At 34.8% G+C, this 144,179-nt stretch overlaps 1 protein-coding gene and 1 long non-coding RNA gene across 3 annotated transcripts; both read left to right on the forward strand.

Moving 5' to 3' along the window:
- The first annotated feature begins 22,665 nt into the window (after positions 1-22,665).
- Positions 22,666-113,994, forward strand: LOC127852418 (ensconsin-like). The gene is made up of 18 exons (XM_052386373.1): positions 22,666-22,686; positions 42,045-42,506; positions 44,004-44,048; positions 63,403-63,644; positions 65,077-65,368; positions 70,423-70,569; positions 72,319-72,771; positions 73,169-73,224; positions 78,013-78,282; positions 82,360-82,392; positions 83,881-84,079; positions 86,748-87,075; positions 88,400-88,580; positions 90,262-90,366; positions 91,742-91,807; positions 93,612-94,306; positions 106,743-107,098; positions 110,022-113,994. Exons 2-18 carry the CDS (start codon positions 42,062-42,064, stop codon positions 110,033-110,035), a joined length of 3,927 nt encoding a protein of 1,308 aa, XP_052242333.1. The 5' UTR covers positions 22,666-22,686; positions 42,045-42,061; the 3' UTR covers positions 110,036-113,994.
- Positions 113,995-119,308: 5,314 nt separating this feature from the next.
- Positions 119,309-127,976, forward strand: LOC127852808 (uncharacterized). 2 transcript variants are annotated; one of them, XR_008036274.1, is made up of 2 exons: positions 119,309-119,344; positions 126,204-127,976. It is a non-coding gene; the product is annotated as an uncharacterized LOC127852808 (long non-coding RNA). The 2 variants fall into 2 exon arrangements; XR_008036275.1 differs by lacking the exon at positions 119,309-119,344 and adding an exon at positions 121,142-121,236.
- Positions 127,977-144,179: the final 16,203 nt, after the last annotated feature.

Genomic DNA, 144,179 nt, shown 5'->3' on the forward strand with positions numbered 1-144,179 from the left:
CTGATGTCATATTTTTGGAAATAAAACAGAATGACAGTATGATCATAACTTGAAAGTCATAATGATCTTGTCATCAGCTCATGCTCAAAGAAGTCTGAGAGTTTATTTCGGCTGTGAAAAAGAACAGAGTCGATGTGATATAGCGTTGCGTAGATAATCTTGCAGAAAATGTATGGTATGTTCTTCGTGTTAAAACAATCTACACACGAATTTTATATGACGTTGGTGATGACCTTGTGTTCACGTGTATGGCACCTTTTAAACTTACCATACAAATAACTAGATCCATAGTTAATAGACTGTGTAGTATATTATATAAATATTATGTTTTTTTTAACCAGGTCTATCATTATTCATATCTTAATTTCTAATTATTTTACACATGAATGTATGTATAATAATATGAATTTGTTATCAAGATGAGCTGTAATATGCTTACGTGAATAAAACATTTGTTGTGTTCTTACATTTAACAAAAAAGATAACATTCCTGTGGTTAGCGAATGATTATATTAAAAAGTGAAACAATAACTGGTCTTATCTTAATTGGCAACGCTAACGGGAGCGGTTCCGTAAGACAATATTGAACACACTAGGTATACAAAAGGTCAAGTAAGGTGTTACAATATGGCGAATCTGTATGTTCAAATATAAAGCGGTAGTGTTACATTTTAAGGAATAAAACTACTTTGATATACTTTTAAGGAATTAAACTGGATAATGCCTGCTAGTATGTCTTTAAACTAAATCTGAAAGTACTAATAAATTCAACGAGCAAATTTCCTTAAACTTAACGAGTAAAATTCCTTAAATTTTCCTTCGCAAGTGAGTCGTATTAAAGTTAATGTAGCTGATAATTCAGTTAATGTATCTCTTAAATTAATGCACACATGTTTAAATGGAACAAGAATTGCAAGTTAAAAGCAAATAATTATGAAAAATCTCGTATAACCAGCGGACGAAATGCTTATCGTAGGTTTTGATGAAAAAAAAATGGAACAATTTATGAGCTCCCTCTATCCGATCCGCACCATATTTCCTTTGTAGGCCAGATGTTAATGTATAAACGTAAAACTGCAGCGTTCTGATAAATTCTTCCTTACATTCTGATAAATTCTTCCTAACATTCTTCGCACGCCCTCAAGTGATTTTTTAGACCCACCAATAATGGTCTCAAAACTGATACAATACCTATGAAGTGGTTTAACAAATTATTTTGTACATTGAGCTTTACAACGTATGCATTTAAGCCCATTTCCAACGTTGAACTTTTGTATACTTCGCAGTTTGTTTTTACGATTATGAAATTAAAGATTTTTTGTTTTTTTGTTGCTTCCTTTCTTTTCCTTCGAGTCACTCGGTCAGCCAGTACGTCGATTCAACCATAGTGCAACATAAAACGCAAAACTAATATAATACACATGTTTTCGTTTGAACTGCCATTGCCGGCCCTATCTGATGTAACTGATCCACGATACACAAAGCATTTCCTGTATCTCTGACTCTCTAACTGGCTCCAAATTGGTTTGCGATTGATTTATACGAATGATATTGAGGACATTGAGACAGACTTAGCAACCGAGACATTTTATTAAGTGCTGTTGCAGTACTGGTTTGTAACCAAACGATTACATAACTGAACTGATCATATACATTTTCAGAGATATTTGAAGCACATGTTTATTAATATTACACATTCTTCTTATTATTTTCTGATTATCTAATTTTTAATGTTGTATCATTCTCATCATCATAAACAGAATAATTATGTGTTTATATTGGCACATACGTTGACACATAATTACTTTAATTATAAACTGAATTCATGATAGCTAGTATAGATATTGCAAAAACATACGTGACATAATATATATATATATATATGACCAATAACAATAAATCACTTTGTGCACATTATGCATGTATTTATTCTTCTATTAGCAAACCTGTTTATTTACATTGCGCATTCATGCAAATGAACTTCATAGAGGGTTGAGTTACAAAGAGCTGACATTCAAACAATTAGCTGTTATGTTAATGGATTTTTAAATAAGTACAATGACAATCCAAAATTGCCCAAAGTTATGATTATAGTTCATTGTTGGTAATACAAACAGATTTATCGTTTTTCAAACTGCCGTTTTGGCAAATACGATCAAACTGGGATATGCCGAGTAAAATATTCACAAATCTACAAATATGGAGATGTTTTAATAGAGACATAATTGATGTACCATCTGTTAAAGTATGTACCGGCATATGTGTTGCAACACAATTGCTTGTCTGATCAATATTTTACCGTATGTTGCTATGGCAAGGAAGAACTTCCGATAACTTCTTTTGCTATGACCAAAGTCGTGTTAAATGGAAATGAGGAAAAGGGAACGAGCAGTTTCAAAAAATAGACAAAGCGGTCACTATTTTACCGAAATGATCGAAGAAACCTCTGACTTCTATAAACAACGACATATTTCCATGAATTACATGGGTTGTTTATGACTGATTGGAAATATTTATGGAGTATGTACAAACAAAATACAACATTAATGTTTATTTAATAATTAAACGATATTTGTAAAATGAAACGCCTGTTTTTCCGTCTTGTGATTTGTTTAATGGGCGGTGCGAGTGTGTATATATTCACTCAAAACATACATGGCGGTGACGCTTCAATGAACATGTATGTATAAGTTTATAGATCTAGATCTAATTTCTAGAATCACAATCCTTATTACTGTTTGGTTGTAGTAAACAAGTGCAGTGCAGTTGACCCATGAATGTTAAAATAAAATATGCATAGATGGGGAATCTATGCAAATTTCTTGAGTGGTGAGTGCATGTTTATATCTCGTGTAGGATTATAAGTGCCCCCAAATTTGAAAAAAAAAAATGAATCTGATTTCATATCTCATCTTATTACAATGGCAGTTTGTAGCATGTTCGTTAACGGATTTGGTTTAAACTTTCTCAGTTTTTGAGATTGTCGTCACTTATAAGATGATAACCAGTGAAAAGACACAAAGTTCACATCATAATGTGGTGGTGCGGTGGGTCAATTTTGTGCTCATCAATACGTGTAATTATATGAGTTTAGCTTTTCATATGAATTTCACAGAGAAACTCATTTTGACCGTTTCAGGATAAATACTTAAACAAATAATGTCAAATTTATTTAACTATGTCACATATATTTCACATCGTTTTTTATAAATTCCTTTCAGTTCATGCTGAACAATTTATCAATGAGAATTAATACACATTATTTTAAATAAAACTATGAAGACAGCCTGTTTAATAAATGTGTATGCAAATTGAAGTTGTTCTATTACTCAAAACTTAAATACTACTATAGAAATTATAATGTCATAATAAAATACATGTGTTTTAAAACATTTGAAAATACTGAACGAGTAACAGCCAACTGAAGTGTATAAACCTTACATATGATTGACACAGTAACACCATTGAGACATAGTTAACAATTGAAGCGGCAATATTCAACTGTTGTGTATTGTCTATTTACGAATGTTTTGTTTGAAGCTTAATCTATTGAAGTCTATAGTAATCCTATTTATCGTCACACCTTTAGTGGCGAATATACATCAGCTCCCATATAAATACTCGGTTCATTTTACATGATTCTCTTTAAGAAGACACACAAAGATCTGTTGAACATGTCAGGGTAGCTCTAAAAAGTTAAAAACACAACGCATGCATTGGTAGATTTGTAGATATAGAACATATTGGGTAACCCAATTTGACAAAATATTGAACTGTTTGACAATAATGCCTAGTTGTTATTATCCACTGACCCGACCAACACTTATGTTTTGTTTAGTATTACGGCGCAGGTTGAGTTTTCGATAATGTTTGCTACATTTTTTTCTAATTCGTAGTAAATTTCTACATAATTAAATATGAGATTTGTTTCTAAAGTGGGTAATCACTTTTGAACGGTAAAAAATAACGGAAAAGTGTTATCGACTTACCTATGTTATTTGTAGGGGTTTGGAGATGTTAAAAGACAAAACGAAGTTAGTTTTGCGTTTAATGCACTGAAGTTAGGCCGTCTATAATAAATGTTACCAAAAACGACTAAGACGTTTAAGCTAGGCTATTTAACGAATTTGTACATACAGGCAGTCGGAAAATGATAAATGGTGTAAAACAATATTGCTTTGATAAAGATAAATACAGACGGGGATTATGAATACTAATATTTCTGCCATATTATTTGACGAAAGGTCGATTTGCACAATATCCATATGTTGAAAATGAGCCGCGCTCTGGGAAAAGCGGGTTGCATGTGCTTAAAGTATCGTCACAGAATTGCTTGTGCAGTTGGAATGTGAGAAACAATGATATAAAGCCATGTTTTAATTATCACAATAGCTTCTCCCGGGCATAAACGTTTTGGTTGATTGTTCAATTATATGAAGAACGGAAAATAGCACTACTGAAGAAAAATATATTATTTAGTGTTATTAAATATATTTCGATTAATCATATGTTTCTGCTTCACTCTATTTTTCGTAAATTTTTTACATAACTTGCGATATTGTATAAGCCATTCATATTAGCATTATAAACGGAAGGTTTAATAGGATGTCAATACCCGCTGCCACGCGTTGAATATATACCACAAACAGGGCAGTATTATAAAATGAAATTAGATTTTCTAATTAAACATTGAAGACAATATTGACCAATATTAATGCACCACAAATATAACCGATTTAAATAATATTGACAAACACAGGAAAATCACTTACCGTTTGTTACGGTAAGCCAAATGTATATTGCACATGATCACAAATTATGTTCGCCTCTTAGAGAAATGTTTTATGGAACGTATTGACTGTTAAAATAACACAACAGCTACCCTACGTATTAAATTACGTACTAATTGGACAAATTTCCGTTTCAATTAGCATATCACCAATCAAATTAATTCCATTTGCAAATATGAAATTGCTTCAGAAATCGAAAGTCGCCCTTACTGATTGTATTGAGTCACAAGATTATATCTAGATTAGTTTTTAAAACTTATCGATAACGTCCGACCCAATATAAGTGGGTATGGTGTATGGTTTTAACATTTAACTTTTAAAAGGCAACTTTTCAACTATAGTCATATCGCGGCCTGTCGAACAGATTTGTTGTAAACGATCGCAAATCAAACCCGCCTCAATAGTGTATAGAAGATTGTATTGATCGACTTTCAATCATTATTGGACAGGTTTCAAATCACTTTTTATACATAAGACTAATTAAAAGTTCTGGGTCACTCGTTCTAAGTTAGACCTTCAATCCGTGAATAAGTTTGTTTCAAAAGGAAGATATATTAAAACAGCAAGTGATATAGGCTACATTTCATGCAAAAAGCGAATAAATTTATACTTGTTTTTTTCTATACAGTTTACAGAATACATTCATAGTGTTTTTTGTTGTCATTTTTGAACAAGTATAATACTTATTTAGCTCGTTGAATAGCTGTAACAATGCTCGAGTGTTAATGTGCTAGTGCGTTGGTGCGTCTGGCCGTCATGCTTGTCCGTACTCGTCAAGGTCACTCGTATAACCCAAAGATAAAATATGTGCAATTTTTTTCATATATTACTTTATTATTCATCAATCCATTTACAAATAACTAACCACAAATTTTCGCGAATGTCGGGGTGGCCCGTCGTAAGACCCGTGTCCCCAGCTCAAAGGACAATCACAAACTTATGACATAACATATCAAATGTTTGCATCATACAGCTTGTCCGGACGATGACATCGTCTAAAGGGGTAATTTTAAAACAACACTAAAAACAGCGTCTTGCGTGCCTGTGTTTGTCGCTTAAAAGCCAAGATCAATGCTGGGTGTGATTGAACTTTTTCATACTGTAACATCATTTAAACGGAAATCTGTATGTGAAAGTCATATACCTACTCAAAACAAACGAATATTTCGCAAAATATTTCGTAAAATAAAGTTAAAACATAAAGCATCAGTGTTCCTCATAGCAATAGCCAAAATATCAACGCTAGATGTGGTATGGTAACATAGATTTAACGAGAAACACGATGTTCGTTTTTATTTTTTGTGCCATAAAATATTCTATGTGAAATCCGGACAGTTACGAGCGAACGCGATACTGGCTTCGGGCAGGATATCGGCGCGGGAAATTCACATAAGATACATTCAAGATATTGGCCCCTTCATTTTTATAAAAAATGAGCATTTTGTATCGCGTTTAATCTATGTTACATCTAGCGTTGAAATGTTGGCTATTGCTAGAGGGAACCTTGATTTTTTTTATGCCTTAACTTTATTTTTCGAAATATTGTACGAAATATTCGTTGATTTTGAGTGTTTACGTGGAATAACAGGAATACCTTGAATAAAAGACTTGTTTAGTCTAAACCTATTTATTATAGCTCGATTGCATAGAAAGCCTATGGCTTATTTGAAACGCTCTCGAGTCCGTTTCCTGGGCCTAGAACCAGTACTTGGTGTCTATGGGGAAGATCTAAAGAACGCTGCCACAGTGGGGATCGAACCAATATCCTCTACGCCACGGCGACCTTTTTGAAGACTTGTTTAGTGCAATGCATACTGGTATCTCGCTTTTTAAAATGTCAAGGTAAGACTCTTTAAAAAAAATTGACATCACTCAACATGTTGCCAACAAGCCTCTAGATTTATATAAGAAAATCAAATGATATATATTTATTGAAAATGGATAAACGATTGTAATGCGAGGTGAAAACCCTATAAGTGTGTCCTAAACTACAAATTGCATTTACAACCCAACAGCGAAGATCACAGAATAAAATATTAGTGAAATTATCACATTAATGCGATAACACTCGGTTTTCTCAACGTTCATTTAGTAATTTAATGTTTTTTTTCAACGAATAGATATAACTGTACGTTGTAAAACCTAGCAATATAACATACTATTATTGCATTGATGTTTTTGGACGGTACGTATTCATGAACGTCTGTACCTGCGATAAATACAACTTTATAAACACGTTGGGAAATAAATAAGACATTTTCAAAGGACGAATTTTGACCAAATAAGTTATCGAGAGAAATTCAAAAGCTCGCTGCTCCATGTATAGCTGATCGAACGCCCACTATTCGTTGAATTTGTTAAACGAGGCATTGAAAAACATTATTATACCGATAATTAATTTTTAAAATGAATGAAGATTTAACAACCAAAAGATAGACCTGCCACGAACATTATTGTTAAATCATAAATACAGTGAAAGCTAGGTTCCTGTGTCAAACTGTCGCGATCGCGACTGAAATACCAGCGCATGGCTTTTTAATTGGCATTGCTGATGTCGTTTTAAAGATTTGGTTTTATTAATCAGATTCCGAATGGATAATAGTTAACGAATATATAAAATATGTTAGGAGAGTTAACACGTCAGTTAAGTGTTATATATTTAAAGCACCACACAGCGCATTTGAATGAAGAATATTATGCTTCTTTTTCATTAACATTGCTCCTTCCCACGCCACTCCAACAAATGAAAGCTTTCTTAAAATAATGCTTCATATTCATTTTTTTTGTTTAGATATAGCTCATTAAAAGTTCTAACGTATGAATGCAATATTAATATCTATTGTGCATTTCACTTCATCTTTATGAGATATCTCTACCTGTAAAGTCCATGTGTGTATTTTAATATTTGATGGTCCTTTCATGCCTGAGGCTGTTTTATGTGTTTATCCGGAGTATATCTCAGACCTCCCAATCAATTACTTTCTAGACTCACGACGGTCTGGACGAATTTTGACTTAAAGCTGCAATTTCCAGCTATTTTAGTATTAAATGAATCGAATTAAATTAGGTGGTTTGTACCGCGTGGGGAAAACCGGGGTGTCCGGAGGACCCTTATCTTTCTGATATGGTGACCACCATCTTAACTGACATGCCTCTTAAGCAGGGATAGAACCTGATTCGCGGTGGTGAGAAGAACGTGTACCAACCACTGCGCTACCCTGACGACCTCTCTACCTTAAAAGTTTGAAGTTTATATCGTTTATAGTTATATTATGTACGCTTCAGAGAAAATAACACATACATATAACACAATTGAAGTATTTGTTATCATTCTTTGGTACTGCACTTCTCCTCAATCCGTTTCAAGGCGGCATCTTATACAGTGTCGAAGATGTTTACCGTAAGAAATGGTGAATACTGGACAATGGATATAACATGGGATAATTAATTTTATGAAATAGATGGAAACTATTAAGTTGCGTACTGATTGGCAACTGGTCCAACCATTTATAAATCAGTTTGGGAAACTATATATGTGGAGAAAATGAAAGAAATATTGAGGTGTTGGGCTAATGCAATTAATGGAGATGGTGGACAACTATTAGTTATAAAGGAGTAAGGTAAATATGAGTTATATATGAGTTGCACAACTATGAGTTATATGGGAGTTTGACAATTATGAGTTATAGATAAGTTGGACAACTATGAGTTGTATGGGTGTTTGACAGCTATGAATTTTAAAGGTGTTTGACAATTATGAGTTATTTAGGAGTTTGTCAATTATGAGTTATTTAGGACTTGGACATCTATGAGTTATATAGGAGTAAGGCAACTATGAGTTATATATGAGTTGGACAAATATGAGTTATAAAGAGCTTGGACAATTATGAGTTACCGGTATATACGAGTTGGACAAATGTGAGTTATATAGGAGTCGGACAACTGTGAGTTATTTAGCAGTTCGACAACTATGTGTTATATATAAGTAAGGCAATTTGAGTTACATATGAGTTAGACAATTATGGGTTATATACATGTACGAGTTGGACAATTATTAGTTACAAAGGAGTTCGACGACCATGAGGTATAGAGGAGTTAGGCATCTATCGAGTTAAGGAGATGGACATTTATGAGTTATACAGGAGTTAGGCGACTATAATTTATACAGGAGTTAGACAACCACGAGTGGTAAATGCGTTTTACAACTACGAGATATACAGGAGTTAGACAACTATGAGCGATGAGGTAGTTTATCAAATATGAGTTACAATTAGGGAGTTGGACTACAATTAATTTTAACGGAGTTGAAAAACTATTAATTATGAAAGAGTTAGACAACTATGAGGTGTCAAAAAGTTGGATAATTATGAGTTGTGGAGGAATTGGACAGGTGTTGGACAACATGAGTTATGAAGGAGTTGAACAACTATAAGCGAGGATGTAGTTTGACAAAAATGAGTTAGAAAGGAGTAACACTACAATTTGTTATGACGGTGTTGGACAACTAGAATATATAGATGAGTCCAATTTCCCTTAAAAATTAATCGGAAAAAGCCCGCATGTTTATTGAAATAGACAACGATTGCTAATATAGCTAATTAAAGAACAATACTGCTGAAGACGCCACCAAAGCACTTCACTGTGGAGTCGTTAAGATTACAGTGGAAGGGAGACAATTACTGTACGCAAAGCTACGTACTTTAAACGAAGATTGTAGAACTTAGCAAGCCTTTTCATTTGATAACTCATATGTGTAATACATTGTTAGTTAAAGTCTTTAAAATCTGGGAAACGAAAGAGATATTTACAGAAACGCTTGAACTCATGAGAATTTTAATAGACGATGGCTAGATCCGTGAGAACATGTTTGCGAAAAATCTGTTCTAGTGTGGGTTATATCAAACGTATAAAATATTTCAAATCTTGAAAAAAATCGTTTAACAAACAATTGTATTTCTCTGTAAAATTTATTTTGTGTTTTTGTTATTTTTTTTAAATAAAATGCATTTTGAACATATCGAGAAAAATCTAGTCATGTGAGTACATTAAGTGGAGTGTAACCGTTTACAGATGTGACGTCACTTTCAATATGGCGGAACAATTAGAGCCGAAGGTGAAAATTGGATCTGATGGTAAAATCTTGCGTGTTTTCTCAATTTCTTACAACCATATATTGTTCTTTCCATTCATAAATCTTGCTTACGTCAAAAAATGATAAATTGGTGTCATAAGCATTTCATTGAAGGATAAACTTGGCGAAATTCACTGTTGACACAACGTCACAAACATTCAATTTGCACTGAATAATTGACAAGTTATGTCAGTCAACCTGTTCGGTTCACCTTTTGCATTTTCTGTAAATTTAACACCTGAGATAGACACATTTCTCTTTTTTTGTGGTATGAAAGATGATTCTTATATCTACAATTCAAGTCCTATTTGAATTAAATTGAGCACGTTTAAGTATTTATATTACCCATGTATACTTCAACTTCAACGGTGGTACTCAACAAAATCCATTACGTAGACATCGACGTCGAGGGAGGTATACATGAACCCCAAGGCTATACATCCAATTCCGATCCAGGTCCAGCAGTTCAGATGCTCATATATTTATAGATTGCAATTGACAGTATTTGTACAAAAAGCAAAAATGAATAAAGACATGGTTACAAAATGTGGGGTGAAAATAAATAACATGCTACAGTTATAAGTTTACAATTTTATTCTTAACAAATCAACTGCCTGCTGGTCTTACATCTTAAATGCTGGGTATTTTTTTACTTATCAATGTGTACCAAAATTATCATGCTTATGCATGCATGCTGCAGTCTTCACGCTAAATATTTTAGACCAATAGCCCTTTGGGCTAATCAGATAGAATTTTTAATAGACCGAAGACAGTTTCAATAGCCCGAAAAGGTTAACATACATTTACTGACTTTTTTGGCTCAGAGCAACAAAAATATTCATTTCCAATCAGAAATAACTTCTAATGAGTAAAAACATTTGCCTGTCCCATTTTCAACAGACTGTATTATTTATTTTTGAGAACAACAGCAAAGGCATGCTCTCCGGACATCTCCATATCTCAGTGTTTCAGATTGGCCCCAATTAACTCAGGACAGGTTTCCTCAAATGGCTAAATGGTCAATTTTTTCAGGACATTTGTCCTAAATCATGAAACAATTTTCATACAGTTTTGTTAGCGCCCTGAGCCCTAACCTATTGTACTTTTTTAGTCTTTCTAGTTGCAATTTCTGGTGAAAACAATGCTAAATATTATAAATCATACCATCCGTATCACCGCATGTGTATTCATCATTTTATAGACATTTTCATAAAGAATGTCGAAAATAAATTTAAATCTACAAAAACAAAACTGTATCCGAAAATAACAGTCCGAGAATATGAAAGTGTTTTGCACATTAAATCAAATGTGCATATCATATGATTCAAGAAAAATGAAAACCAGTTACCTTGCAAATACGTAATAAATATATAATTTTGTTAACATACTGCTTAAATATATGCTATTGCAGTGCTTTATTTTGCTAATCGATCACTCAAATTTTTTCATTTGCAACGTTTGCTGACTTGTACGATTTTCGGAAAGTAGCGAAGATTTTTCGTCAGTTGTTTTTCTATCCGCTAACCAATAAAAAATCAATAATAAATAGTCCATCTCCGGAGTCTCAGTAAGAGTGGAACTCAGACGTGTTGATTGGCTAACGACTTGTACCGACTACTTCCATTGATTATGTCTTTAACCCAAAGTGGCTGACCGGTGTTCATGTATTTTTTTCACTTTGTTTATTATTTTACGCTAAAATATTCAAACGACCGGTCGGGCTATTTAATTTGCATTTATGATCGACCGACCGTCCCAAAATTCGACTCGGGCTACGGGCTTATAGGCTAATTGAAGACTGGCATGCTGTCCAATTTTCAATACACACTGTATTCTTATAATTATACCCCCATTACTGGTAATGGGGGCTATATAGGAGTCACTTTGTCGGTCTGTCGGTTGGTCTGTCCCGAAATTTCATCCGATCTTCACCAAACTTGGTCACAAGTTGTATCTAGATGATGTCTAGGTCAAGTTTGAATATGGGTCATGCCAGGTAAAAAACTAGGTCACGGGGTCACTTAGTGTGTTTTAAACCGAAAGTTTGTCCGGACCATAACTGTATCATTTATCGTTAGATTTTAAAATGACTTCACGTCTTGGTACATTTGTTCACCATCATTGGACGGTGTGTCGTGTCAAAAAAGTATGTTGATATCTCCAATGTCAAGGTTACACTTGGAGTTTAAAGGTCAAATGCTTGTCTGCGCCATAACTTTGTCATTTATGGTAAGATTTTAAAATAATTAGGGAAATTTGTTCACCATCATTGGACGGTGTGTCGCGCGAAAGAATTACGTCGATGTCTCGAAGGTCAAGGTCACACTTTGAGTACAAAGATCATAAATTAGCTTGTCTGGGCCATAACTATGTCATTAATTGTAAGATTTTGAAATCATTTGGCACATTTGTTCACCATCAATGGACGGTGTGTTGCGCGAAAGAATTACGTAAATATCTTCAAGGTCAAGGTCACACTTAAAGTTCAAAGGTCAAAAATGGCCATAAATGAGCTTGTCTGGGCCATAACTATGTTGTTCATTGTGAGAATTTAAAATCATTTGGCACATTTGTTCACCATTGGCCGGTGTGTCGCGCGAAAGAATTACATCGATATCTCCAAGGTCAAGGTCACACTTTGAGTTCAAAGGTAAAAAAAGCCATAAATGAGCTTGTCCGAGCCATAACTATTTGGTTTATTGTGAGATTTTAAAATCATTTGGTACATTTGTTCACCATCATTGGACGGTGTGTCACGGGAAAGAATTAAGTCATTTTCTCCAAGGTCAAGGTCACACTTTTAGTTCAAAGGTCAAAATGGCAATACATGATCATGTCTTGACCATAACTATGTCATTCATTGTGAGATTTTAAAATGACTCTGTACATTTATTTTGTTCACAGTCATTGCACGGCGTGTCATGTGAAAGAATTCAAGAGTTCAAGGGTCAAAATTGCTATAAATGATAATGGCATAATAATTCTAAAAAATTGCCATAAATTAGATTTTCTTGTTTTGTGAAGACAGCATGCAAAATAGTCTGTGTCAATGTGGCACGTGGGGGTATACATCACGTCTGTGACAAAGCTCTAGTTTTGGCTATTTTGGGAGGTTGAACTAATGGAAGGCAATTGTTTATTCCAGTTCATAAAAGCATTAATCCAAATATTAAAATGCAGCATTGAAAGGTTTAAAAACAATATAGGCAAAATAGTATATATATATATATAGTTTAAAACAATACAAAATAAAATATCTGAATCCACTTTATTATGCATTTATCAACAGGAAATGATTTCAGTAGCAAATCTTCCATATATAATCAAAACAATAAAATTTAAAGTGTTCATGCATTAAGTGTTATTTTTGCAAGTTAGATATACATGAAATTTATGATGAAATGTCCTCTCCATTTTGATCTCAAGGTCACATGTTTCAGTGCATTACACATGTTTTTCTGATTACATGTAGGAAAATTGGTGAATTTTTAAGGTTAATTGTCCTAACTTGTGTCAATCTCAGTAATCAGTTGCTTCTAGTAACATTTACTGTCAGTTTTGTCCTAAAGAGACTCCAGCTACATCATTTAAAGGGGCCTTTTCACGCTTTGGTAAATTGACAAAATTTAAAAAAGTTGTTTCAGGTTCGCAAAGTTTTGTTTCAGTTATTATATTTAGGAGGAAACAGTAATACTTAGCATTTGCCAAGCTCTAAAATAGCCAATATATGCATCTGTTCGCGATTTAAAAACCTGAAAATTATAAAGCGTTGCAACGCGAAACGATTGAATAATTTGGAGAGTTCTGTTGTTGTCGTTATATTTTGTGAAACTCCGCAGATTGCTTATATAAATATATAATACTTTCCACATTGCGTGAGCGCGGATGGTCGAGTGGTCTAAATGGTTTATACTTTTACTCCAGGACTCCAGGGGTCAGTGGTTCGAACCCAGTTGCGGCTTACTTTTTTTCTTTTTTTTTTTAAATTTTATTCTCGATTTTTCACTGGAGCTTTTTATTTCCAATGTTTACAATTATCAATATACCCCCCGGTAAAGCATTTAATGACAAACTTCAAAACATGCAAAAATCTGTGAAAAAGCCCCTTTAACTTCATAAAAGGTACTTCATCAGCCTGCATGAGTCCTGGTGAATAATTTAAAGTCAATCTAAGCACAAACCTTGATTGTGAGTGTTCCCATATTCCCTATCAGGTATAAGTACAGGTCGATTTTACTTTAAGGGGGTTCATTTGGAAGGCAGGCTAGCCTTTAATTATTGAGTCAGAGTGTTTTTAACAGACAAAGTCTGTAACAGAGGTAAAGTTCTAGTAGCTGCTACAGGAGGTTCTCGTTCAGTTGTAACCTGAAATTAAAAAAATAACAACATTTTTTTTGTCATTCAATGGAGGATATCATATGATTCTATTAGTGCAGTCAATCAGAACACTTCACAGTGAAGTGGCTTCTCCCTCAGCTGAAATTAAGGAGAAGCAGCGTCAACTCTACACTTATTTTGTTCCCCTAATTACAGCAGAAACAGCTACATTTTGTAACACTTGGCTGTTTGAGGCAGGGCTCGCGCTGTCGTTCGCCATTTGAGCCATTTGCGAAAATATTGAGAAATTGGCTCAAGAAAATTCTGATTTGCGAAAATGCTAAAATCTCGCAAATCTTCATTGAAATTATCCGCCATTTAAATCCAGGCTGGTTTTCTATAGTTTTCTCTTTGTTTCATTAAAAGTGTTCGCAAATTGAACAATAAACGAAAACCGTTCTGCACCAGAACATGAGACATCGCTTGACCTTATTGTTATTGAAGCGCACGTGGTAGCTGGCCAATCAACATTGTGTTCTCTCACGCATAATATTTGATCAATCATGCGTAGACACTTGGAATACACAGTTGATATTGTCGTCTGCCTACAATTTATCGGCCGATGGCAAACGTCGTATTTAAAGATAAACAAATGACAAGAGCAATAATAAATAATTTATCGTTTGAAATAAAAGGTGATAATTAAGTTGTTTTACTCACATGCTATTGTGAAGAAAAATGTCAACCAAATGGTCTATTTATTACGTATTTGCTGGGCTACCAATTTTCATTTTCTGCAATCAAACGATATGCAAATTTTATTTCAAGTGCAGAACGCGTACAATTTTTCAGACTGTCGTTTTCGGATACATTATTTTTCGCAGATTTATTTTCGGAGTTCTTTATAGAAGAAATAGAATGCCGAATACACATGCGGTAATACAGACGATATGGTTTATATTAATTCGAATTGTAATCACTTGAAATTGCAATTGGAAAGACTATCACAAAGAACAATTTGTAAGTCTCTGGGTGGGGTGGGGGGCTTTGCCCTTTATTCCTGTTGGGTTCCTGGTTCTAAGACCCCCGGCCTTATTTTCAGGATTTCAAATTTGGGACAACTTACTCCACTGTTAAGTGTACATGTACAGATTAACTTATGTTTGTACTTTGAAAAGTACCATAATTACTTCTATATTGAAAACTACATGTTATATTATATGCAGGGATCATATTTTCCCGCAACATCAATCGGTCCGGATATAAATGGGGAAAAGTATCCGAAAATGTATATCCGAAATCATGACAAATTACGCTAAAATATATACCATTGATTTTGCCATTCATAAAGGTGGTATAATACATGTACAAGTAAAATTTCCTTATGCATTTTTTTTTAACGGAACGAGTTTTGATCAACTGGTTTTATCATTTGGTATTTCATTGTTGTTTCGTGTGCTGTTTTATCAGACTTTTTTCATCGTTGTCAATATTATTAATCTGTGTAAGTCTATACCGATGTTTTAAATTGTTGTCGACTCGATAATAGCTTACAAACATGCACTGAACCAAACAAATGTCTGTGCGTAGGTTGGCTACTGACAACAACAAACCAAATAATTAAGAAATAATTTGTTGTCAAATAACCCACGGCCGATAGTTTAGATGCGTAGGGATTTAATCACGAGAGCGAAGCATTTGAAACCACGCATCTAATTTTCCGGTCGTGAGTTATTCAACACAAAGTATAAAGTACACGAATTATTTCGTTTCTTACACGGTTTTACTAAAGATTTATTCAATGTATATTATTTTTCTTGTGTACTATTTTATGTGAAGTTCCGCCCATAAAAATAACTTTCGGCTGTTCTGTCGATCAGATCCGCGACTTTCATTCATAATTATATTACCGGATTATTACGCTGGTGAAAAATGTATCTGCATGTTTTGCTTAGTTACAGCGCGTGCATTCAGACGCGTCTTTTCGGATGCGTCTTTAATCCGCTGTTCACAAGTTTTTGATTCTTGGTCTTACGTGCAATAAACCGGTCCTGACCGGTTTAGAGACTGCAGCGGATGGTTTATCACACCTTATCGAGATAAGAATGTCATTAGGGTGTGTTAGCATGTACACTGTGTAATCGATTTCATGACATGGGAATTTTAATAGCGAACAGAATCGGACCGACTGTTTGGGATTTTCAATCGGTCTTTCATGGCCCCAATCGGTCTAGGACCGACAAAACCGAAAAAAATATGATCCCTGATTATATGTGATATGCCCTTGCTGTCATAAAAAGAAATATGAACAAGTTGATAGTATATATTATTATTTTAAAACCACTTTTCGCGCGCCGAAAAACGAAATCTGGTTGGCTCAAAGAAATTTTGGACCAGCGCTAGCCCTGTGAGGGAAATCATTAACGAATACAAACAAACACACTTCAGTGTTAATGTTGTGTTATTATTGTATATAACTGAATTTAATTAAATATTACTGGTCACTATTTTGCTCAAAATAAATCCCAAAGGAGGAGAAGTCACTAGTCCATCATGTAATGAGAAGGAGATGTGATCACTCAGTCACTCACATAAACCTTAGTGATCATATTATGATAGGGATGTTTCGCATTCATTTCGTGCAATACTTAAGTTTAATAGTTTTATAAATTTTAACTTTTAAGACTCAAAAAGACCACCTCTCCGGATTCTTGGGTTATTCATTCAGAATAAAGTTATTCTCAGAAACTTTATCCATCTACCGGTACTATTTTTTTAGAGGGTGAAAGGCCATTCGGACATATAGCTCTAGCAAAGTCATAAGCCCAAACCTTATTGTGTTAAATTTAGGTTACACTATGCTTTTAGTGTACGCTTCCAGTCAAGATTCCATCATTGGCACCCATTGTTTATAAAGCAGCACATTTTTTAGGTCTGTACTTCATCCAAGAGATATTGTGATAGAAATAAACATGTGCAAGAATACCAAAATGAAGTGATGTACATGTATGTCGAAGGGTAAAGTGTAAATAGCTGAGTACCTGAACCAGGTTTTTGTAATATATATGATAAATTATTTTATGATATTAATAGATGCACACACCTGTCTTTGCAACATTTATCTTATTTTATGAGAATCTATTGCCTTTTGTTGCTGTAACACACTATTGTTTAATCGTCCTTGAACATTTTGAAATTAAAATCTGAGGATTGAAATAAAACTTGGATAAATAATGCATTACTGGGAAAATATTGAATAGTGAGATTAAGTGCAAATATGTTTGATAGTGTGGTCAATTGAACCAGCTCATTGAGATGCCAGTGCATTCCCATCACACTTTTTGCCCAGGCTATTCTAAGTACTAGACTAAGCACATAGTTTACAGGTTGCCTGTCTTTGCAACCTGTATAAAGTTTCCACAGCTGTCGATATATGTAATTAAATTCAGGTTTAAAATGTTTGTTTTAAACGTATGTGTATAAAGTAAAAAATAAAAGTAACTTAATTGCGTTGGCAAGGTCTAATAAAAATGACAATATAATGAGAAAATAATATTAATGTTATAATCTGCAGCTCACTTAATGGTTTGATGTTTCAATCATGACAAATAGATACAAGGCCAAGTTAAAGATTAAAGCACTCATTTCTGAGGGCCAATTGTATTCATCTTGTAAAACCAGTGACAGTTGAATTTTATGTAAGAGTTGGTGTCACATAACATACTGTGCTTTGAAAATTTAACTCCCTTTACTCAACCTTGCATGTGAATGTGTGATTTTACTGCCTGGATCAGAAGATAACAAGTTTTTTGTTTCAAGTTTCCAGCTGAATGAATTATATTGATGACTGCCTGCAAGGCTTCGAAAAGTATCTTTTTGAAGTTAAATCCTCCAGTTTGCAAAACAAGTTGCAAGCCCTGTGCTAGAAGGTAGTCATGTCTTGTCACATGTTCGGGTGTACATGACGTAAAAGATGACATGTTTTTAAACTGATTGGTCAGGCAAGTGCATTTACATTAAAATTGAAACTTTCAAAATAAAACCGTCATTTATGTGGCCTTGAGCCATAATTATTATCAGATGACATACTGAAATAACTATTTTCATTGGTGTATTGAATGACTGGTGTGTAAAATTCTATATGGTGATAAGAGAGATTGCGACAGTGCTAATGCTGTTAAGTGTTAAGTGAATGGTTATAGGTAATCAGGAGCAACAATTGATTATGGAGAATGAAAGGAGGATTTGAAACTTAAAGTGCAGTATTATGTGCTTAGTTAAGTTCTTAAATCTGTAATCTTGTTGGAGTATTTGTAGGAGTAAAACAAAGATTACAACAAGGTAATATTTGATGTTCCCATGCAAAGGAACATGATTGTGCTGGTGTATTTTGCTTAATAGACACACTGTGATGACAAAAACAATTGTTGTTCATGTGCATGCAGTTAGTTCATGCTTTTGTTGGACATTTCCTTTTAAAACTGGTTTAATTTGAACAGATTTATTTAGGGCGTGCTCTGTGAAAAGGGGGTTTAATGCATGTGTGTAAAGTGTCGTCCCACTGGCCAGATTACAGTCTGCACAGGCTATTCAGGGACGACACCTCCGCCTAAACAGGATTTTTGCTAAGAAGAGACATTATGTAAACAGAAAATATCATAAAAGCGGAAAGGGTTGTCCCTGATTAGCCTGTGCATACTGTGCAGGCTAATCTGGGACGACACTTCATTCACATGCATTAAACCCACATTTCTCAGAACGCGGCCCATTTATATTTTTTCCAAGATTACCATTAAACAAAATGCATTATCAACCTCTATGGCAGTTTAACCCTTTCAGTGCGGGAACCGAATTTTAAAGGCCTTTTCAAACAGTTTGGATCCAGATGAGACGCCACAAAACGTGGCGTCTCATCAGGATCCAAACTGTTTGCTATTCTGATAGTATTCTTTGAAAAAAAATCGGAGAAAATGCTAATTTTAGAAATTCAGCAGACGACATTTAAGCAGACGACAAATTTCCCAGCATGCAAAGGGTTAACTATCTATCTTGTGGCAAAGGAACAACTCATTCACAATGATCCTGTTTATGGCAGAGTAGAGGTTACCTGTGCAATACTTTTGAGTTTATCACATGCGCAGGTGTAATTCTTTAATGGGCACACTAAATACCTTTATTTGGGAATGTTGTGTCCATCTCAAAATAAATTGAATACCTTAATGATGTGTGCGTATGAACTTGATCACATTTGCCTGGGTCGAAAACATATTTCTTCCATAAATGATGTCGTACCAATAATAAATGACAAGTTTTAAATAGAACTATGGTAACAATGGTTATAAAACAACAACCTACTTGTCAGAAATGTGCATCATCACCTTACTTCATAGGAAGTATTCGGACATGAATGGCCATGGCGAGATGAGGTTAAGGGGAGGTTAATGTGGGAAGGTGAGACCACTTAAAATTGCCATCTGTCACCTAAACATAGTATCTGCTTTAAGAAATGGTAAAGTTTATTACTGTTTTGAGCAATAATTACGAATTTACTCAGTTTAAGCAGATTACATTATGAATATAACAGAAGTAATTATTTATTCATTTATTTTTATGCCCCCGGTAGGGTGGCATATACAATTAGCATTTGAACTGTCTGTCAGTCCGTCCGAAAACTTTACATTGGCCATAACTTTTGCAATATTGAAGTTAGCAACTTGATATTTGGCATGCATGTATATCTCATGGAGCTTCACAATTTGAGTGGTGAAAGGTCAAGGTGAAGGTCATCCTTCAAGGTCAAAGGTAAAAAAATCCAAGGGAAGTACTGTAACAAGCTTTAAAGGGATATAATTTCTATTTATCATTTGGTCGGTACAGATTTTTACAAGGGAAGTAATCTTTTTTAAAGGGATATAATCAAAACAAAAATAAATCAAAGCGGTTTACTAGGGGGCATTGTGTTTCTGACAAACATATCTCTTGTTTTTATAAAATCTTTGAAATCGGTTTTTATAACCATTAAGTTATAAATAAATACATTTACTCTTGGTTTAAGTTATTTTTGTAGACAGTTACTGAAATTATGAATAATTCGATGTCATTGACATTTCTTTGACTTATATGATGCTCTTAAGAATATACATGTACATGTATATGGAAAGAACTGCTGGTAGATAGTTGCATTTTTATGCGCTCCTATCTCGGGCATATTACCATTGGCCTGTTTGTTCATCAGTTTGTTTGTCCTTACAAGGTAAACCAAAAATGATAAATGATCGGTTTTTGTATAACATTTAATATCCTTCTTAACTAAGCTTTGATACCTGCATACCGGTAGATGTTTTCTTTTAACACTGTCAACAACATTTTTCTAATCTACTTACCTTCTTTGGACTAAGACAAATTCAGAAGGTCTAAATTCTTGGTCAATACAAAAACCACACATAAAAATGTTTTCTGCATAAGTCTCATTGATATACCCTCAAAACTTGACCCCATTGTGACCTTGACATCGACAGTCTTTTTGACTTCAACTTACTTGCATTGATGATGTATTTGAACACTCTCAACACACGTACAGCACTTGACCTCATTGTGACCTTGACATAATCAGTCTTTTTGACTTCAACTTACTTGCATGGATGATGTATTTGAACAATCTCAACACACGTACAGCACTTGACCCCATTGTGACCTTGACATTGTCAGTCTTTTTGTCTTCAACTTACTTGCATGGATGATGTATTTGAACACTCTCAACACACGTACAGCACTTGACCCCATTGTGACCTTGACATTGTCAGTCTTTTTGACTTCAACTTACTTGCATGGATGATGTATTTGAACACTCTCAACACACATACAGCACTTGACCCCATTGTGACCTTGACTTTGTCAGTCTTTTTGACTTCAACTTACTTGCATGGATGATGTATTTCAACACTCTCAACACACGTACATGTACAGCACTTGACCCCATTGTGACCTTGACATTGTCAGTCTTTTCGACTTCAACTAACTTGCATGGATGATGTATTTGAACACTCAACACACGTACAGCACTTGACCCCATTGTGATCTTGACATTGTCAGTCTTTTTGACTTCAACTTACTTGCATGGATGATGTATTTGAACACTCTCAACACACGTACAGCACTTGACCCCATTGTGACCTTGACATTGTCAGTCTTTTTTACTTCAACTTACTTGCATGGATGATGTATTTGAACACTCTCAACACAGGTACAGAACTTGACCCCATTGTGACCTTGACATTGTCAGTCTTTTTGACTTCAACTTACTTGCATGGATGATGTATTTGAACACTCTCAACACATGTCCAGCACATGACCTCATTTCTTTTTGACTTCAACTTACTTGCATGGATGATGTATTTGAACACTCTCAACACATGTACAGCACTTGACCTCATTTCTTTTTGACTTCAACTTACTTGCATGGATGATGTATTTGAACACTCTCAACACACATACAGCACTTGACCTCATTTTGACCCTGACATTGACCTACTTTTTTAACTAGACAATTCAGAAGGTCTTTGCTTACCCAAAATGACACATTTGGTCTACAAAGCTTTGATGCTTGCATGGAGGTTATCTTTGAACACTCTCAACATACCCACATCACCTCACCTCTTGACCTTTACTTGACATACTTTTGGAATTAGATTAGTTCAGGCTTACAAAAGTCCTGTTCAATTGTGCCTATGAATCAATACTATCACGGTTTCCACAGGCTCAGTAAGAATTTTTTTAATACAGCATCTTGTTAAAACATGCATGATGGCAAGTACTTAATAAATACTGCCCTGACTAAACTGAAAAATGAAAATCTGTGAATCTTCATTACTTAGCATATTAACATTTCACACATCATAAATAACTACCATTGGATTTAAATGTTCTATAAATACCATAGAATTGGAGACTAAGTTTTTCTTTTGGCTACCTCAGTAACAGCAAATGTGTGTGCGAGTGGGGAAGGGGGTTAAAAACTCATTTAAATCAGATAGCTGAATCAAGCATTTTGTTTCTTCCTGAACCTGAGTAGATCAGAGGCTGGCCTATTTGCAATATGTTTGACAATTCAGAAAACAGTAACATGATACATCTGCATTCTTGTATTACGAAGTACTCTGTATCAAGTGAAAGGTGGTTTTGAGACAAGTAGACCGCATCCAGTTATTTGATGTAGGTACATTGTAAACACAGTTTAACTGTTATTTATCCTAGATGGTATCAGGGATATTGTTGCCCTGCTATCTACCAGGTTTTGGGATTGACACCCATGTGTAACCTTTTCACATCCTAAATGTTTTATGGAATTTTATAATATTATTGTGTGTTTGTGTATTCAATGTAAACTGTGGCCCATATCTTTGCTGAAATGTGGAGATGTGACTGGTTTTTATCCTCTGGAAATTAAAGGTAATTTCCATAAATACTACAGTTGTTGGAAATTAAGCATACTTTTATTTTCCAGCACTTTTTATGTGTTTTGATGTTGATAATCTGTAAGCTGTTGTTTGTGATTAAGTCAACAAGATACATATGCAGAAATGTTACTATCCTTGAATTTTAATTGGGGCATTCCAGTGTTTAGTACAGTAAGCACATATTTAAGTATGTTTACTTTAAAACTCAGTGAATGCAGAGGACACGAATAATGCTTATTTTATGGTACATTTTGTGATAAACAGCTGTGAGTCATTCATTGTTTTCTTCTTGTGAAACAAGGCTTGTAAATCCATGTGTGTAAAGTGTTGTCCCAGATTAGCCTGTGCAGTCTGCACACGCTTATCGGGGACAACTTTTTATGCCTTAACTCAATTTTTTGCAAAGGAGAGACTGCATTAAAGTGAAAAATGCTTTTAATCTGAAATTAGACTGCACAATCTGCACAGGTTAAATGGGATGACCCTATATGCTCATACATTAATCGTTTACCACTTAGATACGTATTTTGACGCATTTGAAGTCCCTTTCTTACTCGATTCAAGTTTTAAAGGCTTCATTTTTGTCCCTTCGATACTGATAAGCAGCAAACAGCATAAAACTTGAACAGACTGCGAGTTACTCACAGGCTGTTCTGGTTTTATGCTGTTTGCTCATAGCCATTTCACTTGGCTTCTGAGTGGGAATGGGTTAAACCCAGTTTTCACAGACCAAGTCTCAAATTCGAGGATGCAAGTACTTAAGCAATAGGTTTATCAATTTTCTTGGTTAGCAAATAAGTGAGTTACATATCGAGGGCTGAACGGAAAACTGCAGTATCTCCTTCTTTATTTAATATGAGTTACAACAGTCTTCCGTTCACCCCTCGATATTGCTAAATAATAGACTGCCTGACATAAATAGTATTTATTATGCCCCCCTTCGAAGAAGAGGGGGTATATTGCTTTGCTCATGTCGGTCTGTCGGTCGGTCTGTCGGTCGGTCTGTCGGTCTGTCCACCAGGTGGTTGTCAAACGATAACTCAAGAACGCTTGGGCCTAGGAATATGAAACTTCATAGGTACATTGATCATGACTCGCAGATGACCCCTATTGATTTTGAGGTCACTAGGTCAAAGGTCAAGGTCACGGTGACTCAAAAAAGTAAAATGGTTTTTTGAATGATAACTCAAGAATGCATACGCGGCCAACAGGGCACACTCTGAACAGTATTACTGAAGCAACTGGTCTGTAAGGCCACGACTTTTATATTTCTTGGTTTACAAAACCGCCGACCCTAATTTTTGGAAAATGGGAAAAAAAATAAAATCGGAAAATCGTCTTTTTTTTAAATATTTTATTCCCGACCGCACTGCAAAACGAGCGAAACGAGAAAAAAAACACGATCCTGTTTGAGTACGGTTGCGAATAAAATCAAGTAAGTACAATCAACGATTGGTTCACACATATTGCAGAGATCGGGATATTTTTCAATGTGACACATTATGTACCAGTCCTTTTATGGGCACTTCTCAAAATTTATTTCGGGTAAAAATTACAGACAATAAGAAAATCAGCGTCAGTCAAATGTCGACCCCATCAAAATTTATTTCCGTGTCTGTGACGCAACTATATTGTTTAACATGTTAATTATATTAAACAAACCCGATAGTATTTGATAATTAGTATAAATAATCCAATAAAACACTGCCATTATTTACGATATATGTGTTTAGGAATTTTGTAAACACGTCCGCCATAGTTTATAGGAACTGTACAGAAAGTTTGGAAATCGGAACAAATCGGTATATCTCGGAAAATCATTGATAAATGTATTTGTCGTTTCAATGCTTAGGGCCGAGTAATTTCGGCAAATCGGAACTCAACTTGTGTAAAACACTAGCTCAATTAACCGTTAAACTCCGCCTCCGTTCTCTGCAAAAGATTTGAAGGCGGAGCTATGCACGTGCTTTTATTAAATTGGAGGATTGCAATTGAGAAACAAACACACGATTGGTTCGGCATGTTGATTGCTAGACAAAGGAAGCCAATTTTTTCGGCGCGAAATTTGTCGCTTAATTGCTTCCGACAGAAAGCGGCTTTCCTTTGATGACGTCAAACTGTCAATTCACACAGACTGCACATTTTCGGAAGACTTTAACTGACTCCTTGTTTACAATTCCAGTAAAAAAAAAACACTTGCTAACATTAAACTTTGGATTAAATTATCAAAATAAAGCAAAAGCGAAGTTGACAAATATGATTAAATTAATTCGCGTCAGTTCAAATAAGACGTTTTGCGTTGTAAATCAACGAGTTTTCATGACAACAACAACTTTGACAAACATTACCGCGACGACGCATGGATCGATCTACCTCGATTTTTTTTTTCATGTACGATCTCATAAGTCGAGTAAGAGCAAACACATACCGGGTAATTTGTGTATGAGTAGTTTATCTTATATAAGATTTATGCAACGGGCATCGCATTGCGTAATGGTGCGCATCCAATTTTGGAAATGAAGCGCAGTTTTTCGTTTTAATGGGAGAAGAACGCATGTCATGTAATGGAGTGTTTAAAATTGCCTGATGTTACATAAGGTGCTGTTAGGACTCATTTCATTTGAAGATATAGATGTGTTTCATTGCATAATTTGATTTTTTGTCTCTGTGTTAAGGTTATAAAAGATATGATCTCTTTGTTCTGATGTTATTAGTATTAACTTTTTTTTCCAATGTTTTTTTTTTTTTTTTTTTTTTCGACCGCCCGATGGACCATTTTCAAAATAATTTTTGTAAACCAATAAAAAAAAAAGTCGTGGCCTAATCCTAAATCTATAATTATCAGTCCAATGAAACATCATCCTTTTTTGTAAAATACAGTGGATCAGTAAAAATATTATCAGAATATGAGATTTTTTGTATATTTTGTATATTAAATATTGTGTTAATGTTTAATTTTGTTGATTAATATAAGGCCACGACTTTTTTTTTTATTGGTTTACAAAAATAATTTTGAAAATGGTCCATCGGGCGGTCGAAAAAAAAAAAAAAAAAAAAAAAACTACTACTACTACTACCACTACTACTACTACCACTACTACTACTACTACCACCACCACCACCACCACCACCACAGTGACAAAAAACGTATTCACACAATGGCTGCTACTACAACTTATAGCCCATATAGGGGGGCATGCATGTTTTACAAACAGCCCTTGTTTAAATTCAAATCTCAATTTAGTTTGCTATAAAAATGCATAGATTACTGTTACTAAAGCAGAAACAAAAATATTGTTGACAGTCTTTATGCTTCTTGTTTGAACACTTATTTGAGCTGGTTTAAATGATAGGGCTTGAAGAGTAAACTTACCGGTACTTTAACTATATAATTATTTGTGCTACTGGATTATAACAACTTTGTTAAGACTTATTTTATTTAAAACTATTTGTAGTGTAATGTATTATATGTTGCATACTGAGGAAAACAAGTTATTAAATGTGGCAATAAAACGTGAGTGGGTCATTTACATTTTAACCATCAGCAAAATTTTAAACTGACATTTAAATTTAGAATTTTGCAATTCATGTTGTGTCCCTCAAAGTTTAAGTTACATTACTTGGGAATGATTGTATGTACAAGAACACCTGTTGTATTAAACTTGTATAGAATACCAGTAGATATCAGTAAACAGGGCATATCGTTTGTTGACATGTATGTAAATATCAGATGACCCAACCTTATTCAACTGGCTGAGGTATTTGTTAATGGCTATTTGATAGTTAACCTGGATGTAAAGTTTATTTTAGACATACACAATGTAGCACTGTGGAGAAGTAATAATAGGTAGTGAGTAAATAATGAACTGGTATTGGCATTTTTAGAGACTTAAGTGAATGAACCGAATGTGTTGGGAGGAACTGGATAAGGACACTTCATTGAACATGAGTTTGGAAGGGTTTGTAGTGATTTCTAACTGGTGATTTAAGTATGTGTGTTTATGCTTTAGGTTCAGTGAACAGGTTAAAATTGGACTACAATCTAGTCAGGTAGGTGACACCTTTACAACACTGTTACTGGTCAATCCTTTCTCCTTTTCCAAAACTGCTTTGGAGTTTTCTGCATTTTTTGGCTGATTTTATAGCCGGTATTGGGTCATCTTTCTTAAAGCAAAAAGTATCTTTTGTGTCTCAAAACAAGTCAAAAAAATCCCAATTAATCTTTTCACCTTTGACCATTTGACCTTTTGATGTTAATAAACAGAGATTAACAGGTGAAAAGTATAAATAATGGATTCGCTGTTAGAAACTGAGTTTGACATGAAACAAATCAACTTACATACATGCCGAAAGTTTGTTATAAAAGTTGCAAAATGTCTGTTTTGCCAAACAAGATGATCCCTAATCCTTTTATTGCCTGCTTATAACACTCTCCGCACTCATGAGCTAATTGTTGTTGTTCACACTGACAATGTATCAGCTATAAAGATTTATAGATTTTGTCACCAGCTATGGTGTTATGAATGATTTCCCCCATAATTAATACCTGAAAATCAAACCTTCTGAAACCGCCATGTTTTTCTCACACTGGACTGCATTTATTATATAAAATAAGCACAATTGATTCTTTATTCAGCCACAAAATACACAGACAAAAGATACTATGACATCAGAGGTGATAGACAACAACTCAGATAGTTATTCGAGTGTTTACTTTTTGCACCTTGAAACAACTGCCTCATGACCCCTATACAGAGGTGAACAAGAGCTGTAACCATAGGATGACATATGCCCTCGAAAAATGCTTTTTCGAAACCATGTTTGAAAACCTAAATGCAGATTTCGAAACCTAAACGCGGACCCTAAGTTCAAGGTCAAATGGGTGAAAATTTGTGTGCGTATGGAAAGGCCTTGTCCATATACACATGCATACCAAATATGAAGGTTACATCTGAGGCGACATAGAAGTTGTGAGCATTTTTCAAAACCTAAACGCAAAGTGTGACAGACTTTCAGACAGACGCACAGACATACGGACAGAAATGCGATCACTATATGCCCACATTCGGGGTAATAAAAATGGCTTTCAGAATGAAATATACTGGCAGTTTAGACTGTATTATCAAATAATTTTTTTCCCAATTTACATTTAAGTACCCAATCTCATGAGTATAAATGGGTCAGGACATCCTGGTTTTAATTGAAAGGAGATGGGCAATTTTTTTGAAACCCACTTGTTTCATGTTTACATCCTAATCAGGGGTGGCGAAATCTAAAAAAACTATACTTGTCCACAGACAACCATTTAGGAAATTGAACTTTTTCGTTGCTGAACTACACTTGTCCGTTAATGTTTATATAAATTATAAACGCATTCATTGATTAATTTAAAATAATGTGGAATATATCAAAATGAGTATGATTTGCTTGTTTTGTTTATAGTTGTAACTCAATGGTACATTCATTATAGCAGTATATTATAAACAATATAAATACTTTGTCAAACTTTTAATCTTGCAAAGCTAGTGTTATTAAAACATGTGTTAAACATAAGTACATCGTAATCTTAACAAATTAAACTAGTCCAATATGTCGACCTCATCAGACTGAGGCTCTGCACTGCTACTGGTAGCAATTTGATTATCATCAACTGGTAACCATTGAAAATCTGTTAGCCAAGTTTTTTTAAAAGTTCTGGTGAGTTTACTTAGATCATATTTTTTATCATAATCTTTTTTAGTATTTTTGGGAGGTACACTGCTCAAAGCTTCGTGTTTCTGCTCTGTTGTTGAAGATTTAAAAAAAAAAAAAATGTTCCATCTTAACCATTAAAGTCGTCTCAAATAACAAGGTAGACCATGTTTTGATTATCTTAGTTTGATACTTTTTATTTCCGTCTGATTGTAGATATAAAGAAACCAGTCTGTACACTGTCTAACAGTCGGGCCGAATGTTGAAATTGCGGCATGCTCCTGGTCTCTTATAGAATAAGGGAGATTACTGCGCAGGAGACTGCCCGTATTTTAGCTTGATTGCTCCGCAAATAGCACTGACAATGTAATCGCGTGTCAACATCCGGTTTTGTAAAACTTAATTACGGCTTTAATACAAAGTATTTTTTTTGTATACCTGGACCCGACTTTAAAAAAACTTGTTGTCCACGGACAACTTAATTGAAAAAAATCAGTTGCCCAGACAAGCAAATGTACGACTCGGGCAACTCGAACATTTGATTTCGCCACCCCTGCTAATGTGTCTGTTGGCATTTCTAATGGGCATACATTTACTCACTTTTCTCTAAATAATATCAACTGAGCACCCACATTATTCCTGCTATAAATGATTAACCCTTTGCATGCAGGGAAATTTGTCGTCTGCTAAAATGTCGTTCTAAAATTAGCATTTTCTTCATTTTTTTTTCAAATAATACTATTAGAATAGCATACAGTTAACATGTAGATCCTGATGAGATGTCATGTTCTATGGCGTCTCATCTGGATCCAAAATGTTTGCATAGGCCTTCACTATTTGGTTCCTTCACAATTCGGTTCCAGCACTGAGTTTAACATTTCTCATAACATCTGGTAACTGCAGCATACACTTTTCTTACTCTTTAAATTGACCTTGATACATTGTATCAAGACAGTCCCTTAACAGCATAGAGATAACAGAAATGTAGTGCATGAATTTCGCAATATTCATTATTGGGCGATAATTTATCAAAATGCAGTTTAAATACCTGGTGAATTATTTGCCATATCAGCAGTTACAATTAGATAATTATCATTTAATCAATTGCAAGTACTTGATTAAGCTGCAACAATATGCATCACATGTCAAAATTGTTTAAGGTTGGGCTTTTTGCACTTTTTCAGAAATGATCAGTTTGTCTAATTTTATCTTATTGTGTGTGTGTGTGTGTGTGTGTGTGTGTAGGTGGGGGGTGGGGCTTCTTTTTTTTGTCATACCATTTTTGGAGCATTTGTTGGGAAGTGTGGCATAGGGTTGTTGGGGGAAAAGTATTTTTTAAGCATTTGGTGGGAAGGTGGAGCAGTCATGGTTCGGCAGTAATGAATTCTGCTGGCTTAATATCAATGTCCACTGTCTGTTATTAATAATAAGGTGTAACAAATATTTTAGCAGGCCGATAAAATGGTATGGAGTCCTCTGGCTCTGGGCATAATTTTGTGTAATACTGCCGACTCGGCTCAATCGTAACATTGGTAGCAAAGTTCACAATTTACATTATTTTCAGGTCTGTACCATTTCTTGTGTTAATTTACATGACAGTGACTAAGTTATTTCAGAATAAAATCCTTTAGATGATTGAAATGACAGGAATTCAAGATGTTAAAATGTAGGTAATTTAGTAGATCTAGAAAGAACATGATACATGTATGAGTATTACAGTAAAATGATATTTTGTAAAATTATCTTTTTGCCCTGACATATGAACTAAATTTTGCTGTAAGTGGTGACTTGGTAACAGTAAAGTGCAAAGAAGCAGTGTCATTCAAATACATGACATAATGGTGTATTTTATCACATTAGTATCTTATATGAATAGTTCTGCTTGAAAGGATATAAACAGGTTGGTGTTTAGATAACATTTGTTCATGTACCACACATCTGCAATCTTCACGGTAATACATGTGTGTACATGTACACTTAAATCGCTATCCCAAAGTGTTGTGCTTTCATTGATTAACAAATCCAACAGTCAGACTATACAAAAAATATTATTTTGTTTGGACCAAATAACTTTTCAAGAGCAGTTTAATAAGGGCTTGTTGTCAGAAATAAGTTAGCATGACATTTGTGTTTGTAAATAATATGAAATTTACTTTTTAGCTCACTCTAGCACATGTAGTGCTCACTGGTAGCTTTGAGGAACATTAACATGTATTTCTGTACAGAGTCTGTAGCAAGTCTGACAAGAATGAAAACAGAATTCATGAGGACCTTGCACTGTGAAAAGGGGGTTAAACGCATGTGCATAAAATGTCATCATAGAATAGCCTGTGCAGTCTGCACAGGCTTACCAGGGACAGCCATTTCTGCTTTTATATTTTTCGTTTAATGAAAGTCTCTTCTTATCAAAAATCCAGTTTATGCGGAAAGTGTCATCCCAGATAAGCCTGTGCAGTCTAACACAGGTTCATTCAACCCCCTTTTCATAGAACACAGCCCATTTATATCTTGACACAGATGACACAAACCCAGGTCCAATGTCCTGACAATTGTTGTGCCCCTTTATCTCAGGGGAGCACTTAAGGGCCATGGTGTTGCCTTCTTGTGATATATATTAAACTGCTCCAACTTGCTGACATTAAGACCTCATTTTAAATGTTAGGTCTATCAAGTTCACAGAATACACATGTAAATATAAAGGCTGTGATATGCATTATTATTTATTACTGGAGAAATCTGCAGGAGCACTCATGGTGTGATATCTCGAACAGTTGGCAATCAGTCTGGAAATACATACCTTGAAAACATGGAGGTATCACGAATAATCATCTTGCAAAATACTTATGATATTTGGAGCAAGATTATGGCTGTACAGACTGTGTTTTTCTGAGCTAGTGGTGTATTTTGTGATTGTTTTAGATATGGATATTCAGATGGTTTCTGGTTGTAGTGTTCTTTTTTAGTCTTTTAAAAAAAACAAAACATTTAACATTTGTCAAAAGAAATGTGTATTATAATTATGTATCTCCAATTTCTGAGATATGATTAAATGATGTACATATTTTGATTATTGTGTTACATGTAGTGTTGTCACAAGTGATGATGTTGCAGATGATTGAGTTTAAAATATATGGTTATAGAACATAAACTGATCTTGTAATTGGACAAGGTAACAATTGGAGTAAATAATTCATTTCTGAGGCCAAGCCAGCATTTTGGTTAATTTAAAGTATCTTTCAAAAATGTCAATAATGTGTAGATAAATGCAAGTTTATTATAGAAATTCAGTGACATTCAGTACTGTGGCTACTGGTTTTAAAAGCACATAAAAATATGGACAAAGATTACTTCAATTAGGAACAATAATAGTGTGGTTGATAACCTGGATTCTCCAATAATTAAAAGTTCTTCCATTGCAAAGGTGTTGAAGTGTGTTTGATATTGATTTGAACAGCAACTGGATTTCATGTGCATTAGTGGAATGTAGCCACTATTATGTTGCACGTAACCCTAGGTTGATTATGTTTCCAATGTCCCTAAGAATAAGCATGCATAACCAAGGTGAGTAGTTTGTTTTTATTTGTTTTCATTGCTTTTTTGTTGGATTTTTATGCCCCCCTTTGAAGAAGAGGGGGTATATTGTTTTGCACATGTCGGTCAGTCCGTCGGTCGATCTGTCCAGCAGATGGTTTCCAGATTATAACTCAAGAACGCTTAGGCCTAGGATCATGAAATTTCATAGATACATTAATCATGACTGGCAGATGACCCCAATTGATTTTCAGGTCGCTAGGTCAAAGGTCAAGGTCACAGTGACTTGAAATAGTAAAATGGTTTCCGGATGATAACTCAAGAATGCTTAGGCCTAGGATCATGAAACTTCATAGGTACATTGATCATGACTGGCAAATGACCCCTATTGATTTTCAGGTCACTAGGTTAAAGGTCAAGGTCACAGTGACTTGAAATAGTAAAATGGTTTTTGGATGATAACTCAACAATGCTTACGCCTAGGATCATGAAACTTCATAGGTACATTGATCATGACTGGCAAATGACCCCTATTGATTTTGAGGTCACTAGGTCAACGGTCAAGGTCACAGTGACTCGAAACAGTTAAATGGTTTCCTGATGATAACTCAAGAATGCTTACGCCTAGGATCATGAAACTTCATAGGTACATTGATCATGACTGGCAGATGACCTCTATTGATTTTCAGGTCACTAGGTCAAAGGTCAAGGTCACAGTGACTCAAAACAGTAAAATGGTTTCTGGATGATAACTCAAGAATGCTTATACCTAGGATCATGAAACTTCATAGAAACATTGATCATGACTGGCAGATGACCCCTATTGATTTTCAGGTCACTAGGTCAAAGGTCAAGGTCACAGTGACTCGAAACAGTAAAATGGTTTCAGGATGATAACACAAGAATGCTTACGCCAAGGTTCATGAAACTTAATAGGTACATTGATAATGACTGGCAGATGACCCCTATTGATTTTCAGGTCGCTAGGTCAAAGGTCAAAGTGACTTGAAATAGTAAAATGGTTTCCGGATGATAACTCAAGAATGCTTATGCCTAGCATCATTAAACTTCATAGGTACATTGATCATGACTGGCAGATGACTCCTATTGATTTTCAGGTCACTAGGTCAAAGGTCAAGGTCACAGTGACAAAAAAACTTATTCACACAATGGCTGCCACTACAACTGACAGCCCATATGGGGGGTATGCATGTTTTACAAACAGCCCTTGTATATTGTGAGGTTTAACAGTATTTCAGTTGTACATGTATCTTGTCAGTAGCTAAGTCTTTAGCACACACAATTTTAATGTTGCCATACATGAATTATATGAAATGGTAAAACATGCACACACTGTTTCCATTGAAATTTTGGGATAAAAACTTGCGTGCTATACATTGTAAAGTATTGTTGCCCAATTTTGCCACATGGGTATGTCTTTTATAGGATGGAGATGAGTTTTTATGGAAAATCTAGGGAGTCAGCACACATTTTAGGGGCCAAGAGCTTGTTGGGTTCTGCATATACCTGCTATTATTCTATATGCATGCATGTTCTCCATGGCAAAGGGCATACACTTTGAGTTCAAACACAAAACAAGATTACTATAGAGTCAACACTATAAATAATTGAGTGACTTGGATGGTGTATATGTTGCAGGCCCCAGTTGGATGTTGGTGATGGTACTGTACCTGTTATGCTGTAGGTTACATATTTTTATATGAACTTATAACATTCTGACCAGCAAGTCACCAGCTGTCTGGGATGTCACAGTTATCATTCTATTTTTGGAGGTTTTAACATATTACTGTAATAAACAGCTGCAAGAGACCATACAATTCAACAATTGGTAACTCTCAATAGGTACATCATAACCATTTAACCTGTGGCTGTATTAAATTAGTTCATTTCAAATTGCATTAAAAGGCTTCAATAACAGAGATTGGAAAACTGATACAAGGAGTAATATTTAATGGAAAGACCATTTATAGAACATTTGTTCTGGTAATAAATTCCTCATAAAAAGCAAACAATATCGCCCTAGGGACGATACTCAAGAGTAAATCTTTTGCAATACATTATTTCGTAATTTCTTTAATTGGATCGTTTGTGTAAATATGTAATTTAAGCCATAGTTCTTCAGAACATGGAACATTTGGTCAATTTAAGATTGTGCTTAGCTACTGTTGCAATAACTTCTTGTAAGTCAGTTATGAAAAAAGATCTTGAAGACCACAACAAATTGATCCGTTGTTTGACGGAAATCTGCCCCAAATAATGGAGCGAGTGAGTGCAATAAAAATTAAAATATTTTTTTCCATTTACAATATAATCTCAGGCTGGCACAAAGGGCGGAAAAAAATAGTGTGTTCATAATTATATGTTCAACATTTAATCCAAATGTATTCTAACTTTCGTCTTTTTAAAAAATATATAAAATATGAAGACTTATATATGAAGATGTATAAGCTGCCATTGCGTTGGATCTTGAGATGTTTTAGTATTTTCATACGTTGTTAATACACAAATTTTGTTTGCTGAATATTTTGCTACATGTACAAGATTTAGGAAAATATTGTGAAAACTTTTGTTGTCTTGTTAATATTAGGTATGGTTGATAGGTGAACACTTCTAATATTTAACATTGCAGAGGTTGTATGAGATTATAACCTGCTGTTGTTACTGTTAATCTCTGTCACTTCCATTGTTGTAAGGGACATTATAATGTTTCAACACCTTTACATTAAACTGTCATCTAAACAATTGTTTTAGACCACCTTGCTATCATGTTATTGGATTACAGGAAAATCGCAATGCACAGAGACTGTCATTAATGCATTTTATTTCAGAAATCAATGTTTAATTTTCCTGCTATTGCTTGGCGACAGGTTCCAAGATGCAGTGTTACGTTTGCCTCACAATCACCTGTATGCAAATGAACCTGTCAATAATGAAGTGTTGATTCCTGTGTTGTTTGTGTCAGACTGGTTTACAATTACGGACCATTTCCTTGCCGCTTATATCATAAAGTGTGAAGAATATACATACATATTATGTTCATGTATATAGGTATATTGATTTATTAATGAGACTGAGAAAGGAGAAACAAGTTGTTTCACATGTGCTTTTGAATCGGATGTGGCTGGTAATATTTATAATGGAGTCAAGTGGTCTTTTAATCCAATATTCTGTTAACAACAATATTGGATAGCTGGTTGAATATGGCGCTTCCAGACAAGGTGATAGGGTGGAACTATTGAGTGTTTTTAAGGTGTTCTTTTGAGGCAAGGGCTATTTTATAGCTTCTCTGTAATTCTAATTTTTTGCTGCCTGACTTTATATATTTTTTCCCTGCCATGATTATAATGGTGGAAGGGCATGTAGTGTTACATATGTCTGTGTGTTGTGTGGGACATTTAGTGTCCAGCTCATAATAATCATACCAAGACAACATGATGCGTGCAACTGCCATGCAGCTTGCTTCAAGGTCAAGGTCGAGGTGGACTCTTTGATTTTTTGCATATTCTGGATAGTGTTTATAGTAAAAGTATTTGTTGGCATGTCTGCTCAACTTTCTCTTTCATCATGGGATTTCAAAATAAATTGTGCACAAATGATCATCATATCAAAACCAAGTGCTGCATGCAGCAACCATATAACTTGCTTAAATAAATGTCAAGGTCACAGTAAGATACTTTGAGTTTGTGCATATTTTAATATTTGCAATAACTTTGTCCTGCTTTAATATGGGACTGCTAAATAAATTCTCACAAATATTTATATCAGAGCTCCAGATAAGGGTCGTATTTTCTTAATTAGGAATTATTTTCAAGTCCGTTATGTATTTATTTTAAAATTTTGTCGTACCATTAAAATTACAAAATCAAGTTACGAAGATATTTTTACATAGGTTTGTATGGATTTTTATTGAGTTCTTTTCGCGTATTAAAGATCTTTTCGGTGCTTATATAGAATGGTTATCGGGTTTGTTTAACAAAGCGCATTTTTTCCAATAAAAGCGGAGTGTACAGTCTATCTGTCAAAAATCAATTGCGGCGCCCAGAGAGCGTCCTAAAAAACTGCAAAGCGTGCAAAAACACACTTTTAACTTATTGTACGCAAAGTGAGCTGAAGTTGAATGTTAAGAAAGACATTATAGAAAAGATCTTATACGATGTTGTATGTTCAGTTGCCGACACAGTCAGAAAAGCTATACAAAAATGCGACATGACGGGTCCAAACTTAAACAACAAAAAAAACATTGAACGAGTGGAAGGGACAATTCCCGTGGCTTATCGTTAAAAAGATTGAAGGGGAGACCCGTTTTAATTGTGAAATATGTAAAAATTCATCAAAGGCATGCAATCTAAGCACAGTTTGGGCATATGAAGGTATTTGAAAAATAAAATTGTATAATACTGAATAGACACTGTTGAACTCGTATAAATAAAGTTGCTTAAAGTATATTTATTTTGATTTTTTGCATGAAAATAACCATTATTATTTATATTTGATCATTTAGAAAAGTTAAGAATTATTTTCCAAAATTTAGTAGTAACATTAAGAATAACATTTCATAGTTTAGAATTCATTTTGAAAATCTGGTAGTAACGTTAAGAATTTCAAAAACCTTATCTAGAGCTCTGATTATATCTTGATGATGTGTTGCGTGAAAGAAGGATTCCTGTTGCATCAATGTCAAGGTCAAAGTGGACACTTTTTTTGTGCATAGACCATAGATGGAATAAGTAATAGTAGTTATGATCATGTGACTGTTAATAGTGTATTAGCAAAATGTTTCATCATGTCAAGGCAACATGATGTATGCACCAACTGTTCTTAATAATTTTTTTCATGAAACTTGAAACATGGATAGATGGCAATATGGACATTATGCACATAATTTCATTTCGTTCCTACGTCAAAAATTCTGGTTGCTATGGCAACAAATAGACTAGAAATACTGCTGAAAATGGTGGTTTTCTGGATCCTGCGATCACTTTAAAAGTTCTTAATATTTTTTCATGAAACTTGAAACATGGATAGATGGCAATTATAATAATGGACATTATGCACGTCATTTCATTTTGTTCCTACCTAAAAAATTATGGTTGCTATGGCAACAAATATACAAAAATCTGGAATATCTAACAATGGTGGAGCCAGTAGGGGACTTATATTGCTTGGCAATAGTCTTGTTACACACTGTTCTACATTGTACTGTTAGTAGTTGATCAATGGTATTGTTCACTTCACAACTCTGTCATGATTAGTTTTGTTATATTTTATTAAATGACATTGTTCATACTTGTTGTTAACATTGTTTTAAAATAAATTTTTTAAAAACAGATGCTTCTCTTTCCAAAGTTAAGGTCATTTTTTATGCCCCCTTCTTTGAAGAAGAGAGGGTATATTGTTTTTGGCCTGTCTGTCATTCTGTCCCAAAACGTTAACCTTGGTTAAAGTTTGATAACTTGCAATATTGAAGATAGCAACTTCATATTTGGCACGCATGTGTATCTCATGGAGCTGCACATTTTGAGTGGTGAAAGGTCAAGGTCATTCTTCAAAGTCAAAAGTAAAAAAATACAATCCAAGGGAAGTAATAAGCTTTAAAAGGGAGATAATTTCTAAACCTGCCAAATGATATATTGAAATTTTATTTCAAAGCGGCGCAATAGGGGGCATTGTGTTTCTGACAAACACATCATTGTTTCATTTTTTGTATACATTTGTTAGTTATGCACAATAATCAGCTGTCAAACTATTGCTCCTTCTATTGCAATTATGACATAAAAAAGTTATAAAAGATTAAATTTATATTTAACAATTTAAGTGATTTTGCATAATTGGCTTTTGTCAATTCTAGTGAATGATTTAGGGATAAAATTATGCTTCACTCTTCTGGTTTTGCTGTGTTTGTAGAAGATTTCCAAATAATCTTTAAGTTAAAATATAACTAGATATAATTATGGTGTTGTATAATTACTGAAATCTTCACTGTATAATAAGTCACATTTTAAGGTCAAGTAAATTTTTGGTCTAAACATTATTGAAAATTTTCTAGAAAAAGTCAGACTGGACAAGTGGATTTAACCTTTTCCCATCTAACTCAGAAGCTAAGTGAAAATGGCTATTACAAACAGCATTAAACCAGAACAGCCTGTGAGTCACTCTTGGTCTGTTCAGGTTTTATGCTGTTAGCTGCTTATTAGTAACTTAGGGTTGGAAAGGAAGCCTGGAAGTTTAACAATCTAGTAAGAAAGGTCTTGAATTAATAACTAATTATTTAACTTTTTTAGGGACTACACATATGAATCAAAATACATATCTAAGTGGTAAAGGGTTCAAAGTTAGTTTCAAGCACTGAGGATCATTCTTTTAACATAATGTTCTTTTGGAATTAATTAATTGTGTTATGTCATGATGTTTAAGGCTATTGCAGGTATGGAGTTTATGCATCTGGAATTGCAATGGTTTGGTCTGTTCTTGGGATTGTTTGTGTGTTCCAACAGGAAGGTGCTTTTGGTCCTGAATTGTGTCCTTTGGGTATGGTGCAGGAAGGCTGGTGTTGGAGCTGGTTGGATGAAAGGATGGGGAAGGTTTAAATTATTCAAAAGACATTAGTAAATTGGTATGCTGGTTGCCCATTTGAACATGTTTTTTGTAGCCTGTTTTTCAACCAATAAAGACATGTGATTAAGATAAGGACACTTAATGAATATATATATGCAAAGTGGTAGGATTAAAAAATAAGAGATAAGTGTTATTATAAGAGAATTGTTTAACCTATTTTTATTATGTGATCTATTTTAAATTTTAGGATCACTATATTGGTTTCATGCAATATCTGTTTCCTGCAAGAACGCTTTTTTAATTGTGATACTAATGAATTATCATTTTGATAACAATGGTTAATACTCCATTGTTGCTATTTCATTTCTATCTATGTTGAGCTTTCCTGGCAGCTTATTTTTATGCTGTTTTAAGTCATTGCAATAATTTGATTGCCTTAATTAACTCTTTCAGTGCTGGAACCGAATTTTGAAGGCAATTGCAAACAGTTTGGATCCAGATGAGACGCCACAAAATGTGGCGTCTCATCAGGATCTAAACTGTTTGCTATTCTGATAGTATTCTTTGAAAATAATGAAGAAAATGCAAATTTTAGAAATTTAGCAGACAACAAATTTTTCTTCAAACTTTATAATGTTCTCTTATAATTGATATGATGTGCTAAACTTGCAATAGAGTATGTCTAGATGTCTCTCGTAAATTGCCATTGGTGGGTTTTAATTGCTGGGTAATTAGGGGTTAACTTGGACCAATTGTCTTTGGAATGTATGGTTTCCCTTATCATCAGTGCTGCATTATAGTTGCCCTACTGGTATCCATTAGATCTAATAATGATACCAGAATGCTAAGGACTTGTGCTGATTTCAGTTTCAATGTTTGTTGATATTGTACAGTGATTAACCCTTTGCATGCTGGGAAATTTGTCGTCTGCTAAAATGTCGTCTGCAGAATTTCTAAAATTAGCATTTTCTTCTATTTTTTTCAAAGAATACTATCAGAATAGCAAACAGTTTGGATCCTGATGAGACGCCACGTTCTGTGGCGTCTCATCTGGATCCAAACTGTTTGCAAAGGCCTTTAAAATTCGGTTCCCGCACTGAAAGGGTTAAATGCTTATGGATTGTACTTATGTGTTTAAGGCCCTTTTTTCTGGTTTTTGTTACAGGAACAAATGATTGTTGAATAAATACTGGAGTGATTTGACATTACTTTTTAAACAAGAACAAAAACAGCAAGAAAAATAGACTTACCTTTAGTGCAATATAAGCATAGTGGTGTAAACGTGGTTGTGGAATACAGAGAAATATGAAAAAGGATTTTATTTATTGATTACATGTAGTTCATGAGCGTTGAAGGTCACTGACCATGTACAAGGTGAAGGTCAAGTGGTGGGACACTGACCTTGGCACACCAGTGGACACAGTTGATATTGACAATGAGGATTCTTATTTAGTTGTTGGTAAGGTTGTTAGTGTTGTGGTTGTGTTTTTTGTTCGAAAGTGAAGTGTTGATATCCTTAATTTTCACATCATTTTACAGTTCTGGTCTTTGGAAAATGCTCCCTAAATCAACGTACAACAGTTAGTCTCACTTTCCTTGACCATGAAAATTACTAAAAAAATATGTTCTATATAGTATCTTGTCTAAATAATTAATTGTCTTATCTTTTGAAAAACACAATTAATATGCCCCTTTAGCTATAAAACTCTCCTAGGGGTGGGGGGAAAGGGGGTTGAGGAGCCTACGTTCAGATACAAGAATAATTAAAGGTCTTCAATTTATTCTGAAAATTGTCCGATCAAAGAGAATGTATAATCAGGTTCAATTAAGAGCAATCTTTGTGCTTGATGTTTACCTGCGACCTGCCTTGCTCAATTACATATTCTAGCTGTCATACATTATTCACACCTTGGTTCCATGGTGTTGACAATGATGCTATTGATAGCCTGTGGCAGGGGAACTTTAACCTGCTTCATTTGATTTACGTTGCATATGTAGGATTATTATACAACCAGATAAACGGATTTATGACCAAGTTTATTGTAAAATTATTTGAAAGCGCTTTCATGCTATGTAAAATGTGTAATTTTTATCACGTGAGAAATAACTTTTTTATGTGTTACTTGTGATTGATTTGTGATAAATTGGACTTTACAACTTATAGTTTATTTTAAACCGTATTCATTTAGACTGTGAACAAGTTTTTGTACATGTCAATCATGGGACCATAATTAAACAATTAGCTGATTAGAAAAACTAGTATTACAGGGAAATTAAGTTAAGAGGGAGAAGTGCATAATTGATGAACAAAGAATTTTATCACTGCTTCCTCTGCAACTCTGAAAACACTGCAACTTCACTTTCCTTATCCCTTTCCCACTCAGAAGCTTTAGTGAAAAAGGCTCTGTGCAAACAGCATAAAACCAGAACAGCCTTCGCAGTCTGTTCAGGTTTTATGCTGTTTGCTGCTCACCAGTATTTAAGGGTGGTTGGAAATGAAGCCTTTAAGTCTTGAATCTAGTAAGGAAGGTCATAAAGTAAATTAAACTTTCTGAGGGACTACAAATGGCTAATTAAAATTCATATCTAAGGGGTCTAAAGCGTTAATCAGATCAGAAAGTGATATTTGACAAATAACATTAATTTGACTCACCACACAACAATTTTTTATAGGTCACTTCTGTAAGTTAATGTAATAATCATACCATAACAACTAACTGTATGGAAAAAAAAAATCTTGGGGACAAATTTGTTGGTAACCCTGCTGGACCATAGAGCAGTAATAACAGCTGGTGTAAATGAGTCAGTATTGATCTCATAAAGATGTCAGCTGACTTTCGTAGTGTAAGGGCAACTGCTGCTGCCATGTAATATTGTTATTGTTGCTAAATGGCATTGATTTTTGTTGTGGGAAAACTTGCTTTTTATGTCTTTTATAGCAAATTTACAGATTCAATTTGCTATCTTAATATTCATGTGAAAATATTGGTGATAACATGGTAGCTAAATAGCATGATCTATTGAAGTGATATTCACATTTCTAATTTATGTGAATCATAAAGTTGAAATATTTAATAACAAATCTTCACCACAAAACTTTCAAATGATATCTTTATTTAAACAAAAAATTTTTTCCCATGGATGAACAATTTTAGTTGTAAACCTTGAGTTAAAAGCATGCACTATAAGCAAAATGTTAAAGAAGGAGCATTCGGCCTTTTTTACATATCATTAGTACACAATACACATGTACAAGCTACTTTGCAGAAGATCCAAATTTGCAGTATGTAGCCAGGGGTTTGATCATGCAATGCGCAGTCCAACAAAAAGTGTTGCAAACAGCATAAAACCAGAACAGCCTGCAGTTTTATGCAGTTTGCTCGCAGCGCATCAGTTTCTAAGGGTTGTAAGTGAAGACTTTAAAACTATAATCTAGAAAGAAAGAAAGGTCCTTAATTAAATTTGGTTTGCAAGGCACTACAAACACTTCAAAATGGGTTTGTAAGCAGTAAACGGTACTTAGTTAAGTCAAACTTACTATACATGTTTCAGGTGGCTTAGATGAAGACATGAGTGCGGGTACAGATGTTGACGGGGGGATGGATCACTCGGCTGAGTTGAGAATGGAAACAGAGAGCCCATCCTCTGAACTGGACAGACTCTCGCGTGACAACAGTGACAATGACTCCATGAAGTCTGGAAAGGAGGGCATGTATGTGATAAATGCTGGCAAAGAGCAAACTAACGGTGAACACATTAATAATTATACTGACAAGGATAATGACAATAATAATAGTGTGAGTGTTACAAATGGTGCGCAAGACGATATAGGTGAATTGGATTCTAGTAAAACAAATGTGATCAAGAAGAAAGATAGAAGGGTCACCGATAGTTTTTTGTTGGAAAAACGCCCTGCAGAAAACAAAGTGAAGCTTAATGAGTCATTTAGTGAAAGCCGGCCTTCGTCCGTTGCTAGTTCTGGAAAAAGTGGCACACCGAGTAAAGATACGAAAGGTATTTTAAATTTTGCTGAAGCACCTCTGGTTTAATTTGATTGCTGTGATTTGGCTTTATACGATTTGGATTTTTGCTGCTGTGGAATGGCTTAATACAATTTGGATTTTGCGTATGAAATGCCAGAAATATCATTAAATTGGTTTGGTTTGAAAGTTTTCTTTTGCAAACTGTGTGGCTTTTCACGGAATGAACCAAATGATCATATTGGACTGATAAATTTTATGACTAAAGTTGCGTTTGTATAAATTTGTTTCTTCTAATATGTTTTACTAAAATTGACAAAAATTCTCATATTAGTACTGATATTCCTGAGATTGCCAGAAGCAACCATGGTCGAAATAAATGTTTAATACTTGATGCAATCAGCTATGGAGAAACTTGAAATCATAAACTTCAATGTAATTTATTTTCTAAGCACACAAAATTAATAGGTGTGTATAATGGTCAGCATTTTGGTTATTTACATGTGACAAGGCTTTGAATGCCTCATCTTATTGCATGAAATTCTTTGAATTATCAGTTAGTTACTGATGGCTTCTGACTATCTCAACCTTTTCTTACAATTTTCAATTCCAACCTGATCATTTTCTGTTTGTAACCACTGCGCTTGGCATACCCTTGACCGCTCTTCTGGGATTGCAAGGGAGAGAACTGTTGGTAATAACATTATTCAAGGGAGACAAATTCTAGACCACCCCTGAACAGCCTGCAATGAAATTATGTCAAATTGCCTTGGCTTTATGAGTGGAATAAAGCTTTTTGCAGTACCATTGTTTTTATGTCCCCCACCACTATAGTGGGGGACATATTTTTTTGCCCTGTCTGTTGGTTTGTTTGTTTGCCCCAACTTTAACATTTGCCATAACTTTTGCAATATTGAAGATAGCAACTTCATATTTGGCATGCATGTGTATCTCATGGAGCTGCACATTTTGAATGGTAAAAGGTCAAGGTCATCCTTCAAAGGTCACAAATATGGTTCAAAATCGCTCATTAAATGTACACTTTTGCAATATTGAATCTAGCAACTTGATATTTGGCATGCATGTGTATCTCATGGAGCTGCACATTTTGAGTGATGAAAAGTCAAGGTCAAGGTCATCCTTCAAAGTCAAAGGTCATATATATGGGACATAGTGTTTCACAAACACATCGCTTGTTTTAAAGTTTTATTAGTAAGATATGAAATATTCATTATATTTAGTTTTTACATGCTCACACCTTCATAATCTTCAAGACAGTGTCAGTAGATGTTTATTCGACCAAGTTTAACATTTTTATGTCTGCGCTGAAGGCGAATATAATGTTGGACATTTTTCATGTTAAAAATATACTAATATGAGCAAAAGTTAACAAATGTGGCTACCATAATCGCAAACATACAAAATAATCCTTGCATGTTATTTAGATTTCACCAGGTCCAGGGTATGCTAAACAAATGTAGTAACACATCATATACCATCATAGTCTAGCTCCTACCTGTTTTTTCTCTAGGGGATGACTCCAAAAAACTCTACATGATATGGAGTGGAAAAGCTGGCAAGTATTTTCAATATCCTACAGAGTTAACATGTTTAACTATCCATTATATAGCTTTGTTGTGGTAAAACTGGGCTAAATGCATGTTCATAAAGTGCAGTCCTCACAGGCTAATCAGCGACTACACTTTCTGCTTTTATTGTATTTTTTGTTTAAAGGAAGTCTCTTCATAGCAAAAGTCCCGTTTAGGCCGAAAGTGTAATCTGTGATTAGCCTGCGCAGGCTGCAGAGGCTAATCTAGGACAAAACTTTACTGACATGCATTAAGCCCAGTTTTCCTAGGAAGCGGCTCATATAAAACTATCAATTATTACTCACGTCACTATATATCGAGTGTTAAGATAGTAACTATTGTATCTCATATAGAAATGTAGAACAAATACATCAGTTTACACTCAAATCTAGGTGTTGGGTATAATGTGTTTGCTTTGGTGCACACTTGAACTATATTGTTTTTTAAACTAAAATTATTAGAATGACGAATCATCAACCCCTTGATTCCCGAATAATGTAGTAATGTTTGAATATAAATTATAATGAATATAATTAAGAGGAGCATTAATTGGTTAAATACCATTTCACTAATGAACGTTTGCTAATGTAATATTACTTGAACAATAATTATTCTATACATGTACGTAGGACAAGTAAAAATGTAATACTTTAATTTGATAATTTAAAGTCAGTATCTTAATTCTGTCATTTTAAATTGTTATTCTTAATACAGTGAGCCTGTATAATGCTCGAATTTTAATGTAGAATATCTGAACAATTTTTACAGCATGTCATTGTCTGTTGTATCTTATTTGACTATGACTCTAAACTAACCTATTTATTTATATTTAATGTATATGGTGTTCATTGTATCCAAATTGTTATGCTATCTCGAAAAAAACAGGCCAAATGCATGCGTGTAAAGTTATATCAGCACAAATGAGGCCATCCTTAAAAATTCTTTTGTTTGGCATAACCCGACCAACCCACTAAAATCGGCCCGACTGAATTTTTTTTTGTTACTTTCAAAAAAAAATTATTTTTGGCCGCCGAAAATTCTTTCCACTAAATTTTTCTTTTCCGCTTTTATCCTTTTCGGTTATTTGCGTCATTTAATTGAATGCTCTTTCAAGCATATCTAGAATAGCAATGAACAAAACGCGTACCGGTATTTATTTGAGTCGCCTATTTATTTGACACATGCATATGCAATTAATTAGACTTTTAAATACAATTAAACCGCTCCTGTTATTCTCGTATCCCTTTTATTAGCTCATCTATTTTTTGAAAAAAAATTATGAGCTATTGTCATCACCTTGGCGTCGGCGTCGGCGTTGGCGTTGGCGTTGGCGTTGGCGTCGGCGTCCGGTTAAGTTTTGCGTTTAGGTCCACTTTTCTCAGAAAGTATCAATGCTATTGCATTCAAACTTGGTACACTTACTTACTATCATGAGGGGACTAGGCAGGCAAAGTTAGATAACTCTGGCGTGCATTTTGACAGAATTATGTGCCCTTTTTATACTTAAAAAATTGCAAATTTTGGTTAAGTTTTGCGTTTAGTTCCACTTTTCTCAGTAAGTATCAATGCTATTGCATTCAAACTTGGTACACTTACTTACTATCATGAGGGGACTGGGCAGGCAAAGTTAGATAACTCTGGCATGCATTTTGACAGAATTATGTGCCCTTTTTATACTTAGAAAATTGACAATTTTGGTTAAGTTTTGTGTTTAGGTCCATTTTATTCCTTAAGCATCAAAGCTATTGCTTTCATACTTGCAACACTTACTAACTATCATAAGGGGACTGTGCAGGCAAAGTAATGTAACTCTGACTGGCATTTTGACAGAATTATGTGCCCTTTTTATACTTAGAAAATTGAAAATTTGATTAAGTTTTGTGTTTAGGTCCACTTTATTCCTACAGTATCAAAGCTATTGCTTTCATACTTGCAAGATTTATGAACTATCATAAGGGGACGGTGCAGGCAAAGTTATGTAACTCTGACTGGCATTTGGACGGAATTATGGGCCCTTTATACTTAGAAAATTGAAAATTTGGTTAAGATTTATGTTTTGGTCACTTTACCCCTAAAGTATCATAGATATTGCTTTCATACTTGGAACACTCACAAACTATCATAAGGGTACAGTAAAAGGACAAGTTGCATAACTCTGGTTGTCATTGTTACGGAATTATGGCCCTTTTTTGACTTAGTAACTTTTAATATATGGTTAAATTTTGTGTTTCGATCCACTCGAAGTATCAAGGCTATTGCTTTCAAACTTCAAATACTTACATGCTATCATGAGGTTACTGTACCTGGCAACTTGAATTTTACTTTGACCTTTGAATGACCTTGACTCTCAAGGTCAAATTATTAAATTTTGCTAAAATTGCCATAACTTCTTTATTTATGATTAGATTTGATTGATACTTTGATGAAACTACTCTTACCTGACATACCACAATAGACTTCACCCAAACCATCCCCCGTGCCCTCCCCCCCCTCCCCCCCCTCCCCCCCCCCTAATTTTTTTTTTTTTTTTTTTTTTTTTTTTATAAGATCATCTCACAAATGACCACCACACCCTCACACTATACCCCCACCCCACCCCCCCCACCCCCCCCCCCCAATTTTTTTTTTTTATTTTTTTTTTTTTTTTTTTTTTTTTTAAGATCATCTCACAAATTATCACCACACCCTCACACTATACCCCCCCCCCCCCCCCCCCCCCCCCCCCCGATTTTTTTTTTTTTTTTTTTTTTTTTTTTTCGCTTTTTTGGAAGATAATGTAATAAATGTCCACAACCCCACACTATACACCCCTCTTCACTCCACTCCTCCCTCCTTTGTGATTGAAAATGAGAGTCCCTTCACCTTTAAAAAGAAAATAGATGAGCGGTCTGCACCCGCAAGGCGGTGCTCTTGTTAAAATACGCTGCTGTTGTTCAGGATAGTTTGGGAGTAAAAAAACAAATTAATTAATTATCACCGTTCAATTCAATTCAGCAATCGGCAGAGATGTTTAATATTATCGCCATATGACTAATTATTTAATTATCACTCTTTAATTCAGATCGGTAAATATTCGGTAGAAAGATAAAAAGTGGTCAGCTTATAAATATTTATTGACGGATATTGTCACGTTTTTGGTTCATTTGCTTATCTCTTTATATGACTTTCCGACCGGTCGCTATTTTGGAGGCAGATGGCGATATTAAATGTGTATTCAAATTATACAACATCTGTGCATGAATGACCCAATATTATCCGATAGCTCCACCCGTCCTCACGTTTCATTCGACAACGTCATGTCATGTGTAAGCTAGCTCAATTCTGATTGGCCAGCTACCATTTGCACTTCATTAACAATAAGGTCAAGCAATGTCTAATCGGGTACAGACTGCCATGCAGACCGGGTTTTGTTAACTGTTCGAATTGCGAACACTTTCATTAAAACAAAGCGACAAATATAGAAAACCAGTCCGGATTAAAATGGCGAATGTTTTCAACGAAATTTTTCTAGATATTCGCATTTTCGCAATTTAGATTTTTCTTGAGCCAAATTCCCAATATTTTCGCAAATAACTCAAATGGCGAACGACAGCGCGAGCATTGCGAACGTGTTATTATTGGAATAAATGCTCACTATTACAGGGCTCGCGCTGTTGTTCCCCATTTGCGAAAGTATAGCGAATTTGGCTCAAGAAAAATATTATTTGCGAATATGCTTAAATCTCGGTAAATTTCATTGAAAACATCCGCCATTTTAATCCGGAGTGTTTTCTTTTAACTATTTTTCTCTTTGTTTCCATGAACAATTTGAAGCGCATATGGTAGCTGGCCAATCAACATTGAGTTCGCTATCGGGTAATATTGGGTCATTTATGCGCAGATAATGGAATACACAGTTGATATTGTCGTCTGCCTACAATATAACGGCCGATGGCAAAAGTCGTATAAAAAATAAGCAAATGAAAAGAAGCGTAACACTCAATAAATTATTTTTAAGCTGATCACTTTACAAATTTCTACCGACAATCTATCTGAATTAAAGGATGATAATTAAATAATTAGTTACATGTCGAAGATGTTGCACCTTTCTGTTCTTGATTTAAATTAAAATGTTTTAATTACTTTGTTGTTTTTTACTCACAAACTATGCTATTGTAAAGTAATATGTCAACCACATAGTATATTAATTATGTATTTGCTAGGTTACTTGTTTTCTTTTTCTGTAGTCAAACGATATGCACATTTTATTTCCTGTGCAAAATGCGTACAATTTTTCGGACTGTCGTTTTCAGATAAAGAATTTTTCGTCGATTATATAATATTTTCGAAGTTCTTTATAGAAAACATAGACTTACGAATACACGTGCGATGATACGGGCGGTGCAGAAAAATCTTTACCAGAGGCAGAAGAGTTGGAGCTTTATTTGATAATTACCTTTCAGTTTGGTATATGTCGGAGTTCAATGTCCGAAAAAAAAATTACTACAAAAAAAATTCCCCACCTACCTACCCACCCAATTTTACCTGGGTCAGGTTATGCCAAACAAACAATGTGTTGAAGTCAGAGATTGACCTGTGCAGTCCACAGAGTCAAAGCTGGGATGACACTTCCCCTTAACTTGATCTTTGTTTAGAAGAATGACTTCTTAAAAACAAAATATTCAATAAAAGCAGAATGATTAGTCCTTGCACACGTGATCAGCCTTTGCAGTCTGCACATTGTTAATAAACACACTTGCATTGAGGCTGGTTTTCCCAAAGAGTGGGTCAATTATATTTGAGGTTAACCATTTAACAAATTGATACATACATGTAATCATGAACCCAGGAATTTCTCTACCATTTTCCAAACAACCAATGGCTATAAATCATAAAACATATTTTCTTTCATAGGGACCCGTCACAAAAAAAATATATTTAAAAAAATATTTATATATATTATATATAAATTTTTTTTTTTGTGTGTGACTGGTACCTATGTTTTCTTTGAAAAAGCTTGCAAGTCAATGTTGTGAAAAAATGTTTTTTTTACTTTATTTGAACATGACAGATCATGACAAATTTGGATATCCAGTCAGAAGGTATTATAGTTAAGGTCATGTGAAAATATTGCCATTTGTTAAAGAATTTTTTACTGCTGAAATAAACTGTGTGTATTTTATAATTACATATAAGCCAACTACCAGTTGAGACAGGAATCTTGTGAAAATATTGTGTGTTTCACAGATCAGATTACAAAAGTACTTATTGCATTTTATAACATGTTGGTATGGTTCAAAGAGCATCAACAAAATTTGACTCAAAAATATCCTTTGGGCTAGGGCATTTCCTTCTTTAAACCCATAAAATAGTTAAAAAAGAACAGAGGTTCTGACTAAGTGCATATCATTTCGCTTCAGATAATGTTGAGCAAGGGGAAACCACTGGCATAAAAGCTTTAATGATGCTCTCACACCATACTTAACTCTTAAACACTTAGATATGTATTTTGACGCATTTGTAGTTCTATAGAAAGTTTTATTTAATTAAATACCTTTATTTCTGAATTCAAGATTTTAAGGCTTCATGTCCAACCCTTTAATACTGATGAGCAGCAAACAGCATAAAACCTGAACAGACTGGGAGTTACTTGCAGGCTGTTCTGGTTTTATCCTGGTTGCAAAAGCCATTTTCACTTTGCTTTTTATGGTGGAAAGGGTTAAATTCATTGGGAAGTAAATCATTTCTTTTGTTCTTTACTTGCATTTCTGTTGTATACATTTTTACCTAGATATATAATGCCTTGCATTAGTAGATTATCCAAAGGACTCGTAGTTTAGATATATAATACTGACTCTTAAGGTACTTCTATTTATTATTCCTGCCGAAATTTTTTTCGGAGGGGATATAGTAATTGGTCCTGTCCGTCTGTCCGTCCGTCTGGCTGAAACTTTGTCCGGAGCATAACTCCAAATCTATTCAATGGATTTACTTTAAACTGAGAATATAAACAGATGGCAAATACGAGAAGTGCAGTGACCAAGAACCATAACTCTATCTACCTTAGTTTTTGAATTATCTCCCCTTTTATTTAACTTTAAAGTAATTTTTTGTCCGGAGCATAACTCTAAATATACAAAAGGGATTTACTTGAAATTTGAAATATAAACAGATGGCAACTAGGAGAAGTGCAGTGACCAAGAACCACAACTCTATCTACCTTACTTTTTGAATTATCTCCCCTTTTATATGATTTTAAAGTAAATTTTTGTATGGAGCATAACTCTAAATCTACTGAAGGGATTTACTTGAAACTTGAAATATAAACAGATGGCAACTAGGAGAAGTGTAGTGACCAAGAACCATAACTCTTATCTACCTTAGTTTTTGAATTATTTCCCCTTTTATATAATTTTAAAGTAAATTTTTGTCCGGAGCATTACTCTAAATCTAACGAAGGGATTTACTTGAAACTTGAAATATAAACAGATGGCAAGTAGGAAAAGTGCAGTGACTAAGAACCATAACTCTATCTACCTTAGTTTTGAATTATCTCCCCTTTTATATAACTTGTAAGTAAATTTTGTCCGGAGCATAACTCTAAATCTACTCAAGTGATTTACTTGAAACTTGAAATATATACATATGGCAACTAGGAGAAGTGCAGTGACCAAGAACCATAACTCTATCTACCTTAGTTTTTGAATTAACTCCCCTTTTATATAATTTTAAAGTTAATTTTTGTCCAGAGCATAACTCTAAATCTTCGGAAGGGATTTACTTGAAACTCCAAACTTAAACAGATGGCAAGTAGGACTCAGAAGTGCAGTGACTAAGAACCTTAACTCTATCTACTTTAGTGTTTGAATTATATCCCTTTATTTAATTTCCAAGTAAATTTTTGTCCGGAGCATAATGAATTATCTCCCTTTATTTGTTTTTACAAATATTATTCTACTCTCTAAAACAAATGTTGTCATACAAGCAAACACATTTCAGCGGGGATTTGGCACTACTGTGACAAGCTCTTGTTTTTAATAGAAACTAAAAGTTAATTATCGAAAGTCATCGAGAATTTTTTCAAATAAAGGTAATTATGGAAGAGCACAATGGGGGAGTCTTAAAATCCATTAAGCTAGAGAGAAATAACCTATTATTTCCTGCAGGAAATTTTTCTTAGGGCTTATTAAAGCTTCTTTGGTCTTTGTTCAGGTACATTGTGATGGATGATTTCTATAGGTAAAACCGATTGCTCTTAATCATGATGGAGATGATCTTCACAAAGGAATCCTAATTAATGAGAACAATAGTTATTTTCTTCTAATGATTAGACTTTTTTGTATCATACTCAGACTTTGGTATAAAAATGCTATCATCATTTCTGGGATACAAGACACAATTTTTTACCACAAATTGTTTATTAATATGTCCAGACGAATTGCCAGCCAAAACATATATGTTCATGCTAGATCAATCACAGTAACTATTGACATTTTGTAGTCAATAACAGTTTCGCTGGGGCTAGTAAGGGTTCCATCTTTTTAAAGACATTTATGTCCAACTATTGGTTTGTTGTTGTTTACCAGGCAGATTAGCCTCACACCATCATAATGATCAATGTAACATACATTCCTTTAATTATGAGTTTAATTTAAATTTGATGTTATTGTAATGTTTTGACTAAACTGTGAGCAGGGATTATATATTATGGTAACATCTATGTTTGAGAAAGAACAGCATTTTCTGTCCATTGAATTGTAAAATACTGTGATTTAAAAAATATATTTTTTTCATTTTGAGGAAATGATTCATTGTAATTATTTCACATTATAGCAATGACATTTGGTCCCTATATCATTAATTATATTAAAGTACTAATGTTAACATCTTAAATCATTTAAGTGTTGTGATGATTTCCATGCAAATGATTACAACAGCACGTGAACATTTAAGATTAAATAACTTGTATGACTTGAACATTATGTAATTTAATCATTCTTGAAACAAAGGTATCATATTCTTGAACAATCAATCATCATTTGTTTGCTTAAATTTTATTTCCGGAAAACAATCAGTAGTAATGGACCTTAATGTGTTTATAATAATCATTGAATCTCAAAGGTCATGCAGTTATATGTAACAACATTCAAATGATTTTGAGTTAGAGTGCTTGAAGGTGTTTAATCACCAAAATAAGTAAGTCCTTTTGATTATTTTATATTTTGCCTTAGCTAAAATGTGAACTTCTGGCTTTAAAGTGTACATAAATTATGTACAAGATCCTATTTGCCAGATTTTCAATATTTATAGGTTATTAGACGTTTCACTGTACAATACAGAGATATATTTGGACGAGCACACAGTTTAACGGACGTCATAGGCTCGTCCAATATGACTTCAAACTGTGTGCGAGTCCAAATATATCACGTATTGTACAGTTTAAACGTCTAATAAGCTTTTTATTCTATATCCCTTTCTTCAGCTCTTTGTTTCATTTTAATTTTGATTTGAAAATGTTTTAATTGCATCTTTGTTTTTTTCAAGACAAGCGCCCGTGTGAGTCGATTATAGTACATTCGGATACTTTTTCTCGCTAACGGCTTTTATCGTTATAAAACAATTGCTTAGTGCACTTGTACTCAACTGTCCAATATGGAAAAAATACAGACTTTTTGGATCCAATACCGGAATATATTGGACGGTCACGTGGTACATATGAAGAATGCTGATTGGATGGATTTATTGGATATAGAATATAACTAACATTAATAATTTATCTAACATATTTAAGCAACAACTAGGGAATTTGTTATCTAACACATGTAAATAAGTGTTTTTGAGCAAACTTATTTCATTTGCTTGTAAATATTTCCCAAAATTAATTAAATTTCGATCTATTTTCACATTTTGTGTGTGTTAGTAAACCTTTAACTCTTTCAGTGCTGGAACCGAATTTTGAAGACCTTTGCAAACAGTTTGGATCCATTAGAGACGCCACAGAACGTAGCGTCTCATCAGGATCCAAACTAATTGCTATTCTGATAGTATTCTTTGAAAAAAAATGGAAAAAATGCTAATTTTAAAATTCAGCAGACGACAAATTTCCCAGCATGCAAAGGGTTAATTAAGAAGGGCATGATGGGGAACCATAAAAGACCAGGGTGCAGCACCCTGTTTATAATTTCACTCTAGATATTTACCAATTATAATGATGATCAAACTGAGCATGAACCTGTTTTGTAGCTTGTAGTTCTAGGATAATATTGATCCAATTATTGCTCGAGTCCATGGGAAACTTCCATGAACAGTTCTATAAATCTTTAAATTATGCAAATGTACATAAACATGTGGTACTAACGTTCATAAACTACAGAGGTTATAAACTTTTTAGTTCAACTAAAGTTCATGAGATTTTTATGCCCCCCTTCGAGGAAGAGGGGGTATATTGTTTTGCACATGTCGGTCCATTGGTCCGTCCGTCGGTTGGTCGGTCTGTCCACCAAATGGTTTCCGGATGATAACTCAAGAACGCTTACACCTAGGATCATAAAACTTCAAAGGTACATTGATCATGACTGGCAGATGAACCCTATTGATTTTCAGGTCACTAGGTCAAAGGTCAAGGTCACAATGACAAAAAACGGATTTACACAATGGCTGCCACTGCAACTGACAGCCCATTTGGGGGGCATGGGTGTTTTACAAACAGCCATTGTTAGTTTTCAATTACACATTCATGAACAGTTCATAAATTGTGGAACACAAAGTTAATGTTTTTTTTTATAAAGTTTATGAACCCTTTTTAGAGTTCATGAACTAAAAAGGTTCATGAAGTGTTCATGAACTAATTAAGACCTTTTTTCATGGGGAGTCTTAGTATATTTCAATATAGGCAAGACCAGTTATGTATTTCACTATTGTGCCACAGTGGGATACAAGAGTTCTGTCAGGTAGTTCATGATATGCAATTCTTTATATTCTTTAAGCAAATTATCACATGCAGATGTTGCCAATGGTAATAGAAGCTCCTAATCCAAGACATGAACAAAGAGCTGTTACCAGTGTGACCTTGGGACTACTGTATTCAATTGAACCACATTGACTTAAAACTGTTGCCATTGCTGAGGATGCTATGGTGTTGGAGCATTTATTTCTTATTCAATGCTATTTCATTTACTTCATTGATTTAGTATTAAGATTTATTTCCAATTCTGAACAAGTTCTATTATACATGTAGATCAACATGTCGGTTAATAATAAATTAAGGGTATAGGTAAGTCCTGAAAACAAGTTATGTAACATAGAACTTGGCGATTCAACTCAATATTTGTGTTAACCTTCAGTAATCTGAAACCAAAGTTGTTAGTCAACCATGTCCCAGGTAGGGTGGCGTATATAAGTCGGTCTAGACCGTCCGTCAGTCACTCTGTCTGTCTGGCATATTCATCAGATTTTGGTATGTGAGTCTACTTACATATGTACATGAGTTATGGGCCTTGGACTTTACATTTTCCAGTAAAATAGCTGTGATGCTTTAAAGCTCAGTAGGGCTCATTGTGTTTGTGTTAAAGCATTTTTATTGTCCCCTACCGGTCAAACCGTCAGTCAGTCAGTCAGTCTGTCAGTAAGTAAGTCAGCCAGCCAGTCAGTCAGTCAGTCAGTCAGCCAGCCAGTCAGTCTGTCAGTCAGTCAGTCAGTCAGTCTGTCAGTAAGTAAGTAAGTCAGCCAGTCAGTCAGTCAGTCAGTCAGCCAGCCAGCCAGCCAGTCAGTCAGTCAGTCAGTCAGTCAGTCAGTCAGTCAGACTCAGTCAGTCAGTCAGTCAGTCAGTCAGTCAGTCAGTCAGTCAGTCAGTCAGTCAGTCAGTCAGTCAGTCAGTCAGTCAGCCAGCCAGCCAGTCAGTCAGTCAGTCAGTCAGTCAGTCAGTCAGTCAGACTCAGTCAGTCAGTCAGTCAGTCTGACTGTCACACTTTTCTGGATCCTGCGATAACTTTAAAAGTTCTTAATATTTTTTCATGAAACTTGTAACATGGATAGATGGCAATATGGAGATTATGCACGTAATTTCATTTTGTTCCTACGTCTAGAATTCTGGTTGCTATGGCAACAAATATATATATATATAATTTTTTTTTTTTTTTAATTCTTACAATGGTGGAGTGTCACCAGTAGGGGACCATATTGCATGGCTATCTCTTGTTTTTACCTAAAAAACGATTTGATAAAAAAATAATTGAAAACACTACATTATTTTAAGAGCTTTCTAAGATGAGGAATTGCAATCTATTTGTAAGCGTAACTGGAATAGGCCATTTTCTTTTTTTTTAAATAAAAGGTTAATTATTTATTTGATCTTTATACATAGAAATTTTAAGAAAAAGAATCAATTATGTATTAACTGTACTAATTTTTTTAACCCCTGTGAATCTACAGCCATTAAATTAAGTAGTTAATTTATACTGTTTGCACTCTTTGGATATTAAAGACACTGAACTGTGGATACATTTTGGAAGTGACAAACTTATTTAGCAAACAAATTGGAAATGACAAACTAATTTCATGAAAAATAATCATGAACCATATCATATTCGTGTTATAATTTAATTACAAAAAAATGTTATAAATTAGCAGTAATTTAGCTACAATGATTGACATGGTTTCCGAACAAATTAAATTTAATGTGTCAAAAAAAAATTATGGATATGTTTACGATTTTGGCATTGCCCGTTGCATATAATGCAATTTTGACTGAAAATTATGGAACTTAATTGAAGATTTAAATACCGTCATTCTCATGACAGGGTTGACAATGTCATCAAAGGGTATGCTAGGAAGAACAGGAACACAAACTTGTAAGCAATAAAAATTGCAGTGTGATTTAATGGATGTTTCATGATGCAAGGGAAGTGCTCTCATTAAAGTTTTTACCCCATTATTGAACATTTATGAGCATTTGATTGAAATAAGTGCATTTGCTCCGGACAAAAAGCAGGAATGCATGCATTGATTGTCTCAGTGTAAAAATAAGAATAATAAAATTATGATCTCCAAAATTAAAAATGATGTAAACAAGAGCTGTCACCATAGGTTGACATATTGCCCCCGAAAAACGCTTTTTTGAAACCTAAACGCAGGTTTCAAAACCTAAACGTTGCGGGCCCTTAGTCTAAGGTCAAGGTCAAAGGGTTTAAAATGTGTATGCGTATGGAAAGGCCTTGTCTATATACACATGCATACCAAATATGAAGGTTACATCTGAAGCGACATAGAAGTTATGAGCATTTTTCGAAACCGAAAGGCAAAGTGTGACAGACTTTCAGACGGACAGAGAGACGGACAGAAATGCGATCACTATATGCCCACCTTCGGCGACATAAAATAAGCTGTATAAAGGTATAAACAATTGTTAAGTATATGATAATAAATGTACTCACTGTTTACAGTCTATATGTAAGCAGAAGGTTTTTATTCTGAACCTACTCGGCTGTTTTGATGCCAATTATGTGACTCAGGTCTGGCAGAATTATTGACCCTTACTCACAACAAGCATAATCCACATATATTAACATGCTGTTTGAGCTTTTAGAGCTTATTTTTTACCTGACATTTATCATGTGTGTTTCACAATTTCTATCCATCTTTTAAGAGTTTGAAATTCCAAGTTTTGCTTTTTAACAGCAGCAGTTTGAATAAGAGTTAGCGAAATTCCAATTTGGCAATAAAGCAAATTTTGGGAACAATTTTAAGAATAACGTGCAAGATACATTATATGTCATGTTCTGTGAAGCCGATGTTTCCATTCGTGGATGCATAAAAAGGGGGGTGCTGATCTCTGATCTTGGCGTATGATTCAGAATTTGGTATTTGGTTATGCAACATCGATATTTTACGGATATTCCTCCGTATTGATTCAACCAGGACTGGGCAGCCTGTATGAGAAATTCTAGTTTGCTCACTGTTTTCTGAGAAAATCAGTCTATATGGAGACCTGAAGAGTATTGGATGTAACCTTTTTGCTAGCAGCGTTCGGATTTTTCTGTAAATTGAGAATACAAGAAAATACATTTCAATTTACGTGAATTGGACTACCATTTTTATATGAATATCATTCAGAAGATGTTTTAAAAGCCATTTAATGACATCGTGACCTCCATCAGTTTTGACATAAGTGTGAATCATCGGTCTTTAAAATGTGTCTTATAAGCTCAAAGGATTAGTTGATATCAATGTCTGCGGGTTTAAAATGAGAGGGACAAATTGGATTTGCATCGAAGGACAAGCAACTAAGTGGAAAAGAAGAAAAAGGGCTTTTACTGTTGGATTACTAATCATACATTTTCCATCGGATGTTTGGTGGCAGTGTTTTTGCAGCTAGACTAGCAGTATTGATTATATACCAGGAATGGAAGTCTTGGAATCATCCCGGAGACTCTGTTCACTGATGGTGATAGATTCCAGTCAGTAAATGTTGATTGTTTGTATATTCATGTATCTGTTTCTGGGTTTTGTATATGTAAGACTTCTTGGCAGTCAGAAGTTTTGTATTGAAATCAAGTCAACAGTATTTTGAAGGGGACTGCATTATATAAATGATCAGGATAAGGGACCAACATTTGTAATACTGAATTAACTCTACCCTATAAGAAGGGATAATCACCTATCAAATTCTGTACAAGGTGCAAGACCTAGAAACTCTACTGTGGCATCCAAGCGTAGGGAAGTGAAAATCATTAGTCAAATTTGGTACATGGTGTAAGACCTACACAATCGACGGTGGCATCCAAGCGTAGGGCAAGTATCCTGCGTGAGGGCGTGGCTTACACAGGAAGTGGGTGGAGTCACAGTGACCCTGACCCCGTGTGGGAGGTCACGCTAGGACTCGTGAGGATGGAGCACCATCATGTGCGGTTTGAGGCGGCAGTCAGCGAGTGTGATAGTGAAAGTAGCTGGTTCAGCTATGCCAGCACTATAGGTAACAATGGAAACACTGAAGGATTGGGGGGGGGGTATGAGCAGTGTAATTGTTTCATTTTTTCCTGCAGAATAAATTATTGTCTTTTGTTGGATGCCAGTTTTGTGTTTAACAGAATGTTATCGGCCTGCATATTTTGCTGGGTTTGTGTGAAATGTTTTGGGTCCCCTCTAAGTGGAAATAGGGTCCTTTTGGTAGTAAGATTTTTTGGACATATAAGAACCTTCTTTGACTGAGGATCAGTATGCCAAGAGTAAAATTCTTTTCCTGGAATCGATGGCACTAAGTCCATGTGACTACAGTAGATTGTTAGATGTTGATACTCCTGTTTTATTGTTTGTTTTTTAAATATTAAAAGTATCATATATTTTAAGAGCCTGTACTTAATGGTAAACATTTTCCAAGGAAAATTGCACAATATTGATGTCTCAAGAGACATTCTGTTAAGTGTTATTGCTTTGTTACATGTGGGTGGCCAGGGAAACTAAATAATTGTTACAGACTGTATTGATTGGCAGCTGCATGAGTCAGATCTTGTATGGAATAAACAATATCTGTTCAGCTGAGGATTTTCCTTCAAACTAGTTGTATGATAACATTAATAGACAAATTTGAATTAACATAATTGATTTAACAGTACCAACGTTAAATAGTACTGGTACATCCCTAAGTATGTGTCAGCTGACCCAGGAAAAGTGGAAGAAGATTACTGTGCTTTTTTTTTTAGCTCGACTATTATATATGAAATATATATAGTGGAGCTATCCTAGTCACCCAGGCGTCAGCGTTTGCGTTCCCCTTAGCGTTTGCGTTAGCGTGCAAATGTTAAAGTTTGAGTACTACCCGAAATATTTCCTATGTCCCTTGACATATTGCTTTAATATTTTGCATACTTCTTGACCAACATGACCCCAACTTATAAACAAGAGTAGACAACTGTATCAAGCATTTTGTAAAAATTATGGCCCTTTTTCCACTTAGAATTATGTTAAAGTTTGCATACCACCTCAAATATTTTCAATGTCCCTTGACATATTGCTTTCATATCGAAAAGTTGAGCACGCTGTCCTCTGACAACGCTGTCCTCTGACAGCTCTTGTTTAGTCTAAATGCCGCGATTTTTCCCAATCCAAAGGGACCCTGTTGGACCCATTCCCAAAAAGGTGAAAAAAACAACAAGACTGAATTAACTGTCTGATTAGAAATTACTGAAATACTGAAAGCATTGTAGTGAACAATAAAACACAACTATTAACAAATGAATGGTAGTTCTCAGAATTATTGGGGGTACAATTTTCCTTTGCTTTCTACCCAGCACTTGACATAGCTGCATTTCTTCCCCACTTACTATCAGTGTGCACATTGTACGCAGATTGTGGAGGATCTTGTGAAAGTGGGTTTCCTTGTTGAAGGTGATAACAGTATTTGTGTTTTATGAATGTGTACATTCTTGTCTTTGGGTAACTTGGCTGTCTTTTGGTGCATACGTGCAGTATTCTGTGTAGCAATGGTTTAAATGATTTATAAATGGTTCTGTGTGGAAGTGGATGTTAAATAATGATTTGAAAAACAAGTTCTGTAAATATTTCAGTTGATCACCGGTATTTGCACAAGCTGTCCTGAATTTGACTGATTGATTAACATTATGGATTTATATTGAATCATTATAAGAGTTGGTGCATTGAAATATCTGAGATCAACTAATGTCTGATGATTTCTACACCGTCCTATGAAAAGGAATCAGTTTAAATATTCAAAATCTTTACTAGAATAAAAAAATGATTTCAACATTTGAGTGCTGAATAATATTGGATTAATTGCAATTGTCTAATAGGCCTTGCAGTATTACACAATAATGTGTTTAAGTTTCCTTAATATTTTCCAAAGAAAAACACAGTTAATCAAATACTCCATTTTAAATAAGCCAAGACCCTGAGAATGTCATAAATTGTTGCAAAACTTGGATTTTGTGCGTACATAATTGGAACCATTGGATTTTTACATTCCTATTTGAGACAGAAATAATTAAGAAATAACAAGTGATGCAATCTCACTATAAATAACATTAGGAGGGATCAATAAGTTCTGGTCTCTGATCCCAGCTATGGTTGACTGACGTGTTCCTATTGGTGAAAATGTTGACAGTAATATGCTCTGATTGGTTCTTAAACTTAAAGCCCTAATAAAGTTCCTATTGGTAAAAATGTTGACAGTAATATGCTCTGATTGGTTCTTTAACTAAGCCCTTATAAAATCTGCTGCAGATGGTGTCAGGCAATATAATTTGTACTTGTTATAAAAAGTCAATCAATTATTAATGTTTCTAATTCAATAAGCAAGGGATCCAGATGTGTCGTGTACTCGTGAATGAACTTTAATTGGTACCATAAGTTATTGCTAGTTCTTAAAATGCGTAAAATGGTTACAAATATCTGAAGTAGCTCTTATAACGCAAGGAATGGATATCTGTATGGTGATGGTGTTATTGTATTGACTTGGATTTACTTGGACTTTAAATATTACCTAAAGGTAAAGCTAAATTTTCTTCTGTCCTCATGTAAATAGTTGATCTGGTATTAACCATGTTAACCCACATTATAATGTAAATTGGTTTTCAAACAGAAGATGAATATTATTGTATGTATTAAAAACAAATACATGAGTCAGACAAACTTGTAGTTGCTTCCCTATTGAAACTCATAAAATGAATATAAACTGAATTGTTTGTAAAAATACAAATTCACCTTAAATGCTGTTTTTAATGAATTTAGCATTTAAAATTTAGCTTCAGCTAAACTGATTGCCAATAAAAATTATAATTATTATATTATAAGACATATACCATTTGAAAAAAATCTAATTAATTTGCCACTTTGATACCTTAAAACAATACTGGGGCAAGCTAGGCCTGCTCACCTATATAAGACAAGAAACCGTAGGAGACAGGTGATGCTCCCCAAAGTTTTTTTTTGTCACAATATTGCACTATATATTCAGATAAAAGGAAACGTCTTGAGGGGCATAACTTTGGACAAAATAATACGATGGATGGGTTAGGAACTTAAAAATCTCAAAGGGCCATAACTCTCTAAATAAATCATCTAACCAGAACCCGCTGATAACATGCGCATCTCCTCAAGGTAGCTTCCCATAAAGCTTCATTGAACTCCAGTCTGTAGTTGGGGAGAAATAGCCCGGACAAGAATTGCACTGTATGTACAGTTTATAGAAAATTTTAAAGGGCCATAACTCTGTGAAAAATCATCTGACCATAACCGGCTGATAATATGCACATCTCCTGTTGGTAGTGAAGCTTCCCATAAAGTTTCATTGAATTCCCGTGATAAGTTGCTGAGAAATAGCTCGGACAAGAATTGCACTATATGTACATGGAAAATTTCAAAGGGCCATAACTCTGTGAAAAATCATCCGATCATAACCGGCAGATAATATGCACATCTCCTGTTGGTAGTGAAGCTTCCCATAAAGTTTCATTGAATTCCCGTAATAAGTTGCTGAGAAATAGCTCGGACAAGAATTGCACTATATGTACAATGGAAAATTTCAAAGGGCCATAACTCTGTGAAAAATCATCCGACCAGAATCCGCTGATAATATGCACATCTCTTATTGGTAGTGAAGCTTCCCATAAAGTTTCATTGAATTCGGGTCATTAGTTGCTGAGAAATAGCCCGGACAAGAATTGCACTATATGTACATGGAAAATTTCAAAGGGCCATAACTCTGTGAAAAATCATCCGACCATAACCGGCTGATTATATGCACATCTCCTGTTGGTAGTGAAGCTTCCCATAAAGTTTCATTGAATTCCTGTTATAAGTTGCTGAGAAATAGCTCGGACAAGAATTGCACTATATGTACAATGGAAAATTTCAAAGGGCCATAACTCTGTGAAAAATCATCCAACCAGAACCCGCTGATAATATGCACATCTCCTCTTGGTAGTAAAGCTTCCCATAAAGTTTCATTGAATTCTGGTCATTATAGTTGCTGAGAAATAGCCCGGACAAAAATTGTGCACGGACAGACACACAGACGGACAGATGAAGCGGCGACTATATGCCCCCCCCCCCCCCCAATTTTTTTTGGGGGGGAGCATAAAAATCAAAGACCTTATTTATATATTGGTTACCCTTGTATTTAAGCTTTTTTGCAATGTATACATGTATATTCCCTGGCATTCACACAATTTGCAGGACCACTCACCCTGCAGCGTGATTAGTGCTTATAATCCACTCACCTTGCATTCTCATCTGCATGTCCTGCATTGTTTTATGTACAAAAATATTAGTTTGATGACAAGCAGCCAGAAGGTGTAGCAGGGGGGGGGAGGGTGGGGTGGGGTGGGGGCTAAGCATTCAATAACTATATCCGGGAATGCAAAAAAATTGCCTGGCTGGCCAAGTATTTTAAAAGCTTTATTTGCAGGTACAATAAACATTACTTGAAAATTCATGTATATGAGTGGATTTTTGGATGCCTGTTTTTTCCCGACCCCACCACCCTTCATGCAAATTCACTCAAACCACAGATATGATGCTGCAAATACCATGCAAATACCATGGACATTATTAGAAGATCTTTATGTTAACACAATTACAGACGTACATACTTGTATATAATTCAGATATTTGTTCTGTAGCTGTTTTACAGGTTTTGCTGTATATTACTTGTTGTATTTTGGTGTTATTGTATCAGTCGGAGACATTTTAGTGTACATGTAAGAGATATAATATGTTGATAATGCTGTGAGGTAGAGATATCTCAAGAATTTACCTTGAATACATATTTTCTGAGAAAGTTGTCTGCTCTCAGTAACAGCTATGTCACCTGTTTTGTGGATTAAAAAAAAGGCAACAACAAAATGTGTCCATGAAATATGGTTGCAAAAATGTTAATTGAGATTTTATAAAGAAAATTTGCCATGAAGCTTATTTTAAAATACATTTTTTTGCAAAAAACAAAAACACATCACACTGTGGCATCACAGATTTAATACTGAACATTACCATTTGACCATTGTTCATGGACAACTGAACTTTAAAGTCCATTTTTTTAAGCATTTATTATTATTGGCTCGTACTAAAGATCCACTTAAGAGAAAGGAATTAAATAGAGCTCTTGATTTTCCTGAATAATTATATTGTTGTTTTTGTTTGTTTCCGTAAATCCCCGAAAGAAGATGAAATGAAAATAGGCAATTGTTTTCCATTGATAATTTAATGGTATTTTGTTACTGGATCATTTAAAGAAAGATATGAGAAATTTATTTTAATTATTAAAATGTAATAGTATTATTTTGTGATATGCCCTTTATGACATTGTGTTTTAAACGTTTTCATCAATAATCGTATGACTTATTATTACCGTAGATCCCATAAAGAAGGAGAAGGACAAGGAGCGAGAGGAGAAGATCCGCCAGGCACAGCTCAAGTTGGCTGAGGAGCGCCAGAAGAAAATCGAGGAGATGCGGGAGCAGCAGAGGCTCGCGCAGGAGAACCGTGAGAAGCAGCTGGAGGCGCGGCGCAGGAAGATCGAGGAGCTGAAGAGGAGGGAGGATGAGCGGAGGAAGCAGGTGGAGGACAGGAGGAAGACCCAGGAGGAGATTGATAAGGTTGGAAACTTCAATATTAACTCTTTCAGTGCTGGAAGCAAATTTTGAAGGCCTTTGCAAACAGTTTGAATCCAGATAAGACGCCACAGAACGTCTGTTCAGGTTTTATGAGTAACTCGCAGTCTGTTCAGGTTTTATGCTGTTTGCTGCTCGATCATCAGTATTTAAGTGTTGGAGATGAAGCCTTTAAAACTTGAGTCTAGTGAGAAAGGTCTTTAAATAAATTTATCTTTCTTACTAGGGACTACAAATGCATGCAAATATGTATTTAAGTGGCAAAGGGTTAATACATTATTACATACATGTATTTAAGAAATATTTTCGCTAACAGCCATGTCAATAAAATGAGGTTATGCTCACACTAACAAATTGTTCTAAACCTTACTTCATGCTAAGTAAGTATTTGGTATGTATTGATTATAATGTAGACTTGTATTTGTTTTTACTGTACTGAAAACTTTAAAAAGTCAGTAAGGACCGTTTTTCATTAGCACATGGAATTTCTTGTCTTGATTTGTTTTGTAGATTATTCTGAGAATAATTCTTGTCAGTTGATCTGTTGCAATGGCCTGACATTTTCCCTGAGGCATATGGATGTTTCACACAATTGACATGTTCAGGGCTTTTTTCTGGTTGATTTTATAATTTTTATTTGGTCGTATTTCCAAAATCAAGAATTAAAGGTATCTTTTTACCAAAGTCCAGTCCTAAAATTTCCAATTAATGGTTTGAATTTCGTATGTTTGGAAATAGAGCTGTAAAGTGTAGAAATAAAGCATTATGAAGTTGTAATATCGTTTATACTGATGTGTTTATTATTTGAATGTTCTGTTTTAATTTAAGTTTTATAAATACTTATTAAAAGGTTATGTATTAATTTCCAAATTAAAAGTTAATTTACCCTAAAAATCTCAATGCGACAGGTATAGGTCTAATTCCCAAAATGGTGATAAAAACCTCTGATGTTTGTCAGCTATTTCGACCATTTTAGGGGCATTGCACTTTTTTAGCCACCATAAAGTGGGAGGCATTAAGCAATGCAAATCTTGTCTTGACTGTTACATAACTTAGTATTCCCTGCCAAAGACAGAGGGATATTGAAGTGGTGTTTTCCGTCAGTCTGTCTGTCTTTGTGTCTGTCACAAAAATTATCTTTGGCAGAGGATATCAATTAAACTTTTTTTTTGTTTAAAAATAGCTTGCCACCATTGATCATCATGTGCAGATGATGTGTTGCACACATCACTTTTGCACACATTACTTGAATCCCTATCTCAAATGTCACGGTTTCCCATTGAGGTGTTAGGTCGATATCGGGGATTACTTTAGATTGTCAGCACTGTGACTTCATTATTGCTATGGTCATTGTAAAATAACTTGCCAACAAAGCCCATGAATTATGGCATTGAGTGTTGACCTTTGACCTTTTCAGGCGAAGAAAGAAGCCATCCTTTGTAAGGCCAAGGAGCGACTGACGCGCTACGAGCAGTGGAAAACCGGCGGCAGGAAAGGTGGGCGTAGGCACGTCCTCGGCTTTGGCAGCCGGACGCCGCGCGATGTGTGCTTACCGCTAGACTCCAGACGCTCTTCGTCTCAAAGCACACTTAGACGCTCTCCTAACAACTCCGACTTTGACTCCTATTTTAACCGCCGCGCAGTGTCGGCGAGCAGCGTAGTGCGCCGACACTGCTGCATTGATATTAACAAGCTCACACAGGGGACGGGTATGTTCGCTGTTCTCTCCTACAGCTCTCTATCTCATTTATCAAATTTCTTTGGTGACAACATGTCAAACATGTCAAAACTTGTCTCTGCTTGCTGATGGGGATTGTTGTTGTATGTCTGATTAAATGAAACACTGCAAGGGTTTAACATTTGGGTGTCTGGTTCAAGATTTTTGTTAGTCAAAAGTTAAGATTTATTAATCTTATACTGTGTTAATTTAAATAAATATATATATATATATATGAAAGCCAAAGACATGTTCTTTCATTGAACAAAAAAAGATTTTGTGATGGAAAAATTTATTTCACAGTATGAAAATGGTAATCAAATAACAGGACCAGTCAGTTAGAGCAATATATTGTCAATTTATGGAAAACGTCATCGTTTTCGTCTTCTTTTTAAAAAAAAAGAAGAAAAAGCTGGATTAAATTTAAGAAGAGATTATATAATATGTAATGATGGCAGTGATATTTTCATCAATTATGTCTTTGTATAACTTATTTCAATGGAGATAATGAAGTTCTATTACATTGAGTTTTCAAAACTTTTAATATTCAAATGTTAAGTAGAAAAACACCCCATCAGCCAGCTGTTGAGAAATAAAATTTAATGTTAAAAGACAACATTTTTTAAAGGAAGCTTTTAAAGTCAAGTCAAATTCTACTCAATGTATACATTGTTTAAAAGGGAACTTTATTAAAGTCATTTTTAATAGTACATAAATCGTTAATATTAACTTGTTTCATGTAATGAGTATTGTGTTGAATTGTATGTGAATTTAATCGTAATTTTATTCATTACATATTGGGAATGGTGATGCTTGAACCCTTGCATTATTTTCACCTCCCGTAAAATATACAGCTCCCCTTTTTGGTTCAATTTCCTTGGTTAGTGCCATTATATTTTTGGGAAGCTGCTTGAAATGTAGCAGTTAAGGTTTGGACTTTGAGGATGAGAGCTCTGAGAAAACTAGGGATCATTTCAAGCAATTTATGGTAGAAATATAATTTGAACAAGGTTTACAATGGACGGTAAATCTGAAATTACCTTCTTGGATCGAAATTAGGCTTTATTTTATTTTCTGTCTACATTTTCAGCTCACCTGAGCACAACATGCCCATGGTGAGCTTTTGTGATTGCCATTTATCCGTTGTTGGTTGGTCATGCGTCAAGCATCGTCAACATTTACCTTGTTAACACTAGAGGCCAGGAAAAAAAGCCCTGGTTGTAAAACATGTTTGCTGGGGGCTGGACAGTTTTCCTTAAATGGCTACAGTCAGAAATTGTTGATGCTATATTAGCCACATTAATTGGCCAATCTTCATGAAACTTGGTCAGAATATATGTCCCAATCAAATCTTGGCTGAGATTGAAACTGGGTCATGTGAGCTAAAATAAACTAGGTCAAATTAAAAAACATTTATACTCTATAGAAGTCACTTTTTAAGTCCAATCTTTATGAACCAGCTTGCACTTTTTCAGACTAGTCTAGTTTCTTTGGGTCTCAGGTGAGCACTTGAGGGCCGATGGCCTTCTTGGTTTTCATTTTGAATAGGTTTATTTTTGTTGTGGATACTTGTGCACCTTGACATGTTGTACTTTCTCTTCACTGAGGAAATTGATAAGGTATACAACTGTGACAAACTCCTTGATACTGTCATCTTACCGGGTAATATTTGTATTTAGTATTTTTGTTATTTTAGCAACTAAAAAAAATCATTTAAAAAATAGATATTTTTTTAAATTCCATACATACTTGTTATAAAGGCTTTTTGCTACTTGTTTATTAAGCAATTCATTTTAGTTAAATATTTAATGTGCTCTCTTTTTATGCTTGCTAAAAATTGATGGACAATTTGGACATAGAAAAATAAACTGTCTCCATAATGCAAAATATTTTCATAGGAAATGAGCGTAACATTTTGTTTATGAAATCCAAGAATACAGTACCAATCCTTTTGTCTGCATACTTCAAATTATAGTTATTGATATCAAGGAATTTGTCCTACTAGAACTTAATACGGCTAACATCAACTAACATTGGTAACATGGTGGAAGGAACGAGTGTTCAAACTTTTCATTCTTCTGTCTCTTGTCTTTCTCTTCTACAACTCTCTGGAATATTATAGTTTGTGTTTGCTGTGTGCACTATGTATAGCATTTTGTGTAGCATTTTGTGGTGAACTAATTCCACAGCTAGACATTTGTTCATTAGTTGTTAGACTGTTCTCATTTATGGATGGTGGGTGTGCCAGAAAAAAGGTTGACATAGAGTAATTATTAACTTGTTATCTAGTATAGCTTCAGATGTAGTATCCATTAGCTGAAAGTTGTTTTTGTTGTTTCATTGTAGTTTATTTTTATTTTTTGAAGATTAATTTATCTTATATTTATGCCCCCCTTCGAAGGAGAGGGGGGTATATTGTTTTGCACATGTTGGTCGGTCCGTTGGTCTGTCTGTCTGTCGGTCGGTCAGTCCGTCAGTCGGTCTGTACACCAGATGGTTTCCGGATGATAACTCAAGAATGCCTATGCCTAGGATCATGAAACTTCATATGAACACTGATAATGACAAGCAGAAGACCTCTATTAATTTTCAGGTCACTAGGTCAACAGTCAAGGTCACAGTGACTCGAAATAGTAAAATGGTTTCCGGATGATATTTCAAGAATGCTTATGCCTAGGATCATGAAACTTCATAGGTACATTGATCATGACTATTGATTTTCAGGTCACTAGGTCAACGGTCAATGTCACAGTGACTCGAAAAGTAATGGTTTCCGGATGATATCTCAAGAATGCTTATGCCTAGGATCATGAAACTTCATAGGTACATTGATCATGACTGGCAGAAGACCCCTATTGATTTTCAGGTCACTAGGTCAAAGGTCAAGGTCACAGTGACTCAATACAGTAAAATGGTTTCCGGATGAAAACTCAAGAATGCTTTCGCCTAGGATCATGAAACTTCATAGGTACAATGATCATGACTGGCAGATGACCCCTATTGATTTTCAGGTCACTAGGTCAAAGGTCAAGGTCACAGTGACTCGAAATAGTAAAATGGTTTCCGGATGATAACGCAAGAATGCTTACGCCTAGGATCATGAAACTTCATAGGAACATTGATCATGACTGGCAGATGACTCCTTTTTATTTTCAGGTCACTAGGTCAAAGGTCAAGGTCACAGTGACTCGAAACAGTAAAATGGTTTCTGGATGATAACTCAAGAATGCTTATGCATAGGATCATGAAACTTCATAGTTACATCGATCATCACTGGCAGATGAACCCTATTGATTTTCAGATCACTAGGTCAAAGGTCAAGGTCACAGTGACTCAAAACAGTTAAATAGTTTCCTGATGATAACTCAACTCAAGAATAATAAAGCCTAGGATCATGAAACTTCATAGGTATATTGATCATGATTGGCAGAAAACCCCTATTGATTTTCAGGTGACTAGGTCAAAGGTCAAGGTCACAGTGACAAAAACATATTAACACAATGGCTGCCACTGCAACTGACAGCCCATATTGGGGGCATGCATGTTTTACAAACAGCCCTTGTTATCTTATATTGCGCCATTTTCTCGTTGTTATTAAATGGTGTTTCTGAACAACTGATCGATATTAAAAATATAATTTAATCAATTTTTAAATAGGAATTGAAGTTAAAGGAACTTGTTTTGTAGTCACAAATTTTAAGTATTTCATTTTAAATTAAGGTTTTAAATTTCAAGTTGTTTGTGGGTTTATAGTGATTATCAAACTTGGTGACTTTGCTTACATTCTATATGCGCTGAACACACCATGTCATACCCATAACCTAGGCTGCTTACTTCTAACCCTTTGCACCATGTATAATTTAGCCTTTTTCTGGGAAAACTGGGCTTAATGCATGTGTGTAAAGTGTCGTCCCAGATTAGCCTGTGTAGTCCGCTAATCTGGGACGACACTTTACGCATATGCATTAAGCCCAGTTTTCTCAGAACGCGGCTTCATTGATAAATACTTACTTTCATTTTAGAAATAATTATCAAAAAGTGTTTCATAATTAAATATGTATCATTTAAAACCTAATTATTTATTTCTATGAACTTAGTACCCCTTTAGCATGGTTGGCATAAATATTCTACGTAAAAGTCAAATGAAGTGGGTTTTTGTTGCATTTTGAATGTTTGTTTTTTTAAACAAGTGAATGAATAAACCATTACATTTATACTTTTTATTTGCAAGTTGTATTTTATTGCTTTTTAAACTTGATTGAATGCATGCCACAGGAAGATCCAGCCGGTGTACAGGTCTAGGTCAATTTATCTAGGTTAACATAAATTACATAGTTGTTAATTGTGTGGTCCTTTGAAAACATAATTATGACATCCTATCTGTAAACACATTGAATTTTGATTTTGTTTGAATTAAGATATAAGAGATCATTTATAACAAATGCAGAAGCTTTTTCATGTATTTTGTTAATGTATTTTAGAAAATCCACTGAAATTGTTACTCAATCTATTATAGTGTCGCATCTTTATGAAATAATCATAGGATATCCAGTGTTCAACCCAGTGTTCATGGGAATGAAACACTTGTTTTTATGTTATTTTAGCTGAAAAAGGATGTCTTTTGATGGAATATTGAATATAAAGTCAAACTAATGTTTATGGCGAGATATATTCAGGTTATACAAAATATTCCAAATAGCAGTATCAGTCTCAAGTAATAACTAAAAAGCAACCATGAAATGATTAAATAATAGTATCCATGTTTTCTATTTGATCTATAAATATAAGCCTACAAATTGATAAAAACTTCACAAATATGACATTAAGGTACAAAAAAGCCATAAACTCCAACCTTAAAAGTAAGAATATTTGTGTTGTTGTATTTGTTGGTAAATTAAAAACAGTTCACAGAGTTATGATGCATATGCGTAAAAATATGTGTGCAAATTGTTGAAATTTGACTAGACCTGTGCATTTGGGTCCTTCTGGCTTGTTTGATATTTGCTTGCATCATGTTGTATCGTGCTGTTGGATGTTTTCTCCTAGGCATCCCTGGCGATTCCCCACCCTCGAAAAAACTCTCTCAATCCACGAGCGTTCTTTATCACAAACGAAGTCCCCAGTTTTCCTCGTCCGGAGACCTTATTGCTGTCGGTCCCGGAAATCTTAAATCCGGTGCCGAATCGCTTATGGGTAAGGGTGATCATAATAATATAAATTTACTAAGTTGTTTGGTTTTAAGTCATGGTATTTTTCAGTTGTATTATTTTATTTTGAGCACTTTGGTGCGATTTGTAACTTATCAGTAAGTTATTATAATTTTTGCACATACTTTGTACGAGCATTTTGGATCAATTAAATTTTATTTTAACACTGAGTTATAATTTTTGCATATGTTTTAAAAATTGAAGGTTTTACTATGTGAAGATGTTGGACCAAAAAAGCACAGGGTGTTGCAAAGAGGTTTTGAATAAGTTTGTTAAGGCCCAGAAAATGTTCTTAAAATTTGTTATGAATTTGATTATTGAAATCTATTTTTTTTTAATTTATATTTTAAATTGACATTTTTGGCATTATTTGATGGCAGGAAACACAAGAACAATCATGCAACATCATGCTTTTTACTCCATATCTTCAACTATTATTGTAAATGTATCTTACAGTATTGGTGCCCCTGAACAGTCACTGATTTGTGAAAGTGTCAGAATAGGCATTAACAGATTTTGTTCTTAATGTACCCTTTACAATACCATATAAATAAATTTTCAAATAAACCAAATTCAAATTACATACAAATATTTATTTTTCATAGTTCTGCTTCTTTAAATGTTTTTTTTTTTTATAAAGATCTTTTTAAGTTTGTAAGTGCAAATTATGTTTATTTGTGAGCGTCTATTATGATAATTTTGTTAATAATTATATTGAACTTTTGCCTACTTCCAAAGATACTTTTCATCATATTTACTGTTCAAGTTCTCCTTGCATGCTGTTATTTGACAACTTACAATATTACATGACTGGGAAACGGTATATATACATTCTGGTAATGCTTATATGCTTAATGCAATATGTATATAACATGAAACCAGTATATACAAACTGCATATCTGTATAGCTTTGAACATTGAGTGAGATTAGGACCTTTTTTTGCTTAGGGAAAATCTTTGTCCTCACTTTGAGAAAATATTTATAGCAGAGGAATATTAAATATTGGTGTGGTATCAGCTTCATAATTTGAAAGAATTTTTTTCTGAGTAAATAATTAAATATTAGTGTCCTCTTTTATCAAAACAGAAAAAAGTTTCTCTTGGTATTCCCTTATCAATGTGTCTGCTACTTCAAGATAAACCAGTCTGTGGATGCAGCTGTTTTTAAATGTATGGATTTGTATATTTTTTGCAATAAAAAATATAATTACTATTGTGGGCACAAAATTATGGACCCATAGTGTTGAGCCTAGAAGACAGTAATTCGTTTTGAAAACTAACACATACAATAGCAACAACTATGACAAGGGAGTCTTACGTCGAACTGTTGCATATTACATGTCCTATACAATAGTTCCATGCTGATTTGCAAAATTAATGTATTGTATTCCAGAGTTGTTGATTTGTTTATAAAGTGAGCTACTCAAGTATGTGTATTCTATTGGCATGAATGTTTATACCATCAATATTGTACCAATTGCTAACACCAAATGTATTTTGCTTAAATTTGCATGTAGACATATAATTATGGAATGGTGCATGTGCTTCGCTGCCTTGTATGGGCTTGACGGTAGATAAATGTGGATCAGTGTTGTAATCTGTTTCACTGTCCATCTGTCCAATCCTCGAAGCATGAGTATCAGTTTTGTAACTTCTTCTGATGCTTTCATTACTTGCTGTTGTGGTCAGTTATTATTTGGCTACTGCAATGCATTAACTGCCAATTAATTTTATGTATCCAAGAAGTATATCAACCTAAGGGTGAAGGCTAATCACAAACAAATTCAAATTTCAGGGATCAATTTCAGAGATCTAATGATTTTTTCTTTTTTTCTCTTTTTATCCCCTCCTCTTCCGACCACCCCCCACCCACTGACCACCCAATCTACATTTAACCATCATGCATCATCCAAAATGGCCGCCCCACCCTTGACACAACGCCATGGCATCACAGCACTGCACACCATTCCCGAAAACCGACTAGGCCGCTCTTTTGTAGCGTCCGCCCCTCCCACTAGGCATAAAAGCTCCGTGAATCTTACCTCTGGTGTGGTCAAAATGAGAGAGAGGTCGTCACCGCGTAAACCAAGGCCTTCTAGTGTGGCAACATCAATGCCTAGCTTTGTAAGGGTGGAAGGCGATTCTCCGAAGTCTTCGAGAAGCAAGAGTTCTGATCGATCACCAAGAGGTAGACATCTTGATGAAACTAACGGCAATATTGTCAAATTGAATAGATGGTTCTGAGCTTTGAATTAGTTCAACCATTTCTTTGCTATTATTTCTCCATTTAAACTTTTAAGATGAATCAGTTTAACAATTTAGATATAAACAAACTAATGTTATGGTAGGCAAATAATAATTTATATTAATAATAATTGAATATTTGTTGAGAAACTACTTTTTCTGAGTGACTTAAAATGAATATTTGTTTAGAAACTACCTTTTCTAAGTGTCTTAAAATACAATGCATCAAAAGTATGTCGATACTGGGCGTAAATTCTCTATTCTATAAAGGGTTGGTCTGCTGTTATGTTTTATGTTATTTTATGTTAAGCACTTGTGAAAACAAGAAGTTATCATTTCAGATGGCAGCAAGAGCAGAGGAGTGCCCAGGCAGGAGGAGGACGCAGCTGATGGACAGGTTGGGATCTTGGCCAGTATTCTCAAACCTATTCTTATACTTAACCCTTTTATGCCTAGTGGACTCTCCCATCCTTCTAAATTGGATCAATTTATTATCAAAATTAGGGATGTCTAGTATATTTATTTCTATATTTAGAATATTTCTTTCAGAAATTCCTTTAAGCAAACAGCATAGACCCAGAGGAGACGCTGCCTCATGCAGTGTCTCATCTGGGTCTATTCTGTTTGCCAAGGCCTTTTTTCTAGACACTAGGCATAAATGGGTTAAATACCTATCTACATGGTAAAGGGTTAAAAACGTATCTAAGTGGTAAAGGGTTAAATACGTATCTAAGTGGTAAAGGGTAAAGAATAAAGAATAGACTTAGAACCAATAAATATATTTCTGAGTTTTAATTCATACACATTGAAAATGGCGCTTATGTCATTAGCACATAATTCTAAACGAAGAATAATTAAATCATAGGCATTAACTGCCATGTTTAACACAACTTTCAAGTAGTTTTAGAACATTGGTCTGAAAATGTTATCTCTCAGAACTAGACTAAGCAAGTCCTAAGTATTGGTGGGTGAATATATGCTCAGTGTTTAAATTCATACTCATATATCCATATGACCACAAGAGTTTTATTCATCCCAATGCTGACAATGCTTTGAACAAATAGGCCTTTATTCAAGTTAACCCTTACCCACTCAGAAGCAAAGTGAAAGTGCGCAAACAGCATAAAACCAGAAAAGCCTGTAAGTAACTCACAGTCTGTTTAGGTTTTATGCTGTTTGCTGCTCATCAGAAATATTTCAGTATCTAAGGGTTGGAAATGAAGCCTCAAGTAAGAAAGGGCTTTAATTAAATTTAACTTTTTAAGTTACTACAGACGCATCAAAGTACGTCTCTTAGTGGTAAAGGGTTAACAATAATTTACTGGAACTGCTGTTTTCTTTGGAGGAAGAGGCTGCTTCTCTGTCGTGTGCATACACTAACAAGAAGATTGAAAACGCCTCAATAGGCTTAGACCCTCAATACAGCTTAAAATGTAATATATTGCTTAAAGTTATATAGCTTTTTGTGGCTTATAGCAGTATACCTTAAAAAATAAACAGGTTTAATATGAGCCAGACTCTGTGAAAACCAAGCTTAATGCTTGTGCATAAGTGTCTGCACAGATTAGCTTGTGCAAAAGTGTCTGCACAGATTAGCTTGTGCATAAGTGTCTGCACAGATTAGCTTGTGCATTAAGTGTCTGCACAGATTAGCTTGTGCATTAAGTGTCTGCACAGATTAGCTTGTGCATAAGTGTCTGCACAGATTAGCTTGTGCATTAAGTGTCTGCACAGATAAGCTTGTGCATTAAGTGTCTGCACAGATTAGCTTGTACATAAGTGTCTGCACAGATTAGCTTGTGCATAAGTGTCTGCACAGATTAGCTTGTGCATAAGTGTCTGCACAGATTAGCTTGTGCTTTAGTGTCTGCACAGATTAGCTTGTGCATAAGTGTCTGCACAGATTAGCTTGTGCATAAGTGTCTGCACAGATTAGCTTGTGCATAAGTGTCTGCACAGATTAGCTTGTGCATTAAGTGTCTGTACAGATTAGCTTGTGCATTAAGTGTCTGTACAGATTAGCTTGTGCATAAGTGTCTGCACAGATTAGCTTGTACATAAGTGTCTGTACATATTAGCTTGTGCATAAGTGTCTGCACAGATTAGCTTGTGCATAAGTGTCTGCACAGATTAGCTTGTGCATAAGTGTCTGCACAGATTAGCTTGTGCATAAGTGTCTGCACAGATTAGCTTGTGCATAAGTGTCTGCACAGATTAGCTTGTGCATAAGTGTCTGCACAGATTAGCTTGTGCATAAGTGTCTGCACAGATTAGCTTGTGCATAAGTGTATGCACAGATTAGCTTGTGCATAAGTGTCTGCACAGATTAGCTTGTGCATAAGTGCTCAGCACAGATTAGCTTGTGCATAAGTGTCTGCACAGATTAGCTTGTGCATAAGTGTCTGCACAGATTAGCTTGTGAATAAGTGTCTGCACAGATTAGCTTGTGTATTAAGTGTCTGCACAGATTAGCTTGTGCATTAAGTGTCTGCACAGATTAGCTTGTGTATTAAGTGTCTGCACAGATTCGCTTGTGTATTAAGTGTCTGTACAGATTAGCTTGTGCATAAGTGTCTGCACAGATTAGCTTGTGCATAAGTGTCTGCACAGATTAGCTTGTGCATTAAGTGTCTGCACAGATTAGCTTGTGCATTAAGTGTCTGCACAGATTAGCTTGTGCATTAAGTGTCTGCACAGATTAGCTTGTGCATTAAGTGTCTGCACAGATTAGCTTGTGTATTAAGTGTCTGTACAGATTAGCTTGTGCATAAGTGTCTGCACAGATTAGCTTGTGCATAAGTGTCTGCACAGATTAGCTTGTGCATAAGTGTCTGTACAGATTAGCTTGTGCATAAGTGTCTGCACAGATTAGCTTGTGCATAAGTGTCTGCACAGATTAGCTTGTGCATAAGTGTCTGCACAGATTAGCTTGTGCATAAGTGTCTGCACAGATTAGCTTGTGCATTAAGTGTCTGCACAGATTAGCTTGTGCATTAAGTGTCTGCACAGATTAGCTTGTGCATAAGTGTCTGCACAGATTAGCTTGTGCATAAGTGTCTGCACAGATTAGCTTGTGCATTAAGTGTGTGCACAGATAAGCTTGTGCATTAAGTGTCTGCACAGATTAGCTTGTGCATAAGTGTCTGCACAGATTAGCTTGTGAATAAGTGTCTGCACAGATTAGCTTGTGTATTAAGTGTCTGTACAGATTAGCTTGTGGATTAAGTGTCTGAACAGATTAGCTTGTGTATTAAGTGTCTGCACAGATTAGCTTGTGCATAAGTGTCTGCACAGATTAGCTTGTGCATAAGTGTCTGCACAGATTAGCTTGTGCATAAGTGTCTGCACAGATTAGCTTGTGCATAAGTGTCTGCACAGATTAGCTTGTGCATTAACTGTCTGCACAGATTAGCTTGTGCATAAGTGTCTGCACAGATTAGCTTGTGTATTAAGTGTCGGCACAGATAAGCTTGTGCATAAGTGTCTGCACAGATTAGCTTGTGCATAAGTGTCTGCACAGATAAGCTTGTGCATTAAGTGTCTGCACAGATTAGCTTGTGCATAAGTGTCTGCACAGATTAGCTTGTGCATAAGTGTCTGCACAGATTAGCTTGTGCATTAAGTGTCTGTACAGATTCGCTTGTGCATTAAGTGTCTGCACAGATTAGCTTGTGTATTAAGTGTCTGCACAGATTAGCTTGTGTATTAAGTGTCTGCACAGATTAGCTTGTGCATAAGTGTCTGCACAGATTAGCTTGTGCATAAGTGTCTGCACAGATTAGCTTGTGCATTAAGTGTCTGCACAGATTAGCTTGTGTATAAGTGTCTGCACAGATTAGCTTGTGTATTAAGTGTCTGCACAGATTAGCTTGTGCATTAAGTGTCTGCACAGATTAGCTTGTGCATAAGTGTCTGCACAGATTAGCTTGTGCATTAAGTGTCTGCACAGATTAGCTTGTGCATAAGTGTCTGCACAGATTAGCTTGTGCATTAAGTGTCTGCACAGATTAGCTTGTGCATTAAGTGTCTGCACAGATTAGCTTGTGCATTAAGTGTCTGCACAGATTAGCTTGTGCATAAGTGTCTGCACAGATTAGCTTGTGCATTAAGTGTCTGCACAGATTAGCTTGTGCATGAAGTGTCTGCACAGATTAGCTTGTGCATTAAGTGTCTGCACAGATTAGCTTGTGCATTAAGTGTCTGCACAGATTAGCTTGTGTATTAAGTGTCTGCACAGATTAGCTTGTGTATTAAGTGTCTGCACATATTAGCTTGTGCATAAGTGTCTGCACAGATTAGCTTGTGCATAAGTGTCTGCACAGATAAGCTTGTGCATAAGTGTCTGTACATATTAGCTTGTGCATAAGTGTCTGCACAGATTAGCTTGTGCATTAAGTGTCTGTACAGATTAGCTTGTGCATAAGTGTCTGTACAGATTCGCTTGTGCATTAAGTGTCTGCACAGATTAGCTTGTGTATTAAGTGTCTGCACAGATTAGCTTGTGTATTAAGTGTCTGTACAGATAAGCTTGTGCATTAAGTGTCTGCACAGATTAGCTTGTGCATTAAGTGTCTGTACAGATTAGCTTGTGTATTAAGTGTCTGCACAGATAAGCTTGTGCATTAAGTGTCTGTACAGATTAGCTTGTGCATTAAGTGTCTGCACAGATTAGCTTGTGCATTAAGTGTCTGCACAGATTAGCTTGTGCATTAAGTGTCTGCACAGATTAGCTTGTGCATTAAGTGTCTGCACAGATTAGCTTGTGCATTAAGTGTCTTCACAGATTAGCTTGTGCATTAAGTGTCTGCACAGATTAGCTTGTGCATAAGTGTCTGCACAGATTAGCTTGTGCATTAAGTGTCTGCACAGATTAGCTTGTGCATAAGTGTCTGCACAGATTAGCTTGTGCATTAAGTGTCTGCACAGATTAGCTTGTGTATTAAGTGTCTGTACAGATTAGCTTGTGCTTATCAGGCTAATCAGGGCCAACGGTTTATGCTTTTATGGAAATTTTTGTTTAAAGGATGTTTCTTCTGAACGCAAATTCATTGCAGGCAGAAAGTGTTGTGATTAGTCTGCGCGGACTGCACAGGCTAACCTGAGATTACAATTTACGCACACGCAATAAGCCTGTTTTCCCGGAGCATGGCTGATAGTTAACGACTTTATTATGTTGTTGCATCAGCAGACTAAGGCTGCTACCCTGCCGCGACCGTACGACCGCAAGAAGATTGAAGAGCGGCGACTGGAGGTCAAGAAGAAACAGGAGGAGAGAAAGGAGCGCGAAAAGGAGAAGGAGAAAGAGCGCATGAGCAAGTCCGAGGTGCATGAGGAGAGCCAGGATATGGGAAAACCACCGGCCCGGCTTTCACGCTCTTTTATGGAGAGAATGGCCGCCCCGAAGCATCCGTCCCCAAAGAGGGAGGAGCCTGTGAAGGAAGTGACCCCTGTCAAGGTGAGAATGTGGATACCGGGATGTTGTCATGGTGATTTTGTCTTTTGAGGTTTTCAGTCAGCTTGTATGTAAAAGGTTCATGATTATTTTTGACATATCTGAGGTTAAGTGGGAAATTGTTGTTGCTGCTTAACGTTGTTGGATATCAAACATTGGGTAATAATAATACATAACAATACATACACTGCAATAATAACCATCTTTTTTTAGCTCACCTGAGCACAACGTGCTCATGGTGAGCTTTTGTGATTGCTTTTTGTCTGTCGTGCGTCGTCCGAAACTTGGTCAGAAGATTCACCCCAATAATATCTTGGATGAGTTAAAAAATGATGCTGGTTGATTGAAAAACATGGCTGCCAGGTGGCGGGGCATTTTTCCTTATATGGCTATAGTAAAACCTTGTTAACACTCTAGAGGCCACATTTATTTTCCGATCTTCATGAAACTTGGTCAGAAGGTTCGTCCTAATGATATCTTGGATGAGTTCGAAATGGTTTTGGTTGCTTAAAAAACATGGCTACCAGAGGCGGGGCATTTTTTCTTATATGGCTATATATCATACGTTAGTAAAACCTTGTTAACACTCTAGAGGCCACATTTATTGTCCGATCATCATGGAACTTGGTCAGATGATTTGTCCCAATGATATCTTGGATGAGATCGAAAATGGTTCTGGTTGGTGGAAAAACATGGCCGCCAAGGGGACATGGCATTTTTCCTTATATAGCTATATTTAAACCTTGTTTACGCTCTAGAAGCCATATTTATTGTACGATCATCATGAAACTTGTCAGAAGATTTGTCCCAATGATATTTGGGACAATTTCGAAAGTGATTCCATTTGCTTGAAAAACATGGCCACCAGTGGGCGGGGCATTTTTCCTTTTATGGACTTATGAATCTTCACGAAACTTTGTCAGTACATTTGTTTAAATGATATCTTGGATGTGTATGAAAATCTTTCTTGTCTGTTGAAAAACGGGACTGCCAGGGTGTTCACTAGTCATGAAAGTTGGTAAGAACATATTGTTCTAATGACATCTTGGGCTGCACAGAACAGGTGAGTTCCTTTGAATCTCAGGTGAGCGACTTTGGGCCTTTCATGCCCTCTTGTTTTAAATTAAAATATTGTTGTCTTATTAATAGCATCTGTTGTTAGAGCATGTAGCATAGCTGGCTTGGCAAAGAGTTTGTCAATTAATTGCATTTAATGAAAATATACTGAATTTAAGGCATTTTAGTTTAGTTTTTGGACTATAAAATCATTGAATGAAATTAACTGCATTTAAAGGCATTGAACCCCATTTTGTGGCATTAAAGTAAATTTTCAGGAATTAAACTGCATTTTAAATAATTAACTACATTTTAAAGTATTGAAAGCATTTTTTAAGGAAAAGCACTGTGTTTTTAATGAATTGAAACACATTTTTAAGGAATTAAACTGGATTTCAAACAAAGGGAACTTCATTATAAGAACTTCTTTGCATTTATAGAAGCTTTAAATTGCATGACATGCACTTTATAAAAAAAATTGCATTTTAAAGAACTTAGTTGCATGTTAAGCTAAATAAAATGGAGTTCGGTATGTTAAGGTAGTATACACTGCAACGCCGATATATCGCGGTCGGTGGGGTCCAAAGATCGCGAGCGCGATATATCCGGCGCGCAATATAACTCAAGAAATGTCTAACTTTATTGTATTGCGCATAGTATGTCAAATTTCCCCAATGTTTTCATTTTACATACGGCGCTGCTACATATTTGTATAGTAATAATTGCAAACCAATCCTACAATGATCATTTTCATAACTACATACGTATCTGTATTATCATAAAAATCAAAATGTAAATTATATTTTTTATTTTCATGTACAATCGCTCGCAAATCAGCTAAAAAGAAGAATTCTTGTCGTAAAAACGTATACAATATAATTGTGCATAGATTCGAATTTACCCTTAAAAATAGTCCGAATGAAGGAACTGAAACAGCGTAACGGTAACGATACAGCCTGTTTGAATTATATTTCATTAAGAGGAAATGTCAATGCCACATTATTCGCGAGATACTGCGGTACTTTAGTTGAAATTTACAACGAAACTTTTAATGGGAATTAAATTATCTCAATGTTGTACCCGCTACGAAATTTTTATTTACAAATAAATACACCCACGCCAATTTTCGCGCGCTTTTTATCAGGACAAAGAAATTCATGACCAGGACGGAAATTTAACGATTTATATACCAATAAACTTCCATTATTACCTTTGCAATGACACTAATTGATTATTTCTTAAGTGTTAAAAACAACCCCAGCCGTGTGTAAACAACACAGCTGTCACGTATCAACTGTTTTTCACGCTTCACTGCGTGCCATAGTAAGCCGCGAAACATAGGGTGTTAATACTAGCTAGAACCGGTCTTTTGTTATGTTAGCGAAAAGATTTAAACATGTCATTTAGTGATCATGCTCCTGGGATTTTTGGGAGCCATAGCCAAAGCGCGATATATTGGACAGCGCGATATACCGACCCGCGATATATCGGCGTTGCAGTGTACTGAACTTAAAGGAAATGAACTGCATTTATGAAAGCTTGTGCATTTTGGCTGCATGGTTTTGTAGGTGATAAAAAGGAGTGGTCCAATTGAGGCCCCTGTGGCCCCTAAACAACAGGTATTCCTTACACACTCTCACATACTGTGGGGTGCAGTATATTTTGCTGTTCCGCATAGTGAGGTGTAGCCTATAATTCAGCTATAGAGTGAAGATATTAATGCAGAACTGTTAACATAAATATGGGTAGTTGTTTTGCAATATTATAAGTTGACAACTTTTGTATTTAAAAGCCCATAAACACTCAAAATCAACAAATATTTTGAAAAAATAAAGTTAACACATAAAAAATTCATGTTCCTTAGAGCAAGAGCCAAAATTTCAATACTAGATACTAGAACAAGATACAAAATGCTCTTTTTTGTTTTTGTGGAACAATATATATCAACACATGTTCATGTACCATGTAAGTGTTCGTGTGAGGTATGAATATATATTGTTGCGGAAAGTAAAATGGGATATATTGTGCCACAACAAATAAAAACAAGCATTTTGTATCTTGTTAAATCTGTTACCATACGACATTTAGCATTGAAATTTCGGGTTTATACCACAATTGTAAGGGATGAATGGTTTTATGGAGAGCTTGCTCAGAATGCAGTCAAATGATCAATTTTAAAAATTTAAATCAAAATCTTATTTCATACCTTAGATATTCAAGCTTGAAAAGTGTTGCGTTAGAAAAGTCTCCAAGTGTAGAAGTGTTTTAATTTATAAATAATTTAAAATTCTAAGAGTTTTAAACCATTTTTTTCCTGTTAATCATATTTTAATTGGTTTTGCAAAGACAGCCCTGCATTCTCACAGCATATCATTTATGATTTGTGTGAAATAACTTTTGGTTGTTGGGGAAAACAGTGTCTCTTCAAGTGTGTGTAGCTAACAAGATTCTGTTGTATTCTGGTAAGCTACACACATACCCTTATATACTACATAATGTTTGTATATCTACAGAAGAAAAGTTGGCATGTTTGTAAACAGTTTCTAAACTCTTCAATATAGATAACGTACCCTTGATTAATGTATATACAGATGGATAAATGCTTCTACTAATTAACCGATAATGTAATAATGCTTTGGTGTTAAAAAACGTAATAACTTTTGTCTTATTACCTTCACTCATATCACAATTTAATGTGTATACATTAAAATTTAAACAACATGCTTACAACTTTATAGAAGACACATTGCAAATTTCAGTATTCAAATAAAACTGCATTTAAAAAACGAGTTCTTGTATTGTATGCTCAGTTGCTGTAGTTAAAGTGATATACACTTATTACACAAGCAAATGTATGTATATTTTAATGAGGATCAGAAATGATGTTACCTTTTTTTATGAGGTTGCTAAGTGTTTTTTATGAATATCTCTCATAAGTATTTTAAGCTTTTTTAGCAAAAATCATCAAGATCTATGTTTTGTGTGAATTTTCTGTGGCATTCAATAATTCTCTTACATTGCAAGCTTCTAATACGGAGGAAAGCAACCAAGTTCAATGTAAGACAGAAGGCTTCAAGGCCCTGAGTGTTGTAAATATTATGGTTGTCACGGTATCACTTATCAATGGTCAAACATTTCCATATCTTCCAGCACATCATCATCATTATCATCCTAATTGTCATAGACGCTGTAATCATCAACACCATCATTATCATTAAAAGTTACCACTTATGATTATTCAGACATTTCCAAATTACAGACCTCATCATCATCACCACTATCGTCGTTGTTGTCGTCATGGTTTTCATTAACAGGATTAAACTATCAGCATCACCAGAATCATAATCTTCAACATCATCATCATTTCCAGTCATCATTAACTCCATCCCCGCCTTGTTCATTGTATTTGATCATAGATTAGACAGCCAATCATTCCCGGGCTTACAGACATGTTTTTACCATTTTTATGTCACAGATATAGCCACTAAGGTGATATGATTTGCATTCCAAATTTCACCACCCCTTTAAGAAAAATGGTAAAACCACTTTTACCTGAAGAAGTGCAGTTTTTGTTTCAAAGCGTAAAACATTTCATTGCACTTCACTTTATTTGTAGTGTGAAATTACATTTCAAGTTGTTCTTCATATAAGCTTTAGTTTATTTGTGACTCATCCCCACATGAGCTTGTTCTGTTTTCATTACTGTTCCAGAACAGTGAGTTATGATATTGCTTATCTAGATTGTCCCATGGGTATTGATCAGTGAATGTATTTATAGAATTGTGTCTGATATTAATTGTATAGAGGAGATAGGATTCAAACTTTTTTCATGTTAACTGCTGTGATTCAAATTGATTTAAATAAAAACACCAATGTGGTGTGGCAACACTTAGATTGACAAAAAACAAGCAGTAAAAACAAACAACTTTGAAAGTATTATTGCTAAAAGATTATTTCCACATTACTTAAGTGATAATAAAATCTAAGAACTCTATTTTAATCTGTTTTTGATAAGGCCTTGTCCCCATAGCCTTCGCAATGCATTTATATTTTATAATAACGCATATGCCGGAAATAATATAATGCAAGATAACTGTAAATGGCCCACAAAATCTTTTCCTAGCATGCTTATTGTTTGGGTAGTCTTTTGATTGCCATTAAACATCATGTTCTTTTTACATGTGTATATGTTATTTTGTATTATTTTCAGTGTATGCTAACTTTTCATGCCACTGCTTTTCTGACACATGTGACTTAAAGATTATACTGTATTGTCATGTGTAGACTAAATCAGTATATTTACTCTAAGTTTAACTATTGCTTCAAATATTGACTAAATAGTAACCTACTAAGACTCTGCAATAAATATAAGATAGTAAATAGAAATCAACAATAAAACCTTTTTATTAAGAAAGGACAACCTACATGATTAGATATAAATAAAACTTTCAGATGTTGTTACAAATAATTGCACCAGTTATCTTTTAAGCATTTAGTATTTGTGACATCGTCTGTTATCTTGGATGGGTTTTCCTTTTCTTTAAGGCAAAGACACCCATGAAAGACAAGTTAAAAGTCAACAAGGACTCTCCAGCAAAGGTCACAGATGAGGTCAAGATGGATGAGGTCAAGATTGAGGAGGTTGTCGTGGAACCCACACCTATTGCGCAATCAGACAGCCCAGCCCCCTCAGACACGCCTCCTTCTAGAATCACCCCAACCATACAGGTGGAGGAGGTCAAAGGTAAACTAGAGTATTATCTGTTTAAACACTTTAAATACAATAAAAGCTGAAATTGTTGTCTCTGATAAGCTTCTGCGTACTGCGCAGGCTAATCTGGGACGACTAAAGCCCCTTTTTCCCAGAGTGCAGCTTTATTAGATTATTTGCTTTTTTATGTCCCCCAGTCTATACAGGGGGACATATTGTTTTTGCCCTTTCTGTTTGTTGGTTTGTTTGCATCAAACTTTAACATTTGCCATAACTTTTGTAATATTGAAGATAGCAACTTCGTATTTTGCATGCATGTGTATCTCATGGAGCTGCACATTTTGAGTGGTGAAAGGTCAAGGTCATCTTTCAAGGTCAAAGGTCAAATATATGGGGGGACATAGTGTTTCACAAACACATATTGTGTAGAACATGGTTGTAACCTTAGGTTTAATTTTCATTATCTCCATACAATATATACCTTGGGAGAACTGGGTGGCAAAATATGTTTTTAGCTCACCTGAGCACAAGGTGCTCATGGTGAACTTTTGTGATCGCCTTTTGTCCGTTGTGCGTCGTCCGTCGTCAACATTTTGCCTTGTGAACACTCTAGAGGCCACATTTATTGTCTGATCTTAATGAAATTTGGTCAGAACTTTCGTCCCATTCATACCTCGACTGAGTTCGAAACTGGGTCATGCTGGGTCAAAAAGTAGGTCACTAGGTCAAAAAAAAGGAAAACCTTGTGAACACTGTAGAAGTCGCATTTGATGCCCAATCTTCATGTAACTTTGTCAAAATATTTGTCGAAATGATATGTTGGTTGAGTTCAAAAATGGTTCCGATCAGTTGAAAAACATGGCCGCCAGGGGGCGGGGCAGTATTCCTTATATTGCTATAGAGAAACCTTGTGAACACTCTAGAAGTCACAATTTTTGCCCAATAAACATGAAACTTGGTCAAAACATTGGTTTCATTGATATCACGGAAGAGTTAGAAAATGGTTCAGATCGGTGAAAAAACATGGCTGCCAGGGGGCGGGGCAGTTTTCCTTATATGTCTTTAGTAAAACCTTGTTAACACTATAGAGGCCACATTTATTGTCCAATCTTCATGAAATTTGGTCAGAAGATTGGTCTCAATGATATCTTGAATGAGTTCGAAAATGGTTACGTTTGCTTGAAAAACATGGCCGCCAAGGGGCGGGGCATTTTTCCTTATATGGCTATATATGGCTATAGTAAAACCTTGTGAAAACTCTAGAGGCCACATTTATTGTCCAATCTTCATGAAATTTGGTCAGAAGATTGGTCTCAATGATATCTTGGATGAGTTCGAAAATGGTTACGTTTGCTTGAAAAACATGGCTGCCAAGGGGCGGGGCATTTTTCCTTATATGGCTATATACATATGTATAGCTATAGTAAAATCTTGTTAACACTCTAGAGGCCACATTTATTGTCCGATATTCATGAAACTTGGTCAGAAGATTCGTCCCAAGAATATCGTGGACGAGTTTAAAAATAATGCTGGTTGGTTGAAAAACATGGCCGCCAGTGGGCGGGGCATTTTTTCCTTATATGGCTATAGTAAAACCTTGTTAACACTCTAGAAGCCAAATTTATTTTTCTATCCTTATAAAACGTTGTCAGAAGTTTTGTCCCAATGATTTCTTGGATGAGTTCGAAAATGGTTTCGGTTGCTTAAAAAACATGGTCACCAGGGGGCGGGGCATTTTTCCTAATATGGCTATATATCACGCTTAAGTAAAACCTTGTTAACACTCTAGAGGCCACATTTATTGTCCGATCATCATGGAACTTGGTCAGATGATTTGTCCCAATGATATCTTGGATGAGTTTGAAAATGGTTGGTGGAAAAACATGGCCGCCAAGGGGGCGTGGCATTTTTCCTTATATAGCTATAGTAAAACCCTGTTAACACTCTAGAAGCCATATTTATTGTATGATCATCATGAAACTTTGTCAGAAGATATGTCCCAATGATATTTTGGACAAGTTCGAAATTGGTTCCAGTTGCTTGAAAAACATGGCCACCAGTGGGCGGGGCATTTTTCCTTATATGGACTTATGAATCTTCAAGAAACTTTGTCAGTATATTTGTTTAAATGATATCTTGGATGTTTATGAAAATGGTTCTGGTCTGTTGAAAAACGTGGCTGCCAGGGTGTTCACTAGTCATGAAAGTTGGTAAGAACATATTGTTCTAATGACATCTTGGGCTGCACAGAACAGGTCAGTTACTTTGAATCTCAGGTGAGTGACTTTGGGCCTTTCAGGCCCTCTTGTTTCCTAAAAATTGATGAGCCAACTCATGTAATGAAACTACACTTCTCTTTTTAATTTTTTTTTATGATGTCTGAAAAGCAACCATTATTTGATCAGGGGGAAAGGGTTAAACATGTCCTGCTCAGACACGCATTAGTTAATTGTTGTAGCATATGTGATGGCATTAATAAAAACTGAATGGCATTCTTTTGCAACTTTTATGTTGTCCAGCATAACTTCTAATTCTATTCTTTTAATTTGTCTAGTTTATTTTTCTTTTTTTTTCTTTTGGTTAAATATTTTCTATCATAGTGACTTAAAAATCACCAAATATCACATATGAAATATTGTGCCTAAGAATTGTGGAAATATCAGTGTTTCATGTAATAATCTCTATTTCTGTCCTAAAACAGATGAAGTGGAACCAGAAATAGACGTTCTAAAAGAAGACACAACGCGAACCCCCAGTCCTCTATCGGACCGCACCCAGAGTCCTTCATCAGACCTGGGGGTCGAGCATGAAACCTCCGAAGCCCAGCCCTCCCCTGCAAGGGTCAAGTTTGACACCAAGCCCCCAACTGCAGCAGAGTCAAGACCATCGCCCAAGGAAGGCAAGCCGAAGACAGACAAAGAGCGGGAGATGGAGGAATACAAGGCGAAGCTGGCGGAGAAGCGACGTGTGGCCAGAGAGAAGGCTGAACGAGAGGCCGAGATTGAGAGACTGCGACAGGAGGAACAGCAGTGAGTTTGGGAATTGGATTCATTTCTTGATCGAGTTAATTTCTTCAGTGTTAAAATTTAATAATAAGCTCTGTGCTTTACTAATAGAACTGCAATTTTATTATTGAATGATGACTGTTGCATTATAGCTTTAACGTTTGTTGAAAATGTCAGCGTATTTCAGTTATTCATTGTGGGTAACGTTTTCTTTAACATTTAGAGAAAGAGATTTTGCATCATAGGTTGAATTTGCCTCGTTCTTGGAAAACTGGGCTTAATGCTTGTGGCCTAAGTGTCGTCCAAGATAAGAGAGTGCAGTCTGCGCAGGTTAATCTGGGACAACACTTTATGTTTTTATGGACATTTTTGTTAAAAGGAGGTCTCTTCTATAAAACCCCAGACTTTGGGAAAGTGTTGTCCCTGATTAGCCTGAATGTGCAGACTGCAGAGGCTGATGTGGACAACAATTCATGCACATGTATTAACCCTTTGCATGCTGGGAAATCTGTCGTCTGCTAAAATGTCGAATTTCTAAAATAAGCATTTTCTTCGATTTTTTTTCAAAGAATACTATCAGAATAGCAAACAGTTTGGATCCTGATGAGACGCCACGTTCTGTGGTGTCTCATCTGGATCCAAACTGTTTGCAAAGGCCTTTAAAATTCGGTTCCCGCACTGAAAGAGTTAAGCCCAGTTTTTTCCCAGAACGAGGCCAATTTATTGATAATGGATTGTAGTAAGGATCTAATAACCCTTTCCCCTTCAGATGCAAAGTGAAAATGGCTATATGCAACCAGCATAAAACCAGAACAGACAATAGTAACTGGCAGTCTGCTCGAGTTTTTAGTTGTTTGCTGCTTGTCAGTATCTAAGGGGTGGAAATGAAGCCTTTAAAACTTAAATCTAGTAAGAAAGGTCTTAACCACTCAAACCATCCCCCATGCCACCCCCCCCCCCCCCAATCACCCCCCCCCCCCCCCCCTAAAAAAAATGTATTTTTTTTTTTTTTGAAAGATCATCTTATAAATGACCACAGCCTCACACTATACCCTACTATACCCCCGACCCCCCCAATTTGTTTCCAAGGGACAACAAACAGGTCAAAGTAGGTACCTGAAAGAGAAAGGGTAAAGGGACAATTAACACACATGCATCAATATTAATAAGCCCAGTTCTCCCAGAATGAGGCTAATCTATTTATAATTGATAGTAGTAAGGCCCTTTTCACAGGCGCGTTTCCCCTATTAACAGTTCAAAGAAGCCAGGAGGAGTGAAACTTAATTTATCCACAATGAACAGTAGTAAGGATCAATTTTTAGTTCTCTCCCCTATTTACTCGTCACAGACGGCAGGAGGAAGAACGTGAGAGACTTGAGGAGGAGAAACAGCGAAGGGAGGAGGAGGAGGCACTGAGACTGGCGGCCGAGGCTCGCAGGCAGGAGGAGGAGAGACTGCAGCGCGCCATTGAGACAGAGGAGAAACGCAGGCGTGAGGAGGCAGAACGGCAGGAGCAGGAACGTGTTGCTGTATGTAGTAGCAGAATTGTGAATTATTATGGGAAATATTGAATGATGCATTAATTTCACAAAAGCGGAAAGTGTTGTCCCTGATTAGCCTTTGCATTTTGCACAGGTTTATCTGTGATGATACTTAACCCACTTGCATTAACGCAAGACATAGAGACTGAAGAGAAATGCAGGCGTGAGAAGGCTGAAGCCAGGCAAGAACGTTTTGCTGTATGTGGTGTTAGGGGTTATTGTAAAGGGCATTATTAGGGAGTTTTTAAAGTATGAATTGTTAGGGGGTTATTGAATTGTGTATTATTTGGTTGTTATTGAATCATGAATTACTTGGGGATTATTGAAATGTGACTAATTTGGGGGTTTTTGCATTGTGAATTTTTTTAGAGTTATGAATTATTAGGGGACTCATGAATGACTATGGGGTAATGAGTTATGAATTATTAAGTATTATGATTTATTATTGGGTTTATAATTTAATTAGGGTGAAGCTAATTTTGAAATTTAAGGAAGTTTATCAATAACAAGTTTGTATGTGTGTGTGAAATATTAGTTTATTTTTTATTATGTTTATATGGAGGTTACTATGAATGAATATTTACGAGGTTATGATATGTGCTGTTTAGGGGGTAGGAGTTATATTGTGAATTATTTGTTGGTTTATAAATAATTATTATGTATTAGGAGTTTAGAGAGAAAACCCCTGCTTTAGACCAGATGACATTAAGTTCACTAAAATTTCTGATATTGAATTTATCAATGCCTTTTCTCTCCCTTTGTTACAAAGCCAAGAAGTTCATTGAGTGTCCAGAGTTTAAAAAAGAAACTTGGTAGAAAATAATTAAATGATTATGTTTGAGGGCTATCCATTGTGTCATTCAATATCCATACATTTATTTAAAAAACGCCCAGTGGTTGACTGCTGTTCTAAAAATCTGAGGATGGCAGGTTTGATTCTGTCTTGGCCACATTATTAGTGTAGAGATTGGTTGTGAAATTATTTCCATGGCCATATATTCTTCCCATACTTGAACCTCTTATTTAAGGAGACCAGTTGACAGTAAATGATACAAGTATGAGTGCTTCATACTGATAAACCAGTTTACCCAGGAATAGGTTTTAGCAGGTTAACTTGCCATTGTGACTGAAATACTGTTGACTGTTGTGAAAAATCCAAGCAAACAAAACATGCACAATAGTTAACTGGTTATGTTAAAGAGAGATTTTATAATAAATGTGAAAGTTATAGTCTTAAATTATCATTTGATTGTTATTATAAAAGTGTACATAAACAAAGCACCATTCAGAGAGCGAATTTGCAATAATTGTAGTGCACATTGTAATAACAGCAACAATATTTTCTCATTTTTCACACACAAATGAAATAAGAATTATATTGAAGACTGGCTTTTGGAAAACAGATTTTTATGCATTTGAGTAGTTTCTTCCCAGATTAGACTGTGCAGTCCGCAAGGCTTATCAGGGACAACACTTTCCACTCAAACCGGAGTTTTATTAAGAAAAGACTTCCTTTAAAAAAAAAATCCATTTAAGGTGGAAAGTATCTCCCTGATAAGTGTGTTCGATCTGCGCAGGCTAATACTGGGATGACACCTTACTTACATGCATTAGCCCTGTTTTTGCTGAGTGAAGCTGGTTTGTTTAATTTGATAATATATGATTTTAGCGCGAGGAGGCCGACAGAAAGGCGAAGGAAGAAGCTGAAAGACGAGAGAAGGAAATGTCTGAGAGGGCCAAACGTGAGGAGGAGGAACGGACTGAACGACGCAAGGTGAGACAATCAGGCAGTCGGTTGTTTAATACATATGAGCCTCTCTCTGGGTAAACGAGGCATAATGCTTGTGCGTAACATGTTATCCATTGATTAGCCTGTGCTGTCCACACAGGCTTATCACAGATAACACTTGTCAGTTTTTTTGGTATTTTCGGTTTAATGGAAGTTTTTGTAATTTGAATAGTGTCATCTCTGATTCGCCTGTAGGACTGCACAGGCTAATCTGGGATTAAGCCCTGTTTTCCCAAAGCGAGGCTCAGGTTTTGTTAAATTTTGTCAGTTATCTTCTCTGAATTCTTTTAAAAATACATTGATCCTTATATTTGTTTTTTCAGTTTTTATTGTTGTTTATTATGTATTGCATAGAGCACATTTATTGCTTAAGCCTAAGGAAAATGTTTAAGCAATCTAATTATTAATTTGGATTTGTTTTTCTAAAGCATAGTAATAGTAAATCCAATTGTTGTTACATATGAAAGTAAGCCAACAAATAAATTAACAAGTATGACAAACTTCAATAAAAAACGTATCATTTTACCACTGATAAGTTGGTCATTTGTCAGTTAATGGCATAAGTACGTGCTTTTATTACTGGTAAACAAGCTTAAATTAGCATATCTTCAAAAACTAAAAGATGTGTCAACTTGAACTTTACAGGCAAATTGATCCTATTTGGGGGCAATCTGTGTGCTTTTGATTGTTATTGATACTTATAAAGTAAGCACACACCTTCCATATGATCACAGATTTGTATGTAGGTTTTCACTGTGATAGTCTATGGAAGTTTTCCATTCTTTATTATCAAGCCTTAATATATAGACTCTGTTACTTTTTTTCCATTTGATGATGTTTAATATTTCAACAAAGTTTGAAAATGATAACAATGTGGTGAATATACAGATCTATGTTCTAGCAGTAATGGACTGGCTTCAAAACACTAAGGTTGCTGGTTCGATTCTCTATGATGCTGTGACATAATAAAAAAATACTTCTCTCATGCTTCCTCCCATTACTGTTCATCACAGAAGCGTAATGAAATTTTGAGTATATTTAAAAAAATATATATATATATTAATTGCTTGAAACTCTTCTACACTTTGTATACCAATAACCCTTTTTTGCAGCACCTTGTATCTTTTATTATCCTTGATCGTTCCAACATTACTATTGGTGTACGTTTGAGCTGAAAGAGGAGACTCGCCTCAAATGGAAGATTCGATAAAAAAAAGTGGAAAGTGTTATCCCTGATAAGCCTGTGGACGACAGTTGACGCACATGCATGAATCCCGTTTTCACAGAATGCGTGCTCATGCGTGTTTGTTCTAACACCCCATCCTGTATATGTTCTAACACCCCATCCTGTATATTGCAGAGGCTGGAGATGATCATGAAGAGAGTGAAGACAGACACACCAACCACCACCCCTGAGAAAGGAAGGGTACGCACTGTTATTTTATGTTCTTATTTAAGGATCTTAACAAAAGACACATTTATCTAATGATGTAATAGAAGTTAGTTGAAACAAGAAACATCTTCAAAAAGATTTTCAGCGTCTCTGATAATTAACTTGCAAAAACTGACAGAAATAGCAAACATCACTCAAACAAAGTTTACTTTTCCTTACATATTGTAATAAACCGTTGCATTTATTTATTATACTCTAAATTAACATGTTTACACATAACATATACAATCCTTGGAAAATCACAGGGCATTAAGAATAAATTAATAGACCTTAATCAATTAAGTTGCCGTGGCATTATGAATAAGGTGTCCGCCTAGCGATTCAGAGGTCATGGGTTTGATCCCCACTCATGGAGCGTTCTCTAGATCAGGAAATCAACAACAGGAAACGGACTTAACCCTTTGCATGCTGGGAAATTTGTCTTCTGCTAAAATGTCGTCTGCTGAATTTCTAAAATCAGCATTTTCTTAGATTTTTTTCAAAGAATACTATCAGAATAGCAAACAGTTTGGATCCAGATGAGACGCCACGTTCTGTGGCGTCTCGTCTGGATCCAAACTGTTTGCAAAGGCTTCAAAATTGGTTCCAGCACTGTAAAGGGTTAAGAGCATTTCTATAAGCCTGAGGCCTTTTGATGTAATCAAGCTTAAATAAATAGGTTTAAACTAATCTAGTAAGCTGCAATGTAATACTATGAACATTATAAAATAACTATGTTGGCAACAAACTGTCTGGGCGAAAGAATTTCAGAAGAAGAACACGCATGTCTAAATAAGTGAAACATTTAAGGAAAGATTAATTGCATTTATATGTCATGGATGTATATTTATTGAGTCAATGAAATTGAATTACAAATTGTCAGTTTGACCAAACTGTCAACTGTCGAACACTAGCAATGTCCATTCCATTTTAATATCAATTGTCCCTCTGTACCATACGTCCTTTATACAGGCAATCGCAATAAAAAATGCAGAACCTGTCCGATATATTAAATGTGTTCATTTATTTACAATCAGATTAAAGGTGGGAAGTACCCTAATCAATTAATCATCTCCTGTTAGCCATAAACAATTCCATTCCCATGCTATATTTATCAATGGCTTTACGAAAAAGATATCTTTGTTTTTTGCCACAAAATTGTTTCTGTGTATCACATGAATAAATATGCATTGATTTGCGATGATTTTCAAAACACCATACTTCGCAAAGTTACATTGCCATGCAGGTTTTCACTTCATCAGTAAACATTTAGAGGAGACAAGAACAAATATTTTCTATTTTGCTTGACATATTAAAAAAATCTGAAAAAATCCATTTATTCATTGAGACTCATTGGCACGTCATGGCCTCAACATTTAATTGAATATCAACAAAGGTCATACATGTAACCTGGGTTGGAAATGGCGTATTGTGTTTTATAAACACAGCTCTTGTTTTAACCTGCTTTTTATTCCCTGCCAAAGGCGGAGGGATATAGCATAAGCGGTGTCCGTCAATCTGTCCGTCCATCATTTTGTCCGTCTGTCAGAAAAAAAAAAAATTTGCGAGGAATATCAATCCAACCAATTTAAATATTTAAGATAAGCGAATTATAGGCATGTTCATGCAATATGAATGTTACAGTACATGTCAAAGTATTTGTCTGATGTACAATGTACTGTAGGAATTCACAATAATTGTCTTTGAGGTGCTTAGAAACCTTGTTTTTCAATGGTTTACACTTGCCTGCATTTATTCCATTTTCAGAATGAGTCTCCTACCCGTGTTATAACTGGGATCGTCCAGTAGAACCAGTCTGGTGTCATCTGAAGATGAAAAGTCAGATGAGGTCGACAAAGACGAAAAACCCGACGGACTTTTACGAACAGAAGAGAAAACCGAGGATGCCCCTAAATTCAAGTCACCTTTACTTCAGAAGTTGACGGATAAATCTCAAAATGTTGATTCTGGCACACCGAAATTCAAATCCCCACTTCTGCAAAGCATTATGGGTAAGACAAAAATCGGGGCTAGGTTGTCGGGTACGCGTTTAGAAGAAATGGACAAAAGTACTGAAAACTTAACAGAGTCGAAAAGCTCAGAAAGATTGTCCGAGAAAGAATCGTCCGAGAAAGAAGACTCGGATAAAGACAAAGACACTCTCGAGCCTCAGACCAATGGTGTAGACTCTTCACAAAATATAGACAGTGTAGAAGAAGACACCGACTTTGTTGCAAAGATGGATTTTGATGCCCATGAGAATGTGCCAGTCAGTGTTACATCGCTAGAGGGCAAAAACAGAATACAGAGTGACAGTATGGTAGGCAGTGTACCGAACACGGACGGGATTACGGATTCCCAGATGCTGATTGGTTCCACTGCAGACAGTGCTGTCTGCCTGTCATTCACAAACGGGATAACCACCTCACAGAATGGGGATATCCATATAGAGCAGAGAGGGATCACAGATTCTAAGGAATTTATAGATTCAAGGTGAGTGTAGAGAATTGCTGACAATGTACTTAGTTTTCATATCAAGGTGTAGCAAGGTCTCATGTTTACTATCCCTGTCTGAAAATGCTATTTGTGCTGTACATGTGAAGAAATTGTTTACCAAAGTCTTAGAACATTTCACTTGTCCATTCATGTTCTAAGATAACCCACACAATACAAACTTAGCAGGGGTTTCCTCCCTTTAAGTGATTTCTTAAGTGATTTCAATTACAAGGCATGTCAGAAGTGAGAGAAACATTGCAGAAATATCAGAATAAACAAATATGGTAAAGCTGAAAATATTAAGATGCAGTCTAGGCCACTGTGCATTGTATCATATCAAACAATCTGAGGTCAACTCTCAGCATGTAAAGAAAAATCAATTATAATTCCATTATTTGTTTAAGACCGCCATGACAATTATTTGTGAAATCATTTAGGCCTTGCTCTGTGAAAAAGGGTTTAAATGCATGTGCATAAAGTGTCGTCCCAGATTAGCCTATGCAGTATGCATGTGCATAAAGTGTCGTCCCAGATTAGCCTGTGCAGTATGCATGTGCATAAAGTGTCGTCCCAGATTAGCCTGTGCAGTATGCATGTGCATAAAGTGTTGTCCCAGATTAGCCTGTGCAGTATGCATGTGCATAAAGTGTCGTCCCAGATTAGCCTGTGCAGTATGCACAGGCAAATCAAAAATGACACTTTCCGCTGTAATTATATTTTTGGTTTAAAGAAAGTCTCTTTTTAGCAATAATCCAGTTTTGGCGGAAATTGTCCTCCCTAATTAGTCTGTGTAGACACACATGCATTAAAACCCTTTTTCACAGAGCGTGACTCAGTTATAATTAAACTTTATGTGATCTCATATTCAGTAGTGTACTGTTAAAACTAAAGTTGTGCATTTTATATGTGATTTTCCAAAAGTGTTGACCCATCAGTGATCGTTTTCTTTGTGTGAATTACTTTAGTTATTAAAAAAAAATTAAAGCGCTGCACTTAAGTACTTGACCATTATTCCCTTGTTGACTTCTTACAGACATACAATCATATAATGTAATTAAGCATATGCAAACATGCATGCAACTTTGCAGTTGTGTTATTTATCACATATCATGTGAAAAGTGAATTTCATTCAGTGAAAGTCTGATTACAAAGTAGAGATATACAGAACTTGCCATATAAGATCTATAGATCAATAAAATGTTCGCATCAGGTCTTAATCAGCCATTGAATTAAAAGGGTGTTTGCGTCAAGATATTCTTTAATTTATTAGGTACTGTTGACATATTTGAAATGAAAAGGAGCTATTGAAATGTTTGCACTAAATATCTTAGTTATTTTGCTAGACAGCTTAATATGTTCAATTTAAGATTTTAAATATTAATGAAAAAAGTCAAAGGGTTTGTTTTGAGATTGAAAATGTCATGAATTCAACGTGTAAAAGGCATATATAACTGTCAAAGTGTATAAGGTTTTATGGTAGAATAAGTGGAATCTAGTAGCTTCAGTGTAATATGGTAATTATGCAAATCAACTTTAGTTTACAATGGGTGTTTTTGTGCTCATTAAATGATTAAAAAACATATTTGAATATTTGTGGTATTTCATTTAAAGCCTGACATTTTAGTGTTCATTTTTATGGTCCCTGATCTAATTGAAATTCGGTTAAGTTTTAAATCTAAATGAGCATTGTCTCCGTGTCAGCTCTTCTGAGCTCATGGATAGCCTTTGTTATCACCTATTGTCCTTTGTCCATCTTCTGGCTTGGTTCATCATCAACATTTATAATATGAATAATTTAGAGGCCACATGTATTGCCCAATCTTTATTAGAAAATTTGTCCCAATACAATCTCATCAAAAGTTGAAACTTGGTCAGGTGTGGACAAAATCTAGGTCATTTTAATGGAAAAGGTAGTGAAAACTCAGTAGAAGTAATTGGTTTAGCCCAACCTGCCTAAAACTTTGTCAGAACATTTGTATGAACTATATCAAGACCCAGTTTGAAAGTGGGTCACTTGGGTTCAAAGACTTAGGCACTAGTTAAATTAAAGAAATAACTTGTGAACACTCTTGAAATCACATTTTCTTGAAGACTTTAGTTTCTAAATAAATTTTTAAGTTAAAAATGGTTTGCGACATTGAAAGAAAGGCCTCCAAAGTTTGGGGCCATTTTCGTTATATGGCAACAGTGCAGTCATGTTAGCAGCCATTTTAGCTGTGTTGATGATTTTGGGTTTGTGGATAGAACCAACAATTTTGGTTGCTTAGGTTACAGAAATAAGTGAAAACTAACTGAAAAATCTGAATCCTGTGGTAAATAAAAAAATTACTTAATCGAGGTTTATGAAACTCGTTATTTGTATAAAGGGCCATATGGGTTATAAACATTTATTGTTGTTGACAATAGTGCGCTTTCTAATGTAAAAGAAATTCGTGAATAATGTCAGAAAAATCTGGATCCACTTCTCCCTTTTGGACTCTAAAACTTATGTACTGAAGCTTTTTGTTTACCAGTTAGATGCGCATTTTTACGCATGTGTAGTCCTTAAGAAAGTTAAATTTAATTAAAGACCATTCTTACTAGATTCAAGTTTTAAAGGCTTCCTTTCCACTGCTAAGATACTGATGAGCAGCAAACAGCATAAAACATGAACAGACTGTGAGTTACTTGCAGGCTGATCTGGTTTTATGTTGTTTGCACATAGCCATTTTCACTTTGCTTCTGAGTGGGAAAGGGTTAAAACCTGGTATGTGGATAGTGGGGCATATGGGTAATACATGTATGCAGATATTTCATCAGACACTCATTGCGTTTGCTATTAATGTTATTTGACAGAGATGTTATTTTTATGCCCCCGAAGGAGGGCATATAATAGTGATCGCACTGTCCGTCACACGTTGCGTTTAGGTTTCGAAAAATGCTCATAGCTTCTTTGTCGCTTCATATGTTACCGTCATATTTGGTATGCATGTGTTAATGGACAAGGCCTTTCGATACGCACACACATTTTGACCACTTTAACCTTGACCTTGAACTTTGGGCCCACGTTTAGGTTTGGAAATCTGGGTTTAGGTTTCGACAAAATGCTCATAACTTCCATCAAAGCGTTTTTCGGGGGCATATGTCATCCTATGGAGACAGCTCTTGTTTTGTAAATAATATAGCAACATAAGTACTGTGTGACTCACATAAGACAACCTATTTCCTAATTTAGCTATGAAGTAGGAGAAGCATTTTGATTGTGCGAAGTATTGCAGAGTAATAATGTTGAATCAATAAGCATTAGCCATCTGATGTACTTAATTACGCTTGTAGTCTTGTCTTAGACTATGTTGTTTATCTACTACCATAACACTATCCTCCCCCTCCTCCTCCTCCCCCTACTTTTCCCCCCTCCCTCTCTCACTTCCTCCCTCACTCCTTCCTCAACACTAGTATCCCCCCTCATCCTCCTCATCATCAGCAGCACAACCAATATCATCATTTTTGAGCATTTGCCCAGATCTTGTTGTAGAGTAAGCTAGTAAAGCTGGCTACGGCACCTAAAATAATTATATTCATTGAATATTTAGACCATCAGGCTGCAAACAATACTGGTTTCATTGAATATTGAGAAAAATACTGGTTTTTCTTTAGACACACTGTTACATATTGGAAATGCAATCAGATTGGAATTTGAGCTGTTTTTACCCTGATAAGGAAACTTTTTCATGGACTTTGTCACAATTTTTGGTACAAATTTATCTGTAAACAGGAATTAAAGTATTATTGCTTGTTTTTCATATGAAAATGAATCATGTCATTGTTAACAACAAAATTATAAGGCAGTCTGAAAACATTATTTACAAAAGAAGAAAAGTACTTAATTGGATGTATTCTCATATAGTTACTTTCTTTGAGCAAGTTACTCATACAGTGCCCAATTAATCAGGACTTGCATTTTATTAGCTCATTTATTTAAAAAAAAAAAAAAGAGCTATTGTCATCACCTTGGCGTCGGCGTCTGCCTCGGCGTCCGGTTAAGTTCATACTTTTACAAAACAACACTTACCTGACATACCACAATGGACTCCACCCAAACCATCCCCCACGCCCCACCCAAGAATCCCCCCACCCCCCCCCCCCCCAAAAAAAATAAAATAATTTTTTTTTTTAAATATCATCTATTAAATGAACACACACCCACATTATACCCCCCTCTCCATGATGACCCCCCATACATTATACTGTCAAGCACTCGAATAGTCGAGTGCGCTGTTCTATGACGGCTCTTGTTTCCATTCCTAAGGCCCCTTTCCTAAACTGTGAAAAAACAACAATGATGGTAAACTCTGGCTTAATAATCTGCTAAATCTATTTGATAAGTAAACAATGACATGAATACTTGTAACATTATTAGCCTAAATACCTGTCTATTGTGATCATTGTCAATATCTCTTAAAGAGGTTTTGTTTACCAGGGGTTCACAACTTACAGGGAAATGAAGCATGTAGAAAATAGTATTATTCAATCAATTTTGTAGTTTATGTTTTACTTTTATGGTATATCATGTACCGGGTAGTTCACACTTGTTACTTTTTCAAGAAAACGGTGTAAGTATTGGGTAAAAGAAACACGATATACTTACAACTTTAGACAATTTTACTCTTATTTGCTTTAAGAAACATGATATATTAACAACTTAAAATCATTGGACTCTTTCCTGTGTATTTTTCTTTTGATTTAAACCATTTGTAGCAGTTGCAAAACAATTGATTTAACTGGGCGGTGTTGCAGTGAAACTTTTTCTCACCTATTCGCAATGCTATTGGAAAATATTGCAAATAACTTCATTATATAGACTCGCACTCAATATATAGACTGCATTCAGTAATCTCAAAATGATATTGATTTTGATCATGTCAATATTTCTAGTCTGCGGTTAGTGTGAAATACAAACAACCAATATAAAACTTCAGATATGGTTTTGTTTATTTTGGTTATTTTCTGGTCTGCGCTAAGTGAATTTAAGAGAGTTAAGTGGCAAGGGCTAGTGTGTATTGTGTTTGCATACAGCAATTATATCGTTTGTATGATGGTGCAGTGTAGGTAGTGTATAGTGAGATATACGATAGGCAAAAGATATACGATAGACCGCCCTAGATTTGGAGACTCGAGTTGTTGTGTACAGATGTATATAGATAGAAGAGGAATGTGATTTAGTGAAGGGCTTTGAGTTATCTGTGCGAATATTTTCAATATTGAACAAGATCATACCTTTAATATGGGATGGTTTGAAAGTTATGCATAAGTTCGTTATTCAATAACAACTGAGCTGGGTTGTTATTTCAAACAGTTTTGGAGTGGGTTTACTTAAACTTTAAAGTGGTTACACCCTCAAGCTGATAGTGGAGTGTATGTAGTTGTGTGAACAATCAGGTATATTTAAGTATACTTATTTTAATCTAATACAAATTGTTCGAGGTATAAATGTTTTAACTACTTCAAATTTTAAATGCCACAGATACAATTCAGGCTGCATTATTAATGTGACATTTTGGCTTTTTAATTGCAACAGGTGTTAAGATGTTGCTAACTGGCTGCTGTAAGTGTTCTGTGTTGTATGTTTAAAATGATAATTGTGAAAAATTGTCAAAGCTTACAAAGTACACTGTATAAATGGCAAGGTGTTATTAGTCACCAGAATAGTGTACATTATTTGGAACATGTTGAATTCAAGTGTAGTTCCTTAAGGAAATATTAAGGGGGGGGGGGGGGGGGGGTTATGTTCTCTCTTTATGATGGATGGCCATATCAAGAATATGCAGTTTTTTCACCAGAAAAAAATTGTGTTTGCTGTGGTCCGGAAATTAATGTAAAACTGTCCTAAAATTCAGAAACCTGCAATAACTCAAACAGAACATAACATGTTTAGCTTGATGGGATACGCTCAGTAATATATTATTATTAATAGAGGTCTGCATTGAGAATATGCATGTTATTTCAGATTTTTTTCCCAACAGAATGTTTGATTTCGGTTGATATGGTAACAATGTTAAATGTGTTTAACTCTTTCAGTGCTGAAACCGAATTTGGAAGGCATTTGCAAACAGTTTGGATCCAGATGAACGTGGCGTCTCATCAGGATCCAAACTGTTTGCTTTTCTGATAGTATTCTTTGAACAAATTCGAAGAAAATGCTAATTTTAGAAATTCAGCAGACGACATTTTAGCAGACGACAAATTTCCCAGCATGCAAAGGGTTAAGGATGTTTCTGCACAAAATCTGAACATGAAAAGTCTAAACCTAGATATAGTTGGGCTTCTAGATATAGTAGGGCTAAAAATTCCTTGCCCAAGGGGTCCTCATGATCTAATGACCTGACCTGTAGAGCATCATAACATCCATTCTCTATAGCCCTTCATAGTGTCAAATGTTTATGTAGCCACTTCTGGTATTAAATTATCCCATTTCATTCCAAGTGCCTAATGTTGCATGAAATGTAACCTTTTCAAAATGTGTAGTTTTCTTGTGGTTTATTGAACATTTCAAGTGTTGTGAATCAAATCATTTCGCCATAAGCTTTAACTTGTGTCTCAGATGTGGTATTTATTGTGTCTTATCAGGATATGGTCAGGATATACAAGTATAAATACTATTCGTAAGTACATCTCAAATCTAGTTAAATTTATCTTAAGTGAAAATGGATTTATTTAATATCACTAAGTTGGCAATTGGAACAGTAATTCTCTGTTATCAAGTATAATGGGAACTTGAAACACTGACGTTACAAAAGCATACTTAAAAAATATATTCAATATAAAAGATTATCACACTGCAAGTTCCACATGCATAAGAGTGGTATCATTAGAGTATCAGAATTATCATTTTAGGGGTAAGATAATTATATTGAATATTGAATTTGTTTTTTATGACTATTTGTTATATGCGTTTGATAAAAAAATTAAAATTAAAGAAAGTTAAGTTAAACATATTCATAAACAATTAGGTTTATTATAAAATTAGTTGCCAATTTTATAGTAAATCATGTGATGATATTGATATCATTGGGTTATTACTAACAATTTAGAATGATTTTTTACACAGTCTCATATGAGTAATAATGTACATATCAAAAGACTTCAAATTGTTATGGTCTTATAAATTGCTATCCCTATTGTGTTGCGTTTTACCAATTTGCCCATGTATTTATTTTCAAATATTCAAAAGCAATTGTTCCAAAAACAACAACAACAAAACAATCTGCATTTTATCTTGTTGAAACATTGAATCTTTCCTGGGGTTTAATTTTTGAAATCTGATAGATAGGATTTTCTGCTTAATAAATGGATGTTTGTTTCTGTGTTCTTTTTCCCCCGACCCTTGACCTTGCGGTATACAACATATTGATCAGAACTAATCCTAACTGTTAGGTTTTCATACAATAGACACTAATTGGATTATCAGTTTGCTTTATTGTAGAATATTATAACATCGAGTGATGTCATATTACATGAGTAGGTGTTTTCAATGGATATTTAATAGCGTTTTAAACCATTGGTATTTAAAATCAATTGAAATTTATCTGGCCTTTTGTGGCCTGATGTCTAATATTGTATGGGTTCTTTTTACTGAAGAACCCTGATTGTTAAAGCTCAATAATTCTTTAAAGCAGTTGTATTTAATGTCTTAAATCTATTGATGTTTGTTATATATATTACTTTTTTTTTGCTGGTCCGTTGGTATCATATTTGACTTTGACAGATAATAGTTGTTAATTGTTTCACATACCTTGTATTATGACAGCAAGAACATTGTTCAGTATGAAACTTAACAACTCAACATACGTTACAAACAACAAAAGCTGAAAATATAAGACTTAAAAAATGTTTATCTTGCACATGGTAAAATGTCCATTCTGAAGCCTTAACTACCACTGTGTAATGTTTCTAAGTCTTGCCTGTAAGCCTATTATGTCTCGCATTTAAATATCATCAGAACATGAGACATGACATGATGCCTGCAAGGATTTGTTCTTGATACATGTAGTTAATGTGCATGCAGTTATAGACTTCCCTTAAAAGTCACAGGTTTTATGAGGTGGTTGGAGTCTTTTACAGCAGAATTTTTGGTATTATTAGGCAAACGTGTGTGTGCAGAGCTGGGGGAGTGGGGATGAAACCTGAACTCTGCTATCCTGTTAAGTAGGGGAGCAGGAGAAATGCTATCAAGTTTAATAGGTTTAACTTAAGAATTAGTTACTTTATTGTCCCCTACCGGTGAAACCGAAGGGGACTTATGGTTTGCACTCTGTCAGTCAGTCAGTCAGTCAGTCAGTCAGTCAGTCAGTCAGTCAGTCAGTTAGTCTGTCAGTCTGTCACACTTTTCTGGATCCTGCAATAACTTAAAAAGTTCTTCATATTTTTTCATGAAACTTAAAACATGGACAGATGGCAATATAGAGATTATGCACATCATTTCATTTTGTTCCTATGTCAATAATTCTGGTTGCTATGGCAACAAATAGGCTAGAAATATTGCTGAAAATGAAGGATCCTGCGATAACTTGAAAAGTTCTTCATATTTTTTCATGAAACTTAAAACATGGACAGATGGCAATATAGAGATTATGCATGTCATTTCATTTTGTTCCTATGTCAAGAATTCTGGTTGCTATGGCAACAAATAGACTAGAAATATTGCTGAAAATGGTGGAGTTTCACCGGTAGAGGACCATATTGCTTGGCAATAGTCTTGTTCTTTGTGTAACGCCAAAGGGCTATTTAAAAACTATTGCAGATTAAAGTCTTTTTAATACAAAGATGGTCACACAATGGGAATATGAACATGAATATTTAATAAAAGTCAGATTGCTGCAATTAAATTGCTCTTGTTGATGACTTGTGAACTAGAATTCAGCTTAAGTTTATTATGAAAATGACATTAATATTGACCAGTGTTGACGTTTGTTAAGATTGAAAATCAATTATGCAGACATTTCATTGTAAATTTTCCTCCAAGAGAATTTCCACATTATTATGCAGTATCGATGTTTATTGAGCTTTTATTGTATTGGTAATTATCTTTATCGTTTGTAACCTTCTGGAGGGGTAGAAATGTGAACCTGACAAGCAGTGCGGTTTGGAATAATTAATCACTCACAAATTAATTAAATGTTTTGATTTCTATGTAAATGAAGTGTCAAATGTACTTACATAAAATGTACACCATCTGAATTTAACCTTCAAAATGTCAAACCGGTGTAGAAACTGTTAAAAAATTGAGAAGTGTTTTAAATTTGCTGTGAAATTTATGGATGTCCTCATCGGTAAGGTAGAAACATCTGTTGAGACCTACAGGGATGACTTAAATATTCAAATAAGTTGTACACAATCATCAACAAGAAATATCTTTAAAAAAGATATACGGCGTTGATTGTGGTCGATGTTTATGAACGATCAAAAGTTATCTCTATGAGATAAAAAGTAGCGGATGCCTTTTTTCTGCGCAGTTGTTGGCTACATCATAAGCAAATCAATTACGGGGTGTTGCGCCAGATTTCGTGGCTTATTTTGCTTTATGTGATATTATTACTCAGATATCTATATTTACAGAATAGAAAAACACAAGAAACATGAAAATAAACGAGTGCATATAGGTCAGCCGGCAATACTCGAATCTTATTTAATTGCATAATTATAGTATAGCGAATTATTGTGGTCATGTTTAATAAACTGGTCTAAATGGATGAATATTTCTAATTAATTTTTTCAAAATTGGTCCTTATCATGCAAATTTTGAAACCATATTAAAAATCGATGATTGACATACCACAATAATATCGCCGAATATCTTTATTTAGTATCTTTCTGATCAAAACAGACTTCAAGTGCACAAAGTTTACGAGACGGCGTTTATATAAAGATTTCTGCAACTGACCGCAAACTGACCTTGATACCTTGCGGATTGGAATGCAATGCATTACAGTCACTACGTTATTGTCAGTAAGACACAATGATCGCAACCCCTTTTGCGAACTCCGGTGATGAACTGTATATAAACTCTGACTTTCACAAAATGACCGCGTATTGACCCGAAATCTCGCGGGTTGAAATGCAATGCAAGTAAGTACTAAATATGACAACATAGCCTTTAGTTAAACGCTTTTGCGCTGGTAATTCTCTGAAAATAAAAGGTGAACGCACAAACTGTATTTATGTCGAAAATTGATTGTAAAACTGTTCTATCTATTGGGCCTTTTCATTAGAGATAAAATTGTTTCATGCAGTAAAACAGTGTTACAAAGACGCGGATATGTTTCCAATGTTCTGGTGTTATACTCAAATCAGCCAATGGAATAAATGAAGTGCATTCATTCGTAGCTAGCCGCGGGAAATTTTATTTGAGTATTATTGGACACTTACAAAGGTCAAGTCAGGGTGAAAAGTTGGCTTATTCAGCTTACGCCGAAAAAGAATGTTAACTTGGGCTAGTACATTTATGGAGGCCAGCATGTTATTTTGTTCATGGTTGGAAAGCGTCCCAACAAAATCTGTCTCAGTGTCCTAATTTTGGTACAAAGCCACAAATATTTGTGGGGTGTTTAATATGAGCCACGCTGTCGAAAAACCGGGCTTAATGCAAGTGCGTAAAGTGTCGTCCCAGATTAGTCAGTTTGCACAGGTTCATCAGGGATTACGCTTTCAACTGTTATGGAATTTTCATGATTAGGAATTTTTTATTAAACCAAAATCAAGTCTAGGCAAAATGTGTTATCCCAGATACACCTAGATATGTTGGCATGTATTTAACTTATAATGGTGGTTGAATTAAAACATGCCTTAATGTTATTTGTACAGCCTTAGGGTGAATTTATTAGGATAATGATGGTATTATATCCTTTAATATGTTATGTAAACATGAATACATATTATTAGATGTAAAACATATTTAAATTCCACCCTTTAAAAATTTAAGCTGGTGCATGAAATCTTAATGTACTTAGCCTTAATATAATTGAATTCATGAATTGGTTACATACTAATTACTTATGATTTGGAATGCATTAAGCGTTTCTAATTGAATTATTATTGATTGAATTTTTTCTGCTTGATAGACAGTTGTGTATGAAATATAGTTCAATCGATCCGCAGATTATACTTCGCCATGATTTCTATGTCTTTACCTTCAATATATGATAACATGGTCACTTGGTGGTCTAAGTAAAGTTATTGCACATAAAAGATGTAACCTTGTATTATTTCATGATGAGGCCTTAACTTCCTTTGTATATTGTGCTGTCATGAGCTGTCAGTTTTATTTTATTTTCATCAAAGCAACCAGGTGTGTGTCTGTTCATTTCGTGTTTACTCTTATGTTTATTATCAGTTACTGGATATTTTGGATATAATTGACATACAGGCATAAGCTCTATACACGTTTTATTGTGAAATATATCCAGTTAAAAAAAATAGTTAAGTTTACTTGTATGAAGTGTGTCGAATTCTGAAACGTCTGTTATTTTATTTGCTGCACACAGTGGATTCTTTCTAACAGACTATGAAGAAAAAGAATTGCAACTGAAATTTATTACATGTACCACAAGTACAAAAAGTTCTATTGCCATTTACCTCTTATTCATAATAAACATGCAAATTAGCCTACAAACATTTTCAAAAGTTTGTTCTAATTATTCTGAATTTGTGAATGGCATAAAAAGCTCAGCAGAATGGTGCAATACCAGTTTGAATATTAGTTATTTTGTATACATGTTTAACCCTTTCAAACTCAGAAGCAAAGTGAAAATGGCTGTATGCAATCAGCATAAAATCAGAACAGCCTGCGAGTTACTTGCAGTCTGTTCAGGTTTGATGCTGTTTGCTGCTCATCAGTATCTTAGGGTTTAAAATGAAGCCCTTAAAACTTGAAATTAATTAGAAAGGTCTTTAATTTAATTTTAATTTGTTAGGGATAACAAACACGTCAGATAGTATATCTGAGTGCTAAAAGGTTTACGGACGGTTATAAAACCGGACTTAAAGCATCTGTGTTAAGTGTGGTCCCAGAATAGCCTGTGCTGTCTGCACTTGCTAATTAGGGACAAAACTTTCTGCTTTTATGAGATTCTTCTTAGGAAAATTTGAGTTTAGGTGGAAAGTGTCCTCCCTTAACTCTTTCAGTGCTGGAACCGAATTTTGAAGGCCTTTGCAAACAGTTTGGATCCAAATGAGACGCCACAGAACGTGGCGTCTCATCAGGATCCAAACTGTTGGCTATTCTGATAGTATTCTTTGAAAAAAAATGAAGTAAATGCTAATTTTAGAAATTCAGCAGACGACATTTTAGCAGACGAAAAATTTCTCAGCATGCAAAGGGTTAACGCAAATGCATAAAGCCTTTATTTTCCTAAAGAAAGGCTCTAATGTATTCATGCATTGTGTATCGTCATTTCAGTATAAGTGTGCGGACTGTTGACTCCCCAGACAGTCCAAGCCATTCAGAGTCCTCTGTGGACGAGACGCTTGAAGAGGAATCCCGGCTGACCCCGCCCCCTTCTGACTCCACCCTCTTCGAAGAGGTCATCGACCTCTCCCGCCTTCCCAGCAAGCCCCTGAAGTCTGGGACGGGGCCACGCAGTGAGAACCTATTGAACCACAGTGGTGATCATAGTGGCCATAGTTACCACGTGGACCATTTTGGTGTCCTTGACAACGGCCACTTTGACCAGGAGGAGGATTCGGGCTCACATGTGCCGCTAGTGAGACCCATCATTGCTTTCGATGATAATGCAGCAAGACAAGACGTCCCAGGTATAGGCTTAGTAAAGTTGAAGTCGATTTATTTCAGCTTGAGTGCATTCCATAAGTTATAGGCATATAGTTACTTGGATAACCAGTTGATGATTTCATTACAATCTTAAGTTTCCGAATTTCTCAATTGTTATTCTCAACCATGTACAATGCATATATGTTTTTAAATGCTGAAAAGAGGGAAACACTTTTTAAAGTCAAGAAAACAACCAAATGGGACTGCAAATCTGCTCAAAATTTATAATGGCGCTATCAGTTAATCATTTCACTGAATCATTGATCCATGTCACTAAATTTTCATGGATAACCATTATTTTATATGTCACTATATTCTCATGGATAACCATTATTATGCCCCCCTTCGAAGAAGAGGGGGTAAATTGTTTTGCACATGTCTGTCGGTCCGTCCACCAGATGGTTTCTAGATGATAACTCAAGAACGCTTAGGCCTAGGATCATGAAACTTCATAGGTACATTGATCATGACTGGCAGATGACCCCTATCGATTTTCAGGTCACTAGGTCAAAGGTCAAGGTCACAGTGACTTGAAATAGTAAAATGGATTCTGGATGATAACTCAAGAACGCTTAGGCCTAGGATCATGAAACTTCATAGGTACATTGATCATGACTGACAGATGACCCCTATTAATTTTCAGGTCACTAGGTCAAAGGTCAAGGTCACATTGACTCGAAATAGTACAATGGTTTCCGGATGATAACTCAAGAATGCTTACGCCTAGGATCATGAAACTTCGTAGGTACATTGATCATGACTGGCAAATGACCCATATTGATTTTCAGGTCACTAGGTCAAAGGTCAAGGTCACAGTGACTTGAAACAGTAAAATGGTTTCGGGATGATAACTCAAGAATGCTTACGCCTAGGATCATGAAACTTCATAGGTACATTGATCATGACTGGCAGATGACCCCTATTGATTTTCAGGTCACTAGGTCAAAGGTAAAGGTCACAGTTACTCGAAACAGTAAAATGGTTTCCTGATGATAACTAAAGAATTATTAGGCCTAGGATCATGAAACTTCATAGGTACATTGATCATGACTGGCAGATGACCCCTATTGATTTTCAGGTCACTAGGTCAAATGTCAAGGTCACAGTGACAAAAAATTTATTCACACAATGGCTGCCACTACAACTGACAGCCCATATGGGGGGCATACATGTTTTACAAGCAGTCCTTGTTTTATATTCAAAGTATTAAGCGTTTTTATAATCATATACAAATTTTACATGACACTATAATTTTGACAATTTTATAATGTTTTTCTGATCATGTGAGTCAATCTTCCTGTAAAGGCTAACATTGTCAGTATGTTACATGTATTGTGTATTTTCATCATTATCTTCAGTGGTCTCTCTTCGATTTCTTAAGTATTTGAACCTTTAATCATGGTCAATTTCAATATTTAATACAGCACTGACTGATCATACCCTCAAGAATTCATTTACAAACCATTGCATGAGCACACTGTTTACATATAAACTCAGCTGATAAGAATGATTTACAGTCATTGTTTTGGGGAGATTTAAATAATACTTGGTTTTGCCAATACCATGATATTACAACACTGATGAATGTGTAATATTTATACACATGAATATTATAATGTATTTTCAAATTCAAAGTGTCAATATGTATCTCAAATCACTAAGCAAAATACCAAAGACATGTTTTTCTTTCTTTATTGAAAAATGTTCATTGCTATCCCGACTATTGCTACCTTGTTCACATCTGCAGTCATCGGCTATTTCATCTGTCGACACAACAGCTCTTACAGTCCACAAGATAATTGATTGGAGTATCCTGGAAAATCAGACATAGTGTCTTCATCAATATTAACTATAGCACTAAGAAATGTTTTTAAATTAGCAACCAGAATGGCACAGAATTAATGTGTTACACGCGCCCACATTTTGAATTGAAATTTAGGGTTAAAAACTGTGCACTATACATGATAAAGTATGGCAGCTATTAATGTAAACCACTTTGTCGAGTGTTTTTTTGCATACAAAAGTTACTAACCAAAAAACGCATTAAACCTTTATTTTGTTGTACAGTCCACTTTTTTATTGTTTATATTTTTATTATCCTGGCCATCATTTTGATAGTCAAAATTCCATTTATTTGTTAATCCTTTTTGTGTGAAATTCATCTTATGTTGTCATGCTATTTCTGGCATTCAGATGTTTCAGAACAATTCGTCACCAAAGAAGCAGGTTCTTCTAAGAACTAAACGAATAAATTAAGATGCAACAAAAAATTAAATGTGAATGATCAATATAAATGTATCCTAGTCACATATTCCAATAGAACATTTTATGAAATAGTATAATATTGGTGGGATGAAACTGAACCATGCTATTGGTAATCTTTTTTACTTATTTCTAAGGTATCTTTAGGACTCAGGCTATAGCTATCATGCTGCTTACAGAGAAGGGAATCTGTGGAACTTCCTAATTTAAATCTTGGCATTGTCCATTTATGTGGTGGAACAAGGATTCAAACTTATTTAAACATAGACCTATAGGCAATTCCCTAAAGGGCATCAGTTTCTGTTGATATATTATTTCACCGGGCTCTTGCACTTTGCTCTGGTTTTTGCATGTCAGTTGTTCTTTAACCTTACAAGACAAAACAAAAATTTTTGGGGTATCTATTAAAAAAGGTTTCAATTGCGGATGAAATCTTCAGAATTAACTGGTGTTATAGTGATCAGTATCCCTGAACAAAGTTATTAGCTACACTGTCAATTTTTTGGTCGGTTTGTGGGCATACAGTTTTAAAGAAAGATTACATTACATCACTTTTATTAATTCCCTGTTATCTAAAACATATTCCAAAACTATTTTCAATATTTTTGACAAAGCTCTACCCTACTTTATTCTGTTCTGTTGCAGACCTTTTGTCATGAGGACATAACTGCAGATGTCAACACATCCATGATAACTGCAAAGCTTTCATCCAGTCAGCACACAGAATCTGTCATGGACAAACACGACTCCATCGGCGCATCACAACACTTGCTGCATGTGAATGACACGCGCAACTCTAGCAAATCTAGCACTTTGAATTTCAAATACATCTCCATAGCGAAAGCCAGTGACAACTTTAAGTATGTGAATGCCAACGGGAACTCTAGCGAAACACATAGTGCAAGAAACAGTTACAATTCATCCAGTCACAGTCTCGTTCATGTTGATGACGATTTTTTAGAGCATTTCAATGATCTGTGGCGTAAGGCGGAGTCCTTAATGGGGGACCGTTTCCTGGAGACGTGTAAAGTGCTTGAGCTGTTTGGGATAGGGGATGGGGAAGAGGACAGTGACACAGAGGAGGGGCAGCTGTGGAGGATGATACAAGGGGAGGCACCGTACACACTCAATCTTGTATGACTAGGACCTGAGACTGTAATTTGGAGATATGCGTATCGTATGCTTCGAATCTTTGAGTCTTTTATTGAGGGATGTGACAATATGCAATCCCCTTAACATCGCTAGTCTGTTTGAAAATAATTTGCATGCTATGACAGCTTTGTATCCAAGTCTGTCAATAATAATTGCAACTGAGCATTAAGGTTTTTGTCGCAAAACTTAAATGACAATTTAATAAGGTAAAGGAGAGTTTCACCTTCTGTAATAAGTGATGAGAGCATTATTTTTAATAAACATGGGTTGTTTATCTAATTATTTGTATTCACTGAAATTGCTAAAATTTAAAGAGTTGTATACCCATGTAAAACTGATCAACAAAAATGAGCATTTCATGTTTTTGTTGTTGGGCACAAGGCAGCAATGTATGCTAAAATTTCATGTTAAATATTTAACATTAAGAACACCATTAAACTCTGATTCACTTAAGATTTTACGATTTTATTTTGCATAAGACACAATGCATCTGATAAAAGGCTTGCATTTACAATAACAACAGCACAACACACAGAAAGGTGCTTCAAACTATAGAATCTAAAAATATAGTGTGTGAGGTGCTCTCCCTTGAATTGTTCTTCATGGGCCAAAAGACTGAAGTTACCTCCCCTATGTGAAATGTTGTGTTCTATTTATATTTCTGTGATCGAAAGAGTGATATAGTTTTATTCTGAGTTTCCTTTTGATTTGGAAGTCTCTTAGGTTGTTTTCTACTGCTTTGTGCTGATCTGTCTTTGACATTAGGCTGACATGGCGTTGTTTACCTGATAAGGAGATTGTTGTGCAACCAAATGGTTACAAAATTAGGTATTTTGTTCTACCAATGTATCCAATGTTAGTAATAATGTTATAGGGTTAAGTTATCTTTTATCTTTATGACAATTTTTGATTGCACAAATAGCAAACTTAAAGAATTATTCCAGGTATAAGTTCGCCATAGCAGAGGAGATCACCAGTTGATCTTCAATTTTAAGCCAAAAACATGCAAAATGTTTTAATCATTAAAATATTGTTTATGGAAATTGATTTGCTTAATAGATAGATCTACTTTGCATTGCTTACTCAACACGTCTTTATCAGGCAAACAACAACATGATCATGTTAATAATGGTGTATATTGTTGTACTTTGTTTGCTTCTCAGTGTACAGTGTATGGTGTCCTGTTATTGATTGTTGCTTGTGATTAAGAAATTACTGTACAACTATTAAGCAGGGTCTGACCACTGGTATGAAATCAAATATTTGTAGTCATGGAATTTTTACCAATTAATATGTGTTTTCACATTATTTATAAAGAATTTGTCCACCTAGCAGAATTTATTACGTAACAGTTTTGTAGTTCTTTATTCTATGACATTAATGATAAATCTGTTTCATTGAAGTTCCTTAATGTGTATTGTGTGAAAAGATAATATCTTATTATTCTGCAAATATGTGTCCAATGTCTACGACAAATGTCCGTTCATTTTCCATATAATAGTTGTTTGATTTAGTTTGACCTCACTTATGTTCATGTTATTTCATAACATATTAACCAGTTACATACTTTTTTATTTGTCTCTTAATATTGTTTTTTTTTATGTCGTAATAAACGTGTAGGCCTTTTGTAAGATTAAGCATCTTTGAAAACCTATTTTTTTACAATTTTATACTATTCATATAGAAAATTTTTCCCTGTTTTCTTAATTTATCCAAAATGCAACTTTAGAATATTGTAATCTCAAATTTCATGTAAGTGATGTGTTTTATCAAACATAAAATGTTGTAGCGCACTCTTTTCCAGTAATATTTATTAACATGTAGATTATTTATGACCAATTTAAAAGGTGGTTTGTAGAAATACAATGTTACTGTAATGCTGAAATAGTTTATGGCTATCCTACACTTGTTACAGCATAGCTTTTTCAGTTGAACAAGTAAAATGACTTTCCATTGATAAATGCTATACATTAATTTATTTTGTACGCTTGTATTTATAGTTTTTCGTAAATGCTTCTAATGAGTCAAAAGAGAAGCATGGGTCCATTGACAGATTTATTTGTTATGTAATAACAAAAAAAAGATGTATAAAATCAATAGCAGTGGATGAGAAGGCAATGCATCATGGCAAAGTTTCGATCGAGCTTGTTCGATAACCACTCACTTATTGTCTGCAGTCTCCCTCCTCTGTTTGGTTGGATTGAGCTTGGCTTTAATGCATCCAGACATTTTCGGTGTCAATAGTTAGAGGCGGTTAAGAGTTTTGAGTTCCCATTTAATTTTCTATTCTTATTAGAGTTTTCTTCCTTCCTATAGAATGTAAAGGGCCTTTATGTTTTGAACAGTTGTTGCTATCTTGAGTTAAAAATAATGCATTGCAGTTTTGCTAACATTAAATAAAATATTCTAAGTGTTTGATTATGAAGATTCATGTAGGCAAAACATCATGGTTTCAGTGGGACTGTAAATTGGTTTGATCCAAGTTTGATTATATGCAGTGTTTTTATACAACTGCCTATATTTGGTTTCGAATATTATAAAAACTGATTTAAATCAGTTCGCTGTTGATTTTATTTTTCTCTGCTTCTTTATTCTCTAAATGAGCTTACAAATCATTCCATGATTGTTTATTTGTTCTGCTTAGTTGTGTTTAATTGCTTTGATAAAAAATCTTTAAATTATGTTGCTGCTTTTAGAAAATATTATTGCATTTCTAACTATCTATTGCAGTTTGCTGCACTTAAACAATTCATAACTTTTCTTTATTTTTTGAGTTCTTTTATATTAATTCAAATATCATTTGTATGTTTGCAATCGGAAGTTGTGACTATTTAGTCTAGCTAGTAATGATTTGCCAAGGTTTGACTTTCTGTTGACAATTTTTCGCAAAAGGAGGGAGACATGGCAGACAATGTGAAAATGATGATAACAAATAATATGCATTTTGAAAAATGAAATTGAAATATTTTATGATAGCAAGTTGTATCGTAGAACTTGCCTGGACTATTTTGTTTTTGCAAAATAATTAGGAGTGTTTAAAGTTCAGAATACTTTCAACTGACATGGGTAGTATATTAAGATATCTTCATTTTGTTTGAAACGTGATTAATATGCATTCAAACAACAATTTGTGTTACTTTAAATTGCATTTCCATTTTGGATTTCTTCTTATTTTGAAAATCAACATGAAGATGACCCTTCTTGTACAAAAGTGGTCTTCGAACAGTGAAAGTGGCTTCATTACACGGGCACAAAATAGTTTGGAGCCATACTTGATTACTGGTACATATTTTGAGCAGTATGTGAGTTGTATCTGTACTTGCAAAATTGATTGCAAGTTTTTCAAATACTGAGAATGAGCCATGCCATTCTACAATGGTAAGTCTGTTATTTCTTGCACATAACTTTATGCGATGTAAACTATTTGTGTATTGTTTCAGTAAAGTGAAAGAAGATAATAGTAGAACAGTGTTTTGTTATAATTTACATCCTTTTCACCTGATTTCTTGTGCACAATGTGCTCATGGTGAGCCTTTGTGATTGCCTTTAGCTAATGTCGGGTGATATTGTCATCAACATTTGCCTTGCAGTTTGTTTAAAAAGTATGTGACAATAATCTTATTTTACATAGAACTACAAAACCAAAATAGGCCTCGTGGTGTTTAATAGTGAGCAACCACGCAGCCGAAAAAGATTTTTCTATTGTGGCTGCCTTTTTGGTCAATATAGTGTCCTGGCTACTTAATTTAGTGGGTTTTTCATTATTTAACCCATTTATGCCTAGCGTGTAGAAAAAAAGGCCTTGGCAAACAGCGTAGACCCAGATGAGACGCCACATGATGCAGAGTCTCATCAGGGTCTGCGCTGTTTGCTTAAAGGAATATCTGTAAAAAATATTCTAAATATAGAAATAAATATACTAGAAATCCCTAATTTTGGAAATAAATTGATCCAATTTAGAAGGATGGTAGAGTCCACTAGGCATAATTGGGTTAAACATAACCAATTTTATATAAATGCATATATGCAGTCATCACAGGGATGATCCCAATATAGTGATTCATTCAGTTTTACTTTCATTGTGTGTCACAATGTTCATGATTGAATTCTAAGTACATGCACTTGTATTTCAGTACACTCACACTCACTCACCAGCTGTCTATTATCTTTTTTGTTAAGAATAACTCTTACATATCTCAAGCAGTGGTTGAAGTGTGCGCTCATGACTTGGTATTTAAATCTTCCTTCTGCAGTATAAATAAATGCAACTAAAAGTTTTTATAGACACTTAGACAATGATTATTTTGAGTAAGATGTCCTTTGTGCAGACATTCTGATTTTGCGAAACAAATAAGTAAATGAAGGGAAATTTTTTATAATTCAAAGATGATTTTGAAAGAGTCCGACGGACTTCCTTGATGCAAAAACGAGTCTTATTTACAAGAGTTTGGACTACTCCCGTATTAGAAGTGTCAAACACTGACTTGGACTTTAGCATTTTACAAAATACAGCCAAAATAACAGTGCTGACAATTTAAAGGTAAGTTATTTAAACAATCTATTATATGCTAGACAAATCTAATATGGCTCGATTGGTCATTGTCGGCTTGGGTACTACTTAAATTTAAGTATACTTTAGTCTTTAATATACCCCGGTCAAATATACTTTAACGTATACTGGACGATTTCTGGTTGTCGATGTATTCACTTATTCAAGTGAGGAAAAAAATTGACGAAAAAAAAACACGTTAAGAGGTCAGCCAATCATATTAAAATCCCCAGTATGATGCTTCTATCCTATCCACTTACTTGATCTAATGACATCGCATAAGAGGTAACATTCAGATGACCTTTCAGTAACCATGGTCTTAAAAGTCTGTGTTATACTTTTTGTTTACTCGTTAAGAATAAAAAGCCAATTGTCTGAAATAAATTTATTTTGTGTGGTTGTAAAATATGCATCGATTTAACTGCAATCTTTACCGAATCTGACTTCTTATGAGATGTTTCAGATCCTAGAAGCGACAAACTACGTAAAGGGATTTGATTTGAAAGAGTCTGGAGTTTAGCCGAACTTCTTACCCTATTTCTTTGAAGTTGTTAGTGAAATTTTAAACACATTACTTGCTCAATATATAGAAAATATATGGTTGGTGATATTTGATATCAGGTGATATAAGAAGAGTCTGATATAGCGTAAGCAAAGGCGAGGCGTGCAGAGTCTTTTCACACGCAATATCGGATGTGTCTGATATAACATGATAACTGGTAAACTCTGTTATGTGTAAGAGATTTTCACAAATACCCAGTGTCAAAATCATCTATATTTCTAAGGACCTTTAGCGTTTTCTGTAATTGCTTATTTTGCTTTTTCATGATCATTCTTGAGTGACCATTGCGCATACTGAATACATTGATTGACAAAATTGCGCTAATTTTCCCCACTGAATTTTTTTTTAGAAGGGATATAGTAATAGTCTCCGTCCGTCTGTGCGTCTGTCTGTGCATCCATCTTTCCGTCCTACTGTCCGAAACTTTGTCCAGAGCATAACTCCAAATCTATTCAATGGATTTACTTTCAATTTAGAATATAAACAGATGGCATCTAGGAGAAGTGCAGTGACCAAGAACCATAACTCTACCATAGTTTTTTTAATTATCTCCCTTTATATAATTACAAAGTAAATTTTTGTCTGAAGCATAACTCTATATCTACTGAAGGGATTTACTTGAAACTTGAAATATAAACAGATGGCAAGTAGGAGAAGTGCAGTGACTAAGAACCATAACTCTATCTTCCTTAGTTTTTGAATTATCTTCCTTTATTAAATTTCAAAGTAAATTTTTGACCGGAGCATAACTCTAAATCTACTAAAGGGATTTACTTGAAACTTGAAATATAAACAGTTGGCAAGTAGGAGAAGTGCAGTGACTAAGAACCACAACTCTATCTACCTAAGTTTTTGAATTATTTAATTTCAAAATAAATTGTTGTTTGGAGCATAACTCTAAATCTACTGAAGGGATTTACTTGAAACTAGAAATATAAACATATGGCAACTAGGAGAAGTGAAGTGAACATGAACCATAACTCTTTCGGCCGTAGTTTTTGAATTATCTCCCTTTATTTTTTTATTTATTTTTTATTTATATTTTATTTATTTATAATTTTAAATTATATTTAATTTAATTTCATAGTTAATATTTTATCTTTTCAATTTTTATGCCCCCCTTTCGAAGAAGAGGGGGTATATTGCTTTGCTCATGTCGGTCTGTCGGTCTGTCTGTCGGTCGGTCTGTCCGTCCACCAGGTGGTTGTCAGACGATAACTCAAGAACGCTTGGGCCTAGGATCATGAAACTTCATAGGTACATTGATCATGACTCGCAGATGACCCCTATTGATTTTGAGGTCACTAGGTCAAAGGTCAAGGTCACGGTGACCCGAAATAGTAAAATGGTTTTTGAATGATAACTCAAGAACGCATACGCCTAGGATCATCAAACTTCATGGGTAGATTGATCATGAATCGAAGATGACCCCTATTGATTTTGAGGTCACTAGGTCAAAGGTCAAGGTCACGGTGACCCGAAATAGTAAAATGGTTTCCGGATGATAACTCAAGAATGCATACGCCTAGGATCATGAAACTTCATGGGTAGATTGATCATGACTCGCAGATGACCCCTATTGATTTTGAGGTCACTAGGTCAAAGGTCAAGGTCACGGTGACCCGAAATAGTAAAATGGTTTTCGGATGATAACTCAAGAACGCATATGCCAAGGATCATGAAATTTGATAGGTAGATTGATCATGACTCGCAGATGACCCCTATTGATTTTGAGGTCACAAGGTCAAAGGTCAAGGTCACGATGACCCGAAATAGTAAAATGAATTTCGGATGATAATTCAAGAACGCTTTAGCCTAGGATCATGACACTTCATAGGTACATTGATCGTGACTCGCAGATGACCCCTATTGATTTTCAGGTCACTAGGTCAAAGGTCATGGTCACAGTGACAAAAAACGTATTCACACAATGGCTGCCACTACAACAGACAGCCCATATGGGGGGCATGCATGTTTTACAAACAGCCCTTGTTAATATCTCCTTTTATCTAATTTTACAATAATATTTTTATTTGAACACTGACGTATTCACTGAAAAATGAATAGATGAGTTTAAGGAAAAAACAGTGATCAAGAACAGTGTTTATAGTCTTCTTTGTTAATTACCTCCCTTTCTTTCATTTCCATATATTTTATTCTCTACAGCATAACTGCAACACTATATAACTAATTGATCCTTGAAATATAAATAAATGACTCAGGTGCCATGTTTTAAAAATAGTATTGTACTCTCTTCAACAAATGTTGTCATACAAGCAAACACATTTCGGCGGGGATTTGGCACTACTGTGACAAGCTCTTGTTATATTATGTAATAAAACTGATTTGTTTTACTGTATTTAGGTCCTTGAAATTTAACACCATTTCTTTACAAAACATTCAATGTAATAAGTGTGCAATTGTGCGCATTCAACCACCGGACCTATAAAATTATCAATCTTTTATATTATGAAGTTACAGTTAAGACAATGGTTCAGTGGTTTACTTTAGATTTAAAAAAGAAGTCAAAATAATTATAATAATACTTGGCATGTTGATTTAAATAATTGGTTTATACTGTGGAAATACAGTTATTGCCTGCTTTACATTTAGAAATTTCCGTGTTCGTCTTATTATTGAATCAACGCTTATGTTTAGGTTTCTTTAATGCAAACATTAGGAAATGTATTACTAGTGATACTGGAGGTAAGCTTAAAAGTAACATAAATACTCAAAATCAACGAATATTTCGTACAATATTTCAAAAAATAAAATTAACACATAAATAATCAATGTTCAAATAGCCAAAATGTTTCAACGCTAGATATAGTCAGGTAATTTTTAGTGTTTGTGGGCTGTTAAGCCGTTTTATTTATGTATGTACGGTATTCTACTTCATTGGTATAACATTACACATATTATTTTATTGTCGTTATACTTATATTAATATGAATTTAAAATTGACGCTTGATCTGACAAACACTGTTTTTTGCTGTATAACATTAACGTATTTCGAAGACTGTGGTGGTCATTTTATCTTCCTTTTTAAATAATCCTTTTCATCCCCACCGAAAAAAAAATCGGAGGTGATATAGTAATTGGTCCCGTCCGTCTGTGCGTCCGACTTTCCGTCCGAAACTTTGTCCAGAGCATAACTCCAATCTATTCAACGGATTTACTTTAAACTTAGAATATAAACAGATGGCAACTAAAAGAAGTGCAGTGACCAAGAACCATAACTCTATCTACCTTATGTTTGAATTATCTCCCTTTATTAAATTTCAAAGTAAATTTTTGTCCAAGGCATAACTCTAAATCTACTGAAAGGATTTACTTGAAACTAGAAATATAAACAGATGGCAACTTGGAGAAGTGCAGTGAACATTAACCATAACTCTTTCCGCCATAGTTTTTCCATTATCTCTCTTTATTTATTTTTTTTATTTTTTATTTTTATTTATATTTTAAATATTTATAATTTAAAGTTATATTTGATTTAATTTAATAGTAAATATTTTAGCTTTTCTATTTTTCAACAGTAATTTATTTTCCGAAACAATCTATTAATTACCCAATGAGTGATTATGTTACGATTTTTATACGAAAACATTAGTATAGTTTAACCATAGTTGATTTATAACCCATCGTACACTACGGCACCGTGTGACTGCTTTAATTACTGGATAAACTTCCTGCTTACAAAAGGTTAGTTCTGGCTACCATAACTTTAAATGTCGCTTTTTATGATTTTTGACTGGCGCGACTTTATAGTTATGGACCAACCCCATTAGGAAAGTCAACCAGAAATTCCCGAAAAGTTGACAGTTAATAAATACCGGTCCAAAACAGCTTTTAAATGCAGTTATTGTCCCAAATCAACCACTTGATCGGAAAGATTGACATTTTTTACATTTAACTGATATAGTCTTTCAGAAAATACTATCTTAAACATTTAAAATTTATCTATTCTCAGAGGGGGTAATCACGTGATTATCAAGATGGCGACCTCCATGCAAAGGCAGGTATTTTTCGCCGTTCTATACCCTTTATTACTTTATAAAGTTTTTGAATTCCGCTCACTTTCCAGCCATATTAGCAAGAAAGTTACTGGCGTTTATTTCATGATTATATTCGCTCTACATCTAGACTTTACTCGGTGCGAAATTTCTTAGCGAGATGACCTTATTAAGTCTCCACTACGAAAATTTGAGGGGAGTAAAGTCGAGATATAAAGAGAATTTAAATACGAAATAAACGCCAATCACCTTTTTACTATAATGGCTGGAAAGTGAGCGTCATTTAAAAAATGCACACAAGCAATAAAGGGAATAAAACGGCAAAAATAACTGTCTCGGCATGGACGTCGCCATCTTGACTATCACGTGATTACCTCCTCTGATTCTGCTTTTACATATCGAGAACGAGAGCGCCGATGGCGTTAAAAGCATAGGTGCAAGATACAGGGAAGAATGGCGTCACGTGGTATAATGTAGTTCGATATCGCCATCCGCGAATTTCTCAAATCAATAATTTCAAACAATTACCGACTATTTAAATAGATAATCTTTCCATTTACATCAGTGTTTGAAACGCTTATGAAAAATAATTACCCAAGCCTTTCAAAATTTAAGCACGGACAGATCTGTATCGAACTATTGTTTTCACAAATGAAAATAGACGCTACCCTATTCGTCTGCGTCAAGAATTTGTCGTAAAACTTGTGGTAAGCGTTAGATGCAGACGTGCACAACAGATTGAGTTCTGAATACAGATTTCTGGATGCAGATTTTTATAGAAACTCCTCACAGCAGTTACTTCCCTTGCTTCGCCCGGTCAGTAACTTCTAGTATAAGGGAGGCCACTGCGTAGGAGATTGAGATTTATAATGCAGATAGAATTGTTTTACGAACGAAATTTGTTTTAGGTTATAAGAAGATTTTTTGACATAAAACGGTCTTAGAAAAATTCACTTAAAACGGTGTCAGCAATATTCTTGGAAGAAAACGTTAGAAAAACGTTTCCAAAAAAAATTGTAAGAATGACCATATACTAAATTAAATAGATATTTCGTCTGATTTTTGATCAGGTAAGGCTTCATAAAGGGCAACCGATCGATGTGGATTTTCGAAATGTGGTATATACCATAAGCATAGGTGCGTAAACGCACCTATGCTAAAAACAGCGATGTGTCAGACTTACTTGAAATGCGAATCTCCCGAGATTTCACGGTCATATGACGTTATTTCTATTTTTAGTAACATACCATGTGCTCAAGTGTTTTCAAATTCAGAATGACATTTCCCGGTATTTGATATTATTCCCGCTTGTTTTGTAAACAAATTGTAGTGTAAATACAAACTCAAAGTAAATAATATTTAAAACTACCGGATTCACACTGAAATCAATCTTATAATCCACCAGACGTAAGTTGTTCATCACAAATAATAGATTTCAGAAAACGAAAGTAATGTTTACAATTTCAGCAAATAATGTCAAGGTCGATCTGAAAGTATCGAAATGAAAACTCGTCACGTGACAAAGCGACAATGGCGTCAAAATTGTGAATTTCAGACTGATGAGAGTTATTTTCGTATATTGTAAGATGCATTTGAAACATTTAAACCTTAAAATAATCCCCGATGCAGTATTTTATATTCATTCGCCAATATATGTAGAAATGTATCCAAGAAAATGAGCTTTCTTTGATTTATAGCGTGACATAAATATGTTATGACTCTGGTTGACTTTCGATACGGGGTTAGCTTCAGCGGTGTCCAGTCATTACACCCCCTGGACGTTACACCCCTGGTCATTACACCCTCTAAACCTGGACATTACACCCACCAAGATATTGATTAGATTAGAAAGGTGTAATCAACTTATGAACCACTAATTGGATTTGTCATGTAAGATGACACTGATGAGATTAATGGTTGCTCAAATTATTTAATTGAGCAGCCATCATTTAAAACATTAATTTTTATTTCACCAGAATGACTGTAACAATATGCATCTAAATAATAAATACTTTTTTTTTCAAGAATATACAGGAAAAAACTTGAAGAAATAAAAATAAAGATAAATAAAATAAATATTTAGAATAAACAAAACACAATCTTAATTCATATACATTTATTTTTATTTCACCATAATGTAATAATATGCAACTAAATCATAAATAATACAGACAGAAAAAAACTTTGAAAACAAAATAAAATAATGATAAATACAATAATTATTTAGAATAAACAAAACACAATCTTAATTCATATACATTTATTTTTATTTCACCATAATGTTATAATATGCATCTAAATCATAAATACTTTTTTCAAGAATATACAATTATAAATATAATTTAAACATCACAAAAGAAGATTTTAATTAAATAAGGTATTAAATCAATCATTATTCTGTAATTGATATGTTTTGTTTTTTTAAGTAATTTATTGTAAAAAAAATCTTTAAAGCTATAAGAAATAATTCTTTATTATTTATGGAAACGGCCTCAAATACATAAGGACTAAGGCAATCTCTTTATCTCAGTGTATCACATCTGTTACTTAAGTTTTATTAACAAACAGACAAACAAACAATAAAAAAACACTTGGCAAGACCCCCATTAAACACACATTAAAGCAGAAACATCATTAATCAAGTGAAGTGTGCCCCATGGTAGGTGTGATAACACCTTAGTAACCTAATCAATTATGTTTACATCTTGGTGGGTGTAATGTCCAGGCTTAGAGGGTGTAATGACTAGGGGTGTAACGTCCAGGGGGTGTAACGACTGGAAATCGCTTCAGCGTACAGGTCTGTCAATACTATGTAAACTGTACGCTGAAGTTTCTTTATTAACAAAAGGTTAGTTTTTCTTTCTTTTTTGTTGTTGTTCCGTCAAAAAATGTGAAATTAGTCGTCAAAGGATGTATCCCATATAAATTGAATCACGTCTAGTGTTTATTACCACTGTTAAAATTTGTTTGGCTTTACGATTCATGAATATATGCGATAATTGGAATTTTGGGTACTGGACGTTTCGTGCCACTACCAGTTCGTGCCACTGACATTTGTGTAGGAGGGCATTGGACGTTGTTGTTTTTGTTTTTTATCGAGTGCACCGGGATTGTCTCCCATATGGCCATCGCCCCCAGAAAGACGTGTTAGTTGGTTACGGGGGACACCCCGTTCCAGAGGTGACCCTGGGTCTTTTAGTGCCCGGTGTATAGCACCTAGTACACTGCACCTCGGTTTAACGTCTCATGCGAAAGACGAGTTAGTAGGTTAGGTAACAGCGGGGGATCGAACCAGCGATCTCTGGATTGTGAAGCCAGTGTGTTACCACTAGACCACGGATCCGCTACGGCATTGGACGTTTCGTCCCACTGATAATTTATAGGCGGATAGATGTGAATAATATCGTATAGAAGGTGTGAATAATAACAGCAAACTTTCGCACCTTTTATTGTAACATCTGTTCAATGTTAAAACAAGATTGTTTTATTTCATTATTGTTTAAGAGTCAATTTACATGCTTAATACAATACATTAACAAAAAAATACATAAAACATTTTCAAAACATTGACATTAACCATATCCAAAAGTGAATGCATACAATCATTTTAACAATATCTAGATTGATTACATAAATATATTTAAACATTTGCAATAAATTGACATTAACAATATCAGAAGTGAATGCATACATACATTTTAACAATATCTAGATTTATTACATAAATATATAATATATTGAAACATTTGCAATAAATTGACATTAACAATATCGGAAGTGAATGCATAAATACAATTTAAAAGGTTTAATACACATATACAAAAGTAAATAAATACATAAACAAAAATACAACAACAGCATACTTTCCTATCCTATACATACACAAATCAGATATACAATGTATTGCATTTCAGGAGTCATCATTGTGGATTTTGTCCATGGTTGTGCTTGGTCCCAGCCCGATGATATGGCTGCACGCTCTCAGCAGTTCAGTAGTTGTTATGTCATCGTCTTCGTACTTCTCCCATATCTCGAAGAGTCGCCCGTGCACTTCTTTGAATATTTTCCGGTGTACCCGAGTCAGGGCGTGTTCCGACACTAGGCGGATTGTTAGATCCACTGTTTCTGCCTCACGGCGCAACAGGAGGCACGTAAAACCCTAGGTCGCACTGACCCCAGTCTCACACGACAGATGCTGCCATCTTTCACATTCATCGCATGAGTTGGCTTTATCTTCTTCACCAACATTCCGTGCACAGTACACATGAGGATATTCGCAAGCCATTACTGGTTTTGTGAATTTAACGAACAACACACGTTTTTATACTATCAATAAATCATTTTATTTTATTTTTTACAAACACATACACATGATGCATAAAAAATAACAACACTTTATGTTTTTTATTTATTGAACATAATGAACTATTTACAAATAATTGTATAATAACAATAAATCATTTTATTTTTAGTTATTTATTATTATAATTGTCAACATTGTTGTAATTTTCAACATAAATATACACTCCAATATCATTGACACCTATACGGCATTATTCACACCTATCCGCCTATATGTTATCAGTGGGACGAAACGTCTACCTCTTTTCAACACAAATATCAGTGGCACGAACTGGTAGTGGCACGAAACGTCCATAAACCGGAATTTTCACCCGGAAGTTGTCAAAAAATGTCGTTTGGTTTTGATACAATGACAGTTTATGTTATGCGAAGTTTTCATAAGAATGATGAGCCAAACTAGTGAAATTTATACCCAACAATCTACAATTCCATACGAATTGTCACAGACTGATGACGTATTTTTAAATGAACTTGCACAAGTTGATGAGTTATACCACATTAGCCATGTTAGCGATGAATCGTTTACAAAATCAAATGAAAACTTGACAGTTTTCCAATCCAATTCTGTACAGGTTGAAAGTAGTGATGTAGATTTGGAAATTCATGCAAGTATTATATTTGAAGATGTTGATGATCATGTTGAGGATAATGATAGTGATACGTGTGATTAGGTTGATTGCTTATTTTATGATGACCACATTAATTGTGGCGAGTCTGAGCCTGACCAAATACAATTTGATCACGAACAGAATGACATTAGAAAAGAAGATCAAAAAGAAGCAGAAATTATTTCAAATTTCACGCGTGAAACATGCCAGTGTAGTGTCTTGTATGGTAGTTAACTATGTTCAACAAAAGTTGGTGTTGATAATCTGCTAGAAAATAGGACCCAATGCCAGGAACTGCTTTCAAGAGAAAAAGAAATGGTAGTTAAATCCCAACTTTGTTCCCAAAGAAAAAATTGTACTTTTACATCTGAAAATAAAAAATCTAAAAATTTGCGAATGAGACCATCTCAGAAATATTTTTTCCATGGTCAGCAAATTTGTAAGAAAACTTTCTGTTTTGCATTTGCAATTTCTCAGTCGTAAACAAATATCATCACTCTTAATTATTAAGAAATTTTTTGTGAACAAACTTATAATAAAAATAAAAATGCCACGACATGACATGGTTTGGCACTGCATTTCAAGTTGCATTTTATATATAATTAAATACATCTAAATAATTAAATTAAATTGACTTAAATAGTATTGCTTATTTAGAACGCCATCACACGACACATGTTAACGTCTTGCGCCTATTTAAATATTCAGATGAAAAAAGTATCCGCGTCAATTGGTACACAAATATAATCGATAACAAATATCATTTTCTTGCATGTCTCCCGAAATACTCGGAGCTACGAGAAAACAATTTATAGCACACGAATAAAACAATATAGTATTATACTTGGTTGTTGTGAGACATTTGGTAATACTTCTTCAAATCAAGCCAATATCTTGATTTTTAGGAAACTGAAGAAATTATTTTATTCTTTCAATAGTTGTTTTTCCACAAATATGTTCCAGTTTTTTTGGAAAGACGTACGGTTTTTCATATAGAATAAATATATTCAAATCATGTCATCACGAAGACTATGTAGTGTAATTTCTTGTTGTTACCATATTGAAGAACCACATTGAATAAGGGAAACTAAAGATACCTACTCTATTTCTTTTAAAACGTAGAAAACGTTTGTATAGTTCTAGTTCATACAATAAATACTTCTTAATTGCTTATTTCCTAGAGAAATGTAAGGTTTGTTGAAATAATGTATTGTTTAACAAGCCCTTGCTAAGCTTAGCGAACCAAGTGGACAATAATTATATGCCTAACGATTGTCTCTTTGAAATAATACCATCTGAAAAGTGAGCATCTACAGTGTCCAATCATCACGTTTGTCATAAACATAAGTTTTTACTAAAATACTATTAATCGTTTAAGTTGCAATTTGAAGTGATCTATGTGTGCATAAAAAGAACACAAGTGTAATTATGTTTTTTTTTCTTGATAAGTGGACATATATACAGATTTGTAAACATAATATAAATTAATGCATTTTGGTATATACTACATGTCAATGTTTTTAATGTTTTGAATATAATGTAAATATACATGCCTAAACCACTTTGAGTATGTTTCAGCAAACATACACAGTGACTGTAATGCACACGTATTCCGGGCCAGCGAATGCCGTATCCGGAAACCCAGATACAGGGTCCCTTAGATCCACAAATAGGGAGGAACAACAAGTCGTTAGGACTGCTGATATAAAAGCGTATGGGAAACACAAGAACAAGTTCAAGAAAGCAAAAAAGAAATATATCAAGTTTCTGAACACAGGGACATTTAACAAAATTTTGCCAATGAACTCGCAGTCTAAACAAGAGATGTACAAGGAACTTAAACAATCAAATTACCGAATTCATGTAATACCAGCCCAGATGTTTGAAGATGCAAGGCGTTATGGGGAAATCAACATATTTCAACTGGAGTATACATATTTGCATCCGGCTAGCAGCAGTTACGTTTTTGCAATCCCTGTTTATCGAAACGGTCACATCAACTTAATTGATAGGAATTGCAATGATAATTACAATTAGCCACCATACATAAAACAAGAACATTTCTCTTAAGTGTTTATTTAGTAATTTGTTCAGTATTAAAGGATCAGGTTCAGAAAGTAATATTACTAACACTGGTCCATCACTTATGACATCGTTCATTACGTCCAACTGAAGTACTTCGAGAAAAGGAATGACGTCTATTGCAAAATTCGCATACGTATTCTAGGATAACTACATTCTGTGCGAGCTCACTCTAAATCAAATCGATTGTGCTCCTGAATATGCATGCGAATCATATTGTTCTTTTAATTAAGTTTGTGTTTTTCTGGTGTAAGAACCCAATTCGAATGATTACATACAAGTGTTATTATATCGCGTTTCACCATGTCCTCGTGCACACGGATAAAACAATACCAACCACACGTTCTAAGCGTACGATCTTCATAAATGAATGATTTTATCGTAAGCTTGCAAAGAATGTAGTCAACTGATCATTTGTAAAATTTAACATCAAAACCTTTACTCATCAATGAGATATTCAAGTTTAACAAGTGTTCCGTTAGAATAGTCTCCAAGTGTACATGTTTCCTATGCGTGCTCACATAAATTACACTTTTTCGTTATCTGAGCTTTGCATCAGCTTGTGGTCACGTCGGCATTCTCTGCTGTTACCAAGGAGCTGCTTACCGCCATTGAAGTCTAAGGGCAACTCTAGCAGCAACCGCCCGAACTTGCTGTTATTATTGTCCCGAAACAAACAGCGATTGAACATAGTGGAAATGAATAGGTATAAACAAACTTATTCAACATTAAGTGAGAGTGGAACGCTTGAACTGTTAATGGCCTATATTGTATCTTGATACGAAGGAAGGGGATTCTTTTCAAGACAGAATTGCGACTACCGATGGGACCCGGCTGTGTAATTTCGATCCTGAAACGAAAGTTCAGTCAGCTCTTTGGAAGTCACCATTGGTTCAACAGTCCGGAAAGGCCCGCATGCAAGGAAACTGGAAAAAGATGTTCATCATTTACAGAGATCGTCAAAGAACGATCATTCAGCATTGATTCAAAGAATTAGATGGTATGGCATTTTTGTCAGATAACACAATTTGCGATAAGACGAAATAAAACACAATTTGACAAAACTGGTTCAGAAGACCATAAATTTAATTGGGTATACAGACATTAATAGTTTGTTGCGCTTGGTGGTCACTATGTTTTTAAATACGAAAACTGCTACTTCAATATGTGTTGTTTAAAATATAAAATTGATCTAATTTCGATGGCGACTGCAGAAATATCTGTTCATGTTGATTATATTAATGTCAATAATCCGCAGTTGATGTACAATGCTGTTATGTTATTATGCAATTTTGATACTCCCGATAGGTCAAAACTTTCTTACAGCATAAATTGGCTTGTTACGCTTTTTAGAAGCTGTCATTTATGATATATGAATTATTTATTCACTAAATCTCCGCTAATGACAACAATGGATGGAATTCGAAGGATATATTCGATGTGAATGAATCACTTTCTACAACAATGGCTTCGCCCATGAGAGACTTGATAAGGCCACTCCAAATTGATTTGTTGGTCGTCGGATTTGCCGCACCTATTTTTTCAAAATGGAAAAAAAATATTACCGCTCGCACTCATTTTTGTGTCCTTCTGTAACCATAGCGCATGTGGTTATTTTTAATTTGTGAAAAAAAGAGAAAAAAGGGCTCTCTTGACGCTGAATATGAATGCCAAATATAGTGTTTCGTAACCTTTGTTATCGATAACTATAGTCGCTCGAAAATTCGATCGAGACGACCAGACAAATGGCTTCCTGCGTGACCGTTTTAAGGACATATCACTTTCTGAAATGGTCAGAAGTGGGTGGGGTAATGTAAAATAATAATTCCTTATATAAGCATTCTAAATATAGTTTGGAACAATATGCACAACTAAAATAACAACAACAACAACTACTACTACTACTACTACTACTACTACTACTACTACTACTACTACTACTACTACTACTTCTACTACTACTACTACTACTACTGCTACTACTACTACTTCTACTACTACTACAACGACGACGACTACTACTACTGCTACTACGACTACTACTACGACTACTACTACTACTACTACTACTACTACTACTACTACTACTACTACTACTACTACTACTACTGCTACTACTACTACTACTACTACTACTATAACTACTACTACTACTACTACTTCTACTACTATGTCTGCTTACCTCTAACGACAGCCAGCCAGGAGGGTTGGTCACCGGACCGGATGTAAAATATGACGTTATCGTTGTCGTCTGGCGTCTCTTCGGGTTCCGAGAATATCTTGTTTACCACTTGGTTTGTGCCATCGATGCTCTTACCGATTTTAATTTGGGTTCCCACTGTGCAAATTTAGGACATTTACACGTATTTCCATGTGTTTTTAATGTCATTTTTATGTCCCCCACTATAGTAGTGGGGGACATATTGTTTTTGCTCTGTCTGTTGGTTGGTTGGTCTGTTGGTTGGTCTGTTGTTTGGTTTGCGCCAACTTTAACATTTTTCAATAACTTTTGCTATATTGAAGATAGCAACTTCATATTTGGCATGCAGGTGTATCTCACGAAGCTGCGCATTTTGAGTGGTGAAATGTCAATGTCAAGGTCATCCTTCAAGGTCAGAGGTCAAATATATGTGGCCAAAATCGCTCATTTTATGAATACTTTTGCAATATTGAAGATAGCAACTTGATATTTGGCATGCATGTGTATCTCATGGAGCTGCACATTTTGAGTGGTGAAAGGTCAAGGTCAAGGTCATCCTTCAAGGTCAGAGGTCAAATGTATGTGGCCCAAATCGCTTATTTTATGAATACTTTTGCAATATTGAAGATAGCAACTTGATATTTGGCATGCATGTGTATCTCATGGAGCTGCACTTTTTGAGTGGTGAAAGGTCTAGGTCATCCTTCAAGGTCAGAGGTCAAATATGTATGGCCCAAATCGCTTATTTTATGAATACTTTTGCAATATTGAAGATAGCAACTTGATATTTGACATGCATGTGTATCTCATGGAGTTGCACATTTTGAGTGGTGAAAGGTCAAGGTCAAAGTCATCCTTCAAGGTCAAATATATGGGTCAAAATTGCTCATGTAATGTCACTTCTGCAATATTTAAGATAGCAATTTTATATTTGAAATGCATGTGAATCTCATGACGCTGCCCATTTTGAGTGGTGAAGGGTCAAGGTCATCCTTCAAGGTCAAACGTCATATAGGGGGACATTGTGTTTCACAAACACGTCTTGTTATAGTTATTCTCGAACCGAAACAAGCGATTGAACAAATGCTAATACTAAATGAAATAAATTATTCTTTAAACCAAAGAGCGAGTCGGCTTAACGTGTAAGACAAAAACAACACCAAATAGACACGTGTTTGGCTGAATTGTTTTCATGAAGGAAATATTGCTTATACAGTATATGTATATTTAAAATATAAAACATAAAAACAATATCAATATATAAAAATAGTTTGTTCGTGTGGAAAATGTATGTTAATTTGCTCACAAACACACTTGTAAAAATGTAGATTTACATTCGCTCGCGAACGCAAATGATGGGTTGACATCCTCACAAAATGACAGCCGCTTAGTAAGGTAGGCTGTTCCAGTAGTAAACCCGCTATAGTTATCGTTCAGTCGCCAGCATGAGACGGTATAATCATAGAACTCGTTGGCATCGACACAGAATTTGCTTATGTCTGTTGGCTCGCACACATTGTCCTCGCACTCATTTTTAAATACTTTAAAACCTAAAAAGGAATTTCAAAAATCCTGTTTATCAAAATAGATTTTTTTTTCAAATAAACGTCATTTCTCAATGTCCGCGTTGTGCTCTTAACCTCAACATAACGATAAACCTTTATATGTACCATCAATCCCAAATAGGTTATTGCTGTTTGATACAGCACACTTATTACAATCTACTACTTTTGCACGTGTGAAGACTGAATGACACGTGTACGTGATTTCGCACGTGGCGGTGACGTCCCAAATGTATTTCTTGGCATCTGTGTTTTCGTTTAATTCGACAATATCTGAAGAGCTTGTGATGTAATTGTAGTATAAAAAAATCATTTTAATGTAAAGCGAATGAAAATATAAAACATGAAATACCTTTTCCATATTTTTTGGAGTGTATTTTTATTGCAAACGTTTTTTTTTTTGACAGATTGTTAAAATCTATCAATATTGATTGCCCATATCATGTTTTCCTCTGATTTAAAGCATGGTTAAAGCTAGTAAAAATATAAACAACATCGAACTACGATTGCAGAAGCAGTAGAAAACTTAAATATTCAAAAACAGGTCCTTTATTTAAGACACATGACTAGCAAATACTAATAAGAATATTTAATTTAAGTCTTTAATAAATTTATAAATGTGAAGTTAATATGGCGAAGTCAATAACATATTTCAACAAGCGAACCTAACTGCTTTATCAAATCTTAAATACCAAGTTTAAATAACACATTCTTATATAAAATACACACATATTTGTATGGAGAGGTTCTTGCATGTTTTCTTACCTCGACGATTCTCTGCACAGAACGTGACCATGTACGATGCTTCAGTTTCGGCGGAAAGAGAGGTCACGACTTTGATGTTTCCATTGTCTGTAAAATATACATACATGTATATTCCAACATTACTCTCACCGATTATTATAAACAAGTAGATAATTATCATTGAAGAGGTAATGTAAACAACAATGCTTATTTTGAGCACACTCATTCAACTTGAAATCATGTGTAAAGTAATGTCAGAAGCAACAAAACATTATTTTTAAGCAGAAATTGAAACCCTATTTAGTCATTTCTATGCTTGGTTAGTACACCACTCGAGATTAAAATGGAAGTACATGAACATTACGTTCACTGTAACAGTCAGTGCTATGTTGGAAAGGACGTTAGAAATTGTCACTACAAACGTTGAACGTGATTTTCATCCCATAATTGAAAGGTGTAATCAAGTTAAGGTTTAACTCTAACGATTATGATGAGTTTTTGAAATCCGAATCTAGCATACTCAGTACTGATATTAAAGTCAGAATGTATTCGACCACAAGGAAATACACTCAAATAGCAAGACAGTGGAAACCAATACGCTAGTTTGGCGATCTTTACTAAAGAACGGTTGCACATTTTATTTGACATCGACTTCACATTTGATCATAAGTCGTACTGATGATTAACTTGCGTAGAACAATTACTAGTAATCCGCGACAGAATTATAAGCTTTAATAACACTTTAATGCTCTTATGTAAGCATTTATTAAAATGTGTCGTTGTTGAAAATAGGTGGATTTATTTTATAGCAAACAATTCAAAACAATGTCTAATAAATTGTCGATTAATGTTCATACCTTTTTCATTTGTTCTGACTAATAATTCGTAAGGAAACGAAGTATAGTCATATAGCTTTGTTTTATTTGGTATAAGTTTACTTTTATTAAATTAAAAACTGATTTATCATGTTTTGAATTCGGCGAATTTGAATTATTGCAAATGAAAACAAAACTACATTTCCTTTTCTCTTTACTTGAATCAACTGCAAGCCAGGATGGACTGCTTCCAGAGATGTAGAAGGTGATCGTGTCGTAGTCATCTGGTTCCTCTTGGGGATCGGATGTAATCCGGTTTAGGATTTGTCCTGTTCCTTGTATGCTCTGTCCGATCTGAATGCTGTCTCCAACTGATGGTTTAAACATTAAATATATTTAAACATATCGTTTGTGAGTTCAGTTGAAAAAACATTGTAGTTTAAATTGATTTTATGTCACCGGTTGCGAATTTGTTAATGTGACATACTTTTGTTTTCGTAAGAGGTTTCATTTCATCCGTGTGTGTCAACTGTTGGTACATTGATCATATAAGACACAAATATACACATTTATTCGATATATACATATACAGTTAAATGCAATTTGCAATAATATAATTTCAATAGAAAATCGTAATACTAAGGTGGGACGTATTTAAAACAAAGAAGTTATTATTTATCTTCTGTTTGTAATAAAGATCGACACGCATGTGTGAGGTTGTAAGAAATGGACAAATACGAAGTCACACATTGGGTGTATTTTGACTTGAAATATATGATTCATTAGAGACACATTTTTGTAAACATATCATACTGTTTGGATCGAAACTGAAAGGAGGGTCGATATCTGCATAGAACAAAAGACTGGACGTTTGAGACGCGGTTCCAGTTGTCAATCTACCATCGGACGTGACGCAGCTTATTAAGTAGCTGTAGGACTCCCCGGCGTCCGCGCAATATCTGTTGATGTCACATGGACCACAGGGCCCGTCTAAGCATGCCCTCTTGTAGATTAACATATCTGTAAGATGGAGTGAGGTTTCATGACGCATTTTCACAATTTCTTTCTTTGTTTGTTCTTTTTGCCGAGGAAAAGAAAAATAGATGGGGATGTCAACGGGTCCACGCGAGTTCATCGCTTAGTTTTTATCTAAAGTATTGTTAAGATGAAAATTGCTTATCCCTTCCCTAAGATTGTTGCACTATTGCACTAGTCGATCCGAGAATACTCATGTGTGTGAAATGTTTACATTAGTCGCCATTTGAGATTCCTTAAGGCTGAGTCACATCAACCCTGTGTGCGAGTTTAGTAGAACAACCCTTACAGAAATGAAAAGGTAGCGGCTGACTAGCCGCTAGGTAGCGGCTACCTAGCCGCTACCTAAAAAGGTAGCCGAAACGGGTATCCTGGAGGTAGCGAAAGTCAGCCAGTAGCGGCTAGGTTGCGGCTGAGTAGCCAAAACCTATAGCCGCTAGCGGCTACCATAGCCGCTAGCGGCTACTGTAGCCAAAAGGTAGCCAGAAACAGAACACTGCGAAATATTTCCATTAATTTGACAAATTGTCAGCCGCTAGCGGCAACTGTAGCCAAAAAAGTAGCCAAAAACAAAACTTTAGTACAATAACCTATATTAAATGAACAAATTGTCAGCCGCTAACGGAAACTGTAGCTAAAGTAGCCGAAAATCAAACTTGTGTAAAATCACTTATATGAACAAAGTGTCAGACACTGGTGGCAACTGTAGTTAAAAAGTAGCAGCACAGTGCGATTTATATCTGCCATCCAAATGTTACCTTGACCTGGAAGATATGGGTCTGGGTGTTCCGCATGGCATGTTCTCTCATTATGGTGGAATTTGTTCCCAAAAAATTCAAAATCCCTTGATGAATGAAAGAGTTGTGGACCGAACAAAGCAAGAGCTGTCAGAGGACAGCGCGCTCGACTATTCGAGTGCTTGATAGTATAACGTAAGCCATCATGAGGAAATTGTTCATATTCAATAAGGTCAATGTAATATAGGCATATTCTAAGAGGGAGAGGATCATAATTGAAAATGTTTTATGTTTTATGTTTTAAAGAAGTTGTAAAGTATTAAAGGGGCAATAATTCTGTCAAAATGCCAGTCAGAGTTACATAACTTTGCCTGCATAGTCCCCTTATGGTAGTTAGTAAGTGTTGCAAGTATGAAAGCAATAGCTTTGATACTTAAGGAATAAAGTGGACCTAAACAAAAAACTTGACCAAATTTTTAATTAATTAAGTATAAAAAGGCAACATAATTCTTACAAAACGCTTGTTACAGTTGTCTGCTCTTGTTTATAGATTGGGGTCATGTTTGTTAAGAAGTCTGCAAAATATAAAAGCAATATGACAAGGTAGATAGAAAATATTTGAGGTGGTACGCAAACTTTAACATAGATCTACCAATAATATGCATATTGTAAGTGGAAAAAGGGCCATAATTTTTACAAATGCTTGTTACAGTTGTCTGCTCTTATTTATAGATTGGGGTCATATTGGTAAAGAAGTATGCAAAATATAAAGCAATATGTCAAGGGACATAGAAAAGATTTGAGGTGGTACGCAAACTTTAATATAGAGTTATCAATAATATGCATATTCTAAGTGAAAAAAGGGCCATAGTTCTTACAAAATGCTTGATACAGTTGTCTGCTCTTGTTTATAGATTGGGGTCATGTTGGTAAACAAGCATGCAAAATATAAAAGCAATATGACAAGGTACATAGAAAATATTTGAGGTGGTACGCAAACTTTAACATAGATCTACCAATAATATGCATATTGTAAGTGGAAAAAGGGCCATAATTCTTACAAATGCTTGTTACAGTTGTCTGCTCTTGTGTATAGATTGGGGTCATATTGGTAAAGAAGTATGCAAAATATAAAGCAATATGTCAAGGGACATAGAAAATATTTGAGGTGGTACGCAAACTTTTACATAGATTTATCAATAATATACATATTCTAAGTGAAAAAGGGCCATAATTCTTACAAAATGCTTGTTACAGTTGTCTACTCTTGTTTATAGATTGGGGTCATATTGGTAAAGAAGTATGCAAAATATGAAAGCAATATGTCAAGGGACATATGTAGCCCCGTCAATATTTTACGATTTTGGTTTGAAATAACATGCGTTGATTATAAGGTATACATTTTAGTTCTTTGTCGATTGATGTTTGTAGTGAACTGCATTCACATTGCTTTGTATTTCTGGAATGATGTCACGCGTTTCTAATAAACTAATTTAGATAACATGTTTTCGCGACTGCAGAAATAGCGGCTCAATGGTTCTTACTTCTTATCTTTAATTTTAAACCAGTTGAACTAAATGGCACTAACTAATGTTTGCATGTAATTAATTTACAGCAGCCGCACATGTAGATGTGTAAGTGAGAGGATTGAAAGAAGAGGTGTTCGATTCCTTAAATCGGTAATGTATTATGTATTGTTAGTTCTGGCTACCATAACTTTAAATGTCGCTTTTTATGATTTTTGACTGGCGCGACTTTATAGTTATGGACCAACCCCATTAGGAAAGTCAACCAGAAATTCCCGAAAAGTTGACAGTTAACAAAGACCGGTCCAAAACAGCTTTTAAATGCAGTTATTGGCCCAATTCAACCACTTGATCGGAAAGATTGACATTTTTCACATTTAACTGATCTATTCTTTCACACAATTCCTCTTAAACATTTTAAATTTATCAAATCTGCTCTTACATATCGAGAAAAACAGCGATGTGACAGACTTTCTTGAAATGCGAATCTCCCGAGATTTCACGGCCAAATGACATTATTTCTATTTTTCAGTCCTTCCCAAAATTATAATTTATTGCCAGCCATGAGGTCCTGTAATCATGCAGCCTTTTCCGGCCCAGAATGATTATTTCATGCCCAAAAAGTAAAATATGTTGACGAAAGACTAAGATGACATTTTTAACAATATTTTAATATTATCAGATTAATTTAATGCCCTGCTTGCCTACGAATTAATCAGATATAACGGGAACCAAAAGTATATGGTATCGTTTCTCTCCCTTTGCGAATCTGCTCATATAGTGATGACGTAGTGTGTAATTTGCATTGACAACGCAGCAAAAATCTTCGGATACCGTATATGCACGTACGTCATTCAAGAAATGCAACCAATGAAAAAATGTTTTACATGATTGAAGTATTCATAAATAACTCAGTAAATCCCCCCTTTTGCCTTGAAACTTTTCTGGAAATAGCTTATGAAATTCCAAATTTTGCCATAATTTTATAACCGGACACGAGGTCCGGTAATATTAGAATCATTTCCGGATTTTCCAAATTATTATCGGAAAAATCCGAGGACCGACGGTATTTCGGAAAGACTAATTTTTAGTAACATACCATGTGCTCAAGTGTTATCATATTCAGAATGACATTTCCCGGTATTTTAGATTATTCTGGCTTGTTTTGTAAATAAATTGTTGTGTAAATACAAAGTCGAAGTAAATAATATTTAAAACTGCCTGATTCACACTGAAATCAGTCTTATAATCCACCAGACGTAAGTTGTTAATCACAAATAATAGATTTCAGAAAACGAAAGTAATATTTACAATTTCAGCATTATCGATACGAAAGTATCCAAATGAAAACTCGTCACGTGACAAAGCAACAATGGTGTCAAAACTGTGAATTTCAGACTGATAAGATTTATTTTCATCTATTGTAAGATGCATTTGAACCTTAAAATATTTTCCGATGCAGTAATTTATATTCATTCACCATTATACCGGTATGTAGAACTGTATCCAAGAAAATTACTTTTCTTTGATTCATAGCGTGACATCAATATGTAACTACTCTGGTTGACTTTCGATACGGGGATGGCTTCAGCGTACAGGTATGTCAATACTAACAAACTGTACGCTGAAGTTTCTTTAGCTAATGTATTGTATGTGAACAATGTTCATGCAATGTCATTGTGTATGTCTTACCTTGTTTTATATGTATGTATTACTTTTTGATGCTTTGTTACGTAAATAATAAACGTTTGCCACTAGAATGTCAATTGAAACTATTGTGCATTTAATATTGTAAATGTGATTAATATGTATTCTCTTATTTCAGAGTTTATGTGATTTATATTATGTATTAGTATATTATTTTTTTTAATTTCAGATACCTATAAAGGCTATCCATCACACAGATTGTTTTGGAGTTGACCATACTGATGTAACTCAACTTGTAACTCAACTTTAAAGAACCCCCGTTAAAACCTGAACTGTCGTCGTTGTTTGGAAAAACACGTAGAGTTACAAATGGCGCCCAACGGGTTCGTTGACAAGTCGAGTCTGCAGAGAGTCGGTGTAAAGGAGCGGGTCGTGTTCGTGAAACAGCTGTTGACATTGTTATAGTGCTAGCAAACATAAGACCAGGATTCAAGCACTTCAGACGTTTAATTTAGGATCGCAGTTTTAATTTTTTCTGATTTGGACACATCAGAAAAACATACTTTTAAGTGCTTTTAAATCAGTTTTAAACCATTCTAGTGGCAGAATAATCAATTGTGTATTGATCATGAAACGTTATAGGTACATCGATCATGACTGGCAGATGAGCCCTATTGATTTTCAGGTCACTAGATCAAAGGCCAAGGTCACAGTGACTCGAAATAGTAAAATGGTTTCCGTGTGATAACTCAAGAGTGCTTACGCCTAGGATCATGAAACTTCATAGGTACATTGATCATGACTGGCAAATGACCCTTATAGATTTTCAGGTCACAAGGTCAAAGGTCAAGGTCACAGTGACTAAACAGTAAAATGGTTTCCGGATGATATCTCAAGAGTGCTTACGCCTAGGATCATGAAACTTCAGAGGAACATTGATCATGACTGGCAGATGATCCCTATTGATTTTCAGGTCACTAGGTCAAAGGTCAAAGCCGCAGTGACTCGAAACAGTTAAATGGTTTCCTGATTATAACTAAAGAATAATTTGGCCTATGATCATGAAACGTCAGAGGTACATTGATCATGACTGGCAGATGACCCCTATTGATTTTCAGGTCACTAGGTAAAAGGTCAAGGTCACAGTTACTAAAACGTATTCACACAATGGCTGCCACTACAACTGATAGCCCATATGGGGGCATGCATGTTTTACAAACAGCCCTTGTTTTGATGTTTGAATTTAAGCATTTGCTGGAACACTTATTTCTATTGATGAGGCTGTGTTATACCATTTTGCCTTAAATTTGGAATTAAAAATTTGTTTAATTTGAAAAATCTGTTTACAATTTTGAATTACCCCAGTTGCTATTATTGTTACCATGTACTCTAGGTAGTTCTATTTATAGACAAAAAATGTAGCCTCTACTAGGTAGCAGGAAGGTAGCCAGAAAAGGTAGCCAGAAAAGGTAGCCGCTACGTAGCAGAACAGGTAGCCGAAAGGTAGCCGCTACTAAGTAGCCGGAAAGCTAATTTGCATACGAAATACTACTTAGCCGCTACTCAGCCGCTACAGGTAGCGGCTGAGTAGCCGCTTGGTTGCAGCTAGGTAGCCGCTATAGGTAGCCAGAGGCCTTAGATTTCTGTAAGGGAAAGCTTGACACATATTTTTTACTCATAAAGATTGTTATATATGTGTATGTTTATATCTATTTATTTCTACGTTCCGAAACTCAAAGTCTCATACTAAGCCTTACGTCATATTTAATACAAAATTTCGAAATAAATAAAGGCCTCTTACTGTTTGTATAAAATAGATCATTCTTTACTGAGCAGGAATCATAGTCCACAAGCGAGGAGCACGTAAAGGATTCACAGGCATATGTGATGTCACACTTGGCGGTTACGGTCCATAACATCTTCTCTATGTCCGTGTTCTCGTGCAGCGAAGTTATGGAGGGAGTGTTAGTTACGTAATTGTCATCTTTTGCAACATAAATAGTACACTTTTCATTTATTATATATTTTCTTCAAATTGTTAAACTATCATATCGTTCAATCTTGGAATTTATAAGAACATATTTGGTAAAACTCGTGTACAAAGTGTCATAAAAATGTATTTCTAATCATATCTGAATACATTTTGTATGTAAAAAATGCCTAAATGATCGCTTTAAATTAGAAGAAAAATCGTGAACATTATGATTTGAAAGTATGTAATTATCTACATCTTTAATTGAATTCCTTTCCGATTAACTTTGATAAGGGTCAAATTATTGACTCCAACAAATTGTTCTGTAAAATGCATGTGCTTAAACGCGCAATCTTGCAAACGTTTTACAAAAAATAGTTTGTGCATCATGCGTACTGAAACCACATTAGTTGTGAAATTGTTGTATCTAAGTCTAGAGAAAATGTTTACGTTTGGTTAATTTGGCATTTATTGGGCATTTATTAACATAATTGCTTCACTGAGCTTAACAATACCTACACTGTATGACGTCACTTAGATAATTCACTCGATATTTATGAATACAACTTTCGTAATTTTTAAATGGGTTTTGCATGCTGAAGTCACGGACAAACATGGATGTATGTAGGGATTAAAATAGATATAAAATTAAACATGCGGATTGATATAAATTCGTTGTAGAATCAAAATAATTTACGGCTAAGTGTTGATTGTTTGTGAGATAACAGACGGTTTGTCGTTCAAGTGCTTGTCATCAAGTAATCGCCCATGCGATTTAATCCCTACGCATCGAAACTTCAAACCGCATTAACCAATTAAGCCAGATACTATTTCTGAAACAACCATAGGCAAGGCATAATGAAATAATTTTGAAAAAATCAAAACGTTATTAAGTGAACTGTGTGTGCTTCAACGCGTGATCTACCAAATTCAACAAACTTAGTATTTCTGCACTCGGGATTGAACATTAAACAGTTGAGTGATGTTTAGTTAATTTGGCATCTTAATTGCATTTATTTACATAGTCGGTTCGCAATATTATTATTTTTTGTTTTATCAAACACTACATCCAGAAGGCCAAAAGCCCAAGGTGACACACTAAGCATACACCCATGCGAAATGATTTTCATGAAATCATGAATATTTCATACTTTGAAGAATTGTTCAAGAACTCTTCTTCATTAATTCTTAACGTCACTTCGTGAAGTTTTCTTCATGAAGTGAGTTTTTTTCCTATTCATGAAGATATCAAGAATATATCACTAATTCACAAAATTCATGAATTATTCATAAAATGTTTTAAAAATAAATTAAGAATATTTTTTAAATTTAATATTCTTAAACCACCCATGAACTATTCATAAATGATTTTATGAATGTTTTATGAATAATTTTTGAATTTAGGATTCTTAAACTACCCATGAATTATTCATAAAATGTTTTAAGAATAAATGAAGAATATTTTTGGCATTTAGTATTCCTAAACCACCAATGAACTATTAATAAATTATTTTATGAATGTTTTATGAATATTTTTTTTAATTTAAGATTCTTAAACAATCCATGAACTATGCATCAATTATTTTATGAATGTTTCAAGTAATTGGGCAGATCAGGTATTTTTTCAGAATTAAGGAAAAATTCGCGCCATTACTCGGAATAAATATTATTGTACATGTATATTAGCCAAAATCAAACTTGACCCTGCATTTCATAACTATATATATATATGTAACATTGATCATACACCTTATACATCGTATTCTATTTGAACATCACAAGCAAATTCCACCTCTCTAAGTGGAACAAATTACAGATACACTGTACAGGTCCTTAGACTATGTCAAAACAAGAACAACATCAGTTACTGGAAAACAGCATGTCCATGCCTGTAAGGCATTGTTCCAACAATTGCTGTTTCTGCACGTCCCTTCACACTCATGAAAACCAGTGTATTCAACAACTGATCCACACCATATTGTATTTGAGTTTCTAGATGAACTTTTAGTGTAGTGTAACCTGAATTGTACCGAAAGTATTTACATTTGTAAGAATAGCATTTTTCGGCGGAAGTTGGTTAGGTTGTGAAGAAGGATGTAGTCTTTTCATTTTTAGTATCTCATCTGGAAATATCCTTGTCATACATTGACATATCATTTATCTTTACTTTGAATTACGAACATGAATATCTAAGGTATGTTGTCAGATTGTTAGTTGTGTTGCTAATGTTGGAAACTCGGGTTAATTTGCTATTTAATATTATGGCGGTATTGACTTCAATTTGAAAATATTGATGTTTTGATCAAATGTGTTTTAATTTGTTTTAATACTTTGGTAATACGTTCACTCAATTTGATTTAATAAAAAAAGATTGTGACAGTATCAGGCTAGTCATGTAGTATTCTTGTTTAAGTTAAGTTGTGACTACATTTGTTATCTAAATTATTTCAAAGCAAAGTGATCAAACACCTACAGAGCCTTGTGAAAGACGTGACAAGTTGCTTGTACAGAGGAGCCTGATCCCATCAGATGCATAAACTTAATTAAATTTCTGCGCTGTATTAATTTTTTGATGGTTGAGTTATTTTAGTGATCAAACTTTTTATCTGTTGGCAAGGCTAATGTAGAGGTTTCACTTCATGAAAACTTCAAAAAGTAAATTTCATGAAGTTTCAAGAAAAGTTATATTCATGTTCAACTTCATGAAGTAAATACTCATGAACTAAAAATGAGACATTAAAATATTGAACAAAAAATGCATGAATCATACCCGTAGCCAGGGGGGTGCGTTTGGTGCGTTCGCACCCAATCTTTTTTGACGAGTACAAAATTGTACTATAAGTTGCACCAAACTTTATTTGACGCAAAAACGGTTAATGATTTTTTCCAGGAACCCAGTGAGTTTTCGTATTAAAGCGTTAAAATAATGTTGTATTCAATATGCAACCGACAGGTCACCATTATTTTTTCACCATTATTTTCTCGATTAAGTCATTTCCAAATTAGCGCGTGATTTTTATTTCCCATTTTTAACCGTAGAATTGTTGAAATGAACAGAAGTTTTGAAAGCGAAACTTGAGATGATCTAAGAAGCCGGTCCCCGCACAATGGAATTGGAATCTTTGTAATAAATGGATATTTGTTGTCTGTATAATGCAAAAATTTTAACCTGGCACTCTAATCCGTATAAAATCGATACTTATTTATAGATATTTGATACTATATGATTGTTTTGTAACTTTTGTCATCGTTATAAATGTCTGTTAAAGCTATAACTTTAGTAGATATCAAAACAAAATGATGAAGCCTACTTATTGTGGGTTGAAATCCCATGTCAATAACCGTTTTTCGACTACTTAATGGCTTGAAAAACAATTTGATTAACTTGAATAAATAATCTTATAAAAAAGAAAATACATTTAGATGATTATTAACGGAATGTTATGTCAGCTTCCGAAAATGACTGAAATCAATGGACACCCTTCGACTATTGCCGAAGACTAATAAGTCACTGGGTAATAACTTTGCATTATACCACGATTTATAACAATTACACATTGTGCACATCGTTTTCGACAGCCTGCGTTGTCTTTTTGTTGTTTCCCCGTACAACCACTTTCGGATTCCCTAAAGGGTTTTCCAGCAACAAAAATATCAGCTATGCTCAGGACATGATACATTTTTTGTTGAATGACGAGAAAACAAATCATTTCTACAAAGCAATGTAGCTTTTTTGTAATTTACCAACACTTAATGGCATCTGTTCTGCTCCACATACATAACTTTCCACAATGTTTTAATTATGTCAAACTTGACACAAGGAATGTCCTACTATTAAACAATTGTTAAAATAAATTGAAAACTTTATAACATATGATCAGGTGGACGTTAACGTTTAATGTTCATCAACTGTGACGGATCTTGAGCATATAATGAGCAAATAAGTACATATTTTTTCTTCAACGTATACATTGTTAAGGACTTTGAGACCATTGGACCAGTATTTGTGGTTATAGGGTCTTATTGAAGTGTTAAGTAATATGTGTTTATGAAATTCGTTTCGAAAAAGATCTAATTTGTTTAAAATTGTTTAAAAAAAAATAAAGTTACCAGTTATACCATTTTGATTTCTTTTGAGTATTGATGCAAAATAAATAGACCCAGTTTTGTTAATCAGTGTTTGTTGTACAATACACTATTAACACGTTTAGAGCAATGATAGGCCTCTGGTTATATCCATAGTAGCAGACAAAGAATTGTTTTGAAAAAAAGTCAAATATTTCCATTTATTTGCTCGATTTATGAATGGTAGAATGTTGGAATGGTAAAACACACCAATTTTATGAAGATTACAAGATTCCAATAAATAATGATATTTCATACCGTTCTTATTGTTGATTTTACAAATTCTATAAATTTTTGTTGCATATGTTAACAAAGTGTGTGCGCGCATACTAGTGTCGGGTTAAACACCGTATAAAATGATTTATATCCGTGATTGATAAAATAAGGTGGTTATTGAAAACCGTGGTTGGGAATACATGTATGTTATATCATATTCATGTCGATCAGTCACTGAGTAAGGTCCATGAAAGTGAAATTTCATATAAAAAAGGTTCAATAACTAAAGTCTCTAAATACAGTTAAAAAGTGACCAGAATGCAGGAGTTTACGATTCATTTTCAGTGGGAGGTCCTTCAAAGCCCCCGATTGCATGAGGGGTACATCCCCTCCCGCACATACCCCTTCGCCACTTCGTTGCTCAATAACAATCGTCGATGGCAAACATTTGCACCCCCCTTTTCAAACCTTGGCTACGGGCCTGTGAACTCTACATGAACAACTGAGCAAGAAATTCATGAATATGAGATATGTACATTTTCATGAATAAAACTTAAATGTTTATACTTCAAGAATACTTCATGAATATTAGGTGTGTAAACTTCTTGAACTCTTATGAATTCTTCATGAGCATTAAGGGTGCATGATATGATGAAGATTTGATGCATTTTCCACTTCATGAATAGTTCATGAACTGTGTTTTATGAATTTTTCAGGAATGAAGGAAAGAACAAACACAATATTGTTGATTGAAAACGGGCATTTATTATAAAATGCCATAAAAAAGATAAAAATAGAACAGATTCTTTCCAGAAAGGCATAATGGGTGGTAAAAACACGCCACGCGTATATACACATACAAAAACATGAATTTGAATGTGATGACGGCGGGA

Source organism: Dreissena polymorpha, chromosome 12 (genome assembly GCF_020536995.1).
Source record: "Dreissena polymorpha isolate Duluth1 chromosome 12, UMN_Dpol_1.0, whole genome shotgun sequence".
NCBI lineage: Eukaryota > Metazoa > Mollusca > Bivalvia > Myida > Dreissenidae > Dreissena > Dreissena polymorpha.

Coding starts and splice junctions, on each gene's coding strand:
- LOC127852418 (XM_052386373.1), top strand. CDS start 42,062: ATGAGTGCGGGTACAGATGTTGACGGGGGGATGGATCACTCGGCTGAG. Junction 44,049..63,402: donor GATATGGAGTGGAAAAGCTG/GCAAGTATTTTC, acceptor TTATTACCGTAG/ATCCCATAAAGAAGGAGAAG. Junction 70,570..72,318: donor CGGTGCCGAATCGCTTATGG/GTAAGGGTGATC, acceptor ATTAATTTTATG/TATCCAAGAAGTATATCAAC.